At 38.7% G+C, this 112,984-nt stretch overlaps 1 protein-coding gene across 1 annotated transcript; it reads left to right on the top strand.

Annotated features, from left to right (window-relative positions):
• The first annotated feature begins 49,752 nt into the window (after window positions 1-49,752).
• PSMD14 (proteasome 26S subunit, non-ATPase 14) lies at window positions 49,753-110,991 on the top strand. The gene is made up of 12 exons (XM_067549370.1): window positions 49,753-49,889; window positions 56,216-56,319; window positions 58,959-59,010; window positions 75,956-76,027; window positions 76,416-76,535; window positions 77,772-77,842; window positions 78,860-79,010; window positions 98,304-98,411; window positions 102,137-102,211; window positions 106,032-106,157; window positions 107,573-107,635; window positions 110,574-110,991. Exons 3-12 carry the CDS (start codon window positions 58,963-58,965, stop codon window positions 110,670-110,672), a joined length of 933 nt encoding a protein of 310 aa, XP_067405471.1. The 5' UTR covers window positions 49,753-49,889; window positions 56,216-56,319; window positions 58,959-58,962; the 3' UTR covers window positions 110,673-110,991.
• Window positions 110,992-112,984: the final 1,993 nt, after the last annotated feature.

The raw sequence follows: 112,984 nt of genomic DNA, 5'->3' as shown, positions 1-112,984 counted from the left end.
ATTTAAAACAACACACACACCCCGGTCAGCTGCGAGCTGCTGGGAGAAGTGGGAGGAGGTGAGACTCGCTCTCAGCCAGCCCCCCTGGAGGAGGAGGCGGCGGCGGCTGCAGCGGCTCCCGGGGACAGCTGCTGTCCTGCGCTCGCACCAGGCCAGGTTCGGCTGAAGCTATTTTTCCTCTCGCCCCTCCCCCGCACCAGCTCCACTCAGCAGGGGCGTGCAGGGAAACGCCGCCACCGCACCCTGGAGGAAGGAGGCGGGATGCGGGCAGGTGCAGCAGGTTGGTGCCCCAGGGGTTCCGCTGCTCGCCGCCCTTCTCACCGCCCCCTGGCCTCCCCACCCTCCCTTCTCCAGGGCGGGGGGCGTTGGCTGGGTCCCGCCAGCTGCAGCGGTTTGCAGGCGTCCAGTGCTGACTCGCTTGCAGCTCTGCCCCCCCCCCGGGCGGGCTGGAGGGGGCGATTGACAGCCACGCTCCGAGTCAGCGGCGATCGGAGGGGCTGTGACTCCCCGCCAGGCAAACCGCTCTCCCGGCCTGTGGCGAGCGGTCTCCGCCGGGGGTAGCTCGGGAGCCGGGGGTGGCTCAGCCTAAATGGCGGGTGCCGGTGGGCCCGGCAGACCCGAGGTGGCGCCTCTGTCTCGCTGCTCCCTGGACAGCTGCGGGTCGCTGCCGTCAGTGCTGGTGGGAGGAGAAGAAAACGCTGCTGGGACGGAGTCCCCGAGTCCCCCCGGGTGATTGCGGATTTCCTTGAGCTCTCTGGACTCAGCCCTCTACCACCTGCTTCATTCCCACACTGCAGGGGGCGCTGCTCCCCTCATTCCCCCCCATAATATATGTCAGCTCAGTCGAGGGGTCTCGGATGAAGCTCAACTCGTCCCCCTCCGAGCAGAATCGAGTCTCCCAATGGCCACTGGACTTTTAAACTCCCCCCCGCCCCAGACTGCGCGGGTCTGCCCAAACCCAGGAGACGCCGACACGCTACGTTCTCACCCCACCCCGCATTCATGGAGCCGGGGGGCGGGGGTGGGCACTCCCCCACGAGTCCCACCCCGGGCAGGGTGAATCGGGGGGAGGCTCGGGAGGCGCTATTCCCCCAGCAGCTGAGGGCACAGGAGGCTGACACGAAGCGATTCCTCTCTCCCACCCCGGGTTAGCTCAGCAGCTGGGGCTGAGAGGAAGCGCTGTCTCTTTCCCTCCCTGCCGCACATCCTCCTTTCCCCCGCACTCGTACAAGGTTAACTCAGCAGAGGAGTTTCAATCCAAATGGCAACTGGGATTGCATTAAAAAAAAAAAACTGAGAGAAGGGGGAGAAAAAAAAATCAGAACCAGGGAAAGAAAAGAGAAAAAGCAGCAGGCTGATTACGAGGTGTCAAAACTGCCAGGAGCAAGAAGGTGATAGCAATCAGGGGTGAGAAGAGTGCGCCATTCGTGCGGGGCAGCTAATTATCCGTCTCATTTGAGAAGAGCAGCATTCGAGGCAGCAGCCTTCGCCTGCTGAACGGTGACAGATTGGCGCGGAGGAGAGGGGAGGTGTTAAAACAATGGAGCCGGCTTGCGAGCGCTCCTGCATGCTAATCAGCCCGGCCTCCTTCGCTCCCTCCGCCCGCCTGCCGCGATCCCTCCTTCCCACCCGCCGCATGGCAAACCCGGCGCAATCCGGGCTCCCGGCAACCCCACACAGGCCGCGCCGTGGGTGCGGACTGGAAGCCGGCCTGACCCCTCTGCAGCCGCTGGTGGCGGGACTCCGCTTGACTAGCGTCCGTGGACGCAGGCACTGGCCCGGCCAGTGGGGGCAGTGCCCGGGTGCGCCCCTAGGGGAGGGGGGCTGGGTGGCGTGTACAAATCCTTGGCGGGCCCTGCTCTCAAATTCCCGCGCCCCTGGCCCCGGGATAGACGCGGCTGGCGGGGGGCACCTGACTTTAGATCCTGGCAACGTAGGGAGCCACGTCAGAGAAGAGGGGCCCGGCGTTACACACCCACAGGGGTGGGGAGGGGGGAACAGGAGGGAAAAGCGCACAGCTGCGCCGTGATCCTCGGCGTCCGGCCTCTGTCGCTCCCTACCCCTGGCTTCCCTTCCCTGCTGCATCTGTTTATCGCCGCGAGGCTCCGGCAGCCGACCCGGCTCTCCTGCAGCGCCGCCTCGGAGTCGTGCCTTGCAGACCGCTTGGCCTTGCAAGCCTGGAGCGCGGCACGTCCTAATCCAGCCTGTGAGCTGCGAGGTGGCACAAAGGAAGCGGGCCTTCGAGTGCGAGAAAACGTGGTGTAGAAAGTGCTCGCTTCTGCAGGGCTTTGGCATGCTGCGCGCCCCACGTCCCTGCAGGGAAAGCGGCCCACCACCCACTCCAGGCGGGAAGGGAAGCCACGCTTTCTGCCCAGGCCCTGCTCGGTCCTTGCTCACTGCCCCCCCCCCCCCGCCCCCAACACCTCTGGAGTTCATCCAGGCAGGTCTTTAGAGCGATAGCATCTGCAGCACTGATACAGCGGAGTGCGCCATAGCCGTAGTGTGAGGCAGAAGAATGAGCGTTGGATTGTTTACTGTCAAATGCTTCTCAGTTTCTATTCCATCCTGCCCCTAAAGAGTTTGATTACTATACACTTCTCCTTAACATTAAAATATTATTTATTACAGATTTACACAAACTGGATGTTTTTTATGTTAAGGGAATAACATTCATGCTGTATTATTTGCAAGAGTTTGTCTGAACGACGTAATCTCTGCATTAAGAGGGAGAGGGTGGTTCCTAATAATGCAGGACAAAGATGTACAGGAGGATTTTGTCGGAATAGTCCCACCACCCCATTCCCGAGCCTGTCGTGGTTTACAGAAATCCACTATCCACACCTCTCGGTTTGGTTCAAATCTCTCGTGTAATATAACAAGCGATGTTTAAAATCAGTTCTCTGCCTCCTCAGGAGATTTGGAGGTTAAGTAAACAAAGAAAAGTGCTAGTTTTAGGCCTGCGATGAGGACCCTGCTAATCCAGGTTGAACACTACTTCGGATAGCTTTTTAATTGTTTTCAGGTATGTAGAGCTAGTTATTGTTGTTAGGATTTTTTTAATGATGCTAAGCCTTTATTTGAGAATATTTTATGAGAATTTCCATGAGCATACAGATGGTGAGATTTTCATGCGTCTGTGGCTTTCTGACATCTCAGGCTGCAAAAACAATTCCCCAGATCGCTACAATACCCAGGGTGTGGAGAAGTCTAGTACATCGCGATACTCAGCAGTAGATTTCCTTACATTTTAATGTTTTATTTTGAAATGGTATAATCCCTAGGTGCACAGTTTTGTATATGTAAATAATACTGACCTCACGGATACACAAATATGGGGAGACATTCAATTTAACCTTTGTGCCCTTTTCTAAGTAGCAGACTGTCTTATCTTTGCTTCTGAATCTAGCGATGGGGTGGGGGGAAGAGAATGAAATCTCGGCTCTCTTTATACTTTATCTACATGGTTGGGTTTTGTTTTAAATATTTGCACATAAGGAGACAAAGATGAACTGATATTTGATCCCTAGTGGAAACCGGTTAAGTTCCCTGAACATATGGCTTATTGGGCTGTTACTTCCTTTGACATAATTTTCCAAGATTGTTTAACGTATACATCATTTTATGATACACAAAAAGAGAGAATATTGGCCGTGCAGACGACTGCTGAGACTGTGGATTCCACCATGGCTATCATATTAATCACTTCTTTCATGCCTGAGAATGGTTAGTGGAGACTAACCTATAGAAGTGCATTGCAGCTCTATCGCTCTTTTTAACTGGGGAAGAGAATTCACTCGGTTGGTTAATATCTGCCCAGAAAATAAAAGCGCAAAGTGCTCTGATTTATAAGGGATTCTGAAAACTGACCGAATTACACATGTATGTAACAGGGTGCTAGGGTGAAAGTGAACTAAAACGGAAACGTTTTGCAGAGACAAGTATATACTTTCAAAAAGGTTAGAAATGTGCAATTGGTGAAAAGAAACACGTACTTGTAAAAACCTGTGTGTTTCCGGTATGCTTAATTTGCCATTCCAACCAAGTTTTTCTTAATAAGGTCTATTGTTTCTTTCTGTTTTGTGAAATGTAATATGTGTGAGACAGAAATCAGACGCGGAATGCGAATGAAGTCCTTTTGTCTGTTGAACCACTTTCTGTATAAAGATCTATAGGTGAAAGGGCTGTATAGAAGAAAAGTGACGTGACATTTCTGAGGTCAAGAGCTGAAAACATCAAATGTGACTCTCACCTGATAGCTTCTTCTCTGTATCTGCTTGCAATACAAAAATCTCGCCAAGCAAACCAGTAGCGGGGCTAGCAATCAGGCTTTACCCTTAGCAGGGACACTGAGGCTTTGTCAGGGTTTCATGTAGTTCATTAAAACACTTTAATAAGAGACTCGTTTTAAAATCACCGCAGTCAGCTGTATACAGACATCTCTATCATCCCATCCCGCAGTGTCAAAAGGACAGTCTCTTAGGGCAAAACGTTATGGCACCTTCCTACAGGTTCTCTGTCAACCAGCACGACACCAGATTCTCCAGGTGCTAGGAAAGTGATTTTCTCCCGTGCACTCCAGCAACGATGCCATCCAGCCTCTTAATTACAAGCGCCTGAAATCAGGAACGCTGCTGTGTTCCCTGAAGATCCACAGAAGATCCGCAAAAAGAGACTCTTGCCCTGCTAACTCTGCGAAGTTGCCTGCCAGTGGGGACGTGATTCTGTGCCTGGCCACGAACTGGTCGGATCTTTTGCGAGTCAGAGGTGGATGCTCCAACTGCGCTGCGACCCTTCTGACCGTACTAATGCACTGTCCTTACAAGCAATTTTGTATATTGGCTCTGTAATGTTGGTGCGACAAATCATGTTGCAGTGATTTTCTAACTGATCAAAAGCCCTTGTCACCACTACCAGGCGCGCCTACATCGGCTGTTACAAACGATTTCTAGTCGGATAGTGGAATTAAACAAGACATTGAGATCCTGGATTTAGAAGCTGACTGTAAAATACGTTGTGTTTACACCGGGTCCTGAGAAACCGTTTAAAGCTATTTCTAGGGTCAGTACGTGTACAACAGGAATCTGCACATGCAGATTGCATGTGTGAAGTCGAGGCTATGGGTGACAAAACAGTGCCTCCATAGCGCAGACTGAACCGAGGGTGGGGGGGAATCCAGTCTAGAAATGCAGTGGATTAGCACTTGTCCCAAAGGTGGCACCCAATTGAAATGGCATCCGAACCATCAGCTTGTCAACAGCAGGTTATTGGTGGTGGGTTAAAGGGAAATGCAATATTCCCGTCTTCCTTTGGGAATTACACTAGCTCTGGGAGGTACATGGTGAAAAGAGATCAGAAAAATATAATCTCGGTTTTGTGCATACTATCTATCAATCAATGCAGCACCAGATCAGTCGAACTAGCTGTTTGGAGCGCTTTGTTCCAGAGCACAAATAGATCTGGTGTGTATGCGCCCCAAGAGCCTTTGTTAGCCTTGTCAGTCTCAGCAGTGTAGACTACATTTTCAGTATGTGGAAATACTGTACATAACTGTGGACAGAAGGGTGGGGGCGTAAAAAGCCAAGTCCAAGCTCAATAGGAGCACTAGAAAGAAACCTCGGGCTCCATGCCATTCAAGATGTGAAAGCCCACGGAGACTCAGCAGCCAAAACCACAGAAACTGAATTTCTAATAAAGTTCTCCACCATGTGTCCATTTAACTGCAGTTTGTATAGACCAAGTACACTTGTTACTTACAGATTCGTAATTGTTTCAAGTGGCAACAGAGTGGCAAAAGGAATGTCATCCCTAATTGAATTAATCTGACTTCCTTGCTCATGGAGTTTAGTGCCCATAAGCATCCAAGAAATGGTAAATATTTTTAGAACAGTACAGTTCTTGACGGCTTAGTCTGCCAGGTCTAGCCATCTTTCAGCACCAGGAATAGGCACAGCAAGTTTTCAGAGTAGTCAAAGTAGCTTTGCATTCCTCTGTACCATTTGTGCAAATCTTACCCAACACACCAATACCGACCTCTTTTCCCAGGGTTTTTACGATTAATGTTTTAATCATATTCTTTCAATCAAAATAAATGTAAATCGAAAACCTGATTGGACAATAATACGCAAATTGCTTTTAATTTGGCATGAAATATCCTGCGATAATATATTAAGATTTTTAAGGCTCGAGAATTGTAATGAAAGTTGTTTGATTACATCTTTACAAAAATCACAGATATTACATATTATAATTTCATTGCAATTGTTTGAAATAATCTATTTATTAATCTTACGAAAATCATTTGTGCAATCACTGCCCCAACCAAGAGCCGTGGGCCAGAATTCAATCAATGGTGACATTTCTTTTAAAGGTAAAGCGATTTCACTTGGACTGGAGAAACATCATTGTTTACTCTTTAAATATGTATATACCCTTACTAGTGAAGCCTGGACAAAACTCCCCTTGACTTCATGGATGTCACTTGGCCACTGAGCACGTAGGGGGCCATACACATCACACACACACAGAGAGGGCCACGTGTGTATCTGCTCACATGGCCCCATTCGGCATCCCTTGTGCACCCAACATGACTACTGGAATGAATAGGCTGGATCCTGTTTATTATCCCTGGGAGCTGGAGATGCATAAAGCAGGCTGATGTTCTTCAGCCGTTATTTAAAATGAGTCTGCAGCCCTTCCTCAAGCGCATAGTCCCACAGGCCTAGGCTCAAGTCAACAGGTTTGAGTGCAGTAGGCATTTATTATTTATTCTCATTATTATTTATTTTATATGTATCGCATTAGGGTCTAGAGGCTGCCACCAAGCTGCGAACAGGCAATAAGAACCAGAGCTTTGAGGTTTTCTTTGCAAGTCCATAAGAATAAAGGCCATGGCCCATTGTCAAACGCCCATTGGCTTCCTAGTTAGTCATGTGGCCACCACACAGGCAGGGGGACATTTAGTTTCTAGCAGAAGCACACAAACTTCGGACAAATGTGTCTGTAACTTGAATTTAGTCTGTCTGTAAGGAGAGAAGAGATCGCTGGAATGGTAGAACAGCAATTACCTGACTCTTTACCAGGAGGCTGTTAAGACTCCCACAACATTTGAAAAAGGTCCATATTTCTCATTGAGCCTCCCTGGCTTTCCCAGTGAAGGGTGAGGGAACTATCACTATACAAGTGGATGAGGCTGGGGCTACATCCTCTAATGGGGGTGGTGGGAGTTACCAACCAGTAAAGCAGGGTCGTTGGCCTTGAAAATCGTTCATTTTCTGCATTGTTTTTCCGAACAAATACCAGTCCCAATGTTTAGCTTGTTAGCTGTGTTTATAAAGTGGAGGGCATTTGTTCCACTTTAAAGAATCCCATGGAAAGTTGAGTGGAGATTGACTTGGGAGTCTTAATTAAAGAGTAAGGAAACACCCTTCTGTTCTGCAGAAGACGTGGCAGGAAATTTGAATCGGAGCTCTTTCTCCCACACAGGTAAAGATAGTGGTTGCGATTATTTGTATAGAGGCCCAAAATTATGACCCGCTGCATTCAGATCCCAGTCTGCATGCATCTACCATGCCACTAAGGACTTCAAAACGCTCTTGAAAGAATAAACTCATTTTGCCTTTTCTGTGCAGAGCTGCAGTTTCGGACTGGAACACGGTTGTAAGCCGGTGGGGAAACCAGGCTAGTTTACTGTCTGCAAGTTTACTGCGGTGGCATTTTCTTAGCTTAACTGTGTTCGCTATGATGAGACGCTGTGAACAATATTGCAATTCTCGGAGGAACTTGTGCCTCACAGAGCTGGTCATTACCTTAGCTACGATCTCTGGTAGATCAGCGGTTGGGATGTACAGTGGACTGACTTCACCATCTTATTTCAATGTGATTATTTTCTCATTTGTTGCATTGTTTGTATTAAGAATATCTTGTTCTGTTTGTTTTGTCTCCTGGGAGCCAATAAAGCTGTGAAGTTTTTCTTTACACCAAATGCAGCTCTACGGGCGATCAATCAATGGGTCGTTTTTGGATAATCTGTGAGAGTGAGAAATCTAATAAAGCAAGCAACTAAAAAAAGAAAAACAAAGTCTATTTTCTGTTAGGTTAGCTACGTCAGGATTCATTCTTTCCAGTGGGCATTTACATATTTTTTAAAATACGCATTTAAGTATCTGAAACCCTTAAGGCATCTTGCTAAATTCACTTCCTTGCATAAAAAGGAAAGTTTAGACTTTGTGACCTCAGAAGCAATGTGGGTGACTTAGTCTTACAATTAAATTTGCTTTGACACTTCCATTTCTCCCTCTCCTTCTCACAGTTGATTTTCAAAGCAAGCCACCAGGAAATAGGGACCAATCATAAAGTGAGAGGAAAAATAAGTGAGTTTTTAAAATTACTATTCCTTTGACACATACCAGCCCTTATCTTAAAAAAACAAAAAACAAACAAACAAACAAAAAGGGTTAGCCAAAGGTGGCCACAGCTAGCTGGTAGGTTCTAGCAGAGTACGAGGATCCTGACTATTAATTTCAAGTCAGCAGTTCTCTTATGATAGCAAAATGATTTATAAACAGCTCAAAATAACAATCTGAATGATCTAGCATTAGCAGCTGAACTGAAGAGCCCCAGATTATGTGATGAATTGTTAAATTGCAGTAGCATTGTTTTGGAATTGCTAATTAAAATATAAGTAAACCCCCATGACTCTGGGTATGACAACTGAAAATACCCACAAATTATTTAATAAATGAAGCGTCTAACAACTATAACACTTCCTGGTCGCCTTGTTAATAAATGTAATTTGAGGTAGATTTAAAAAATCTCCCATCTAAACAGTGAATTCATTACGCGGTGTTCAGATCTCCAGATGCCTATGGACTCCTCGGAATTAGGTGTTAAATAGACAAAAGTGAACCAAACTGCCTTTAAAAGCACAGCATGACCATGTAATTCTTTTTCCAGTTTGTGGTAAAAAATGATAAAACTTCTTTCCAAGTAGCTATCACCCAGATTTAGTGTGAAAAGTAGTGTAATTGTAATTCACGCCATCAGGGTCTATCACTGATAGACTATCAGCTGTTCTGTAGTTAGGAAGGCTTTCTTTTCAAATAGGAAAGCTGCCAAGTGCTCTGTGATACCTCCAGCAAGCTTATCGGATGGGAGATCGGAGCCAAAACAGCAGCTGCACACATATGCAAATTGGCAATTAATAGTATAACATTCTGCTAAAAAAAAAAAAAAGAGAGATTTTTGAAAAAAGAAAAATAGAGCGGAGCTACCTGAACATTAGCCTCAACAGGGGCAGGGCGACTTCTCGTCTGACTGGTCAGGAATTAATTACCCTCTGGAGAGGATCTGCACTCTATTACCTTCCCTCCTCACCCACAGATCAAATCTATGTTGTCCTGCCGAGTTTGCCTGTATCATGAAAGATAACAATAGGATACCCGAGGGGGAAAATCCCCCTGCGCCTAGCTGCCAGCGAGTGGGGGGATCGCTTCCATTGGTGCTTCTTCCCTTTGTGTTTCGGGAAGGACTGCTTACATTCCGTCCACAAAGCACGCTCCGGGCTGCAGGAGATGCTTTGGGGACTGCGGTGAGAGCCTGCATGCAGGCTTCTCAGGGCGACTTTCCCCATGCTAAATCAATAGAGCAGAAGCTGGCTTACACATTTCACCCAGCCTGCCTCAGCCATCCAGGCTAGCTTTACGTAGCCAAGCGCCTTGGCTCCCGATTGATGCAGCCCGATTGTCTTATTCAGCGCGTTTCATTTCTCAGCCTTCTCACTTGATCCTTTTCTTGTACTAGGAGGAGGAATTTGGAAAGCCCCTCTCAGGACTACTGCATTTCACACCAGACTGTCCCCAATGCTTTCCCCAACGTCTCTCTCTTCCAACACGGGGGTGGGGTGATTAGCTAATGTTTTCGATAATCTGTGAATTCTTAATAGTCATATTTTCACGTGTAAAGCTCTCAGCGTCTCCGGAATTGGGCGGAAAAGGCAGATTATAAAATGCTGCCCGCCCAGAGCCTTCCCGGAGAGAGCGAGCAAATACTACTTTCTTCTGGGGGATGGGAGCAGGTAGCGCAGCATTTAAACCTGTTCTTGCAGGGATTCTTCCTGCACTATTATAAGCAGCGTGAATGCAGCTCAGAAAATCGCCATTTCTGCTTTCTTTTCTCTGAGCCACCTACGCTCCCGCACTTATTAATTACCATTGCATTACTAATTAACTGTGTCTTTAGTCGAACACCCTTCCTGTTCTTACACCCCAAGGATGCTTGATTTGCAAGCTGAGACAATTCTGGAACGTGATGCAGATGAGATGTCACCATCAAGAAGGCAGTTTAATCTATCACCAATGTACAGGCAGATCTGTAAAGAGAAACTTCATGCCCAATAGAGGGAAGGCTTTACAAACTATCCACACTTTCTAATAACAACATCCAATCCCCTCCAACGCTCACACAAGCACCCAAACTAACTTCCCACTTGTCTTCAAAACAGGGCTTTCCCTTCAGAGCTTCAGACTTCCAGACAGCTATTTAACTAGACAGAATTTCACCAGAGAAGAAAAATAATTTAGAAGGAATCCATTACGGCAGGTTCTCAAACATTTTGCTGGGACACCCTTTGAAAATATTTCAGGCTGTGACTATCCCCCCCCCCAAAGGCGACGACCCCCTTTTCCATGCCACCCACCCATGTCATGCCACCCTTACTTCTGCACTGCTGCTGGAGGTGATACTGCCTTCAGAGCACCCGGTCAGCAGCTGCTGTTCTGTGGCCACCCAGCTCTGAAGGGCTCTGGCTGTCAGCCAAGCTCAGGGCTGACAGACGCAGCCCTGGCATGTATGGGGGCTGACAGCTCAGGACCCCCCATAATAACCTCCTGACCCTTTGAGGGGTCCCGACTCCCAGTTTGAGAACCCCTGTATTACTGCATGTTCTTTTTTTAAAGTCCTTTTTCCAACAGCCCCAAAGGATAGGTGGAAGCCCTGTTAAACCAACTAAAAAAATATTAGTGTAAAGAACGTGAGTCATACATTTCGATTTTCATTTGGCTTCCACTAATCAGCTCCTTATAGAATAAGTGCTTTGGGGAATTGTAACAATTAAGGAAATATTTGAACGCCAAAAGTGCGAATTGTGGAATCCTTATCTAAACGGAAAATAACAGCTTCGTTTGACTTATTTAAATATTAATTTAACCACGGACACATACAGAAATCCATACAAAGAACATTAAAAAAACAATAATTCCACACAAATGAGTTTGTCACCTCTGTGCCTGCCTGTGTATTGACGGTGCCTGTCAATTCTCCATGAAGTTATGAGTCTTACTGGGGTGTCCATCCAATGTACATACACACACACACACACAAGGTAGATTTAATGGCTTTATCTCCTACATGAAAAATGTATTATTAAACCACTGCCTGCTAGTGCCACTAGAGCTAATAGTCTGCTCTCTGCATTTCCATTATAAACCTACTTTTCCAAGAGTGTGTATACCATGGACTAGCCCAGAGGATTTTTTTTAAAGCTTGTATTACAAAGTCTCCATCTCAACATTTTTGTACTTTTTCTCTAAAAAGAAATTATTTAAGAGTCTGATTAAGTGCAAAAATAAAACTGTAAATAAGTGAAGTAGTTTAGGTGCATTTTTGTACTCTATACTAAAAAATGAAATGTTATGGAATATGAGGGATATTACTTAAAAAAAGTTAGAAAGGCTAAAATTACAAAAATGTGTAGAAGAATCTGGTTTTGGCCATATTAAAACCCTAATGGTTTTATAGACTGTAAGGCTTAATTAAGGATTCATAGCTGATAACTTTCCAGTTGAAGGTTTTGCTATTGGTTTCTGCGGGAGCAGGACTGGATCTATCTAATAAGTATATAGGCTTATATATTTAAATTCATATGAATACCACACAGTAAGAGCAAAGGAGCCATTTCAGTCTTTTTAATCAACTCACTTCCAGAAAAGAGTTTTAATAATATTAATATTTTTTACAAAAACCCTAAAACCTAACTCTATAAAAAATAAGCTTGAAGAATGTTTAGGATTCAACTTTAACCAACCAGACCAAAGAAAGTAAGAGTAAATTATGGGACTATATGCATGATTACGGGGAGCAGAGTTTGGCCCTCTATCATTAATTCACTCCATTCTGTTCAGATTTTGCAGATTTTTACATGCTCTATGAAAGGGCATGCCTCCACTCCTGTCTTCTTGCCCCACACAAACTACACAGGTTATTTGTTGTACATTCACAGTACCATTTATCTGAGTTCCCTCCACCAACACCACTACAGTCCCCATGCCACAGTCTATTTACAATACCCTCTGTGCTTTCAGCCCTCTCCTCAGAAACTGAGAGGAGCAGAGGTTTCCATGTCTACACAGCAATTACACACCTGTGGCTGGCCCATGTCCTGATTGGGGCTAGTGAGGCTCAGGCTAAGCAGCTGTTTAATTGTGATGTAGACATTTGCATTGTCCTAGAACCTAGGCTTCTGCCCAGGCCCAAACATCTATACTAATTATACAGCCCCTTAACCTGAGCCCCACGAGCTCGAGTCAGTTGGCACGGGCCATCCACAGGTTTTTAATTGCAGAGTGGCTATATCCTGTGAGACTGAACTCAGCAAGTCCTAACCCTGTTCCCCCCAGCACCTCCTTTCTGAGTCTCTTTATTCGGTGCAGATGGACTAATTGGCTCTTTATCTTACCCAGCCCGCCAGCCTGATTATCTAATTTCCTCAATCAGCTTTCTCCAGGGGAAATAATTGATGTCCCAGCTCAGCGTGCAGGCTTTCTGTTCCCTCCCTGTACTCTGTCACACACTCCCCACCCCAGCCTACCAGCTGGGTTTGTCTTTCTCCAGGTCCTCTCTTCTTTAGAGGGGGCCCTATACTCTTTCTGCTCATGCTTGCCCCCAGATTGGTGGCCCATTCTTCACCTGCAGAAGTCACTTTTTGTGGGTGTGGGTCATCCTCATAACTCTGTTTCTGCCCACAGGTCCACACCCCACGGGCAGCCAACTTCCTCACTCTCTTTGCCTTCTCCTTCTTTGGTTTGGGGTAAGATCTGTTGCTGTCCCTCCTCTTCTTCCGCCACTAGGGACCTGACTCCCCCCCCATCCCACAAACTGGCTCTGAGATTCCACTTCCTGCAGTTCTGGTGGTGAGGTTCCCTGTGACTGACTATCTTTCATTAGCAAGCTAGGGTTACCATCTTCTTCTACAACTTGTTTTGGGTTGTCTTTTTCCTCCCTCCCCTTCCTTAGGCGTGTCCTAATTTCCTCCTGGTTTGTGTCCTTGGGTCTCGGGTTTTCTGATTTTTCTTTGTCAAGCTCCTTTGCCCTATTTCTGATTAGCCCTGCTTCCTGTCACAGAGGACTCTGGATTTCCATTTTCCTTATAAGGGAAGAGGCTCCTGTCTGTCCCTATAACAACGGGATGAGCAGTTTATCTACCACCCCCACTTGCTTCCACTTAAATGCCCCCGAGACCTCGGGCTATCTCTGCCATTGGACAGAGTCTCCTCTCACCATAGATGCATTCTACTTTTAAGTTCCCACCTAGCAGCATCCAATGGGGCTTCAATAAATCCCTTTGTGCCAGTGAAAATCCTGAAACAGTGTCCACCAGTCCACTATGATGACTCCTCCCCACCTTTACAGGGATGTTATGAGATTTTCTTTTCGGCCTTTCTTTGCTAGCCACAGTCCACCCATAAAACTCTGCGAACCCACATTCTATTACCACTTTTTATGCTCCGGATGTCCTCACTGGTAGCAAACAATGCCCCAGTTCCCTGAACGTCACTTCCTTTTAATTCCTGGTTGTCCTTGGTGTGGCAAAATTGCCCTCCTTCTTCCAAGAGTGGGATCCCGGAAACAAACAGAATTCTTCTTGGGAAAGTCCATGTCCACAGACGCTTCTGCAAGCTATATTGCTTCCTCTAGAGTTGTTGGCTGGTTCCTCTGGACTCAGATGTGTGTGCTTTCAGGGAGGCTCTGGAGAAATTGCTCCAATATTATTGTGGCTATTATCTCCCCCACACTTTGGGTGTCTGGCCTTAGAGCCAGTGAGTTGCCCAGTCTGTTATTGTTTATGTGAATGCCCTGGGTTGCATGCTTCCAGACCATCTAGCAACCTAAAATTTCTGTCTGTATTTTTCTGAGAGACCAGCCCTGTCCTTGATGGCCACCATTATCCCATCATAGTCCTGGGCCTGTTCTTTATTCAGGGTCATATAAGCCGCCTGGGCTTCCCTTGACAAATAAAGTGCCACTCAGAGGGCCCATGATCCCTTATCCCATCTAGCTTCCATTGCTACCCCTCAAAAGCTGGTAAAAATGCATCAGGGTCAAATGCTGGGTCCATATTACACAGGGTAACCTCATGTCCTACTGCTTTTCCCCATTGTGGGACTCACCACACCGTATCAGTTGCTGCTGCACCTGCACCCATTCCTTTACGAACTCTTACAAGCTCATCAGCTGCTCAGCCTGCCAGGCAAGAAGGGACTGCCATTTCATCCAGTGGGACAGCTGAAACAAATGCCTGGTCTCATACATCTATTATTGTTGCTCCACCAACCACTACAGAGTCTGCTCCATTGCCCAAATGCCAACTCCTCGCACCAGTTTCCCACTTCTGGTCCTCTGTCACAACAGATCGGGGAAATCATGACCCTGGACAATACCCCACGTGTAAAAGGGCATGCCTCTCCTCCTGTCTTTTTGCCCATGAGAAACTGCACAGACTCTATAGGTCGTGCATTCACAGCACGATTTATTTAAGTTCCCTCCACTAAGACCACTACAGTCCCCATTCAACAGTCTGTTTATAATATCCCCTATGCTTTAGGCCTGCTCCTGAGAGGAGCAGAGGTCTCCCTTCTCTGAGACCTATGTGAGACTGGACACAGAGAGTAGGCGGTTAGCTACCTGGGCTAAGCTGCCCATCTTTTCTTGTCTGAAAAGCTTATTTCCATCTCCTTCCATTTTGAGGAAGAAAAGGAAAAGAGAATAAAACATACCTTGCCTCTTTCTCCTTCCTAAGGGTATTTCATAATTTTTGTGGATGAGAAGTAGAGTATTGATGTTCCTACCCACCAGCCCTGAAGGGATTGGGGTTTTACATCATATTGTCCATTTAATTATGGGGCCATTCAGACACCAGGAGATCTGAGTACACTCCATTCTGTGGGCCAGATTGTGCCTGCTTAAGTTACCTATTGCAGGTACTGGGACAAGTGCGGCTAAGCCTACCCAAAACTAAATGCTCACCCATTCAATCAAGGGAGAGGAACCGCTGAGCCCTGTCAGCAACCAATTATGGGGGACAGCGGATTAACAAACAGGGACAGGAGAAAGGGTAATTGGGCCAAAACAAGGGATCCAGAAGGAAGGTACAAATTGAGGATGAATTAACTTTTCCAGGGAAGGCCTGCAGGTCCAGAGGATGCACAAATATGCATCCCCTCTGTCCCTGGCCTAGCCAGTCTCCATCCCCTTCTTCCAATGTGAACACCAGACTGCATGGAGAGGACGTTGTTAGGGTGGTGTGGAGGGAACTAATGGTGTCACAGAGGTGGAGAGATCACACATGGAGGAACCTTCTACGTCTGAATCTTGGAGGAAGCAATCTGACCATATGTATTGATTAGTGCTAGCCAAATACTGCTAAAAGAATTTTCCTTGAATATTAACTTGGAATTTTAAGTGAATTTGCTCTAGCTGTGTTCACACTCCTTTGAAGGAATATTCACTGATGTAGCAGATTTTTAAGCAAATATGGCAGAATATTCACCAAAAGAGAATTCTGAATGTGCAATCATGAGTATTCACACTGGCAACCTGATACATCATATCAAGGAACAAAAACATAACACATGGCCTTTTTGTCTGTGGGAATGTGCCATCTCCTAAGGAGTAAGAAAGGAAAGTGCGGGGAAAACATAACAAGGAGTTCACAGTATTTACCATCTGAAAGAGAGGGAGAGGCAGCAGCCAGCTTCAAAAGAACCATTTTAGCACTACCACTGGCAGTCTCTGCCAGATTTAAAAGGCCAGCTCTTAGGAAGGCATGCTGGGGAAATAGTCCCTGTAAGGAATTATTTAGGGAGAGCTGGTCATCATTAAAGAAACTTGTATGGATGGGAGTGCTACTGTGTTGCATATATCATTATTGTATCGCTGTGCCCAGTTAAAACAGAACACCTTTGAATAACAAGTACTCACAGTATACTGCTCATGGACAAACTGAGGCCAAGAATTATTCATAAATTTTGGTGAAACTATAAATAATGAATACATTTGAGAAAATCACATTCTGCTCACAAACAGTTCCTGAAAAGAAAGAGGTGAATTATTCATGATCAATTATTTGACCAGCTCTAGCAATGGAATTGTAAATCCACCTTCTTACAGATAGATTCACTTGAATCATGGTCTCAAGTAAGTCCCCGATCCTATGAAGAAATCCTTGTTGGAGGACCCTTACACCTATATAGAATCCCACTTTCATCAGTTAGTAATTCTCAGAAACAGCTCTTCATTTTGAACCTTCTGTGATGCTGTCTGAATTAGGGGTGACCATTTATAATATTAATGATATCAGTATTGCAAAATTACAATAATTCATATGAGATATTCATTGTCAGGTATCATTGAAAAGATTATAATTTGCTAAGTATGATAATATTATTTATGTGTATGTATCATCTTTGTACTGTAAGTTACGGATATGTGTGATGTATATCTGTATCCAAACACTTGTACTGTGCTACTGCGTTACACTCCCCAGGAAGATTAGTGTCAGCATTGATGACTCATTGAGAGCCATTATCTTTACAATGAGCCCAGGGAGAGAAGCCAGGATGGCACCTAATCAGGACATGTAGTGACATGCCTATGGTCAGGGGGACTGCAAAAGTCTTTCCTTGCTCATGTGCTGTGAGCTTGTGTTTGAAACAAGCCACATGGCAGACCAGATATTATAAAATGCAGCTTCATCATCTCCATCTTGTCTTCATTTCTGCTTCCTACCTCTGGATCAACTATTCTATACCTGAAGCTCTGAGACAAAGGACTAAGACCCATCCAGGTACTCGATGTACACCAGAGGAACTGTACAAGCCAGCAAACTCCATAATTCTGCTGAAAATCTAATATATATGGACTTTGAAGTTATTTGTATGTATCGGATTGCTTTGACCATCTCTCTTCTTGTTTCTTTCCTTTTATAATAAACCTTTAATTTTAGTTACTAAAGGATTGGCTGGCAGTGTGGTATTTTGGGTAAGATCCAAATTTATATTGATCTGGCAATGTGGCTGACCCTTTGGGGATAAGGAGAACATTTTGGTAAAGAGAATGGAGTTTAAATAACTTAACTCTTTATTGGACCCAGTTGCTGATTGAGAGCCAGAGACTGAAATGCAATAAAGGGGGCTGTAAATTTCTTTTTGTAGCTTCTTGATAACCAGTGTGGGAAATCAGGAGCACTACTTGTGTCTGGTCGGGGAATCTAACTTCATTGTTACCCTCCAGTTCTGGGAGAATCTGCTCTCCTTTTGCAGCCTGTCCTTGCCCTGCCCTTGGCATTTTCAAGTGGGCTACCCTAGACATGGACAGGTCACAACTTCCTTTAACATAGTGAGACTGAGGCTCTCGAGCCATAAGTGGCTCTTTAATGTATCTCCTGCAGCTCTTTGCAGCATGTGATATTAAAACACTGTGTGATTTAATTATTAACCAATCTATGTTGTTAACCAATCATGATGCTTTTACTATGTTATTAACCAATTGTAGATGATAAAATAATAATACTTGGTCAGTTGTTTTGCTGTGAGAATAATATATATATATGTGTATATATATATATACACACACCTATTATATATATATACATAGATACAAACTAAATATTTCCCGTCGTACTGTTTAAATATGAATATATGTACTATAGTAGATGAAACAATGAATTCACACTATTGTGGCTTTTTTGGGTAATGTTGGTCACTATTTTGGCTCCTGAACCACTGAGGTCTGAGTATCACTACTTTAGCATATTACGACGATGTGAGCACTGTGTAGTATATATTTAACGTAAGCTAAATTCATGTGCTTAGTTTGTTTTATTTTTGCAAATAATTTTGCAATAAAGCCTCAGCTATTATATTCCAAAATTTCTGAAATGTTAGATATCTTGAAAAAATGAATGCACTAGCAGGATCTGCTTGCACTGAGGAGCGCTTTAAATACCTTATAGCCCTAAATCTTTAAAATATGCAAAAGTATACTCAAATTCTGCATAGACTGAACAGCCTCTGATAAGGTTCTGGCATATGAGACTCCTTAGAAATTAGAGAATGTGTCTAATCCTGCATCTTTTCATGAACTTCAGTTGGAACAGGAGCAGGGCCCTACATTTTATATGATAACAATATTTAATAATTAATAATACTTATTATTCTTACTATTGTCTAACTTAACCCAGTTACTCAGATTAGTTACTTAACTCCTTACAATAGTATTTGTTTTTAAACACACATTAATATCACTCTATTTTACAAATCACATTTATCAAGTTGACATTATTTTAAATTACAATAGCTTATTCTAACAACCGAAGAGCACAAAGTAGCTTGTAACCCAAGTTCATTGCCTAAGATTCACTGTAAATAAGACCTAACTCTGAAGGAAAAATAGGCACAAAAACAAGAGGAACCAAACAAATTAATTACAGTCATTATAAGATCATTAATAGAAATGTATTTCACCAAACATATTTGTAGCCTCTTGACATACTATTTGTTTAAGGGTGGGTCTTTCCATTGACTTCAATGGGGGTTGTATTGCATCATAAATCGGTATAACATGTGGAACATAAAATCTTGCACTTGGAAAAAGGTTTTTAAATCTAATTGTAAATTTAACGGTTTGCATCTTAAAAGGCGCTCATCTGCTGCTTCAATATATACAAACACCACATCAGCGTTTTGCTGATATAAATACAACAGTTGGTTTCTTCATTTTTGAAATATCAGTAGAATTTCTTAAGAACACAGTGATAGTACTCCTTGTGCAAGAAAATCTGCCACTGAAACAACAGTTGTAAGCAGTACTGAACTGGGCTGTAACAGGGTGATCGGCCCCTTCAAGGGCCAGGAAGCAGACAAGCTTATGGTGGAGAGGTGCCCAGCAGGCAGGTGCTGGGAATCAGCTGACCTAGCTGAACAGCATCAAGTGACTGGGGACTGGTGATTCTGGGGGATATAAAGGTGGACCCCAGCTCCATGAGATTGCCTGGGACCAGGAGAGGGTTATAAACCTGTTCTCCTATATCAGCGGACTGTGAACAGGTGGTGGCAAGAAGTAACCCCTCTGCACTGCCACCACAAGGCTGGGGAAGATTCTAACCAGTAAACTGAAAGATTTTGATAGCAAAATAGCTTGCCTTTGAGATATTGCGCAAATGCATGTGTGTCACAAATATGTGTGAAAGAAAGAGAGAGAGAATGAGTTAAATTTTTCAAACAGTTAATTATCTTTATTTTTTCATATACATAACTGAATACTCAGTATGAGGGTAAATTGCCATAGTAGTGTGTTTGTGGGAGGGTGACAAGGTGTATGTGTGATAACAGCAGTCATTCAATTAACTGACTGATCTGAACATTCACCCCTTGTATCCTTGGCAAATGTTTTCCTCTGTTTCAATCAGGTCCATTTTTAAGTTGGTCTTTAAAGAACAACTGATTTCCTCCCTGGCCCTTTTCCAATATCCCTGCATCATATAGATAATAGTATATTTAGAAAGGATTCCACCACTATCTAATATTTTCTGATTTTTGGCTCTTTATTAGTAAGGCCATTCCCATAAAACTGGGATTTGTGCTTTTTATGGCTTGATCTATTTTTACTGCTTATTCTTAGCCTGAAGTCAGAATTCTCTGTGTGATATCACAATCACATCCACAGCCGTGATGTCACTAGACAGAGGATTATGGCTTCCAGTGGATAATAGAAGAACTCATGGAAATATCAAATAATAAAATAACACACCACCACCACTACTACTAATAATAATATGGAAATGGGAGAAATATTACCAGAACTCACCATCTGTTGTGAAGCTAGATGCTGTTGAGTAGTTCTCCGCTCTCTCCCTGTTCCTGTTAGCTGCTTTTCTGACTGGATCAGAGAGGATTGTTGAATAGGTCTCTGTTTCTCCTCTCCCCCACAGACACTTCCCTCGCTAGAAGTGAGGGGTTGTTGGGTGATTTTCTGCTGCCCTCCTATCACTCCCCCTCTCCACAGGTTGTCTTATCTCGGGGGCTAGGGAATTACTTCAGTTTGTGCCACTCTTTTTGCCCCTTTGTTGGATTCTTTTTCTAAACCCTGGAACATGAACAGGGAGAACAAAATGAGGAGTAGAGGCCCACAGACAGGCAGCAGGCCTAGAAAGAGTAGATCTCAGCATTCTACCCACATTGAGGGTAGAATTGTGCTGCCTACCACAGTGGGAGAGGAGGGGAGCTTAGGCACAGAGAGCAATGGGGAAAGAGGCAGGACACAAACCAAAGACTGGCAACCACAACCATTGGTTGGAGTGAGAGTTAGGGATGGGATTCTTCATGCCAGCGCACCCTCACTGGATTTCTAGTGTGTTGAACTAATAGCGGTGTTGCCCATGCTCATGATTTTATTGACGCTCTCACAACATTGATTTGTTCTTAAAGCTCCTACTCCTGGAGGGGTGTGATTACATGAGAAACTCAGCTTTAAAAAAAAAAAAAAAGTAAGTTTTTGGCCTCATGCTTGCAGAGAAAAGCTTTAAAAAATGATTCTATAGGCTCAAAACCCAGAACGCAAAGAACCCTGTAAGTTCATTATTTTTAAAATCTCATGATTTTTAAGCCAATTTACTGATTTTGGGGGCTTGACTCATGATTTCTGAATGCTTGGTTTGGCAATATTGTCTCAGATTTACTTACAGAATTAGATTCTTTTGAATTCTATTACAATTCCAGAACTGATCATAAGAATAAACAATAGTATGTGGCATTTACCATACATAGTACCTTTCACCCAATAATCCCAAAGAAACATTAATGTATTCATATATTAAGTTTCACAAAGTTTCTCTGTGAGCTAAGTAAATATTAAACTCCTAAAAATGAGTGTACTGAGGTACAGGATGTTATATGACTAGCTCTAGGCCACACAAAGTTCATGACACAGATCCTGGGGGAAGATGGTATTCCTCTTCTTGACATACATCTTTATTCTTGTTTTTTTAGGGCCATGAGTCTATTTCTTCATCATATTGCTGCTCTATCTGAAAGGAGGAATCAGTCACCTGCAATATTTTGCTTTTGAGAAGTAAAGGGAACCAGGCCACCAATGGCCTCAGCATAAAATCCTGCCATCTTGAAATGATGGGAAAATGGGCTTTGTTTTGCATGATCAGTTTTGCATGCAAATCAGTAGCAATGGATGATTCTTACATCACTTGTCAAATTTTTGCTTTCCCTAGATAAAAATTATCCCTGTGCAGTGCATGCACCACCCTCTGTTAATCTCTTAATGTAAGCTTAAAATAACAGTATTGCATGTGTGAATAAGATAACGTTTTGTTTTACTTTCATTTCAGAATCCAGGGTTTGAGTAATGTTGGCTTGTAGTGTTACTTTTATTCAGCAGAAATTACTAGTTACAGAATTTGGAAGAACACCGGTCTGGAAAGAAAGGAGTCCTTAGATATCACCACAAATAAGTAGCTCTTCTGGGAGCATTTCAAAGTGTTAGTTGTATTATATGACAGGAGAGACAATGAGATTTATACACATATTCTCCATGCACTCTTGTGAAAATATAACCCAAATGGGTCCTTAGACCTACACCTACAGTATTATTTGTATTACAACATTTTGTTACTATGTATCCATGTAAAAGATACATGCATCGTTGTAGTGACATATATTTAGCTCATCTGATAGGAAACATTACCATTTCTCATGACTTTGCTACTCCTTAATTATCCTTCTCATTTGTAGGTTAAAGTATGCCTGATGATTTATGAGTGACCAATGCTATTCTATGATAATATTAACTAAATGGAGGTGAAAAAAGCAACTAGAAAGCTTCTTAACTGTGCCTGGATAATGCAGCTATAGTTAAATATTTCTCAGCTCTTCAGTTTACCAACCAAGTAGTTTATACATTGATAGTTTACATTTGTACACAAATCTTCACCTAGATTGAAACAGTTTTCTCAGACTTTTAAATGTGACAATCCCTTTCTCCCAAAACATCATTTTTAATGCTTTTTATTATCTTTCACTTAATTTTGAACAATGAAATTTGTCAGGCAGTTGGTCTATCATAGAAATTAAAAATAGAAAAGACTGTGATGTCCTCTAGTCCATCCCTCTCCCAGTGCAGAGCAGTTCCCCATAATATATTCTATATTACTTTGTGCAAGGTTAGCTTTAGATATTTTAAGTGCTAAGGCTTCCATCAATTTTCTTGAACATCTAGATCTCCAGTCTAAAATCTAGTCAATGCAACTAGGCCCTATTGCTTTAAAGCAGATGAATTTTTCAGTTTGAAAAGCAGCTACTGCGTAAGCAGCCTGACTTAAACTGTAAAAAGCAAGGAAATTCTGAATCCATAATTCACCTTCCACCCTCTGACCCCACCAACCGCCATATTAGTGTGCTCCCACCAAAATACCAGCTTGTGTTTACAGTTTCATTTCTCCTGATGGTGTATGGGCGCGTACACATGAGCACCCGCTCTACGTGCACTCAAAAGGATCATGATCTGGAGAGCTGAAAATGTAAACACAAGCTGGTATTATGGTGTGACTAGCGGTTTGTGGTTCTTTGTTTGAATACTTCAAAAATGGGCACACTGGCCAGAAGAAGAGGCAAAAAACAGTGCTGCTGCTGTCAATATGGAACTTTAGTGGCTCCTGTAATTGCCACATATATACTTCAGGTAGATCAAAAGTCACCCTACCCAACTGAGACCTGCCCTTCAACTACTTAGTTTTACTTAGTTGGCTACACTTCAATGCAAGTTTTGTTTTCAAGCATAGAACATGAATACTTTGCTTTTCGTTTAACGTGTTTGCAAGCACCACTCATCCATCCCGCATCCAGCAATCACTTAAGCACAAGAATAGTATTGGGATCCTACTCACATGAATACAATTGTTCATGTGTTTAAGTGTTTGCAGGATTAAGCCACTAGTGAGAATTCATTGTCTTTATAACATGTATTTAACCTATTGTTTCATGGAACCGGCTCTTCTGCTTGCTTTGGATTCTGTTTTATGCTATCTTGAATCAACTCCTGCCCAGACAGAGCCCCATGGAGCAGAGCTCCAAACTGGCACGAGTCTGCCCACGAAGATACAATTGCATGATTGTGAAATTAAACTGCTGCATGTTTTAGACCAAGTTTTTCCTCTCTTTTTTACGACACTAGAATGGCTCCACCTTTCTGAATGCTATTGGAGAAAAAAGTAAAAGATTTAAATTGAAATACAGCATACTACGTGCAGGATCACATCAGGTTATGTTGTCATATTACATATAAGAAACATACTTTTTTCACAAGCAGGTCTACTGTTGAAATCCAAGAACAGTCTCCAAAGTAAAAGTTGGTATTGTAGTTTGTCAAATCATGTTGTTGGGGTTTATTTTTCAAACAGAAGTTACAAATTGGTTCTAACACCTATTGAAGCTTCAGTCACCCCTGAAAAGTTAATTTAGGCAATAGTTGAATTTAGAATCCAAAGAAACAACTGACAAAAACAAAGTGATCTTCTCAAAGTGGCAACTACCCTAGCTAATCTGAAGGTACTAATACAACCACCACACACATTGAAGAGATATGGAGAGTTCTGCTACTAAATACAATTCTTAATGTAGAGAACAGTCATGTTATAATTACTGTAATAACCCACTGCTCATGAAAAGAGCAGGTGGTTTACAAATATTATCAGCCACTTTTGACTGAAGGGAATCCATCCTACGAAGAGACGGACAATTTTTCTTAAAATGTTGAATATCTTACACAAAAATATATCACACAATAATAACATTCTCTCTTTCAGGTAAAAACTTTCCTTATGTATTTGAGACACGTTTGATTACTTTATACAAATTGCACAACTGCAACTGCCATCATAAGGTAGAACATCTTGCTTCTTTTTAATACATTAGTCTATATAAGAACCCTCACAAAGACAGCTTGCGAGCATTTCACAAATTATAATAATGGAACCACCTACATGTATATCAGTGGTGACAGATCTGGATCATCTTATTTTCACCTGCAGTAAATTCACTCAGTTGAAAACTAAATTATACAATGAACAGCTTTGCTGTAGGAATATGCATGGCCTTATTTTCCACCAACATTTTCAGAACAAATGCATGCAACTTGCAGATATTTAATATCAATGGTAATAAATTATAATGATCTTTTAAAGGGCTTTTCATCCAGATGGATTTCAAAAAGCAGAGCTTTATATGTTTTGCAAACTCTATTAATAATACAGATTATATAGGGATCATTTTGACTACCATTGAAGTGCAACTGTTCAACAGCCACTCTACACAATAGTTTAGCATAGGAGAAGGAGAAGTATATTGTATCCCATGGAAACCAGAGACAGGATTCTTCTCCCATTGAAGTTAGTGGCAAAAAGCTCCCATTGACTTCTCTGGTGCAGGATTAGGGCCTAGATGGGGAATTTAGATATACAGAATTTAGCCAGGATATTGGGGGTAGCACTCCTACTTTTAGAGTGTTGTGGAAACTTTGATGACAGTGTCAAATCAGAACCTCTGTTTAATGTCTCATCTTAAAGACAAACACATTGGGCAATTGGTTCTGCATTAAGAAAGAGGGCTATCTACTGATCCAGCAGTGTTACTCTGGAACTCCTGGGCTTAACCACTTAAGTGCCAATTTGCACTAACCTCTTTGTGCATTTTGCAAAGACCACAGTTTATTATGGCTTTAGGCTTATAAAAACAAGCTATAATGCCTATTATCCGTTACAAAGAAAGGACAATACCGCTTATGCCATTAATTTGTTTTTGAAGACTTATCTTGGCCATAAACATGAAGATAATTAATGTATACACAATGACAAGATTAAATACATTTGTATGCAGTACCAGTGCTGATAATACATGCCTTCCCTTCTTTCTGGCATCAATCAATGTAAAAACAAATTAAAAACAGCATTCTCCAATGAGCCTTTTGAATACTTTTGTACCTAGTAGGATGCTTAGCATTCATACAAAGAACTGCTTGTTGCACTGGTAAAATGTCAGAGACTTCCAAACATGAGAATTCCTGCATGCCCAACATCAAATAGAGCACCTTATTTACCCTTACCTCTTCATTCAAAATACATAGAGTGGCTGGTCTCTTGATCAAATCAAAGACTTTGTCTTATTCAGATTTTCTTCTCATGGTGTAGTAGTTCACAAAGATAGAGTCAGAGAAACAAAGCCAAAGAACAAATTATACATACACATTATTATTCTAACAAAGTATAGACAAGTGAAAACCTATTCTACTTCATTTGTAAAAGTAATATTACATCTGAAGTATTGTCTTAATTAATCTGAAAGTAGCCATGGAAGTATCAAAGCTAGATAAACTCTTCAGAAGAAAAAAGTGTGTATAAAATGTAACAAATGCTCCTCCAGTGAATATAAAGATGGAGCTGAAATAAATGAAAATGAAAGGATCTAAACAGTGTAAAGTTTACTACCTAAGTAAACAGCCTATACATTTGAAATTCTAAATTCTATCCAAGGAACATTCTAAATAATCAGAATACTGCGTGTATATCGAACAGTAAACATTGTATTCTGTGTTGCAAGACAAAAATTACATAGTTTTATATTTTTAAAGAGGCTTCAATCTTACTTCTAAATTGGGCCTACTATCTTTCAAGGCAGTTTTTGTGTGTATAAGCTAGTAATTTTTGAGTCATGTAGTGCAAAAGGAGGAAGTATAGATGCAAGTTGGCTACCATTTGAATTATCCTCTGCTGACTTGAAATAACATTCTACTAAACTATAAAATTTTACTAAAGTAGAAAACCTGATTTTCTAGGCATTGTGGTCCAGTGGAGAGAGCACAGGACTGGGAATCTGGAAACCTGAACTCTACTTCCAGCTGTGCCACTTACTTGCCAAGGATATTTGCTACCCCACATATGACTACAGCTATTGGGGAATATTCCTTCTTCCACTCTTGCTTAGTTTAAAAACTAGCAATGCACTACAAAGACTAAGGATAAATTGAATAGACTGGTTTTGATGTTTCTACAGTGACTACTTTACCAGATGCGGATCTTGAAGGTTATTGCTTTTGTAAAGCATTAGTTATCCTACAATTCACTGTATTTCACAAAACCAAACCAAACCACATAGCTAGTTCACTGAACACTCATTTGTATAATATTATTTGCATATTGTTACCACTGCAAAACCATTACTGAGTACAAGATCCATTACTGAGTACAAATAAAGTAAATGCACCACAGAATTTGACCTTTAAAAATATTCCTAAAGTTTTCCTGGTTTTATAGCAACAACCATAATATTAGCAATTTTGCTGCATGATTAATGAATTCAGATAGTGAACAACTGACCTGGATTTTTTAAAGTAATTAGCAGTTTAAGCTACCTGAAAGATGGAGCTAAGATGCACAAGTAGTTCTACATCAGCACATTTATAATTTAAAATGATGTTATTTACAGCTAGACATTAAAAGTCATAAGCATCTGTAGTGACAAAGAGACATGCAACAAAGGACTACAGAACTGGAGAATTATTTGATTAGGGGCCTACCTGCAATTGGTTAAAACAATAATGAGAAAATCTTTACTATAAAATGTAATTGTTAGTTAGGTAAGATTAGCAATCTTGGTCACACATAATTTTCAAATCATTTGTAAATATGCACAATAATTTACTATATTCAAGTCTTGGGGACAAGAAGGCTGCACAAGAAAACTTTTCCCCATTAATGAATATATAACTAAAATGCAATGGCCAAGGAAGCATGTTAGCTTAGAAGGTTAAGTGACGATTTCACTCAATTTAATAATTGCAAGGATTGTCTCTATTATTTGGTAGCACCTTGCTAAATAGAGAGACCTGATCGTTAAATTACTGCATAATGTTTCTCCAAACAAAAGCTGACTGTTGTAATGATTACTGTTTTTTCTCTGATATGCACATGGCAAGGTTTTGTAAACCTATTAAAACTTAAACAATTTTTTAAAAGGAGAAAAGAGTATAGGGAAGTTTTTAAAGATATAAACATGAAAGAATACAAGGTCAATGAAAAAGAGAACAGTGCTGCTACAAAGCTCTGATGGCCTAGGGCAGTCCCTAGTGACTGTAATCATGAAAAGAAAGAGATCCTCACAATGAACAACCAAGTAGTTCTGATTCTTTACTACCCAGCTTCTTTGATTTTCATAGATTTTAAGGCCAGAAGGGACCACTGTGTCATCTACTCTGATCTCCTGAATTACACAGGCCACAGGACTTCCCTGAATAAATTCTTGCTTCAAGTCCAATAGCTGTGCTTGAACTAGAGCATATCTTTAAGCAAAACATCCAATCTTGATTTTAAAATTTCTGGTGATGGAGAATCCACTACAATCCTTGATAATTTGTTCTAATGATTAATTACCCTTACTTCTAAAAATGTTTCTAGTTGAATTTGTCTAGCTTCATCTTCCAGCCCTGGGTTCTTGTTAAATGTTTGCCCTCTATCTATCAAATTTCTGTTCCCCAAGCAGGTACTTATAGACTGTGATCAAATCATGCCTTAACCTTCTCTTTGTTCAGCTAAATAGATTGAGTTCCTCAAGTCTGTCACTATAAGGCATGGTTAATCAATTATTTAATCAATCCTGTGGCTTTTTGGTGAATACTCTCCAGTTTTTCAACAGCCTTCTTGAAGTGGGGACATCAAAACTTGACTAAGGCCTTGTCTACACTAGCACTTATACCAGCAAAACTTTTGTCGCTCAGTGGTGTGAAAAAACACACCCCTGAGTGACATACTTTTCGCCGGCATATGTGCTAGCATGGACAGTGCTATGCTGGTGGAAGAGCTCTCTCCCATCGACATAACACAACTACACAAGCGCTCTTACAGCAGCACTGCTGTACGGATACAGCTGTGCCACTGTAAGTTTTAAGTGGAGACTAGCCTACAGTATTTTAGTAGCAGATGCATCAGTGACTAGAATACTGAAGTAATCTAACCTCTCTATTCCTACTCAGTATTCACCTGTTTATAAATCCAAGGATAGCATTTTAGCCTTTTTGGCTGCAGCATTGCACCAGGAGCTCATAGAAATGTAGGATTGGAAGAGACCTCGAGAAGTTATGAAGTGCAGTCCCTTGCACTGAGGCAGGACCAAGTGTACCTAGACCATTGCTGATAGGTGTTTGTCCAATTTGCTCATAAAAATCCTCCAGTGATGGGGATTCCACAAACTCTCTTGGAAACCTATTCTAGTGCTTATCTGTCCTAATAATTAGAAGTTGAGTTAGAGCAGATCTACCAACTTGTCATGGGTGTCTGTCCCTTTACTCTTTATCCATTTTTCTCAAATAATCCACCACTTTATGCACATATTCCCAATGATTTAACTTATCAACTGTCTTGAGGTTTCTGATTTTGAGGCAATGTGACTCTGGTGTAATTTGAAACCATTTTAACAGAGACGGTTTAAAATTATCATGCCTCATTGCCTCATCTACATCCATATTAAATACTTGCAAAGCTCTGCCAGACTGTCTGGAGAGCAAAACAGTCATTCTCCAGACATCAACGATATTATGTACACTGCAGATACTTTCAAAGGTGGTTATGTATTCATTAGTACAATCATTCTTCCTGTAACTAAGGCACAGTTTGTGCCAGCTGTGGGATCTCTGGAGAGGACTGCTTGCTGTCTGAGGGTTTTGTATCCATATTTTCAGCATCTTGTGCCCAGGATCTCTTGCCTCATGCTTCCACAAATCCAGTTCCTTGGCTCACTAATGTGCAGCTTGTGCTAGCTCCTGTGTTCTCTGTTGTGCCTCTATCTCCGTTGCCAGTTTCTGCTTCTCTGCTTCCAGCTTTTTCTTCTCAGATTCCATTTCCATCCTGTAGGTCCTCTCTGCTATCCCCATCTTCTGAACCTCCATCTCAGCCAGTTTGGCTTTCATGACTGTCTCACTGAGAATTGGGTTCAACTGGGCCTCTAAGGTTGTTCCACAATGGCGCTCAGTCCCCGTTGGTGGATCAGTCGATCTCTTTGCTGTTTATCCTGCTTACTTATATATTCCTTTGTTTCATCTCCTTTACCCAAAACAAACAGGAAATAACATACTAATCTTTTTTTGATTGGTGTCCAGTCTTTTTACTTTTGAATCTCTCAATCTTTGGTTTATAGGGGTTGGGAGCGTGATTTTTGATTGGCTAGTAACTGGGGTACCAATCCTGCCAACTATATCACTGGGACACCTCTTGGAGCACCCAGTGCTGTGGGTCATTTTGTTACCACCTGCCTCCAGAGTGAGGGAGTCTTGCCTGTACCTGTTAGGTGTTAGCTCCCTAACCCAACCAGCGCATCTGACATTCAAGCACCCTCCTCTGGGCTCACCAGCCCTTTGCCTTCCAGGTTGATAACAGATTCTTCCCAGCCCCAAGTTCCTTCAAAGTGTCTCCCTGTGTTATCACTGGATACCAATGGAAATCCCAGTTCCTCTGTTTCTTAGTATCGAGTCCCCAATGAAGCTCATATGTCTTTCTCAAATGGCTGAGCTTGATTGTCTTATTGGCTGGATGATCAACCATCTTCAGGTATGTTTTTGGAGATATCTTATGGAAAAGTGGTAATACATTTCAGCTGTACTAAGGACTACTTTTTTGTTAGGGCTTAAAACTACTCAGAAAGCCCAGAGAACTCTTCAAACTATATCTGTATAGTTGTGTAAGTAAACAAGATTCTCTTATACAAAATGACAGCATCAAGAGCATACAATATATTGCTGGTTATTGTAAAAGTTTAGGCTCGCATCAGAAAGCCTTGAATAATTGAGTGAGCTCGCCAGCCAGCTTGAAGTCTACATCTGGAGATCTGTAACACCCCCATTTAAATCTGAACATCCTAAAGCAAACATTTAGGGCTTGATTCTATTATGCCAGATTTTATGATGGTTTAACTTGGTGGAGAATTAGGCTCATACTCTCAACCTGAAAGGATGTCAACAACCAAGTCATGGGTGGTCTGTCCTAGTGATTGGAGCAAGAGTCTGGCCTACCAGTTAGAGCTGAATCCAAGATGGGGCAGGTCCAGGAGCGATGCTAAGGGTCATAGCTGGGAGTCAAAGAACCAAAGCCTAAGCCAAAGGTTTAACCAGAGTCACAGTCAGAAGGTGGAGTCGAGGGTCTGAGTCAGAAGTCAAAGGTCAGGAAGGAGCTGGGGGCTGGAGCAGGTGGGGCAGGAGCGAGGCTAGAGACAGTGCAGACAGGGACAGGATCAAGCACAGCTACAGGCTAGGAATGTGTTGAACAGCCACTGGACTGTTGTTACTATTGAGCTTAAAGTATCAGATTGCAGACACCTGCAGCAAATCAGACAGTTTCTATCAGGGCCAGCTGTGCTCATTAGGTTGCCAGGAGATTGGCTCTGCTGCAGGCTGGCCCCTGACACTAATCCCACTTCCAAGGCACCTCCTAGGGGCCATAAAACCTGGTTTTAGTGGGTATTTCTGATGGAAGACATGTATGAGTTCTGGAGAATGGATGTTTTCTACTGGCTTCCAGATAATGGAGTTTTCCTTGAACTTGCTTGGAGTCTAGAATTTCCCAGATCTTTTACTCCTCTTGAACCCCTTCTCCAGGTTCTCACAGTGGTACTCCTGGACTAGAGGCAGCCAAAGGGGATCTTGGCTCCAGATTGCAGGTCAACTGCACAATCATAACTGTATCTGCCCTCTTTATTGAAAACATCAGTGTAATCCCAATATTTCACTGGCATTCCTGAAGCTATCAAGAGGATCAGAGAGATGGGGGCAGTCTCTTTCAGTGTAACTCCTTTGGTCTCTGAATTTTCAGGTAGGTGGCCAAGATTGCAGAGGTTTCTGATCCAGAACATCTTTTTGGGAGGCAAAATTAATGGCAGAGTCTTGACATGACATGTACTGTGCCTGGCCCCTAGCAGATGTGATCATGTGTGATGTGACCAGCATGGGTGATGAGCCAGGGAATGCCGAGGATGACAGAGGAATGAGCTGCATGGTCAGACTGAACAGTAGAATCTCCCAGTGACCCTGGAAAGTGGTAAACATCAAGGTTACTGTTTAATGAGTAACTGAGCCGGAGGAGAAGAGGATCCTGCAATAGGCTCCACCAAATCAGGGATGCTCTTTGGCTGAGTTGGAATGTTGTCAATCCATGCAAAGTCTTCTTCTTCTTCCTCTTCCAGCTTTTCCCGCACTAAGCAGGGTCACCAAAAAGGTTCATTATGGTCCTTTTCCATCCGATACGATCTTGTGTATCTTCTATCTTAAGTCCAACACTTTCCATGTCTCTCTTCAGCACATCCTTCCAACAGGTCTTTGGCCTTCCATTCTTCCGTGGTCCAGGGGCTCCATTTCCAACACTCTTCTCGTCACATGGTCCTCGCCTCTTCGCATTACATGTCCATACCATCTCAATCTCTTCTCCTTCAACTTTGTTGCTACCTCTATCACTTTCAGAGTCCCTCGAATGTACTCGTTCCTTATCTTATCCTTCTTTGTTACACCACAAATCCATCGCAACATCCTCATTTCATTCACATTCAGCCTAGTCTCCTCTTTTAATGTTGTGCAAAATTAAGCACTCGGGATCTTTTTCAAGGGGAAAAGGCAGTATGCCGCATTTATTGACAGAAACTAAAGTAATAACTAACTTAAACCTACACACACACACACACACACACATTCACGCACCCAAACATACCAGAAAGCGTTCTATAGTTATAGATATAGCTACCAGTCCTGATTGTGGCTTGAGATCGTAGCTAGGGTTCGTTGCTGGAGTTCGTGGCTCGTGGCAGCTACCTGGACAGGGAAGCTGGGCACGAGGAGAGCAGGGTCCTTGTCGGGCGCGCACCGACGCTCTTCTTCAAATGATGTGTAGAACGCTGTTTTTCCCCCAAAGCCTTGAAATCTCACCCAGTCTTTTATAGGTTTTTCAGTTCTGCTGTGTCACGTCGCTTCTCTGTGACCCTTGATTGCTGGTACAATAGCAGACGTGACTTTCAGCTTGTTCTTTGATGTCTTTGATTAAGTTTGATTAAGTTTTTCTGGGGTGGATCCTTCTTTGCTTTTTGGGGCTATGTTCACACTCTTCAGCCTAGGATGGACTTCACACTTCATCAGGACAACTTCATCAAGACAAGCTGGCAGTTTGGGTCTGACTCACACACACATACACCCTCCATTCATACCTTGTTCAGATAACTACCTTATTCATCTAAAGGTTTAGAAAGGGTTTGACACAAGATGGAGTACATAGGGTCAAAATGGGGTTTTTACACAAGATGGAGTACATAGGTCAAAATGGGGTTTTACATTCACAATATGGAGTATGACTGATAGAAGTTCAAATGTTACACGATTTCAATAATAACCATATAGAGGTTGACACAAATAAGGGTATGAATTGAAAGCTATGAATTAATCTACAGGGTTACAATTACAATTAAAAACCTCTGAATTAAGCTACAGGGTTACAATTACAATTTTATTCCTACATTATCCCCCTTTTGACCCTTCACCTCACATGTGGTGAATGGGTCACATTTTACTGAAACAATAGCCAGGAGGGTGGCCAGTGGAAGGGAGAAGACGTTCATTACAATTTATGTAATTGTTTTAAGGCAATATATTGAGATAGAATATGAGCTTGTGGTTTTAACCTTGAATACATTCTTTTCATCCAGCAACACATGAAACACATTACAATTAACATTACCACTATTAAAGCAAAGAGAATAACAATGGGATGTAACATAATTTTTAAAAATGATGACCAGGAGGGGTCAATATAGGTATACTGCGGGTTTCTACTTGGTTGCGGGTAGTTGTGGTCAGGTGGCTAATTTATTCATTCTTTTGCATTAATTTGTACAGAGTTGTCTAATTAATTCCCAATGAAAAATTAAAACATAGAACATTACTTGCTTCTGACCCATCGATTGTTTTATCTTCATGAGATGGAAAGTAATATGTTAGTCTTGGAGTTGTTAACATAGTTACATTGCACATACATTGTTGCACAGGGGGCTCTGAGGTATATTTGTCTTGCCAAACAATTTTTTCTAACCCAATTACACAAACACAAGTTTTTTCATCATAGTACACCGTTGCAGTATCATTATTTAACTCGTCCCAATAACAAGTTGCCAAACTCTTATGTTGTAATGAACAGAGTTCTTCTAATATAGATAAGGTAGGGCATATCCATTGTTGTGGGGTCCACTTTAAACATGAACGATGATCTATAATGTCTCCTTGGTTATTTAGATAGGTCCCTGCCAATCGAGGGACCCAGATATGTTTGCCCTGGAGAATTGGGAGGGCTATGAATGGCCACAAGATAGCCCTGTGACTGTGGGGCTGTGCCCTGATTACTTGTATAGATATATGCCCTGTAAGAGTGAATGTATATACTTTGGAGTTTAGCACATTATACCAATCAGGAACATAGGATGACACCCATGGTTGTAATCTGTTACAGGTCCAATGTGGGTGCTTACTTCAAATACACAATCATGATCACTGGGTGTAATATTTACCCATACTTGTAATGTGATTAGCTGAATTGGTCCATGCAGCATGTATTATTTCAATTTGGTTCCACGTGGTGAAATTAAACCACTGGATTCCCCAATGCGCATTGGTTGTTTTTATAATGATAAATTGCACTAGTAGCCCCAGAAATGGTGTCCACATCTCTGCTGCTGACGTCCACCTAAAGAGAAAGAAACGCTTGCGCTGGAGAAATGTCTTTGTTACTAGGTTACTGTACCGAGACTGTCCATAAGGATGTGTGGAGGGTGATCCAGGTATGAATGCTTAGCTTCCTGTAGCTACCGGACACTTTATGAGGCTCAGCTTCTTATGGGGATACCTGAAACATGCTCAAGTAAACATTGTAACTGACATGACGTATATGACACGCATTATCATGATTTTGCCATGCTGATGTCACCCAATATACAAAATGCCCCCCCACTCAAGCTAGCCTGTGTGACACCCCCAACGTGAGACTGGTGTAGAAAGGAGCAACCGGAGCTCCTGAATAAACCTCAGGGACCCCCTTTATCCAGACAGCGTGACACCCCCCCCCACGCAAAACTGATGCAGAAAGGGGTGCATCATAGGAACTTTCCCTCTTCGGTTTTTAACATGTTTCAAGGCTTTTACATAATATCAGGCACACGGCACATTTTTACATTTCTCGCACTAACAACAAACTAACTACAAGACTTAACAATGGCACACATATCATTAGTAAAATCATGTTTAGCTAAAACAGGCTTTTTCCTTGCAAGGTTCATCATGGAGGTAACAATGTTATTTGGTTTTTTTCTTGTTTTTTTGTTTTTGTTTTACAAACAGTTATAATAGTTTAGTTAGCTCAATGGTGACACATACTTCACCACTGGTTGTTCTGTTACCTTTACATTACCCTCCTGCTCGGACTAGGCTTTGGGCCCCCACTCTGGCCCCCTCCAAAGAAACATTTTTTTTGTTGAGCCCTAACAAACTCATTCCGCATGTAGCTCCAATGCAGAGCCATTCAGGCACACCCAACTTACTTTCAGCTGGCCACACCCGAGAGGAATTCTTCTTGCAAACAGCTATGGGTGGATCTTTTCCCCCGCTGTCAGGCAGGTAGTATGCATCAACACTCCCACTAGTTAGTTCACTAGTTCCCAGATGCTTAACTGCTATCCCTTTCCAGTCTGGACTAGGTTTTAAAGAGATATCAACCATTTTCACTAGCATCTCATAAACAGGGTTCTCATGTTCTTCCATTGCTAATATCTGACTCCACATAGCATCAGATGTACCTGAGTCCATTAAGAGACTACAAGATACATCCAAAGCATTCAGAGGTGAGAGTTTGTCTGCCACCCCCTGTTTTTCCCAGAGATCAACAGCACATCTGTTCTGCTGTGTAGCTTTAGGTGCCCAGTCTTTTTTCTGAAACTGAGGCACTATCTGTTCACCTACAGAGCTAACAGCCTGGAGACATTCAGGTTCCAACACCATTGTTTCCCCACTATAATGATTAAGCACAGCCACTTGGTTACAGGGCTGTTTAAGCTTTCTAATAATCTTCACCCCATCTGGAACCTTTTCCAAGGTATCCAAACTGGACTTTTTTATAACAGAGTCAGTGAATCCATCCACATTTGGAAAACTTTGGCAGTTGGAAACTGAACCACTTTTCCCAACATCTAAGCTGTTGCTTGCTACAGGCAATGACTCATCCTGAGCTGGCTTAATCAATTCACTTTCACACCCTTTAGTTGCAGAAAACTGCTTGCAAAAGCCAGCAGGAGGTTTTATTCCTTCAGGAGCAGTTTTAGGCAACAAATCATTTTTCACAGAAATTCCTCCCCTACCCTTTTCATCCAGGGCCTGCTCCAAAGAAACATTTCCCTGATCCCCAACAGACTCTTTCTGGGTTTCTGTTAAGTCCAGGACCAGATCTGATACCACTGGCACCCCCTTAACTTGCATAAACTGAGAAGCACACCCTGTCTGCTCTTTAGACAGATGATTGGAGCTAAACTCTCTCTCTGCAGACAAACTGCTATTCTTAACCTTCCAACTATTTGAAATTTCCCCCTTTTTGTCCCAGTCCATATGGCTGTTCCCAGCCAAACCTTTGGAGACCGGGGTGGCTTTCCCCATGGGCAAGCTATTGCCCTCAACAGACACGGGCTTAGGAACCTTTCCTTCCTGGATCTCAGTTGAATCCAGACCCACAACTGATAAATCTTTCACCAGCATAAGTTGAACAGTACTTTCTGCCTCCTTCACAGACAGTACTCTGGGGATTACTTCCCCCCTAGCAGATACACTGCTACTTGTAACACTCAAACAATTTGAGGTTTCTTTTTCTAAATGCTCATTTTCCTTTGTGAGGTTATTTTTCTCTTTTTCTTGAGTTCTAGATTTTCTCAACATGTTTTTAAGAATTTCCAATTGGTTCTGTAAGCCTGCAGCCAAGGCTTTCCATTTTTCAGTTTCCTGGCCAGATTTCTGGACCTCTTTTTGGAGGGAAGCAATATCTTCCTGAAAATCAGTCAGGCGAATGTAGGCATCATTACAGGCTTCCCATAAAAGCCAGATTGCTGTTGCATCTTTTTTTGTGGGACTTGTGGGTTTATATACTAGGAGGTATTTAGCCAATTTATCCTCCAGATCAGCTATAGTATGGACATCAGACAAAACTTGCTGAGTCCAGGGAATGTGTCCAAATTTTTCTAAAGTAGTGTGGAACGGGGTTATTTCTTTTACAAAGTTTAATTTCTGGATCTCTTCTTTAGAAGAGTCCTTAGGGGTTTGCCTACGCTTAAACATAGTGCTATCACTAAATATAATGCTCTCAATAGAACCGGGATCCTAAACCTGGTCCTAAATCCGGCTATTCTACAACCGGTGGTGTGTAAACCAATATTTTATTTCACAACTTTCTGCCCAGTGGCAATAAATTTTTCAATAAAGCTGGTATACTAAACCAGGCTTTAATTCCGGCTATTCTACAACCGGTGGTAACACACCAAATATTAAATAGTTATTTCTCAATAGAGCAGGTATTCTAAACCTGGCTCTAACTCCGGCTATCCCTACAACCGGTGGTGGCACACCAAATATCAAGCGCTTATCTTATACTTATATAACTGCAGCAATACTTCACTCACTCTCAATCTCTCTCACTTTCCCCCCCTTCGCATTCTCCACCAATAATGTTGTGCAAAATTAAGCACTCGGGATCTTTTTCAAGGGGAAAAGGCAGTATGCCGCATTTATTGACAGAAACTAAAGTAATAACTAACTTAAACCTACACATACACACACACACACACACACATTCACGCGCCCAAACATACCAGAAAGCGTTCTATAGTTATAGATATAGCTACCAGTCCTGATTGTGGCTTGAGATCGTAGCTAGGGTTCGTTGCTGGAGTTCGTGGCTCGTGGCAGCTACCTGGACAGGGAAGCTGGGCACGAGGAGAGCAGGGTCCTTGTCGGGCGCGCACCGACGCTCTTCTTCAAATGATGTGTAGAACGCTGTTTTTCCCCCAAAGCCTTGAAATCTCACCCAGTCTTTTATAGGTTTTTCAGTTCTGCTGTGTCACGTCACTTCTCTGTGACCCTTGATTGCTGGTACAATAGCAGACGTGACTTTCAGCTTGTTCTTTGATGTCTTTGATTAAGTTTGATTAAGTTTTTCTGGGGTGGATCCTTCTTTGCTTTTTGGGGCTATGTTCACACTCTTCAGCCTAGGATGGACTTCACACTTCATCAGGACAACTTCATCAAGACAAGCTGGCAGTTTGGGTCTGACTCACACACACATACACCCTCCATTCATACCTTGTTCAGATAACTACCTTATTCATCTAAAGGTTTAGAAAGGGTTTGACACAAGATGGAGTACATAGGGTCAAAATGGGGTTTTTACACAAGATGGAGTACATAGGTCAAAATGGGGTTTTACATTCACAATATGGAGTATGACTGATAGAAGTTCAAATGTTACACGATTTCAATAATAACCATATAGAGGTTGACACAAATAAGGGTATGAATTGAAAGCTATGAATTAATCTACAGGGTTACAATTACAATTAAAAACCTCTGAATTAAGCTACAGGGTTACAATTACAATTTTATTCCTACATTAACGTTGTCGCCCACGTTTCTGCACCATATGTTAGTGCTGGTCGCACAACAGTTTTGTATATCTTCCCTTTCAGTTTAACTGGTATTTTCCTATCGCAAAGCACACCTCTACATTTTTTCCAGTTGTTCCATGCTGATTGTACTCTTTGCTTTATTTCTGCACCCGTACCACCATCCTCTTGTACCACAGATCCAAGGTACTTGAAGCTTTCTACCTGTTTGATTTCTCCTCCTTCAATTTTCACTGGTGCCTCCCATTCCCTATGAGTTCCACTAAATTTACAGTTCAGTAATTAGGTCCTTGTTCTGCTGTTCCTCATTCCTCGGTCCTCTAGTACTTTTCTCCAACGTTCTAGATTTTCCTCCATGTTTTCTTCTGAACCTCCACACAGCACAATGTCATCAGCAAAAAGCATAGTCCACGGGGTATCCTTTCTCATACCCTTGGTAACCACATCCATTACTATCAGAAATAGGAATGGACTCAAGGCAGATCCTTGGTGCAGTCCCACTTTTACCTCAAAGTTCTTGCCTCTTCCTGTTGAGCATCTTACCGAAGTCTTGGTTTCAGAGTACATATCTTGAATCAATCTGATGTACTTCTCAGGAACCCCTCGCTTTCTTGCACATCTCCACACTTCCTCTCTTGGCACCTGGTCATAGGCCTTTTCGATATCTATAAACATCATTCTCAAATGCCTTTGTCCTTCTCAGTGCTTCTCCATTGTCATTCTTAGTGCAAAGATAGCATCCGTTGTGCTTCGGCCTGGCATAAATCCAAACTGACACTGATCAATTTCCACTTCATTTCGTAGCCTTTTGTCTATCACTCTCCCATATCTTAAATGTGTGAGGTAAAAGCTTGATTCCACGGTAGTTCTTACATTCCAGTATATCTCCTTTTCCTTTATATATCGGTATTAGTATACTTTCTCTCCAAGATTCAGGCATTCTTTCAGTGACCATAATACTATTAAACATATGACACAGTACTTCAGTCCCAATGTCACCAAGATACTTTCACACTTCGACTGGGATTTCATCTGTCCCAACAGCCTTATTATTCTTCACCTCTTGTATCACCCTCTTTACTTCTTCCATCTTGATACATTGTATCACATTTTGGCTTCGATCTGTTTCCTCAGTCTCTACCCATGGGTTCTCCTCATACATAAGCCACTGGAAGTACTGCGTCCATCTTTCTTTTATCTCTTCATCCTTCAACAGTGCCACTCCATTTTCATCTTTCACAATTCGGACTTTAGTAACATCCTTACTCGCTCTATCTCTGGCTGCAGCTATCCATGCAATCCATGCAAAGTCTAAATCCATGAAATTGTCAGAAGCCCGTGAGTGCCCTCTGATATGGGGCAGATGTTGTAGCCAGAGGGGGAGCTGGATAGTGCTGGCAGTATCCAATATTAGTAAGGGTGCTGGTGGTCAAGGAAAGGTGAAAGGTGCTGGGTGAGGTGGGGGACACAGGTTCAGCCTAGACCCCTTTATTGGGGTTGAGGCTAGGCGTCTTTCTGGTCAAGACACAGCTTGGTTCTTAGTAGGGCATCCCACACAGTAATGTTCAATTTCCTCACAATACAGGCTTAGGCCCAAAGCATGACACCAGCTCTTCTCTGCATCAGAGAGGCAAGGCTGAACTTGGCTGATCTGCATGAGCCCCTGTGATGAGAATGTGGAAGGGGATTGGGAACTCAACTCTCTCTCCAGGCAGTGTTCAGTCAGGTGGTTATCAATACAGATACACAACTTGACCAAGATGCCAAGATCAGGCAACTGCTCCACCCATGCCAGCTCATTCTTGATTTCCTCGCTTAAGGCATGTTGGAAATGGTAGTGCTGCACCACCTCAACCCATTTAGTGTCTGCTGCCAGATGCCAGAACTCTGTGGCAAACTTGGCGACCAATCTGTTTCCCTGATGCAGCCCCTGAAGCACATTCTCAGCAGATCATGTGCAATTTGGATCCAATACAATAGCCATAGCTTGTACAAACTCTTTGAACTGCCCCAGAAAGGGGCTAAAAGTCTCCAGGTGGGAAGACACCCGGGCCAGGGCCCCCCAAGTTAGCAGACTAATAATAAGTCCTACCTGAGTCTGGTTAGTGGAGAATGACTGGGACTGAAGCATGACCAGAGTCGGCACTGGTTCATGAAACCATGGAACTAGTTACTATCCCCATTAAACTTATCAGGCATTCGACTCTCTGGCTCCCTAGAAGCCGGACTAGCAGATACAGGTGAGATGGATTGAGCCTATAGAGCTGCAGTTTGTACCTTCAAGGTGTGCAGGATTCCCACAATGCCCAGAACGGGCACAGCTGCCTCTGCAGAATCTATCTGAAGGACAGTCCAGCTGCTTATCCATACTTGCTCAATCTTTTGGGCTGCTCTGTTAGAAACTGAGTGGGTTCTTGTCTGGTGGTTGAAGCAAGAGTCTAGAGTACCAGTTAGTGCTGAATCCATAAGGAGGTCAAGGAATGAAGCCAAGGGTGAAAGCCGAGAATCAGAGACCGCAGCCTAAGCAGAAGGGTTACCTGGAGATGGTATACGAGAAGGCATAGAAGAGGATCAGAGGTTAGAAAGGAGACGGGGGCTGGAGCAGGTACAGGCAGGGGCAGGGCTAGAGACAGCAGAGGCCGGGACAGGACCAAGAACAGCTGCAGACTAGGAATGCATTGAGCCACTACTGGACTGCTACTGCAGCTACTGAGTTTAAACATCAGCCTGGAGACTCCTGCAGCCAATCAGGAGGTACCGTCAATCAGAGCACTTCTCTCAGGGCCAGCAGTGCTCACCGGGTTGCCTGGAGATTGGCTCTGCAGCAGGCTTGCCTCTGACGAAAGGCACTGGGAGTCTGCAAACCAAAATTTCCCGAAGGCCCTGTCTTGATGGCAAAAAAAGGTGCTTTCTTCAATCAAGTTAGCTTAATCATGTGAGCTAACATTATTGGAAAAACTTTTAAACATCCATGTAGACACAACTGAACATCTTTACAATCATGTTAGCTGGTTTTGTTGTAGCCTAGATTGTAAAAGTGTTTTGTTTATTAGGTTTATCACACACACAAATTAGACACCTGTAATATGACTCTTTATAAACCTAATTAATATAAATTTTAAATTACCTGGTTTCAGCATTTTCATTTGAAGCTGAGAAAGCTTTTTACATTTCCTTTCAATTACGTACATTACTTAACTCATCTGGATTTAGCCTCATTTTTGTAAATGGAACTAGGTTCCGAATAATAGTTTAGCAAGTGCTGTGACCACTCAATAATCTTCAATATTATTCATTTATGCAAAAGGACTAATCAAGGGAGCCCATTTTTCTCCATTGATCAGTATAATTGAATCTGCAACTGAAACAAAATAAAATGTACTTTCAACACAAATTATGCAAGAAATAGAGTAATGGTATCTACATTATGTGGCTCTGAAGGTAATATTATCACATCATGAGGCACCCCATGACCAAACCAAATTTGCAAATCTTTTCTCAAAAATAAATATACATAACTATAATATCTGCATCTACACTCCATGAAGATTAATAAACATGTTTTATTGTTTGATTATCGTAGCAATAAAAATCTGTAGCTGATCAAATTTTCTACAGCCAGCATTTACAGGGAGAAGATAGCCTTCCTGAGCCTCACTTGGTCCATGGGCCACACCTTGGACCCCATGAAATAGTGAGTATAATGTAATGTACTTAGACAGTAGCACAAAATACAAAAAGAGAGCTTCTTAAATGCAGAGATAAATTTGGAGGCATATCAATTTACAAAATTGGTTGAAATTAGAAATCTAGCCAATGTTAAGAGGGTTTCTTTAGATCTTTCATAAAATGGAGCTTCAAACTGTCACCACATGGTCCCAAATATTTAGGTCTCCAAATACCAACTGTTACAACATATAATTAAAATCAGTTTGCAAGCATTAATCAACCAAATCAAGCTAACTAGTGAGAAGGGATAAATTGCTGCTGTCTTTATTTATGGCAGATAGCCAATATTATTAAAATACCTCACTTGACCAGTGCACTCTCCTCCCCAATATTCCTATTAACATTAATAAGTTAATCACTTATATGGTGAGGATGCACACCTGAAGCATTAAACTTATATTTTAACAAAGTTCTTATGAGAAAAATGTTGTGGGTGCAATCAAGAAAATGAAATTATCTTGTTTTAAACATTTACTTCAGTTTTTATTGTGAGTAACAGGGAAAAATGAAACCAAACATCATACTACAATCATACAAACTGGTGTAGGAATATGTAAGTAAAATGTGTCTGGTTAAGAAACACAATATTTTTTATTCACGGGCAGACAGATTTTACTTGCATATTTCTTCTAGGGGTCTCTCAGTTCACAACTGAGTTTACTAAAGTACAAAATATTTGTTTATATCGCTAAGTTAAACAGCTATTTTGAAAAAGAGTGGCCCTCTCTAGCTGGGATCTTGAGGAAAAGAAATGCCCACCTTTATCTAGCAAACTATTCGTTATTTGTACTAATGATAGTATCTACAGAGTCCAACCAAGACTGAAGTTCCATCATGCTAAGACTGTACAAACACATAGTTAAGAGACTCTCCCTTCTTCAGACAGTTTACAGTTGAAATATATAAGCCATTAAGGATCTGAAACAGAGAGATGAAGAGAGTAAGTCACTTGTCCAAATTCACACAGCAGTCAGTAGCAGAGCCAGTAAGAGGATTGTTATCCACTGGACTGCACTGCCCTTCTAATTTAGCCTAGCAATGTAATAGAAGCAAAATGTGTCAGAAGTATATAGGGATCAGTGTTCAGATGCCAAACTCACCCACTAGGTTCATGGAATTGCAGAGGTTGGATAGGGATCGGTCAGTAGCATCACATTCAGCCTCTGCAGTTGGCTTTCTGAATGGTGCTCACTAGTTCTGGAAGGGGCCCTGAAACAGAATCTATTGGAATCAGTGCATACTGAACTCTGACACTCACAGCCTTGAATCAGTTCAGACCTTAGGCTTTTGCTTAATCTCAAAATAGTTCATTATAGGTACTTCTGTGACAAATTTTTTTAAATTCCCCAAAGCTTTTCTCTTGCGAGTGCTTTTCTGTACTGTCCTCCAGTATCATTCTGAGTGGAGCATTTAATTGTGAAAAATTTTAGGGATCAGTTTGTTTAGATATATTAACATGCTCATGAAGCTCTGTGAAGCCTTCTTGTTTTGCAGTCTTTTGATTTGTATAGTTGCTTTTTACCTTTCTTGGGTCTAGCAAAACTCCTTTGTTACTACATATATATATTACATAAGCAATTTCATTCAGCCAGATCTGGCAGTATTGTTTCTGTTCCATTCAGGGTTGTTTTCTTAGATACATTGCAGAACATAATCAGTCTCTCATTGTGTTGTTGATAATTTTCACTCCAAATCAGCACTTCATCTAGACCCTCAAAGATCCTCAAATGATCTGATGTTTTGTTACACCTCAAGTGTTGAAGCCATACTGAAGGTAAATTGGTTAAACATATTATCTGAATCAAATCAGAACTGATATAACCCTTGTCAAAACTGAAAATAGTTTTGGAGTATAGACATATGCTCCTTAACTATTCTCATGGGGAAGTGCAACTTTACCATGATATCTGTGCTTATGCACATATGCCAGTGTAGCTTTGACCCTTACTATCATTTTGTTCTCACTACATGAAACAACCTTAGCTTTTGATTTTAACATTAGGCAGGCATTAATTTTGTTTAGGGCTGTCAAACAATTAATGAAAATAATCGCAATTAATCACAAGATTAAAAAAACAGTCTTGATTAATTATTATTATTTTTATTACAAATATTTGCATTGTAAAAAAGATAAAAGTCAAAGCATGAAGGGGCATATGAATGTTTAGTATATCTGGCACATAAATACCTTGAAACACTGGCTACAACAGTGCCTGTTCTCACTTTCAGGTGACATTGTAAATAAGAAGTGGGCAGCATTATGTCTCGTAAATTTAAACAAACTTATTTGTCTTAGCGAGTGGCTGAAAAAGAAGTAGGACTGGGTGGACTTGTAAGCTTTAAAGTTTTACACTGTTTGTTTTTGAGTGCAATTATGTTAAAAAATAATAATTCTACATTTGTAAGTTGCACTTTCATGATAAAGAGATCAGTACTTCTATGAGGTGAATTGAAAAATACTATTTCTTTTGTTTATCTTTTTTACAGAGCAAATATTTGTAATAAAAATAATAATATAAAGTGAGCAATATACACTTTGTATTCTGTGTTATAATTGAAATCAATATATTTGAAAACGTAGAAAAACATCCAAAAATATTAATAATAAATTTAAATTGGTATTCTATTATTGTTTAACAGTGCGATTAAACTGCAATTAATTGTGCCTTTTTAAAATCTAGTTCATTTGTTTTGAGTTAATCGCTTTAACTGCGATTAACTGATAACCCTAATTTTTAAGTATATGATGACTGTGGATTATTTTGCACTTAGCTTCAGTATCTATTTTGAAATTGAATGTTGGTTAATTTTTTTCTGAAGTCATAAATAATCTATTATAGAACCTTGTTTTGTAAATTTATTAAGAGACTCTGCAAAAACCTCTTTCTCTGCATCATCTTCATCATAATTGTTTTGTCTTTCTGTATGTCCATGAATATATTTTGCTTTTGTATATCTTTTCAATTTGTGCTGAGAACACAGCCAACACACTTTTGCAGAATGGTTGCTTTTATTTTGCACATAACATCACACTCCTTGTGTTGGACCTATTTGCCATGGGTGATTTGCCTCTATGCTTATTGAAAACAAATCCAGTCTCTGCCATTTGTTTACTCTTGTATTTTGCCTTTATGTCTTGGTATGCATTTTTAATTAGATAGATTTCAGTTCTTGCACTGCTTGCTAACACTTTCAGTTGGGAAGCAGTTTTCATTAGCCCTGCAAATATCTACTATTCTCTGCAGTGTCAAGTCTTTTCTCACCATAACCTTGCTTTGACTTGGTTTTCACTTATATCTCAAATAATTTGTCCATCTGTTAAATGGTCAAATTCACATGACTTGGCTTTATTTTTGAAGATCTGTAACAGTGATCAATGGTCTCATCTGGCAGCTGGTTTATTGTAAAAATGTGCCTTTCCCACAATTGAGATTCTTGTGTGGATCAAAATAGACTTAAAAGTTTTGAATGGCTTCATCTAGCAGTTTGCAATCCCCCTCATAGAATGTATGTATCTCTCCAGTGCCTTTGGTCCTGCAGTGTGGAGGACTTCATCCTCTCCAATTCCACTTAAATTCCCTCCAGTTTTGGATAGGTTCCTTTCCAGATTGATTCGGTTGGCTTACTTTGCTCAATTTTTGCCATTTTTGGACCTTGTGTAAAAAAAAACCTCATGACACACAGAATGCTGGTAACCATCCAGTCAGGTCTTTATTTCCTGGCCACAGTCAAACGACATGGGTAAGGAGTACAAAAGACCTAGCAGGAGACAGTATCCAGTGATTCCAGGAAACAATGAGTAGCACTCGTTTGTCAACCCTTTAGTACAGGCCACACCCGACTCTCTTCAGTTAGAGGATGGGTTACTGTAAAGAAGTGTCTGAAAGAGCGGGGAATGGTCAAGCCTTGGGAAAACTAGGGAATCTAGCAGGCCCCCCAAGAAAATTTATATAATTAATCACATTATACAACCTACAGACAACCTGCTGATTAACATTTCTTCAGAGGTAAAATTCATATTACGAACATTATTTTTGTGCATTTTTACTCCAAAAGCTGCAGTAAATGCCTAAACAACAGGTATATAAAGATGGAAATCTTCTCCTATGTACTAATGCTAGTTGGACCACAGCAGTGAGGGATTTGGTGGCACTGCAGAGAGTGCCCTTCATATTAAATGACAATTTGGAAGTGTTTAACAACATATGGTCTCTTCTCCTTGACATATATGATTAAGAATATATCTTTTGTATATAAAAATATAAAATACCATCTGTCATAAGTAACAACTATGATATTGGATTTATATAGCCAATTAATTCACTGTACTTTCTAATGTAAATATTTCTCCTATTTTCTCTTTTTTCTTGTTCTGCATCTATATTTATTTATAAAATTTCAATAAATGTATATCTAAAAAAAGTCAACACTATGACTTGAAATGTAATTAAGAATAACAATGAAAGTCTGTTTTCGCTTTGTATTTTAAAGATGAAGGGACAAATTCTCAGATGGTGTAAATCAGCATAGCTTCATGGGCATCAGTGGATTTATGTGGATTTATATCAGCTAAGGATCAGCATGTTATCTTTCCCTTTAAGAAGCCAGCTATACCCATTAACTCAGTTTCATGTCTTTCTCCAAAAGTGTGGTATTCCTTTGAGCTATGAGTAGAAGAGAAGTGAGAGTTTACATATGACATGCATGACTTATTAGGGATGTAAAATGCTTGAATTTGAATAGGCTCATGGAGATATAAGGGTTAATACCAAGAGCTCAATAAAAATCAAGAAAAGGTATATAAGATTCCAGTTTCACTGAATTCAAAACATGACTGACTCTTGTAATTTTATATATAAAAATGAACCTTTGATCTTTTATTTAAATAGGCTTTTGACCATGTCAAAACTTGGAAGATTCTCAGTATTCTCATGGCAGGAGCACAGTGACCAAGCTTTGCCAGGTTAAATAAGTGAGATTTTAATAGTCTAATTGAAACATGGTGCAAATTCTCTTATTGTCTGAATGTGATACTTAGACATACCTCTGAAATGTATCTCATTATGAGATACAGTGAAGACAGCTAAAATGTGTTAAAATGTCATGCAAGTCCTGTAAAAACCTGCAGGGTGGAGACAATGGATTTTTAATGGAGATTTCTGTAGAGATAAAATACTCATATTAGGCACAAATTTACCTCTGTCAAATGCACCTGCTGTTATCTGGCTGTTTATTAGTGCAAATTGACATCAGAAATGCTTAACATTATAGACGAAGGTCATAAATATCTGTATAATGTGTTTAATTCCTTCGTGATACTTCTAATTTTGGGTGTATCCTTATTTTGGGTGCTGATTCTGTATTTTAAATGGCTTGGCAAACTGAAAGTTAGGATGCTCTAGGCATTTAGAAACCACTTGAGAAAACTTTAAAAAGATAGACTGGGAGAACTAGTTCAGATTAAATAAATTATTTCGACTTCAAATCAAATCAAATCAAAATTCAAATCAAACTCTTTCTAGAGTTTGGAAACATTCAATTAATTTTTTTAAAGTTACCTCTGTGCTTTCTGAATTTGGCTGGGTTTGTAAGTAGAAATACTAAGCAAATGTGAAAAACTAGTTTTGCAATATTTCTGACCCAAATGAAACCAGACCAGTTTCTCAAAAAATCATCAGAGGTTTAGGATGCTTATGTGATGCTCCTGTTCTTGTTTGTCAGATACTAACGAGCTATGATAGATAAAACTAAAAGTAACCTTAAAGTCTTAAAGTGAAGTGAAACTTGAATAGTTCTAGTTTGATGTTCAGAAGATTATACAAACACACTTCCTTCTTTTTGTTAAAATAGCTGCTTCAGCTTTAAAATAGTACCCCCCTCCCCCCACACACACACACTTCTCTATGTTCACAGTGATAAATTAATAGGACTGGCCTTAGACACAAGAAACATAAGTGATCACATCATGATATCAACCAACATTTGAAATCTAGATATGAGAAATTTGGGGGGAAAAAGGAGACATTTTATCTGACTGATATCCTTTGGAGTGGGAAAGATCTGGAAAGGCAAAGAGTGGAAAATTATAGGAATATTGCTTTTAAAATGATGATTGTCTTGCTAAGTAGCCTGTGTGTCTATCTATCTAACTTATGTCTCTGTTCATTTATAGCATGCTCATCACCATACTTTGAACACCTAGTATCTAAGCTACTGGATCTCCATGGTAGTGCAACACTTTAGATAAGGTTGTTACAGGGTCTTAAAAGGAGAGAGAATCAGAATGTGTGTTGCTTAGGCTACTTAAATTCAGTGCATAGCATGATTCCTCTTCTCCTACTTCTGTTTAGTTCCCCATCTTATGAGTTGCTGGACATCCTCAACTACTGTTGCTTCAGGTCCTGAGAGAGCCTGGGACCCAACAAATAAAATACTAGCCTTGTATGTAACCACTGCAGAGATCTCAGGGACAGTCATAGGAAATAGGAATTGCCATACTGGATCAGATTCAAGATCCATCTAGTCCAGTATCCCAGTCTCTGACACTGGCCAGTTCTAGATGCTTCAGAAGAAGGTGTAAGGTTTAATTTCCCCTTCAAAATGTGTTATAATTAATTATAACTCTGGATATTCTTGATATCTGTGTAAATATTCAATACCTTTTTGAATCTTGTTAAGTTCTTGGCCTCAACAGCTTCCTGTTGCTTGCAGCGAGTTCCAGGTTAATTAGATGTTGTGTGAAAAAAACCCTTTTATCAGTTCTGAATTTCCCACCTTTTAATATCATTGAATGTCCCCTTGCTCTTGTGTTATGAGACAAGGAGAACAGAAGTTCCCAATTTACCTTCTCTAGACTACTCATTATTTTATATAATTTATCATGTCCCATATTATTTGTCTTCTTTTTAAGATAAACAATCCCAATCTCTTCAATGTCTCTTCATATGAGAGTTTTTCCAGGCATTTGATCGTTTCCATTGCTCTTCTCTGAACCACTGCCAGTTCTGCACTATTCTTTTTGAGATGAAGTGACCAGTACTGTACACAATATTCCGAATGAACTTGTACCATTGATTTATATGAAGGCATTATAATATTCTTTGTATTATTCACCATCTGCTTATATTTCCTAACATCTTCGGGTTTTTTGACTGCGGCTGCATATTAAGTAAATGTTTTCATTGAATAGTACACAGTGATGCCCAAGTCCATTCCTTGTGCTGACACAGTAAATTGTGAACACGGTAGAGGGTCTGAGTAGCATAAATTTTCCCTCCAACGTGCATCATTTTTCATATATTGACATGGAATATCATTCTTAATGTGTTGCCCATTCACTTCGCTTGTGCTGCTCCTCGCGGTCTCCTCTGCTCCTGACCAATCTAAATAACTTCGTGCCGTCTACACGTCTGCAGGAGAAGTGGATTATGCGGTTGTGAAATGCGCCTGGAGCTGAGTTCTGGAATTGATACTGATTGCTCCCGCCCGCTGCCAGGTGTTTCTAGATGCCTAGCACTTCTGTTGCTGTGGGTTTGGCTGCAGAGTGCCAGCGGCACCCTGCCATCGTGTATCACAGGATCGCGGGGGGGGGGGGGAATGGAGGGAACAACCAGAGGCCCCCAGTACAGAACTGTGGGGCCTGCAAAACATCCTTATATTGGGTCAGCCACCGTCTGTCCCCAGGAGCGGGGACGTACTGCGGCATGTGCCTGGGTGATGAACAACTTCCACGCTCCACCTCACAGAGGAGAAGGAGGGGGAGGCCACTCCACAGGCAGGGGGCGGGACTCGGGAGCCTCTACTTGCGAAGCGAGCCAGCAGCTTAGCGCCCCCCGCCGCGCGCCTCAGGTTTTTCCAGGGGAGCTGGGGGGGAGGGGAGGCTCCGTGGTGCCCGGAGGCATGGTGGGGGCGGGGCTACGTTGCCATGGCTCTGACCCCACCAAGCTATTGGCTGTTGGTATGGGAACGGAAGCGGGGAGGTGCGCCCTCTGAACCCGGAAGTGTTTTCGGGAGGCCTGGGCGAGGTGGGTTTGAATGAAATCCGGCTGATTCATCGTGGCCTGGAGCGGAGGTGGACCGGCTGTGGAAGGGTCTCAGCCCCAGGTGAGGGTAGCGGTCAGTTGCCAGTCGGGGCCGTAGGCCCTCCCGTGGCTTGGTCTGGCACCTGGGCCTTCCCGCGGCCCCGTCTCCGCGTTGTAGGGGCCGGGCCCGCGCCCGCGCGGCACTGGGGGGTAGGTCCCCGGAGGCTGGGGGACAAGGGTTGGGGACGCGACTCGCAGGGGAAGTGTCGCGGTTTTTGGTGGCCTTGTCCCTTAACCCCTTCCGTGTCCCAGACCTGCTGCCTTCGACGTGCCTCAGCCCGTGCCAAGGGCCTAACTGGCAGCGTGTTGTGCCTCTGGCTGGGGGTCGCTACTGGGTAACGGTCTCTGCTGATCGTTCTTATGTCCAGCCACCCGAACTGCCCTGGGTCCCTCGCAGGAACAAGCGAGCGCCTTGCCATCGCACGAAGGCGCTTGCAGTCTCTACATGCAGCCTGCCCCTGGACTTTGTTGTGAACAGGAGAGGGGGGACAAGGGCTGTAATAGTTCGTGTGGTGGTTAATCAGTAAAGCATATACACAACTTGATGGCTATTGTAAACCTTGTTTTTGGTGCCATGGTGCCTTTTTAGTCCTGGTGCAGGGAATGAGAATGTGAGAGTACTCCAAGCTGCTCAGATGCTCCTATAATACCATTGTTGTCATGTTCTGTTCTAGGAGCACACAGATTGTATAGTTTTCCATGATAATAGGGATGCTACTACCACAGTAAATAATCACAGACAGTTTTGTTTGCATGTTCATATCAACTGGCAGCAGTGACTTTTTCTGGTTATCTATGTAAGGATCACTTTACTGACAGCTGAAATGCAGCTCTTCTGGGATGAAGCAAGCAGTTCCCTGATAGTGCACAGTAACACTCTTGTATTATATTTAATCAATGATTCTGGTGATCCTATGATTTCATCTTTCTTGACTCTAAAGAAACAACTCTGAAAGTGCTGTTATCTTTGATACTGAATCTTCCAAATACAAGTGGATCAGAAACTGGAGATGTGTTGTCTTTCAAAGTCTGCAGATAGCCCCAGTGTAAAGCCCCAGCAAGTTTACCCATGCTCACAGCTTTGTCAAGCAGCAGCAGTGAGTGAAAACTGACTTTACTGGGCAGCTTTCAGTGCAGATATTTATGTAGTACTTGAGAAGCAAGACACAGAAAACATAGGGAAAGAAACAGAACACAATGTAGGGAATGGACTCAAGGAGAGAAGGGAAAAACAGGAAGAAGACACTGAAGATAACAGGAAGCTGGGGGATAGAAAGGAAGGAGTCAATCTATATAGGAAAGAAAGGGGAATGAAGTTAGGAAAGAAAGTATAATGAGCAAAAGTAGTAATACTGAATAATACTAATTAACTAATACCATTCAACAGATTTTTTTGTTTTTGTAGATTAAATTATTTTAATAGTATTGGCTACTGGTAAAACATCTAAAGCCGTGTTTCTCAATGACCGGTCTATGGACCAGCACTGGTCCCTGAGATCTCCCCAACACAGTATAGGAAGCCTGGTCCCTGGTATCAAAAAGGTTGAGAAACAATGATCTAAAGTATATCTGACAAATATGCATCTTTGGCTTTTTGTTCAATGTGCTTATATCAAATATATTTATAGTAAATAGAAACCTCAAGGGTGAGGCATGCATTTTCAGATTGTAATTTAAATTATTTCTGTTCGAAAAGCTATGTATTTATATTTGGCAAGCTATTGGGAAATCTGCTCCAGTTTTGTCAGTATTTTGAAAATGATCTCTTCCCTCTCTGGGGGTGTGAGGTGCAGCATGTCTGAGCTGTGAATCACACTTCTAACTCTAAAGCTTTTGATTGGGCAGGAGATTCTACTGACAACAGTATTATTTGTGATCCCTGTTATATGGGAGCAGATAATCTTTTGTTAGATTTCTGAGACAGACCAGAAATTGGTTTGCAAACATATCTAATATTTAAATGTCTGGAACTCTTCCTGAATGGATGGGACTGCAAATGGGTTAATCTTTGCACGTAAATAACTTTATTAGGTGTTCATAGAAAAACTTGTGATCCTTTATCTGCTGTTGTGGTAAATCTATGCTATTCTAACATGGTGACACCGATTATGACTAAGTTACCTCTTTAAAAGAATCGCATAGAAATTAAACACAGGTTTTGTAAAAGTCTTGAAGTAATCAATTAGGAGGTAATATTCAGTAGAATATCAAAGCTCTGATAATGTCTAATGTCTTTTAATCTTTCATAGTTTATATTCCATAATGAAGTTTCTAATAGTACAGAACCATTTCTTTACATGTTCATGGGGAATTTTATCTTTCACAAACGGGAGACAGAAATGACTCAATTCATAAGTAAGGTTAAGATTTTGGCATGGGGATTTTTATTAAAATTCACAGGCAGGGGACAGGCAATAAACAATAAATCATGAAAGTCCAACCCTGTAGCTGAAGCTGCATGGGGTGGAGCTGACTCCCTGAACCAGAGCCCTGGTGCGGGTCTGAAGTTGAAGATGGAAGTCTGTTAGTCAGGGAATCCGTGACCCCCTTGACAAAGTTATATCCTTACTCATAAGTTGCAAATAAACAACTGTTTAAGTTTCAGCATGGTAATATAGTTAGACACTTTTTGCCACACATGGAATCTCTGTTCTGCTCTGAGTTTCTTCCTTTGTTTCGATGCTGGGTCTGGTGAGTAGTGGGAAACTACCTATTGACTCCAATTGTTTCTCCTGGAGGAATGGTGGATCTCTCCAGTATGTGACTTCTTAGGCAGTAATGAAGTGGAATTCTTATGTTACTTTGTCCAGAAAACTTTCTGGACTTTATTACAAAGTTTTAGCAGCAGTCTTTTGGAAAGATTTATTAAATCTTAATGAGCGGAAATCAGGTGTTAAATAGAAATAGGTGGAAGAATATTAAGAATAAAGTTAGTTGTCTAGAACCTATTTCATTGTGTTTAATACAAAATAGATAAGTGAGTGTTCCTTTTCATACTTTTGCATTGTGTAGTCTCTATATTTACTCTTTAATTTGTATTATGTTTTTTTAATATGTCCCTATTTTTCTAAATGTTCGAGGAATCCCAAAGCATTTTGAAAACTGACTTTTCAAATCTGTTAATTACTGACCTAACAAAGTAAATGTTGACATTTTATAGCTAAGATTTTCTATTCTCTGTATATAAAAATAACTCCATGTCAAAGTTAGAATTAATTTTAAAAAATCAACCATCTTGAATAATGAACCCAACTCTCATTCCAGGACCTAATGATGACTCAGTTTTTTTAAAAGAAAGTACTACAGCATATAGTTCTGATGTCTTAGTGGAAATGAGGGGCATTATTGCATGAAATCTCATTCTGAGCGGCAAGTACATACTAAAACATAGAAGAAGCCTTACATTTTTCATGATGATTAAAAGAACTGAAATTCACTAAGTCCTTAGGTACAAACACAGTAACCCCATCTTAGAGAGATAATTATATTGTCTGTATTCCCCAGGCTAAATGGAAAAAAGTTCTTGGTAATAACACTGAGTACTTCATCTTCAAAGCACTTTATAAACATTAACTGATTTGTAACCAAAAACTGGGTTGGTTATGCTGATTGAGATCTAGATCTTTGATGGCTGGTAACTTGTACCAGTTACATTTATCTGCTGATGTACTACTAGATGGCTTTAAGAATTTTCTCTATTCTCTATGGATTTTTCCAGTTTCAAATCAATAACAAACAGGCTGGGCAGTGAAAAAACAAGTGGAGTAATGGAGGTTGTTTTAATATTATTGCATGAAAATATTTAACTACAGTGGTTCAGTCAAGCATATGCTCAACTAATGCAGTTACTAAAAATCAAAGAAATCACCTGGTAAGCTAGTCACGTCCACACGAACCTACTCCTAGACTTTACCAGCTAAGTGGACTGCCCAAACATACAAATGCATTCTGATTGCTCACCTGGAATCATTCAGTCTGCTCATCCAGTTCCTCACAATCATTCTCAAGCGGATAATAAATTATTGAGATTTTTACCTGTAATGTGCAACTTTTCTTTGGCCTCATACTTTCATATGGGAAAAGTTAAGGATTTTCAATTTAAAGTGGTGCTGCGGATAGGTAGGGAGCAGCACTGGGGCAGAGGATCAGGCTATATACTACCTATTGTACCCTACCTGCCTCCCCAGCATCAGGAACTGACTGGGGAACTCTGAAGAACATAGCTGGAAGGCAGTGCCAGAACAGACCTGCCTAGAGTATATAAATATCATTGTATTTTAAAATTCAGATATTTTTATTTAAATTTGATTTTTTTGTTTTTAATTGAATATATTCTTTTTAAAAATAAACCTGTTAAAAATTAAATTTGAAACTGACAACCTATGTTAGGCATAAACTTACTATCATCTATTAAAATAATTTAGATTAATAAAAATATGCTGCATAAATGACCCCTCAACAATTTTAATGAGTTATAGAGTGCTGCCTTAAGTATATACAGAATCCAGGGGAAAACAATCTTTAACTCAGGCTTTAAAAACATCACAATGTCATGTATGTATTATCTATATTATTTTCACTCTTTTCGGTAGAACAAATGCTGGCATTTACCTTTTTCCAAATGTAAGTTTCTGTTTTGCAGAAAAACTTTTGGTTTAATTACTTTTGGTGTCAGTTTAGCTAGCACGTGCAGAGAGACTATTTTTCTTCACTTGGCTTAGTAGTTAATTCAGAAACTGATTGGTAGTTGAATAAATAGGAAAGCGTATTTTCTTCCAATTTATGAATAAAAACTACGTGGGAGAGGATGAGAACTAGCATTCTGAAAAGCTTGAAGGACATGGGTCCAGACTTGCAAAGGAATTTAGGCATCTAAACACACAGAAAGGTGATTGGTGGGATTTTCAAAAGTAGCTAAGCATGTTAGCGGCCAAATTCCCATTAAGGCTTCAACTCCCATTGAAATCAACTAACCTGCTTAGTGCCTTGTGGGATTTTCAGAAGTGCCTATCTGCATCTTTAGATGCCTAAATATCTTTGGAAAATCTGGCCCCCGGAAACCAGGAACAATCCGTCAATTCACTAACAATTAATGCTTCCTTTGTTTAATAAATCAGTTGTAAATGTAAAACACATTTTGATAAACTTTCCATTTCTTACATAAAAATACCTTTTAAAATGCTGTTTTCTAAATTTTCAATTGAATTCCAATTTCCATGCAAATGCAGTTTCACACAAATCCCAGGGGAAAAAAAGTAAATAAGAATGTCATTCACCATTTTCTAACATAATAATAAAAAAATCTCTGAATAAATGTATGCTAAGCTATGTAATTGGTTAAATGTGTGTAAATATCGTGTGTCCTCCTAGTTAGCAAAAAGTAGTAAATTTAGTGTAAGGAATATGGTTGCAAATCAAAATGTATTAATGGTTATAACAAACAATGAGAATAAACCAATCTTTAGGAAAACAACTTCAAATGCAAAACAAGATTAAGTTATTTATTTAAATTGATGTTTCTTGCTTGCAGATTTAAATCAATCCACCCTGGATCTGTCTCCTGTTCTCGGCGAAAATAAAACTATTTCTAATGAATAAAATCTGTTGTCCTCTTTAATATTAAAATATCAAACTTCACTTGCCTATAACTGAAATGTGGTAAATGTGCCTTTGAAGTTTGTGATGGTGTATAGCTGCTGGTGTAGCTATGGTGAGCTGAAAAAAAGTGAGATTAAATTTTAAAACTGGAGGATTTGTAACTGCCTCTAGAAAGAGTAGCTGGAGAATGCCCTAAAAAATTCAACTTCGTTAGATTTGGAGACTAAATTTAATCAATGAAGGGATTTTAGTTCTGCTGTACATTTTAGCAGCATTTTAAATTGTTGCAGCATTAACTGCTGATTCCTCTGTAATATTTCCAAGTTTAAGTCAAACAATTAGGGACAAATATTTTTCTTTTTAAGATGATCCTATAACACCCATTTATGGAATTACATCCCAGGTTAAATCTGTTTAGCTTTCTGGGAGAAAAGTTAGCATTTTAATAGCCTCTCAAATTTAACTTTTCCATGTTGCAGTGAGACTCTGGGAAATTTCTACCCATGTGATAATTGTGTAGACTTCATGCAGTACATGGAGTTCTCTAGCTCAGAGTTTCCAGATGGCATATTAAAAATCTGAAATAGAGGTTACATGACTAAAACTCCGAAAAGTTCAAAGCACAATGCTGGAGGTAACTCATTTTTGTGTTTACGCCTCTCCAATGGTTTACTTTCCTTGAAAGCCCTAGGAATGAAACTATTCCTTTCTCTGTATTCTTGTTTTAAATTATAACTAATTCTTTTTTAGGAAGAAGACATACTAAACTACTTCATAGACATCCAAAAGGTGGGAACTGCAGCTGGGAAAAGTATTACTGTCTGACTCCATTGACAAGAACAGGAAAGCTTTAGGTGAGTGCCAGTTGAGAAACTAAAATTTGTTCAACTTCATATACTCATCTCAAACTTCGTTGCCTGAAAGGTTCTGATTTTTTATCAGTAACTTTAAAACAAAACCAGTTCACCTTAATTAACTTTGCAAAAATATAATCCAGGAGGACTACAGCTGTATAACTCATGGAATGGGGTTTTTCTGCACTTACTTGAAAGTTACTATCCAGCCCAGATTAGCAGTGAATAACAATTGTTACCATTGGTGTCTGTCTGGCTTACTTGAAATAAGTTATGGGGTCATTATAGGTCCTGGTGAATGAGTATTGTTTTCATCACCAAAAAAAAAAAAGTACAGTTGCCGCTAATTGGCACACTTTGCAGTTTCATCAGAAGCACCAAGCAATGAATGGTCACATATGGGGAATTATCCTTTCAACACCCACTTTGGGATTGCTTCCCTGGGACGTCAGAGATGAGACATTTGTGGTACAATGCAGAGAAGCTTGTACCATGGCTGAATTTTTTGTGTAGATAGCGAACTTTGGTGTCCATGGCTGTCAAACTTTTTTCATGAGCACTAAACTCAGACCTGAAAATGAGGACATTAACCTGTGGCCTTTTTATTTCCTCAGTTGTAATAGTTTTAAAGGGATGTTTTCTGGTAATGTAGGTCTCGAATGTAAGTTTTTGTGTTCTCTTTAAAAAGAATATTTTAAAAACAACAAAAGGTAATCCAAACACAGCAATACTCTGCTAGTAAGCTAGAGCTGGAAAGTGAAACTGACTATATACAAAAAGTGATGCTGACCAGACTATTTTTATCCAAGTTGTTTGAAATACAAAAAGCAAATGGCATAAATGATAGAAACTATTATGCTTGAATTTTATTTTAATATGTCACATGGTCCTCATAACAAAGGAAAAGACAGCTTTGTGTTTTAGATGGGACACAAAAAATAAGTTGGGTTTTAGAGAATAAATTAAATTTATAGAGATTCACATATAGCTAGTTAATAAAAACATTAACATCTTTTAAAAGGTGAATGGTGTTGTCTCTAATATCATTCCTCCAACTGTAAGATCAAATTTATTTTGGCTTTAATATGCAGACTAAAATTATTTCTCAGGTCTTTAAGACGCCATCAGCATTTTTCGAGTTATCAACTATACCTTTGCTTATATTCCTTTTTGTTTGTACTTGTGGCTTCCTAAGAAAGTTCTGGAATTTGTTTTGTTTATATGATCACTTATGCTGTTTTGTGATTGCATATTCCATGTGGTGAGAACAAACTCATTTGCTATGGAAATATGGTCACTTGCTGTTTTCATTCTGTTTTTATAATGTGGGGGTATGATGGTAAACTTGAACAGGTTTTGTAGTGTTGAGCCAAAGTTGTGCAGGATGGGGGTTGCTCAGAAGTCTTGTGGTATTAAGGATGCAGTTTTGGTCTTGTAATAATAAAGCAGTCAAGACTCATAATTTATTTCTTAAAACTCTAAAATGAAAACCATGTTTCATGTTAAAATTTGACAGTGGCTTAAAACTTGTTAAAAAGTGACCTTTTTTTTAGTTATTGAATGCCAACCCATAACTGGGATTTAGTGCATGCAAATAAAAAAATTTAACACAAACCAGGTAAGCTATGAAAGATAACTGACTGTTATAACTGGGACAGTACATTTGTATTGAAATTGTATATATATTATATCCAAAAATACGTTACTTCTGAACAAGAAAATGACTTGCTCAATTAAATGAAGAATAGCTGAAGTCTGTAACTGTTACATGGTTTTATGGTCAGTTGAGGTCATGCAAAATGACATTGCACAATTGGAGGGGTGTGTGTGTGTGTGTGTGTGTGTGTGTGTGTGTGTGTGTGTGTGTGTGTGTGTGTGTGTATACTTTAAATATCTCATTGTCAAAAAGATCAGAAAAGACGAGCAGTTCGGTTATTGAAGTAATACTTTTCAAACATGTTAATGGAAAGAGCTGTTAAGTTCTGTTGCTGGAATAGTTTCATTCTAAGGTATTCTATATGCAACATTTTAAATGCATGAAATGACTGTACTGCCCCATGTATTCAAACTAAATGCATTTGATGTTTACTTTACAATATTTCTTTTAGTATAATGAGTTCATTAAAAAAAGCTTTGGATGCTAATTCAGAGATCCATAATCTGCTCACTGTCTTTCACATGCAGTTTTATGATAACTGACAAGCTGTAAGTTAATTAGCACAGAACTTACTAATGAGGATGTTAAAAATCCTTACTTTTAAATTAAATTTTATTGATGCACTCTAGACAAAACTGAAGGAAACTCAGTTAGACCTGTAAAATGTTTCAAACATTTCCCCCATGCAGGTGCTCTTTCCAGGTAACAGCAAAACATTATTGTATGAAGTTTGAAAAGTATGACTTTATCTTTAGATATTGGGATAACCCAAAACCAAAGCAATAAAATAAGGTCTGTTAATTAGCGAGGAAGACAGCTTCTTGAATTAATATGTGGTGTTAATTAACAGGAAGTCTGATGTTGTGTTGTAATTACCACCAATATTTTTGACATACTGAGTGACTGAAGGTGAATTATATAGATAGCAATTCAGTAAATACTTCAGATCTTAAGAACATTTTCCTTTGTTTCTGTTCTTTAGAAATATGGATAGACTTCTGCGACTTGGAGGAGGCATGCCTGGGCTGGGACAGGTTAGTGTACAACTTGTCAATATTTTCTTATGTTAATCATAGTTGCTGGAGTATTTTTATAATTACCAAACACTCAACTTTTTAGCACCAAACAACTGACTGAAATTTTATAATAATGTAAATGTATAGAAAGCATTGCTGCGTAGTCTATGAATGAATTTTGATTATGTGAATTGCATTGAAACTGAGTTTGAACTTTCAAAATGTACAGAATTTGCAAGCACACCACATATAAAAATATTGGATTGTTTCAATATTTCATGTGGTGTCTAAACAATGTAGTCCATTGAATGCAGATGTATCTGCAAAATTAAACATTGAATAAAACAGAAATTGAAAAATAAACTAGGTTCAATAAAACTGACTTTGCAGTCTTTGACTTAGTCAATGAGAATACCTTTAAATATCATTCATGTGATGCAGTAAATAAGATTACATAACACCTGAGATACCATGGTGATGGGTTCTCATATGGTTTTGTGGAGGCTATTTGAATTGTTTCTAAAAGACTTAATCACACATGTAAGTAGCATTTACTACATATATGTGGTTCTTAAACTCAGTAATATTACTTTCTTTAGTATTCTTCCTGTTGTTGAGTAGGAGCCTCTCTGGTAGCTTTCCAGTTCCTATCAGAAACTCTTCAACAGATGTGTGGTCTCCTCCATCTTCTCTCATCAGATGATACCACCTGTTGTATTTTTCCAGCTGATTTGCCCAGAGGCCTTAATTTTGTTTGTGTATCTAGCTGCATATGCATCTCTCCTTTATGTTCCTCCCTTCTCTTCAGGGAGGTTAGGACATCTTTGTCCTGGGCGTTTAGCACCCTGGATGCAGTGGAACTAGTTAAGGTTTGCCATGGGAGGGTGGACAGGATGCCTGGAATGGATGGAGAATATATTTGGGGACATGTCAATGGAACTGTTACTATGCAGATACACCAGTCTTCTTCCCAAATAGCATGGGTAAATAAAGCTTTGTGAGTTATGTCATTGTCTCTAGGCCTGCTGGAAGGATTCCTTCTCTCATGACTTCAGTGGAGTTTCCCTGTGCCAAGCCCAGGAATCTCAGCTGGCCATTCCTTCTTAATGGTGGCCATTCCTTCTTAATGACTTTTTTTATGCATTACAAAAGTTAACTCTAGTCTATTTCCCATCCATATTTGGCTCCTCAGTCTTCACAATAACATGTATTTTGAAGTCACCAGTTCATGATATAATTCCTGGGGTAGTTTCAAATCCTTCAGATTCACAGCTTTTTGGCTTTCTATAATGTGTTCTTAAGTGTCCATCTGTAAACAGTAAGGTATACATCATGTTGAAGCACTCAGTGATATGTTTTATCTAACATGTAGAATTACATCCACTTGCTAGGTGGCCCGATCACCTTAATTTTTTTTGTACGTGATCGTTCCATTTTCTCTCTTTCAGCTAAAATTCTCTTCATGCTCCCTTAGTGCCTCTTTGAGCAGTACTCAGTTATTTTTAGTTTCGCTTTCTTAAGCAGTTCTGAGATTTCTCTTGTTCTTCTGTGCTGCCAGTCTGCTTCATGACTCTTCATTTTTCTAACATATGCGTAGTCTAATCACTCAAGCTTTCACTTCTTAGTCCTCTCTGAACTTGATGCACATCAAAGCTGTTTTTCAGATTTACAGTTCTCTCTAGCTTAACTCTAGAATTTCCCAATTTTAATCTGAAGACAAATATAAAATGTAGGAGACAATAAAATGATATTCAAAATAAGCCTTACAAACTGCTCCAGCACCTGGCCTGCAGAGCTGCTGTCCATATTTAGTCTGCTGAAGAAACTTGTGGAAGAGTCAGGGGATTTAAAAAAATAATAAAATTAAAATTATATGTATCTCGCTAAACAACATTGCTGCTATTGCAGGTTTTAGCTTGAGCTGGGTAATATCATGGCTACTATTGCAATTCTTTGGTTTATTAAATCAATAGGATAGACATGCAAAAGAAAGGTCACTTATGCCAGCATGCTCCTAGATAGGACAGTTTGAATTGGAGATGGACAAAGATATCAGTTTTTATCTTGGTTATTTTAGCTGGTAGCAGAGAAGCTCCAGATTGAATCAGATGGTTGTTAAACTGAGAACAAAGGCAGGTATTCCTCAGAAATACTTAATCCTGTTACAAAACTAGTGAGATCACTGCCAGTAATGCTCCTAAATTGGACTCAAAGTTTTGAAACTATTTTACATTCCTCCATCTAATCATTCTGCTACAATTGATTTTTGGTTTTACTTTAAAAGTTAAACCTCAGAGTAAAAAAGCCTATCTAGGTCAGCTACATAAATTTGTTCCTCTGCTAATCTGAGTTTGTGAAGAACTGTGTAAGGAAGAGCAAACTAATAAATTTTCCGAGGGCATTGAATAGCTTGAATAGCTGTAGGTAACTCCCTTCTTAACAGTTCTTTGAGTTTGATTGCTTGGCAGTTGAAATGGGCAACTTGTCCATGACAATAGCCCACTACATTTCATATGTAACAATGGTTCAACTCTTAGTCAACCAAATGGCTACTCAGTTGTTCTTTACCAACCAAGCATTGCTCCATCTTTGGTGTCTCCATCACAAATTTCCCCCTCTTTGACACTACCTCATCTCCTTCAATATTTCCCACTTCTCTCTTTCTCCTTGCCCTGCCACAGATTTCTTCCATAACCTTCAATCCATCAACATCCATAAATGCTGTTCTGCTCTCAGCCCTTTCCTGTCTTCTTTCTATTTTCTCTACTCCACTCTGTACCACATTTGACTTTTGATTCTTTCTCCCATCACAAGGTCCTTTTCTCGAACCCTCAGCATCCTTTTTTTACACTCTTATTCTCCTGCTGCTGAACACTTCTGGTTAAAGTCCCATGACCATGTTCAGCCAAAACTACAAGTTCACTCTTTCCTCCTTTAACTTGGTCATCTTTTTAGTCAAGCAACGCTACTTCTCTTCCCTTATCAAATCCTACACTCAACTCCAGCTGCTTCTTATACCATCTTTGACTTCCTTCTCAAGCCCACCCCTTGCCTGTTTTCTGCTCCTTTTCCATGCATGATCTTGCTGGTTTCTTCAAAGAAAAATCATTAAAATCCAGCATTACCTCCTTTCTCCCCCCATCAGTGACAGTGAGGCTCGCTGCCTGTTGTCCACCTCCAGCCCTTCATGATTAAGTAACCTCCATATTTTAATTCTCTTGCTGCACCGCTCACCTCCTCTTTCACTTTTTTTTTTAACCTCACACTCTCATCAGATTACTTTCCTTATCAGTATAAGCAGGTGTTGGTCTCTTAAACAAACAAATCCAGCACCAAAACAACACTCTTAACCCTACCTTCTGCTTCTACTGTCATTCAGTCTCTCTTTGAATGTGCTGTGTACAACTGCTGTTTGGAGTTCCTTCCCTCCAATTCCATTCTTGACACTTTCCAGACTGGCTTCTGCTTTCATACTGTACTGAAACTGCATTCATTAAAGTCTCTAATGACCTCTTTTTCTGGCCCAATCTCACGATCTGTACTCTATTATCCTTGACCTTTTGGTGGCTTTTGACACCTACTTCTTGAAATTTTGTTTTCCATTGGCTTTTGTGGTTCTGCCCCCTCGTGGTTCTCCTCTGACTTGATTTATTGCTCTTCAGTATCTCATCTGGAGGCTAATCCTCCTCTCTCTCCCTTTCTGTGGGTGTCCCTCAAAGTTTTGTCTTTGTCTCCCTGCTTTTTTCCCTCTACACCCTATCTCTACCTTCCCCTACCTAACTTATTTAGTAACATGTTGCAGTGTCAACCCCTGCCATCATGCTGCCTACATTCCCTCATCAGCTTCTGCTTCAAACATCTCTGGGCTCTCTTCCACATCGCACCTTTTGCAGGGGAAGAACTCCCTGACAAAATTAATACTTTCTTTCAGATTTCTCCTTAAGAATCACCTCTCCTGATCATGGCTAGGCAGGTAACTGCTGTGACTCTTCGTACTCCTTTCCTCTCTATCCTAGTTAAAAACAAGCTACAATATATGTAATTAACAAAATTGTGCCAGTTCTTCACAGTATTTGCTTGTATGTTGTGTCTCCATTCTCTACTGTGTCTATATGACTTTAAATTGTAAACTCTTCAGGGCAGTGATTGTCTCTCTCTTGTGTTTGTACAGAACCCAGCACATTGGGGTCTCAGTCCTGGTTGGGCCTTTGAGTGCCACATAATACAAATTAAATAATCTTGCCAGTTTTGGGTCTTTGTGCAAACAGGAGATCTGGAATAAACATCTCTCCCTATCAGTTAATAATGAATTGATGGTCAACTAAAAATGAGACCAAGGAATAGGATTTCTGTAAATCACTTACGTATTTATATCTCACTTTTGCCCTCACAGGCAAATGATAGGAAAAGAACTACACTGAAGAATTAGTTCAGGTCAATGAAAGTTAGGCTGTGTCTACACTACCATGTATGTTGCTCAGGGGTCTGAAGAAAAAACCCCCGCCGAGTGACATAAGTTACATCGACATAACAGCCAGGATGGACAGCGCTATGTTGGTAGGAGCACTGCTTGTTGGGGGTGGTTTAATTATGTCGATGGGAGAGCTCTCTCCCATCAGCATAGAGCGGCTACATGAGAGATCTTAGTGGCATAGCTACATTGGTACAGCTGGGCTTCTGCAAGCTCTCCAGCATAGACATGGCCTTAGTTTGAATATTAAGGAGATTATTTAGAATTTGAAGAGGGTTCTAACTTTAGATATGATAAAGGGATCTATAACTAGTGTAAAACTAGTAGATGGAATGAATCCTTTTTGGAAGTACTCTTCCAGTCAAAAAAGTAGTATTGGACAGGGTGAGAAGCAAAGCCACCTTTGTGGAGTACACTTATTTCTTTGTTCGGGAGGTGGAAAGATTATGAATTACTTAAAAAAAAAAAAAAAAAAAGTCTGTCCCAACATCTTGTTTTCCTGCTACTCATGTCACTGTCTTCCTTTTTCTATTTCATCGTCTTCCACCTATGCTTATTTTTCACTCTCTGTGGTGCTGGAGAGCTGTGCCTGCAGCACAACTGATTGGTACCCCGCTTCCCTGTTCTGCCTGGTATGTGTGCTTCAGATAAATTAGGAGATTCAGCACATGCTGTTGGCTTTCTTGGGGCAACAAGAGAATCAGTCTCACATGGCAGGCAGGGGTTTGGAGCAGCACCCCTTCTTATTTTGTATACAATTTGCTGAAATATTAGTTGAATTCATTATACCCACACATCATTGTCCTCTATGCCACAGAATGTGTAGTGAAGTTAATTCTGCATATGCATGTTTTAATTAGTCCTATTGATTACTATTCTTCTTATTGTCCCATATAGCGTACAAGAGATGAGTTTACAAGAGCTTTTGTTGGTGCTACCCTCCTTGTGAGGCTTTCAGAATGGTAACAAAGCCAGCTGTGTTTTACCCATGCTGACACATCCTATCCAGTTGTTTTCTGTACTCAGATGTGATCAGAGTAACGTGTACTTCTCTTGTTGTTTCATGTGCTACACTAAACAAAGCTCTGATATTGAGAGCAGTGAGATAATTTTAAAAATATACCTTACTGTTCTTAACCGATCTTCATTACTTTAATGTATTTTTTAATACTTTAGTTTTATTTGACTGTTTAATGTCTTTTTTTATACATATAACTGCTTCACTGCTGTAAACCAAACACTTGTTATTCTGACTGGATGCTTTAAAGTAACCCATTTGACGGAGGGTAGAGAGTAATCCAGTTTTTTGGGGGAGGTGACCTGCATCTTATGTACAGTGTTTGCACCTTGACTTGAAATAAAGAAAATAGAAGTGCAGATAGCTAGTTTATTTGAATAATGGACTTGCCAATTAGCCATCAAGTGCTTCCATCTGTGAAATTGTTGATCAGATGGGTTAGCTGGGATGTTTCCAGATTAGGGCATTGTAAATGGCACTTGAAAACTGTCACTTTGATTATGAGGTTTCATGCATTGCACCGCTTGGTGCTGTGAAACCTTTTTTCTTATATTATCTTTTTTCTTTTTCTTTTTAGAACATAGTGATCTCATTTATGAAATCTATGACACCAGGGGAACTTGGGAGACCCTGCAACTGATCTAAAATTCTGCATAATCTGCTGATCTAGTCAGTGCAAGGATTAAACACAATGTTACTAGTTTTTTATGAGATTTAGAATGTGGGTTAGTGATCTGGCAGACACAGGTGGGTGAGGTCCAGTATCAATCCAATTTGCAAATTAAATGCAAGTTTCCTTTATTCTAATAAATAAGAGCAACTGATTTTTGGTTTTCCTGCCTCTCTAAGTAAATGGCATATTGGCCTTTCTGCATGTATGTAATGGAACGCCTTCTAGGTTTGGTGGTTAATAGCACACTTTGGGGATGCAACACATTTGAGTTAAATGGGTGGAAATCTGCAACTTCATTCAGTACCACTGTCTTTTTAGATTAATGTCCATCTGCTTATTTCTCTTTAGAAGTGACATAGACTAAATCTTGCAGATTTGGTATCCACAGGCACTTAGGCAGCTTCATGTTTCTTGATGAAAGGTCTCCCTGGGCCTATATGCTTCTAATGGCAAAGGTTGTGCTAATTGTGGCCTTCCATTTTTTTTCAAGATGGGTTTTGGACATTCCTGCTAGGGAACATCACATCCACTGCTTCAGTGAATAGGATGGATTGTACTTTAGTTCAAGAGAGCTGTTTGTTACTAATTCATTAATACTTCTAAAGCTCGGATGAAAAAGGTAATAGAAGTATCTTATAAACATTAACTCTCTCTCTCAGTATCCATTATACCTATATTAAAGATGAGAAACTGAGGTGCATGGCTTACATGATTTGTCTGTTGCAGAACCGTCATTGGAACCCATGTCCCTAGATTCCCAGTTTTAACAGAGAGGTTATTTTCCTTCATTGGAGTAGGACTTAGTTTTTTCCATCCCTTTAAATCAGATTGCTTTGGAAATATTCATGATAACCCATTGCAAGAAGTACTGCCAAAGATGCAGCTATCACATTGCTAAATTAGTCTTCTATGCCACTTCTGAAGACTTCAAACAAGAATAAATATCCAGGTTGTATGTACCCAATCCCGCTTCCGATCATTGCTCTCACTCCAGATATGCTAGTGGAGGTGGTTGGGACACATCAGAAGTGCTTGAAGACACAGTCATCTTAATGTCTTCCAATCCTACTTCTTCCTTTTTATATATCCCACACTAATACCTACTGACAAATTGCTTTTGCTTGGAAGTTACACTGAGATGTGGTGCACCTATTTTGTGCCTTTGATGTCCTGTGAGAAGAATCTTTTCATTCGAATCCTTCTTCCACAATGCACTCAGTCACAACAAATAAAATAAAAACATAAAAAGAAAAAAAAAAAAGAATCTTTACTACTATTCCTGCAGGGTCTTCTAGTGCATCCTGTTGTTTCATTCTGTAAACTCTTTGGCGTAGGAATGCTGTATTTTTGTCTGAACTCCCTTTAAATGTGTCACTGCACAGAATATGATTTGGTGCCCAGTATCAATGCCCACAGAGCACTAACTAGCCTCTCCTAAATAAGGTGTGATGCCCAGAATAGGGTAGAAGAAAACCTGGGTTAACCTACTGAAATTTTGCATGGATATAAGTTTATACATACTGAATCCTGTTATCTGCCTTGAGGCTCTCTCTTCCCCATACCCACTGAGGATGTGGCCTCTATCCAAAAAATAATCCCAAAATCCCTTTGTGCAGGGAGGGAGGAGTCTTGAAGGCAGGAATACTGGAACTTTGCAAAATGAACTGCTAGCATGTTAGAAGGTTTGTGTTTTTCTTAAGCAGAACTTTAACTCTGAATTTTCCAGGCTTTTTAGCATTTGGTGGGAGAGGAGTATTGTGTGCTTGTTTTTCTGTGTGAGAATTACAGCATTCTCAAGGGTTCTTTCCACCTCTCTCTAATAGTTACAACCTTAATTCCATCCTAATGAAGTTTTATTATAGTCTGGAAATTTGCTTTACATTCTTGAAAATGAGCAGGAGGCAGTATACGCTGCAAGAGCCGTTGTCTGGCCTTATGTTCCTTACACAGTTCTACTGACTACTTGCGTTTGTGGTTTGAACAAAAGAAGACAACTGGAAATAGCTACATTCAGGTGGTCACTTTATTTTAATACATTTGTTAGCAACATTATAAAATATCTTTAAAGATTATAGACTCCCTTGAAGTAATACTTGTATATATAAAACTAATTCTGCAATATGGATATATTTTTAATGATGGAAAATAAGCTGTTTGCTTGTAATAAAACAGGCTAATTAGGTTTATGGCTGGTCATCTTTAAAATAAATTGTATTGAGATCAAATTTCAAGCTTAACTTTGATCCCATAGGCACAAAGGCATTGCTTAATCAGATTGGACACTTGGATCCCCTAGTGTTTAGTCTATGGTGAGCAGGGCATGAGGCAGTAATTTAAACTGTGATGAAGAATAAAAAGCACAAGAGTAAAATAATTTTTCAGGCCCTTAAACTTCAGTCTTCTAGATCTTGTCTGTATGGCAGTTTCAGGAAATATGAACACCATTTTTTGTAAGATAAAATTTTAACATCTATTCAGAAGAAAAATTCTTGGTCACCAGTTGAACAAACATAATTGAATTTTTAAGGTTTATAGGGAATAGAATCTGACCTTCTTTGTGAATGGGTGATTCAACCAATTCCTTAAAACTGTCTTGTTTAGAAGATGATGATAGAGGCACAGAAGAATTTTTGTGCAAACTCGTCAAAATTGAGAACTTTGGATGGATCAATTAGTACCTAATACCAAATAATTTGCTGGTGATGTGTTTTTCTGTGTTTGGTCATTTTAACCTTTTTTACTTCGGTTATGGAAAAGGTCTGACCTGGCTCTGACTGTGCAGTTACCCCATAAGAGTTATAGACTGTACATCTTGAAAAAATTCTTAAATAATATTATTAAAGCTGCAGTTTTAGACCCATACCGTTTACAAACTTATTGAGTTACTATCCCAGGCCAGTTTAACCACTCATATTGTTCTGAATCATGCCCCAATTTTCCTGACATAATGTTCCTTTTTCCACAATCCTTATGTGTGAGACCAGTGGTGCAAGACACTCTTTTTATTCCTAATAAAGCTAGAGTTGCTATTAATTTGAGATACCTTAGTTTTGCACTAAGGGTATATTTGAATTATTGAGTTTACCTTTTCATGGAGGAGATGGGGAATTGACAAATGTACTGTGAGCCATTGGATTTTCTTGTGCAGTTTTATCTTATCCCAGCTAGTTTTGGGTTCATCACAATACGTGCTTTAAAACACCAGCAGAGGCCTTGATGTTTGCCCAAGATCAGTGCTCCAGTTGGAGGATCAATATACTGGATAAATGACTAACTGCAAACATTATAATTTTCCCTTTTTTGATAGTATGTGGACCAACTAGAGAGACCCTAGTTTGTTTATAAATATGGAACATTTGTTGAAATTTAAGCTATTTTATAACTATAGAATATTTGTTTGGTACAAATATGGACCTAATCTTGCAAATAGTTCTAGACATAGTGCTTACTTGCACAGGTAGTCCTGTAGATTCGTATAGTAGCTGGAAAGCTAAAATAAAATACACTAAGTGTCCACTATGCAGACTGTGGGGGAGGTTCAGCATGAAAATTTTACTTCCTAAAATTTGTTTTCCCTATGTAAATTCCTCTGGTGTTTCCTGTTTTGTTGTTCATCCCATAATTCATCATTCTATGACTTCACTGGTATTAGAGGGCTATTTTGTTAACTTGCTGTACTGCAGGATCTGCATTATATCTATTTTTGTCCTGGTGTATTATGTGAAGAGAACTCGAAGAGAAGCGTTACCCTTTATCGTGGGGACTGAATAAAATACCTGTCTTTAATTCAAGTATATTCTGTTACCTTTTCATATAATGAATATTCTGATTATTTCATAGCAAAAAATGTATCCCTGGGTTCAAGCCCCATTTTTATTTTTCCCGGATATATTTTAATTCTAGGAATTCCTGTGTAAGTGGGATCACACCATTAAAGGAATCTTAGCTTTTTTGGGAATTGATCATCAGAGTAAACTGTGTGTATTAGCAGAACTAAAGGGAATTAACAAAGTGCAACAGACCAATTATATATAGCTTTTGATATTGTCCTAGTCCTATGCACTTTAAGCATGTAACAGTCTATAGTGTGTTACCTTTTACTCACAGTTTCTGAATCTTAGTCAGTTTGATTTACTTTTAGAAAATATAATAGTTCCAAATCATTTAAAATGCTTACTCTTTCAAGAGTCTCTTCAATATGTAAAGCAAAATAATTTTTTCTCCACAGTAGTATGTATTGCATTTGTGTCCTGGTGACTTTTCCTTCCTCTATTATGTACACAGCGACTGTTGTCCAGAGGATTTCTTTTGGAGTGAATGGGAGAGATGCTTTTTTCCACGTTCGGAAGTAACACAAGTTTTAAATTAATCTTGCTCGATTGTCTTTAGGTGTAACAGCTGAAATTATGTACTCAAAGGGTTAAGTCAGCATGAAAGAATTCATTTCCACTTTAATGACCTAGCCTTGCTGGGTTAGGACGATGGGGAACATGCTTCTGACTTGTACTCCTATTGCCAATTAACACCTCCTATAACAGGTGTCCTCAGCTAGTCATTGAAGCAGAGGCAGTAGAAATAGTTTACATGCAGCTTGTTTTTCACACTAGTTGTTTAATACTCACAAAATTAATGCATTAAAAGATTCTCTTTTATGTTGCTGGTTAAGAAATAAACACCATAGCTTTGGATATTTGTATGTTTGCTTATATTTGTCTGACTTTTTTTATATTTTAAATGGTTCCAGTTGTAAAAATTGGAGGTGTTTGGATGTATCTGATGTTATATATCATGTAAAAATGCATTGTTGTTGGATATCACCACAAAAAAATGTATTCTACATCACAATCTTAGCTCGTTGCATCTTTTTTCAGCTGCACCCATTTGGTCAAATCTGGCTTCTTTGTTGAAATGCTTTCTTTGTTGAAACGAGACACATTTAAAATCTATCTTTTATACAGTTACAGTGACTGGAGCAGTATTGATATAGAATTAAACAATAGAAAATGTCTGAAATATTTCTTTCACAGTTCCTATCCATATCAAATCCACTTTTTGGTGTGGGTGTGGGTGTGTGTGTGTGTGTGTGTGTGTGTGTGTGTGTGTGTGTGTGTATATATTAAATAAATGTAAAACAGATAGTACAAGTGAAGGGCAGTGCTCTAAAATGACACTTTGGTTCACATTTAATCAGCAGGTATTTTAATAACATAATAAAATTGGCTAAATTGATACCAGTTCACACTAAGAGAAAGGTGGAGTAATATACCTAAAAGTGTTAACAAATTTGCTAAAAGGCCTGAATAGATAACACTTTGAGGCATTAGTTTTCTTGCTGTTATAATGGCAAATGCCTTTTGTAACACTTAATCAACAAGGGCTGCCCAAGTAAAAGTCACAGCTTCTTCTACTGGATCATATTTTAAATGTGAAAGAAAAATAAACCCTAATTTAGTTTATCCTCACATTTTATTCATGAATCTTTGCTCCTTAGAACACTTTTATTGAAAACTTAATTTTACATCACTTAAATAAGAGACAAATCAAATGCTTGTTCATCATTAAAGTTTATCAATAATCCTGATTTCTCTAAGTGATAGCTTTTATTAAAAATAAAAAGACTGATCATGCTTACGGCCGAGATGATTGTCTTGAAAGCAGGTCAGTTACCTGATTATCGGTTTAGAGGTAGCAGAATCTATTCCCTTCCTCTCCCTCTCCTCCTCCTCCTCCCCCCCCAGATTGATTTTAATGTTACTTCATGCTTGCTGTATGTACTGGTTGCTGAAGAATTTTAAAAACAGAGTTCTCCTTTGACTTGTTATAGTTGTTATATTGTCCTTATTTATAAGAGAACAAATGAAGGAATTTCTAAGATTTGTCTTCTGGTGAGGTCATAATCCCCATTCATTCCCCAGTTTTCCCCCAAAAAATATCCTGTAGGAATAGGGAAAGGCAATATTTCCTATTTCTCCTGTGAAATACAATAAAGAATTTTTAGGGTGGTGGAGGGTACTCTTCTGGTTATCTCTAAACATCAAAATGAAGCAAAAAGGAGCAAAAGCACTTTTTTTTCTTCTTGCTGATTATCTTTAAATTGCAGTGGAGCTGTAAATATCTAAAACTTCAGGTTTGATGCACAATTTAATTTAGTATTGAAGTTCATCAATACAATGCCTCTTCATTTGAGCTGGCAGGCAGTGAAGTTTACAAAGAGTGACATTCGCACCTAATGTAAAGGGTCATGTAAGGCTCTCAGCACTTATTTGGAGCTCACAGAAAGGGTACACAGGCCTCTGGAAGGCTGCAGTGGGAATGGGCCAAAGAAGGGGCCTTGGAATCTGTACTGTTGATCCAGTAGCCCCTACACTGCACACACCAGATGCAATGGACTTGTGAACACTATTCCAGGGCATAGGCTAAAATGGAAGCTTCTTGTGGCTCACACCCTGGCCTCTGAATTGACTTAATTTTCAACATATGGAAACATTAAGCGAATTAGGAAACTAGCATCATAAACCAGTAAAGGCTATTTTTCAAAAGTCAGTGAACTGGAGAGTGCTTGTCCAGAGGATTGCTATCTCATTGGTTTTATTCCAATTTTTTTTAAAAGTGTTCCTTACAGTTACCCATGTCATAAGCCTTTCTCTTATTAATGCAGTAGTTGAGTATGTAGTGATTTCAAAAACAACTAAACAACCCCCAACCACCACATAGGGTAACCAAATGTCCCAATTTTATAAGGACAGTCCTGATATTTGATGCTTTTTCTTATATAAGTGCCTATTACCTCCCACCCCACCCCCTGACCTGATTTCTACCACAACCTCTAGTGGATAAAAGAACTATGTGCAATAAGCAGCATGATTTAAGAATACATTATGCCAGACAAACTGATAGAATTACAAGATTAGTGGATGAAAGAAAAGTAGATGTTACATTTTTGTGCTTTGTTAAAGTATTTGGTACTCTTTATCAATAATTCCTGCTCCCAAAGTTAATTGAGATCACTTTAATCTGAACATTATCAACTGGTTAAAGAACCACATGGCGATTTGTCATGTTAGGGACCACAGGGATCAGTATTAGGTCCCATCTTATTTAACATCTTATTAATGATCTAGAAGAAAGAGTAAACAGCGTATTAATGAAGTTCACAAATGATAGTATGTTTGGGGAGCTGTGAAGTCAAAGAAAGAGTGCAAAGGGACAAACTGGTTAGAAACATGGTTAGAAAGTAACATGAGATTCATTCTAGAGAAAATACAAAGGAAAACATTTTTTTGCAAAATAGAGCAAAACCACAGAACTGGAAAATAGCAATAATGCTGAGTAACATTTAGGGATGGTAGTGGGCAGCAAATTAGACATGAGTTTGCATTGAAATCGATTGTCAAAAAGGCCACTACAGATTTGAGCTACGTAGATGTAGGATTTATATTACAAAGCAAGGATGTAAAAATCCCTCCCTGTATATATGGTTCTGGTGCTACTACGCTTGGAATCTTGCGCTCATTTCTGGCCAACTCTTTTCCAAAAAGATAAGATAAACTAATTGGAGAAATTAGCAGCGAAAATGGATAAGGGGCTTGCAAAATGATTTTTTTTGTTGTGTCCCTTATTCAAGAAAACATCCTTACTCAGAGTAACATTTAAGCATGTATGTAAAGTTAAGCACATGCTGAAGTCCCATTGACTTCAATGGAATTTAAACACATGCTTAAAGTTAAGCATGTGCCTTGTGAAGCAGGACCTTTATGGAGAAAGATTGAATGTTAATGTGCAACTTGGCCAAGCAATGATTATAGGGGGGAGAGGAAATAATATTTTGATTTGTACATGGGATGGCGGATTATTTAGGCTAGTTCTGGGAGAGGGTTCAGATTGGGCAGGTATTGTTGGAACTAGTGGAATGAATTAGAGAGGGGAAATGTAGCTTGAAAATAAATCTTTTGCAGTGATTTATTAAGTTGTTATATAATAAATACCTAGGTCTTGTATAGTGTTTTCATCAGCAGGACTCAGAGTGTTTTACAAAGGTCAATATCATTATCCCCATTTTACAGATAATGAAACTGAGGCAAGGGAGGTGAAGTGATTTGCCCAAGGTTACCCAGTAGACTAGAGACAGAATTAGAAATAGAACCAAGATCCCCTCGTCCAGTGCTCTAACCAGGAGTCATCTGAGTTCTGGGCTTGAACAGCGCCATCATCTTCATGGTTCCTCAAATGATCAAAGTGGAGGAGTGGGGGAGGACTTTTGGGGAAGACAATTAGTTCAGCTTTGGCTATGTCACATTTAAATCAACAGTGAGACATTGAGGTAGAAAATTCAGACAGGCCTGAATTAGTTACAGTGGGACAAGGCAGAAAATTCAAAGTAAATTAGTGAGTCTTTTGTCTAAAAATGATAGTTGAAATTATATGAATGGGTGACCTCACCTAGAGAGATGGGAGCGGAGGGAGAAAAGGAGTTGATTAAGGACAGAGCCTTGTGGGGACCCCCATAGAAAGTGAAAGAGTCAGAAGAATGCCCACTGAAAGATGATGGAATGGCCAGAGAGGTAACAGAAGAAATAGAAGGGAAATTGGAATTGTGAAAGGTAAGGGAAGACAAAATTTAAAAAATGATACTATTGACTATAACCTGTAACAAACTAGAAGGCAAGAGGGAGGGTTCAGAGTTTTAGGTGTATGGCCTCTGTTGGCATAAAGAGTGAATTAGATGTTGGGTAAGTGATGTAGCCACTCTATCATGGCAGCAGCATCCAGAAACCACCACTGAGATGATAAAGAGGGCAGTCCATAACCAGACACCACACTGTTTATTTCTCGAGTTCCCAAAGGCAAGATGGGGAACTCAAGAGGCTCAACTGTAAAAATGTAAGTTAAACTGCCCATGACCACAACATATCCTGTTGTAATGGAGAAGGATCTTTGGGTTCCTTCGGTTGTTCTGATAGGCATGCAAGAGCTGAGCTGAAAAGAGTGGGATACACAAAGCTAAGTTGTGTGTCTCAAGAAATGTACCGTCGATCCAAAATAAAGTCCTGGACCACCTGTCACCACTGTTCCCTAGAAAGGTGGTGTCTGATATACTGCCTGAGAAGCTCAACTATTTCAGAAAAGGGACATATTGACTTTAACTGGTGTTTCTGACCTGACTTTGAGATGAAATTGTGAAATAAGTTGTCTTGGTAGTTGGTTGTGTGCAGTAGTGTGGCTAGGGCCCTACCTTCTTGCTTAATCTCCTGGGGAGCAATGCCAGCCAGGACTGGAAGGCTGGAGTCAAAGGTGGCAAATAGGTATATAGGAGTTTGGGTGCAGGAGTCAGGGAGTGTAGGACTACTGCTGGTTGACCAGAAAGATAGCAGAAGTAAAGAAGAGAAAATGAATTTGTAGTGGAAGAACACCTGGATTTATTATTAGAATGTTCCACAGAAAAATCTTTCAGGTTGTATGATTACCTTATACCATGCCGTGTGTGTGTGTGAGAGAGAGAGAGAGAGAGAGAGAGGCGTACATACACAAATGAAAATAGATACAATACACAACTGTTTTTATACAAACTGAACTTACTAGTAGCTTTAACTCTTGACTTGATCTTCAGATTTTATGCCCCATAAGGTTGGTCAATAAGTCTCACTTGGATCTGAGCTGGGAGCATCCTGTTCCAGATTCTGCTCTCTATAAGGAGTTACTCAGTGGTGTTGTCTAAATCTAGTCTTAAACAATGCTCATCACTGTGACATTGGAGTGCCTTCCAAAATTATAATGTGTACACATACTCTCGTATAATTCTTTTCCCTTCACTCAGCATGGACTGGATTTTTTTCCCTCCCACTGGAATTTTTTCTGGAGTTATTCCAGGTTTACACAGCATTACTAAAGAGTAGAATGTGCTCTGTTGTCTCCTTTTCACTAAGACTACAATACACACACACACACTGACTTAAGAAGTACTCTGACTTGGGTGGGGAAATGGGATAAAATAAGATGTGATTGCCTAGAAAAGCACATCTTGTCCCTCACCTCCCAAGAACAGCATAGCTTTACCTTCAAATAGCCTGCTCTGCTTTTTTCCATTTCAGCAGTACACAATACCTTCCTCAACCAATCATTCACACCTGGGACAATTGTGCTAATTTTTGAATAACAACTCATAAAGCAAAGAGCAAAGTGTTTTGTTCACAGCTTTTTCCACCTAGGGATTGGAGGTCCATTTTATGCTCACTGTACCGGTGTATCTGAAAAGTGCTCCCGTTGCCTTTATCTGCAAGTCTTTTTTAGATGAAAACTGATGAAGCAAAGGGAAATTGCTGTTTGTGTTGGTGCCAGTTAATCATGCTAGCCCAGCAGCATTTACATTCACACCACTGTAAGAAACATATAGTTAATTGGTGAATTGGAGATCTTTTACAGCTGAGGAAGGTTAGCATTGCTGAAAGACTTAAATCTGACTAATGGAAACTCATCTGATTCTTATCTTGTATGTTTTGTAACAGGTTTGCACACAGTACAGTATTTACTAGTTTATTTTATTCGACTGCTTCTGGCTAGATGGATTTTTTTTTAAATTTAGCTAGATATCATAGATAACTTCCACTAAGTTGCAAAATAGGTTTGTGTGCAAAAGTGCTGTATATTTTCATTGTAAACACTGCAACCAATGGATTTACTGTACAGAAATGCATTATCAGGCGCACACAGTTCATAGTCGTACAATTTTGTGCAAAATAAAAGAAATAATTGGAAAATGGCACAATAAATGTGGAGTAAATAGTTAATTTATTCTGTGTTCTAGGGGCCACCTACAGATGCTCCTGCGGTGGATACGGCAGAACAGGTTTATATCTCTTCTCTAGCACTGCTGAAAGTAAGTATTCTATGCTCTTTGCTGTATATTGCGCTTAAGGTACAAAGCGCATCTGTCCAGTATTCCACAAAGTGAAAAAAGATTATGCACTTGTAATGTTGACTACTTGGTTTTTGACCCAATTATTTGTTTAAATATAGTTTTCGATCATAGGATCTTACTTTAAATGTTACAATTATTTTATTGCTACAGTCTTTGTTGTTTGTATGAATCTTAGCACTATTCCAGTGCTTTACATTTTCAAAACACACAACAAGCTGCTAACGAATTAGTAAAATAAAAATAAGAACAGTGGTATTTTGGTAGAGGCAGAACTATCCCAAATTAAACCCTGAATCTCTTGTAAATCATACATATTTTGTCATTGTAACTTTGGTTTCGCTTCTAGATGTTGAAACATGGTCGTGCTGGTGTTCCCATGGAAGTTATGGGTCTGATGCTTGGAGAATTTGTTGATGATTATACTGTCAGAGTGATTGATGTGTTTGCAATGCCACAGTCAGGAACAGTGAGTACTTTTTAGTAGAAACTAAAGTAAATGTTTTCTCTCACATTAAATAACTGTACATCATGTTATGTTTTTCCGTTCCCTCACCCCATCACATATAAGGTATGAGAAATTACTAATATCAATGTATGGATTATGCCCATATTAAATATCTAAAGTCTATGCTTAGATAATGTTTACGTTGAACTCGGTCAGGGGTTTAAGTCAAACCTATGGCTCACACTGAGTCCTTAACTAGGGCTGTTGTGCTATCTATAGGTACTGTACCACAGTGTTTAAAATTAGTAAACTGGTGACTTCAAGACCTTCTATATCCAATTGCAGTACTGAAGAAAGTATTAAGGCCACGTAGCAAACTCTGGAAAGTGAGAGTTTGATGGAAATGATGCCATGCCCTTAACTGTAGTGGCACTGCTGAAGCTGTGAATTTGAATTGCTTCTCTGGGGCAGAATTTGTACTCTAGTGGCATGACTGTTAGATGATATTTCCTTAGTGTGGAAAGGTGATTGGTTTTTCTTGAGGTTAAGAAATTGAATTTTATGAAAAGAGGGCAATGAACTGGGAGCTGGAGTTGGAATTGGAATTGATAGTGGCGCTGTATGTAGCTCAAATGAAATATTGCTCTTAATTAAAGAGGCACAGTTCCTTTAATTGTCATCAAGATTACATATAATTGAAATATTAGAGTTCTTTCTCAATTTATTTTGTCCATTTGTTAGCATGTTGTACATAGTCAGTTCACTGCCTTTGTTGATGGGGTATGCCCTTTCCCAGGCTGTGCAACAGGATATTTATCCTTAACAATGGCAACAGAGCCGAAACTGAACTGGCAGTAAGTAGCAGGAAGAAGTATGCACAAAGAAGAAATGAAGAGGAGGAAAGATAAATGTTCACTCGTATGTTTGGTGGTGGTGCTTACCCAAAAGACCCTTCCTTCTGAACAGAAAACTCCAGCATTTTTTAAAGAAACTATAGGAATAGATTCCTTTTTATATTTAAAGGATGCTCTATTAGAACTTGGATTTATTTGAAAATTAGATAGTTTCCAAAAAATTCAAGTAGACAAACTATAACCAAAACTGTGAAGAGTAATGTCTCCATTAGTAAAGCTATTTAGATCATTTTATGTTAGATTTTTCTTTGAGAACAAGAGTAAGAGATTTTTTGAATGCATATTTCTCTTTTAAAGTACTTTATATGTAAATACACTAATGCTGTCTTTTTTCCCAAATCAGGGTGTAAGTGTAGAGGCAGTAGATCCTGTATTTCAAGCCAAAATGTTGGATATGCTGAAGCAGACAGGAAGGTAACTGTTTCAAAGCAACACCTGAAAGTTAAAGTGGTGCACTGTGTGGTTTTAGGCTGCATGTTTCTTAGACTTTATACAAGACACGTGATCAATGGGGTGTTTAACGGAAATAGTTGACCCAGTATAATGATGACTATTTCATGTTATGCAATATACTTCTCCCCATGGTTTTCAGGAGATAGACTTCAGATCCAGATGAGTGTCATAAACTTCCTTCTCTCATTATCATTATAGTGGGCTTTGGTTGGAATGCCCCTCTACTTAGTATATGGAATTGCTGGAAAATAACTCCATTTACAGGAACTAAAATTTGTACTTTATAAAATAGGAAAGCATTATCACTCTGGGTGTTTTAGTTTTATTTACAGGCCTAGGGTTACATTTTTGTATATTAAAAAAGAAAAAAGGAAAAAATTGATAAAAAGCATCTTCATGTTTAAACAAATTTTTATTTCACTCTGTACCTCTCAACAGTTGTCATCTGCTTGCTCAAATTCTTTTACTGTGGAAAAAACTTCAAAATTAATGTTAGCAAAAGGCTCAGCAGCTGAGCAGAACAGTGCAAATTGCTTTTTGACTGAGTTCCTAGTTCTACTGCTGGTTTAATTGATATTTAATCCTTTCCCGCCGTTTGTTCCTGTTGTCCATGTCTGAAATGGACTTTCTGCCGTGAAAATTCAACTCTTGACTCCAAGGAGTTAAAGAGTAGATATTTACTTGAGCTGAAAGGGTAAAAACTGGTTCAGGGAAGGTGTGGTAACAGGGTGAAAAACTGAAAGCTTGATCTACCACTGCTAATGTTCATCCCTTAATGATAGCACTCCTTTGTCGCACTTATTCATTTCCATGTTTTCACCATACTATGGTGAGTAATTTAAATGTTTCTAATGGTGCTTTTTTCACACCTATGTGTATCTCTTCTCTCATTCTAATTGATATCCCGTTACTTCAGTGTTTCTTTTCATATCATACGTTTTTATTGCTAGGAAATTCTAAATGCCCTCTTTGTTTCAGGCCTGAGATGGTTGTTGGTTGGTATCATAGTCATCCTGGCTTTGGCTGTTGGCTGTCTGGTGTGGATATCAATACTCAGCAAAGCTTTGAAGCTCTGTCGGAAAGAGCTGTAGCTGTGGTGGTGGATCCTATCCAGAGCGTAAAAGGAAAGGTACAGTAGGTTTTTATTTTTTTTAAGCTGCTTATCTGATTTAAAATAAAAACACTATAAAATGCATATTAGTTTTTGAATGTTGAACCTAAATTTAAAAAATCTAACTATTCGTTTAATATTCTCTTTGGATATAAATTAATCAAAAAAAAGTCTACTGAAAGTGTACCATTTTCATTTACTCCAACACTTGCATCAAAAGTCTCTGATCAAGCCTGTAGCCTTAAGCTGTATTATACACTGGAATAATCAGTTCTGACCTAGTCATCTTCTGTTTGCTATTCAAGAACCGTTCAATACTTCTACCACTTGAGCTTTTATTTTTTGTATAAACAGATAATCCAGATCTACAGTGATTTAATATCTCAAATTTTAAAATTTGGACAGATTGTTAAACAGCAAATTGGAATGAGTTCAGCCCCTAACACAAGTAGTAATAGTGCTTTATTTTATAAGCATTGCACATGATAGTTTCTGGTGTTATCTGCATTCCAAATGTTTTAGACAATAAAAACTTCCCTAAAGACTTGGTCTCAGCCATTCAGATTTTTGAGTAAAGATGCAGATGAATGATTAAGTATGTTAAATGATTATGAAAAGATTAACTTGCCAAGCACATTGGGTTATAGTTGTCCTTTGTTGAAATCTCTTTTGTTCTTGTTTAGTTCTCTTTTTTTTATTTCTTTCTAGCCCCATATGCCATTTTCCTATTTCCTGCCTCATGACAGCAGGGAGCAGCTCTATTATCACCTTCACAGAGCTGTCTGCAAATGTGAGAGGCAATTCGATTTTGCTCAACCACAGGGAGAGTGGATTAGAAAAACTACAGAACATACAGAAATTGGCTAGGTGGTTACTGCTTTAAAATACTGCTGAGGTGTTTTGTTTGAGCATGCACTTCCATTGTACTGTAGACCAATTATTTAAAATAAATCATAATATAGATGTATGACATTAATATAATTTTATAAATAGTTTGAAAATATTTGTTTTCTGGATATGAAATACAATAGTTATATAACAAGATTACATTAACGCTACCAACCAGTTCATCTAAGTATTACCGTTATCTCAGAGTGCTCATCTGTTATAAAATTATATGTGAACTCTTTGACATCACATCATTGTAACAGAGCAAAATTGGAGTCTATTCTAAATCTGGGGTCTATTCTTAGTTTTTTTGAAGCAAAAAGCTTGCCTGTATAAGCATTGATCAAACCAAAATATAAGTGATTTTAAAACAAATAAGCTTCTGCTGCTCTGGAAAATACTAAAAAAGGAATTATATTGGCTGAAATGTCTTAGGTTCCTGATTACATAACTGATGTGTGGAAGGGAAAAGTGAAATATTTTGATAAAATATGTACTAGATTTCCTTACTCATCAATATGTATTTTCCTTTCGTTTCCTTCTGTGTTATAAAAATCAGGACAAGTTGCTTTATATTGTATCAAACTCATACTTGACACTATATATGTATCAAACTCAAATAATGTGCACTATATTCCTGCATTTTAAAATTAGAGTTCATATTAAATTAATTGCTAAAATGTAATATTATTTTTATAGTAAATAACACTTCTGTTCTACAGCACTTAAGACCAAGTTATTATCCACTCTTTGCTGCAACTCTGAATGTCATCTTTGGGGAAAAACTAGACTTTGACTCTTTCTGCTGTCTTTTTATGTTTCCTAATCTTGAATATGAGTAATTGCAGTGTAGTTTGGAATTTTTATAAATATAAAATAGTTCACAACTTTTCTTATGACATTGTCCAGTTTTGCCAGAAGGAAGGGTAGAGGACACTGGATGTGGTTTATTAGGCTGCAATTTTATTCCTAAATGTCAAGAAGTATCCGGCCCCTAAAAGTGTACAATGCAGGTAATTCCATAATAACTTACATATACCTTGGAGGCAAGCTGCTTTCAGGGTTCTCCCTTTACCCATACTGGTTGCCAACCAGCTACTGGGACTTATTCCCCACATCCCCCTTTTAAATAAGGATTGATGGAGGGGTTGGCTGCCTGCAATACCAGTCATAGGAGCCTGAAATCTCGCCCTCCAATTTCCTCTCCTTTATAGAATACTTCCTTTAAACCCTTTACCAATCCATTTGATCTGCTCGCTGCATCCTTTCTCTACAGAGTACCTGAACTGGACATCTGCCCCACACTTACATAATGATTTGTGACATCATAGCCTAATCCCTGTTTCCTGTTCACACCAGCAAATCTGCCAATCTGTTGGTGAGGGAAAAATTCCTCCCCAGTTCTCTGAGAAAGAAGCTACTAGTGTAATTCCCACCGCAGATCATGACAAAATCTGGTATTTAACTACTTCCAGGATGGGAGCATGGGTGCTACGATGCCTGATCCAGATAAGAGGTCTTTTCCTACATGGCATGGACCTAAATAGTCTTCTCTCTCTCTCCTGGTCACCTGGGTAAAGGGCATGGGTCAGTGTCCCCATGCTGACCTAGTCTGAAGCTGCTGCAGGAAATCACTCTCGGGATATCATCTAGCCTTTAAAGAAGAAACACCTTTTCTTACAAAGCCAGCTAACAGCCTCTGCTGCTTAACATGCAATGAGGTCATTGTTACCAATTCTTGTGACTTATGTTGCAAGTCTTGCAATATTGTTTTTCTAAAAGCTCCCGCTCCTGGAGTCAAATGATGAAATAAAAGTCTCAACCTTCATTTTTTTTAAAAAGAATAAGTTTCTATCTCTCAGGCTTTTGGCAAAAAGCTTGAAAAAGTGTGCACCTTACAGGATCAGAACCAAAAGACAAATAACAATAACCTCCCAAATTATTATTTTAAATCAGTCACATAATTTTTGGAGGACCTGACTCATGATTTTTAAACAGTTGGAGTTCGGAATGCTGCTTATATTAAAAAGATATTTGGCCAATAGAATAAACTGTACCTGCTGTTTTGCTGGCACTACCGTGAGGGTCACAAATCATACCCTTGACCAACACAGCTACCCAGCAGAAGTTTTCAGTGTAGACATGGCCTAAATTGCAATTTAATTTAGGTATGTTTTTACTAGGATTAAAGGTGCTGTTTGAAACTATAGAGTAATAGAAATGTAGGGCTTGAACGAACCTCAAGAGGTCATCTGATCAGTCTCCCCAGGATGAGGCAAGATTAGGCATACCCAGACCATTCCAGACAGGTTTTTGTCTAACCAGTTCTTAAAAATCTCCAGTGAAAGGGATTCTGCAACCTCCTTAGGCAGCATGCTCTAGTGCTTTAAATATCCATCTAGTTAAACAGTTTTTCCTAGTATTTAACCTAATTTCCCTTGCTGGTTACTTCTTGTCCTGTCTTTGGACATGGAGAATAGTTGATCAATGCCTTCTTTACAAGAGCATTTTACATATTTGAAGCCTCAGCTTTTTCTCTTCTTTAGACTAAATGTGCCCAATTATTTCAACTTTTTCTCATAGGTCATGTTTTTAAACCTCTTACTATTTTTGTTGCTTTCCTCTAGACTCTCTTCAACTTGTTCTCATCTTTCCTAAAGTGGGGTGCCCAAAAGTGGACACGCTACTCCAGCTGAGGACTCACCTGTGCCAAGTAGAGTAGAACAATTAACCAACCTCCTGTGGTTTACATATGACACTGGTGTTCATACATCACAGAATGATGTTTGCCTTTTATTCAACTGCATCACACTGTTGGCCCATATTCAGTTTATTATCTATTTTTCAGCAGTACTACTCCCTATCCAGTTATTGCCATTGTGTAGTTGTGCATCTGATTTGTTTTCCTTTCTAAGTGTAGTACTTTAGACTTATCTTTATTGAATTTCATCTTTTTAAAAAATAATAAGTTTCTATCCCTCATGGTTGTGGTAAAAAGCTTGAGAACATGACCAGAGTGTTCATTAAAGGATCGAAACCGGAAGGCAAATAAAAATAATCCCTCAAATTATTATTTTAAACCAATCACATAATTTTTGTTGATTTCAGACCAATTATCCAGTTTCTCAAGGTCATTTTGAATTCTAATCCTGTCCTTCATGCTTGCAACCCCTTGCAGGTTGGTGTCATCCATGAATTTTGTAAGCAAACTTTCCACTCCGTTGTCCATTAATGAAAACATTGACTAGTACCAGACCTCCTAAAGACACCAGTACTTGCCCCCCACTTGATATGTCTGCCCAGTTTGAGAACAAAGTGTGGGTAACTTGTTGAAAGATCATATTCAGAGAGTAGTTATGCACCTCCTTATACTAATTTCATTTAGACCATATTTCCCTAGTTTGCTTATGAGACTATCACGTGGGATTGCATCAAAAACCTTACTAAAATCAAGACATATCACAAGTACAGCTCTCCCCTCCATCCACTACCATTTCAAAGAAGGAAGCTAGGTTGGTCTGGCTTGATGTGTTCTCAACAAATCCACCTTGGCTATTACTTATCAACCTATTATTCTCTAGGTAAATTGATTGTTTAATAATTTGTTCCAGTATCTTTCCAGGTATTGAAATTGGGTTAACTGGTCTATAATTCTTTGTGTCTTCCGCTTCTCCCTTTTAAAGATAGGTGCTGACTTTGCCCTTCTCCAGTCCTCTAGGACTTCACCCATGCTCCATGAGTTCTGAAAAATAATTGTCAAAGATTCAGAGATTGCTTTGGCTAGTTCCTTAAGTATTGCATGGTGAATTTCTTCAGGCTTTGTCCACTTGAATACATCTAATTTATCTAAGTTTTCTTTAACTTGTGCTTTCCCTGCTCTGGCCTGAGAGCCTTCTCCCTTGTTTTTAATGTTAATTGTGTTAAGCATCTAATCACAATTAACCTTTTTATTGAAGACAGACAAGTAAAAAAGGCATTAAACATTTCAGCCTTCTCTGTTATCCGCTTTTAGCTTTCCTTCCCTGGTAAGTAATGGACCTACGTTTTCCTTTGCCGTTCTTATTTCTAATATATTTAATCTCTTCTTATTGCCTTTTATGTCCCTTCTTAGTTGTAACTCATTTGTGACTTAGCCTTTCTTATTTTGTCCCTATGTGCTTGTGCTATTCTTTTGCACTCATTATTTTGTCCATGATTCTATTTTTTGTACGATTCTTTTTTGCTTTTTCAGTTCATTAAAGTGTTTCTGAATCAGCCATATTGTCACTTACTAGTCTTACCATCTTTCCTCCACATCAGGATAGTTTGCTGGTGTGCTTTTAATGATGTCTCTTAGAAACTGTCAGTTCTCCTGAGCTCCCATTGCCCTTAGATACGTTACCCATGAACCCATACTTACTAGGTCCCTTGAGTTTGATACAGTCTTCTATTTGAAATCCTTTGTCCTTATTCTGCTGCTAACATTAACTCACATGTTTTAAAAACTTAGGGGCAGATCCTTAGCTGATGTGAATTGCCATACTCCATTGATTTCAGTGAAGCAATTAGTTTACATCAATTAAGGATCTGTCCCCTATATAGACAGTACAAGCTATACTTTAACATGTTGACTGTTTTGAGGTTAAGCCTAGGGAAGAGTCTAGAGATCACCTCGACCAGCCAACATGTATTAAATACAGCTTGCCTTGTCGGTGGTAGGATATTAAAACATGTTAGCAAATGTTTTTAAAAACACCTTTTATCATACTACAAACATACTTGTTGTAGTAGAAACACCCAGGCCCATTTAAGATATTTATCTGGTCCCAGTTTGAACATGAGAACACGTGCACATATCTGAGCAATAGGGGTTCAAAGTATTCATAGCTGTTTAAAATAAAAAGTTGTGGTGGCTTATAAATATCTTACAGTCAGTTTAAGCAAGCATATTTAGATGATAAATTAAATGCCTCCTTCCCCCGTCCCCCTTGTCCTATGAGGAACTCCACAGTCATCTTTTGCTGCTATTCGTGGCTTTCTCAAACAGCAGTAGAGTGGACCTAACATGATTTTTGGTCAGTATTGCAGCTACCGAAGAGGGTTCTAAAGCTTCTGTGAAACGGCCTAAAGTGCTGTCCATTTCAGTCTGCTGCTGTTTGGGAATAGTAGCAGAGGCATTGGGGTTGTTTGTCTGTTTGCAGACTCTGAAAGAGAGTACTGGATTTCTTTACACTGAGGCTATTTTCACAATTATAAGGGTAGAATCTTAATATTTTCAAAATGAAAGTTACATTCAGCAGAAATGCATGGCTTAGGCTCCACTGGTCAAGGAAAGCTTTCCCCACTGGTGTGCTGTGAATTTTCCATGCCCCTGCCCTCCTTTTGTTTCACTTTGGCTGCTTGCTGTAGCATATCTGCTGTTAAAACTGTGTAGGCTACTGTGCCTAGATATAGTTGGCCAAGTTAAAGATAATTAAGTAATAGTCTAAATACTGATCTTTCTTGGGTTTTTATTAGTTTTAATTTATATCCGTAAATGTGTATCACAACTTTTTTGAATAACCGTGTACCAGCAATTCTAATATATGAGCTAACGGTATCCTAACTGTTTATAAACAGACGTTCCCAACAGGTGTATCATAACATAAGCTACAAGAAGCTTGAATTGGCTGGTTAAAGTTGGTTGATTAATGTTACAAAAGCCCAGAAAGTATTACACTCGTTTCTGGGATTGAATTCATTTGAAAATAAATTCATTTTAGTTCACTTAGACACTGGATTAGGATGTGGGAGAAGTGAACTCATGAGGGTTTACTCCTAATTGTTGCCATTGATTTGCTTGTTAAGTCAGTCCAGAGCTCTCTATGCCTTTGCCAAAAATTAAGTAAGATTTAAAAAAAAAAAAAAAAACTGCACTCAAGCAGCAGCTGTACCTCATCCCTAAACCAAAAAATAACTACAATAAATCCAGCATAATCAATGCCTCTCCCTCATCTCTCCCCTCCCCCCCCCCCCAAGGCATCACTCCTTTTTCAGGCCCCTTTTTCCCCTCAAAGTCTGGAAAATAGACAGTCCTTGTAGCGTATTTTTAAATGACCACCTGAAAGCCATGACACTATTGAAAACAGTTCTAGTGAATTTTTTTCCAAAGACACTTTACTGGTTTTCCATGATTGAAACTTTTGAAAATATTATTCCAGGGTATTTTACCAAGTATTTCAGTTATTAGGTATATATTTGATGTGAGAAATCTGTTTCTTACATCAAAATAAGTTTTTTTTTTTTGTATTCTTCATATATTAAACAGGGTATGTATTAAAAATCTCTCTGAAAACAGTGGTTTAAATGTTCAGTGTGTTGTAGTAAACCTTTTAGTAAGGCCATTGTCAAAATGGCTTACAGAAAGTAACTATAATTTGTGTAATAGAAGAGCAATCTGCATTTTCAGAAGGACCAAATTTTCTTTGAGAGGAAACTTCTTTTGTAAATAAACTGTATTTAGTACTCTAAATTATTAGGCATCCTATCAGATAAAGCAAACATTATCAAGTATCTTTGTCCCTGTGCTTGAACCACATTCTGTCATTTACCTGAGATACTTCATGACAGCTTGAAAGATACTGAAATTTTGTTATTTATTTCTTATTAAGAGAGCCAAGGGGGGGGGGGTAGGGGATCTGGTTTTGGATGGTTACGAAAATAGAATGTTTTAGATACCTCAGAAGTTGTGCCCAGAATGTTGGGTAGCTTGCCATTTTGAAGAAGCTTTTCATCCAACCAGTTTGTTTCCAATGGGAATTCTGAATTACATAGTCCTTTAATGTTTTGTGGATTCTCTTCCTAGTAAAGAGATGATCTATACGAATTATCTATGAAACAGGCCACATACATGTTCTTTTCAAAGTAGAGTTAAGAGATACACTATTATTTGTTTTATAGTAGCACCTAGAAGCTTCAACCAGGGCCTCATTGTACTAGGTGCTGAACAAACACATGGTCCCTGCCCTAAATAGCCTTTCATCTAAATAGAGAAAGGTTAGGAGAAAATACACTTTGTGCCTCAGCTCCTTATCTGTAAATTGAGAATGTAAGTGACTTGCCACTTGAGGTCTGTGGCAGAGGTGAAATTGAACCCGGATTTTCTGAGTCCTAGTGCAGAGCGTTAACCACAAGATCATCATAAGCATAATATTTTCCCTCTGTCACTAGTTTGTGTATTCAGTTTAGAATGGTAATGCATACTGTAGCTACCATTAAAAAACACTGGATCAAACTGTGTCCCTTAGAGTTTTGTTGGCTTGCTTTATCTTGCATAAATAAGATTTAATCTCTTCAAGAATGGTCATGGTTAATTTGAACTAAATTAACTAAAACGTTACACAGAAACTGATGATTGATATGTCATCTCTTTAATCACAACTTCATCTGCTTGTATGCCAAATGGCCTCTCTTTCTTAATGGAGATCTCTCCTAAAAACATTTCTTAAATGAAGTCCTAGAATTCTGATTCTGCCTAAGGTATATGTATCATTTCTAGATCTAGATTTGAACCTGTCTGTTATGTATCTATTCTGAACTATATTATTTTGTTACTGATTTAGCTATTAAGATCCTTGGAGCACACGACTGTCTTCCTTTATTTAGTTCTCACCACTGACCAGAGCAGCGCACATTAAATAGCATAACTTTATTTTGCTATTTTCAAACTTCACGTGTTAAGACTACACTTCCTTAACGCAATTTCCCAGACAAAAAGAAAGATAGCTGGACTGCTTTCCAAGACAATCCTTTATGCTGCAAATATACAGCTCAGTGTGTAAATCTTCCATAGCCACATAGAGTCTTAGTGACTTGGGAGAATTGTCCAGTGGTCCTATAATAGAAAATCATAGAAAATTAGTGTTGGAAGGAACCTCAGGAGGTCATCTAGTCCAACCCCCTGCTCAAAGCAGGACCAAAACTAAATCATTCCAGCCAGGGCTTTATCAAGCCGGGCCTTAAAAACCCAAAGGATGGAAATTCCACCACCTCTCTAGGTAACCCATTCCAGTGCTTTACCACCCTCCTTGTGAAAAAGTTTTTCCTAATAGAGAACCTAGACCTCCCTTACTTCAATTTGAGACCATTACTCCTTGTTTTGTCACCTGCCACCACTGAGAACAGCCTCTTTCAATCCTCTTTGGAACCCCCACTTCAGGTAGTTGAAGGCAAATGCCCCCTCAGTCTTCTCTTCTGCAGACTAAATAAGCTCAGTATCCTCACCCTTTCCTCATAAGTCATGTGCCCCAGTCCCATTGTCGTTGCCCTGCTCTGGACTCTCTCCAATTTGTCCACATCCTGTCTGTAGTGGGGGGCCCAAAACTGGACGCAATACTCCAATGTGGCCTCACCAGTGCTGAATAGAGGGGAATAATCACCTCCCTCAATCTGCTGGCAGTGCTTCTACTAATGCAGTCAAATATGCCGTTAGCCTTCTCGGCACCAAGGGCACACTGTTGACTCACATCCAGCTTCTTATCCACTTTAACCCGCAGGTCATTTTCTGCAGAACTGCTGCCTAGCCAGTCGGTTCCTAGTCTAGTGCAGTACTCTGTACTTGTTGAACCGTATCAGATTTCTTTTGGCCCAATCCTCCAATTTGTCTAGGCCACTCTGTATCTGATGCTTACCCTCTAGCATATCTACCACTCTCTCCGGCTTAGTGTTATCTGCAAACTTGCTGAGGGTACAATTCACCCTATCATCCAGATTATTAATGAAGCTGTTGAACAAAACCGGCCCCAGCACCGACCCCTGGGGCACTTCCCTAAATACCAGCTGCCAACTAGTCATGGAGCCATTGATCACTACCCATTGAGCCCGATGATCTGGCCAGCTTTCTATCCACATTGTAGTCCGTTCATCCAACCCATACTACTTTAACTTTCTGGCAAGAATACTGTGGGAGATATATCAAAAACTTTGCTCAAGTCACACACGCTTGCCACACATCCACAGAGCCAGTCATCTCATCATAGAAGGCAATCAGGTTGGTCAGGCATGACTTGCCCTGGTGAATCCAGGCTGACTGTTCCTGATCACCTTCTTTCCTCCAAGTGCATCGAAATGGATTCCTTGAGGACCTGCTCCATGATTTTTCCGGGGACTGAGGTGAGGCTGACTGGTCTATAGTTCCCTGGATCCTCCTCCTTCCCATTTTTTTGAAGACAGGCACTATATTTTCCTTTTTCCAATTGTCCGCGGCCTCCCCAGATCGCCACAAGTTTTCAAAGATAATGGCCAGTGGCTCTGCAATCACATCAGCCAACTCTTTTAGCACTGTCGGATGCATTGCATCCAGCCCCATGGACTTGTGCATGTCCAGCTTTTCTAAATAGTCCTGAGTCTCCTCCCCATTCTATGTTGCCCAGTGCAGTTGTCTGGGAGCTGACCTTGTCTGTGAAGACAGAGGCAAAAAAAGCATTGACTACTTCAATTTTTTCCACATCATCTGTCACTAGGTTGCCTCACCTATTCAGTAAGGGGCCCACACTTTCTTTGACCACCTTCTTGTTGCTAAAGTACACCTGTAGAAACCCTTCTAGTTACCGTTCACATCCCTTGCTAGCTGCACCTCCTGTTGTGCTTTGGCTTCTTGATTTCAGTCTTGCATGATTGAGCAATATCTTTATACTCCTCCCTAGTCATCTCTCTAACATTCCATTTCTTGTAAGCTTCTTTTTTGTGTTTAAGCTCACCGAAGATTTCTGTATTAAATTAAGCTGGTTGCCTGCCATATTTGCAATTCTTTCTGCACATCGGGATGTTTTGTTCCTGCACCCTCAATAAGGTTTCTTTAAAATTCAGCCAGGTCTCCTGGCCTCATTTTCACCCTCATAATAGCCTCCCAGGGGATCCTGTCCATCAGTTCCCTGAGAGAGTCCTAGATCTAATGGAGTCAAATGAAGGCCAGTCAGTTATGCCTTACATTAAAATAAGGGCACTGAAGATGGTTCCAACAGAGTTCTCCTTCAGCTGAGTTTAAAGCTTCAGCTTACATTAATTTCCTGAAAGACTGTATCTATCTGTCTTAGGGTTTTCAATGGGCTCCTCATTGTTACATCTAAGGATTAATATTTCCCCTGTATATTCAGTGTCTTTCCCTTTGTTTGGATTGTCCACACAGCAATGGAAGACAGAATATTTTTAAAAGGCAGAAAAGTATGACTGTAAAATCAGAATTGGTAGAGGGACAAGTGTAGTAATTGAAATTGAGATTGGCCCTTTAAAATCATCTCTTGGAATATGTTGATTTTTTAGTGTCTGGAGCCATCTGATAAGTTTTGGGTCGTCTATATATATACATTTAGAAAAGAATAGAATTAAGAATACATCCATCTTACGTTCTAGGTCCCTTTATAGGCCATTAAAATACAATTTAGAAATATTAATCTAGCAACCTGTTTTTTTCCCTGCCTGTGGCCCTCCAAAGTTTAAAAAACCAAACACATTACCACTAGAAATTTGGCTGTGATACTAGTACCGTGGCTATCTGTTCTGAATTATTATATAGATACCATTTTATAATAAATTTCTCTTCCGTTGCTTTTTAAAAATTCATGCTATTGATTGTTTTGTGGCAAAACTACTTTTTCCTGATGCAACATTCGTTATTAACATTTGACTCATTAGAATTGCTGTTGGGTGGTATAAATGAAAATGAAAATGAAAATTTCTAAAGTATTGCCCATCATAAGAGCTCTGAAGGAGTCCTTACAGTGTATAACTTTGGTAGAAACTAATACTGATAGTAGACAGGAATTATGCCTTTCAATATGTATGTACAGTGCCTGGCACATTTTGGGCACATTAGAAATATAGATATTGTTGACCTTTCCCTTGAAGTGTTACCATGCATTGTCAATGATAGTGTATTAATTCTGTTGATGTTGTATTGTCAGACCCATTATATCTTCAATAACAATTAGTTAAATATAAGCCATTCTTTAAGCATCACATGCAGATTGAAAGGAAGGTGCCTGGATGTAAAGTTATTGAACCTTTGAAAAGAAATGAATCTGCACGGATCTTGATTATTTTTGGTCTTTTTATGTATTCTATTTCCCGATACAGAAGAGAGAAAAATTGAATGGTTGAGAAATAAATCAACCAAAGGAAGAAAACTTGGTATCTGTTGAGTTACCTTTGTATTGTTTATTGGGTGATCTTTACTATTATAAATCCTGTAGTAAATAATCACAAGGATGAACAGCGCACAAGATTTTGACTGTTTTTAAAATGTGATTTTTTTTTTTTTAATTTTATTTATTTATTTATTTTAGTTCTATAAATGGCCAGATTATGAGAACTTGAAACTAAATTCCTCCATTTACTCCTGGTACAAACTTCCCCAACAATGTCACACCAGTGTGCTTCAACTCTGATCTAGAGTGATGTCCCTGGAGGTCAGAGTGCTGTAGTTCATTCTGCATGCCTGATCAATCTTTGACCAAGTCTAGTGAAATTGTCAGCAAGAATGCTAGCTGTGATAGTGTTTTGTGATGTGGACACCAGTCCACTATGAGCTAAAGTGGGATCACCAGTTCATTTCACAGATAGCCAAATAACCACCAAATATCTGTCAAATGGTAGCAACTCAGTCACTATTGAGTGAAAGGTGGATTCAGTGCAATGACCTACAAGTGAAAAGCTGGGGCATCCTAATTTGAGCTAAGCAAAATTTCAGCCTTGAACTCTGACTTGCAGAAGAAAGAAATGGGAATTTGTGTTGGTTTTGATTTGTAAGAAAAGCAGCAAGCTCATAACTGTTGACTCCCTAGAGAACTAAATTTTTTTGAAGCATCACACTTTTGTAGTGGGAGATTCTGTATACTCTACATTATGATATAGGTAGCTGTTAATAGTTGTACTTCAGTTCAGAATAAATTTTTCAAAATATTAGACAAAGTAGAAATTAATTACTGTTCCAACTTCACCGTTTTTTCCTTCCCATTTCATTGTAAAGCCAACAAAATTTTGATAACTGTACATTCTCATAACATTTTTGTGCATGTTAGTGCATCATGTACTCTGCATAAATAATTTATATTCTGAATAGAATATTACAAATTAGAAAACTTGCATTTACAGACATTGTTAAAGTGAATGTCAGTGTTCTGATTTTTTTTATATGCTATGCTCTAAATCAGGTGATAAATGCTTGTTTAATAAACTGTTTTTACAGGTTATTTCAGTTCATTCCCTTCCCTGAAACAAAAAAGTTCCAAGTAGACTTTTCATTGAAAAGTATTAAATGTTTAAATACCTTTTACCATGGTGGATGTAGAATAGTCCATTTATCTTCATTAAGGCATATAGCTTTAAAACTTGTGGCTTTGCTACTTTTGAGTTACGGATGCATGCCCTCACTTGTCAAGATAAATGTATTATTATGTTGTAGTTGTCTCCCCTCCCAATATGGATATTCAAGTTGTACAGCAGATTTGACCACAGTAAACAATTCTCCAAGGATAAAGAAAGAAAATGCACATACTCCTAGGAATCTCTTTTCCAGAGATAAAATTGACATTTTATAAATAATTTCCATGTTGCAAACTTCAAACTCACAATCACAGCAATTCAGCTATATGAATTTGGCATGAGTCAGTTTCATTTCTTAGTGCTTTTCATTGGAAATGGCATAAAAAGTAAGATTTCTCTGAATTTTTTATGCTGTGGGCTTACAAGGGACAGAAGATGTTCTTCACTTGTGGTTGTCTAACAGTGCATGGCAGCATAAATAACGAAATGGTCATAAACCTCAGCTGCACTTCTAAGATCACATGTTCCATTTAATTTTTAAAGAATTTAGAAACAAACTAAGCAGTTGATAACAGGTCAGTTGCAGGTGATAAAAGATATTTTAGATGGGACATTGCTTCTTTTTCCACACCTGGCATAGCCACATTATATCTTTTGCAGTGGTTTTTTTCTGATGCATTGGGAGGTTTGTTCATAAACAATAAGTAGATTCTTCAATTTAGGGTAACAATGCATTTTTAAAGATAGCTTTCATATTGCATAGATTTTTTTTGGCTGCACAAATATTGATGTCAGGAAAGTTTGTTTGAATAACGAGGCTGATTTACCTCTGCCTGCAGTTTGTTATTGTATGTACAATGGCATGCCAAATGCAGGTGTGCTTTTGTGGAAGGAGTTGCTAGATTTGCTATTGCAAAAACATGTAGAATTGAAGTATGCCATTCTTAAATATTTTGTATAGCGTTTTTGACCTAAAAATTCCCCCCAAAAACCAATCCCCCAAACCTGTGTTCAAATTGACCCCATTCTGTAAACTAAATTAACTTTCACTGGCAATACAAAATGTCTGTTCCTTAAAACAAATGTTCAGTTATGTGATTCTGGTGCTTACTTCAGTCAATACTAGCTCTGTAAATTAGTCCTTGTATTAACCATGATACATTTTAATCAGTCTAATTTTTAAAGTTTCTTTTCAAATAAGTGTAAAGAAATAACGTAAAAAAACAGATTTTTAACAAACATAATTAAAAAATTTGTCCCCTGTAATTCAGTGGCCTGGCACTGGATAAAAGCATGAATAAAAATGAATAGCATATTGGATCATATTAAGCAAAGTTACACATAAACAGCCAAAAAATTATAGATTACATTGTGTTTTGAGATTATTTGAATCTTGACTATGCAAAATTTATTACTCAAATTATGATGGGTCATTGACCCAGCAACATGCTTGGAAAAAGTATGTCATAGTTATTGTTTTTCAGATGATTATGGTTCTTGAAGCTAAGACAGATGTACAAAAAGATACAGTTTTTATTTTGTATTGGCAGCTTCCAAATATTTAGTATCTATTTCCAAGAGTTGCAATTAGTAAAGCATCCATGGTACTGAAATCCACACATCCCACAAGCTAATTATATTTGCAAGGTCAGATTGAATACATATTTTCAGAAAAATAAAGGGTTATATAAATGTGTCTTCTACTTGGCTGTTATATCACAGTTTGTTGATCTGGAGTATAATGTGTACAATTCACAAATTTGTCTGATAACAGAAAGTGGTGTGTGATTGTGTTTATTTTACTAACCAGTATATTCACAGCAATCACTTCCAAATATCTCTCCAGTAAAGATGTGTTAATTACAAAACAGACAAGGTCTTCTATTATATTAAAGCTACTAACAAGAAGACAGCAGGAATCACACATGTAAATAGCATCATCAACCCCTATTTTAGTCCTCTGTTTTGATCTGTGAGTTGAGCATAGACCAAAGGTGCTATTAAAGACTCAGTGTATGAAATAGGCAGCATTATATGAACAAAATTTATTCAACAAGAAAACAGACCTTTAACATGAATTTAACAAGCTTGAGAAATTATAAACTATCATATGCCGCAGATTCATGCAGTGATAATAAACAAAAAAGGAAAGTAAGAGGTTTTCTTAAACTAGCCAAACTGCTAATGGTTTTGTTATAAGCTGTCTACTGTAGAAGTGACCTCTGAAAAGTCTTGTGATACTTTGTACCAGGACAAATTAAATGGTCAGGATGGTGAAAAAGTTGCAGTGTGGAAAAGTATATTTATAAGTGTTACCATCATAATCTGGAAAACATCCTACTACCATAGATTTGAGTTGGACTTTTTTCCCCCTTCACAGAGAAGTAGTCTAAAAGCCTCATGCAAAACTGTTACTGTTTTTGTTAATATGGTGCAAGTTGTAGTGAGGCAATAAGTACAATGAAAACTATAAATTTGGAGCTACAATAAATCCCTTAAATTATTTAAGTAATTCTGGAAAATAGATTTTTCCTTTGCTTTAATTAATCCTTAGAGGTTCTCTATTCAAATTACTGTCTCTAAAGTTCCATTGTTAAATATGAGGTGACCATGTTGCTGTCATATGATTGCATCATGCTGTACTTCAAAATAAACACAGAAAAAAGACTTTAGTTTGTACACACCTCCAAGGCTCACCAGGGCTTTTTCCTTGAATCTTACTGTGGCATAATTAACACCTACTTCACCCATTGCTCATTAGTGCACTGGACATTAATGAGTCTATTTATTTTGATATGATGCTCTAAAGGAGGAACCGATTTGTTCTCACTGTGCAAAAAGCAATTAGAAGATTTCACAGAAATGTAAATGTAGGGTATATTGCTGTATTTATGCTTTTATTGCGTACTAGATCTAAATTTAGGTTGCAGGTTGTTGAGCATGTTGGTTTCCTTAAGACAGTTGCTATAGTGATGGCAATGAATTCCTTTAATCTTGGTGTATCTAAAGTATTTAGTTTTTATTGGTTGTCATAATGCTACTAACAAGAAAAATGTCATTCAATTCATACTTTCTGTATTCTGTCTAGATTAGACACCCTTGTTTTCTGAACATGTAAGAATTGTGCGTTCAGTATTTCACAATGGAGTCTGAACAAGTAGTGGGCTAACAATTTAGCAGATATTTGTATTTCCTTTCACCAGAGTTGCACATATAGAGCCTGTAACCCTTGTTAATGTGAGTAGTGCCATTGAAATAATGGAAATTATTTGCATGAGTAAGGGTTGCAAGGTTGGACCCATATTGAGTGTAGTTCTTAAATATTTCAGCAGCTAGTTGTCTAATATATGTTACTATGAAAATTGTTCAAATGCAACATTGTGTACAGTAGTTAAAATGTTTTATTTTACTATCAAAGCAGTGCTGCAATGCTAATATGTTAGGAGTTTGTTTTTTCTTTCAGAAACATACCTTGAAAGGTACACATGGAATCCAAGTATTAGAACAAATGATTAGTCAAAAATGCCATTGTATTTTTGGATGAGCTCTATGATTTCCAGTGGAGCAGTCATTTAAACAACAGTCTAGGAGTGTAGTCATTAGGAAGTTAAATTATGATGAAGCACTGAGTTGTGGTATCCTGCTAAGTTAATGCATCTTGCTCCTGAGAGTAAATTTTTATTTGTTTGATTTTGCTATCTAGGAGTCTCTGGAGGACTACAGTGTTTTTCCCCCCCTTGCTTTACTTTTTTTGTACTCCTTATTATGGTTGGGCATTTGCAGGTGTTTATAAATTAGAACATCTGGTTAAAATGAAATTTCAGGAGTTGGAAAACTGATAAAATGTACTTTTACACGTACAAAAACTAGTCTTAAAGTCTTGAATTAAAGTAAAATCTGCTGAAAAGAACGTTAAAAGACAATTGATCTTTTTGTATTACAAGGGGGAAACAGCAGATATGTTGAAGTGTTTTAGTTAATGTCTTATAGGTTTTTAATGGCTTAAAATATTAAAGGAATCAAACTTTTTCTTTAGCAAGATTAAAATTCCATATGCTAAAATAATTGTGTTTGCTAAATAAATTAATCTAGTTAGCTGAGAGAAGGAAGAGAAGTGTGTATGTGAGAGAGACTGGTGGAATGTTGGGGTGTTTTGGTTTTAACAAGAATTTATAAGGTAGCTGTCACCATGCGATCTGATGTAAATTGAGTCACTGATATTCTAATAAGAGGATCAGAACTATCACATATTTGCTGAAAGCAACTTTAAGATACAAGATGGAGAAGGATCTGGCCAGTCAGCTAAGAGTCCAGGATTGTATACATGATTAGTTTACAACTGCATAATGGATAGACCATATGGGAAATTTAACCTTTTAAAAAGGGTTATGACTTCCAATCTACTTATAGCTGCTTATTTGCTGTACTAGGTGCTGAACACATTTAGCAGAAAACATGGACCCTTTCTAAACTAGATATGCACCATGCAATCAACAACACACAAGCACAAGAGAAAAAATATGGTCCTTCTAGTGGTGCAAATATCCTCCAATACTTTGTATATCGTTATGTGTTTGATACTTACCTACAATGGCAGTATTTTGTTCGCTGTGTCTTAAACACAGTGTGTGTGATCGCTGTTAGGTTGCCTTTCAGTTTAAAATACTGTAAATAATTACATTTTTAAATTTCCATACTAATCTCTGCCAATTCATTTCTGTTACCTCCCTGTGCCCTTTAATATAATATTATAATTGCATTACACTCCCACTTAATTAGGTTTATGGGTAGTGTCCTAATTTGTTTAACTTGAAGGGAAATTCGGAATTAGTGAGAAGCACTAAAAATTATTTTTCTTTAATTTTTAAAATATGGACAATTCTTGTGTTCTAGCTTGCTTTAGAATAAGCTATTATAAAACAGTGGGATATCTAGTTTCTCAACATATTGGACCTTGGTGTCTAGATGTCGTGTGGTATTGTTTAAAAGTTATGGTGTGGAAAAAATGTATAACTGCAATGGAAATGTCTCAGGAATTTTAATGTAAGTTCTTAAAACCTGTGAAGGATAAATCCAGTTTAAGAACATGACAAAATGAGAATCTTTAAAAATAAGGCCCCAACACTTCAATCAAAACCATGCTGGCAGGTGCCTGCATGCATGTGGCACCCAGTTTGGTTTCAATGGGACTCTGCATCGGTGCGAGGTTCCATGTGCACAGATCTGATAGTAGGATTAGGGCCTAAATAAATCAAAATCTTAGCTTGTAGTTATGAATCTATAATGATAGGTGGAGGTGACAATGACAGTTTTAGTTGTATGACCGTGATGTGTTCTAAGCTATCTCTCTCCTCACCTAGCAGCAGGTTAAGTGATTATTTTATTGAATGAGGCCACTAAATATTTCTTTGCAAAGGTTTCTTCAACAATTTCAACAAAGTGTAGAAATAGGGTAGATGGAGGCTCTACTTATTTTTTTCATTTTTAATGAAATAACACTGTATGCTACCTTCCATGTTCCTTAAATCATAAATGACCTTGGTCGTCTTTTACTCTTTCTTACTCCTGAGCATGACACTGACAAGGACTTTTTAATCCATCAGACAGTTTATAGACCCTTTCTTAGACACAAGAAGCAAAAAGCATCTGACTAGAAGGGAATCCATGGGGCAAGTTCCTTGCTGGCTATAATTTTGTTGTCATTTCAAGTATTGTGGTGGTGTAATTGATGTGACAGGACTGGGCTTTAGACACAGTCCCTTAGCTTGTGCTCACTTTCAGTTTTAGTCTCTCTCTGTCATTCATTTTGATTAGATAAGATTTAGGTGACAAATATATACATGCCTTTGAAGTTTATAGTATGTATATTTAGTAATTTTTTCAATGTTATATGATTAAAAAGTACATAAAACATAATAGTTCCATGAAAAATGTAGAAATTCGTGTCACCTTTCAAAACAAGGTAAAGAATTGTGTGCTGATGGCATAGGCAGCAGGAGGTTCTTTTTTATTAATATTATAATTAAAAGATTTTCTGGAAAAAGGCCAAAAACAGATGAGAGTTGATCATGCCTTGTCCGCTGTTGCTTGGCACCTTTGCTCGCATTTTCTAAAAAGAATTGACTTGACATCTTGTTTTTACAGGTTGTTATTGATGCCTTCAGATTGATCAATGCTAATATGATGGTCTTGGGACATGAACCAAGACAAACAACTTCAAATCTGGGTCACTTAAACAAGCCATCTATCCAGGTAAACTCAGTAGTTGATGATGATAAACTCTTTTTTATATTGAGTGGTGTTTAATCAAAGTGATGAGACAAGGTATCTTAAAATATTACAGCTATAATTTGTATGTAACCCCTCCTTGCAGTATTTTAATGTGCACATAAAATTAACTTGATATTTGAATAGGTCTACTCCTAATTTATAAGTGTAGGATTGAGCTCTAAATTAGTCAAATGTAAACACAGAATTTAAGAAGATACTGTCAAGGTTTAGTACAGATTTATAAAATGAAAAACTTAAAATAACAGTCTTATGTGTGAATTTGGGAGCACAATTCTCTAGCTTTTTTGGCCTTACCATATCAGCGATACAAGAGAGGACAAATGGAATCCTTTTTCAGTATCGCAGTTTTAAAACTGCTCCTGTTAACATGTGCTTGAGTTTTCCTATAACCAGGAGGAGAAAATGGTGTTTTTATCATCTGCTGGTAAGCATCCCAATTATACATGATAAAAGAATAAACTACTTTTAAAGCAACCATTGAAAAATACCCTATCCATTAATCATTATGATCTCTTTCCACTTGCTTTACTGCTACATGTCTTTTGCTTAATATCTATTCAACCTTTTAATGTGTCATAAACAAATATTCCATCTCCAACTCTGGCTATTACATGGATGACCCTGTAACTTGATGAAGTGTGTATGGAGAGGGAGAATGGAATAGATCATTTGAATGTATAATTGACCATTTCAATCATAATCCTATTTTACTTTAGTACATTGTTGTATATATTGTTGTAAGAATTTATAAAGTTTAAAACATTGAGTTTCTCTTTTGAATATTTACTCTATTTGGTTTCGTGTTGACAATTAAGGCCAATACTCTGGTCTTCATTGAAGCCAAACCTTCATTGCAGAAACCTTCTTCTGTTCTGAAACAAGAAGTATCCCCCTGAGTGATTAATGCTTTATTTGTATTCTTGTGCCTGGATTTTTTTACAGATTTTTTTTTTCCCCTGAAGAAAAACATATTTATTTTAAAATGTATTGTAAAAGGCATGGATAGTTGCAACTAGGAAGCCTAATTATTTCTCTGAAGATTAATTACATGAACAGTAATACTAATGTATGTTGCTAAATACAGCATATTGAAAGACAATATAGTAGCCACAGTAGAACTGAAATTAGAGGCTTCAACTTTTACCATGAGATAGCTATCTTTGGGGAGATGCCAGCTAACCATTATTAAATCCCTACCTTCAAAACATTAGTAGCTTTTATTATTTTATGCATTAAAATACTTTTTTTTTTTAATAAAAAAGAAACTTAGCAAAAATAGTCATACAAGTGAAATAGTTGGTTTCAAAAGTTTGAAGTGTTTTGCTTTTGATTTTTGAGTCTGTGAAAACTGCAAAGTATAATGAGTATGAAATAACCTACTAATGTTTTTGATTGGGTACAGGCAAGCCCATGCTTGCCTGTTTCCAGAGAATATATTACTGGGCTTTTTTAGGCTGTATGTAATGACCTCTCTTGTAAACCCCCATTGTATCATACTGCTTCATTATTTTTTGCAAAAGGTTAAGTAATATCTCACAGTCTAAGATCATTGTCATTGCAGCATGGCATATTTCAGACGTAAGTTTTTTTCACTAATTGCAGGTCACCCATGACATATTTCATTATTACGTTAAAATATTGTAGTTTGAAATTAAGTGTATAGATATGACAGTTCTTAAGACTGAATCTTTCCACAGAGAACGAATGTAGCTAAAGTCCCTGAGTGAAATGCTGACCCCATTGAAGTTGATGGCAAAATTCCCACTGACTTCAGTGGGGCTAGGATTTCACACATATTGTGCCTCGTCGTTCTCCCCCCCCCCCCCCCTTTTTTTTCCCCCAAAACCACTTTGTGAAACATAAGACAATCTTATTTAAGATTTTAGCATTACAGGACTTAAGTATTGCATTATTTGGCCTCTCATTCTGTTTTTTTCTTTTTGCTGTCATTATTAATAGAACGTTTTCACTTGCAGTTTACCTGCATAGCTAATTTTTAACACATACTAATCTTTTACAGTGAAACAAAACACTTAAGGAACAATGTCCTTTTAAAATATAGACAGCAAGTTAGGTGTACATTTTAGAGGTTTCCAGTTAACCTAGTCTAGTGACTAAAATACAGTTTTAAAAAAGGAGTAGTGGAGCCCTTTATTTAAGTGTTTGCACTTTTGCTCAGATAACACTTAAATTCAATTTACTGTTGTCTTTAGAAAAGCAATGATTTTAGAGGAGATTGTCAAAGTCTATTTAGAACTTGTAGTCCTAAATCCCTTCAGAGCTTTTGAAAGCCTCTCCTTATCCACAGCTGAGTTAAAACAGAGTGTACAGTTTTTCAGTGTGGGGGTTGGGGAGTAGAGAATGTCAAAAGAAACTACAGAATCTTTCAGTAATTTAAGCCTGAAATTACTATATCAATAAATAGACAAGTGTTTTGATTTTGAGATTCTACTAACAACAGTAAAGCTAAATGTTGTATATCTTTCTTTGACAATCAGCAGTTTAACAAACTATAGTTAACATACAATTGATTCATATAAAATGTAATTGTTTAAGTATTTCTTTAAATAGTATACAAATACATGCAAAAAAATCTGTTTTTTTTTTTACTTTATGGTAAATCTTACATTTTAATTGAGTTAGAATTTTGAAGCACTAAAATGAAAAACTATACTTGCATTTTGTGTAACAAGTGCTAGCTATTGATAGCTTTAAGGAATAGACATCAATAAATAGGTGAAATGGTCAACACAGAATTTAGAATATCAAATATTTCTGTACTTCGTATGTGTTGCAATGTGTAATTGCTCACATCTTTTTTTTTTTTTTTTAATATTGTGAGGACAAAACAGCTAACCTATAAGGATTTGTTATGTTCATACACAACTGTTGCTGAGAAAGTGCATCTTAATCCAACCCATGCCTTAAGATGTACGTTTCAAAAGTGTGCCCATTATTTTTTGATACTGCAACGAAGCAGCAAAACTTGGAGCATACCTATAAAGGTGTCATATAACTTAATGTGTTTATTCTAAACCTCTTATGGTTGGTGAGGTGCAAGTGTAAAAACCTTGCATCAACAAAGCACATGCCAGTACCTGGCAATGCATTCTTGCATTTAAAGTTGAAAATTTAAAACACTGTCTTAATACTAAAGATCTACTTCATACATATCGTGTCTGACCAGCAGCTGAAACGTTAATGGCTATTTCACTTGTTATCACAATACTACAGCTCAAATGATTAAAAATTAAATCTGAAATGTGTGGAAAGGTATTAAAGTGATATGTTTAAAGTAAACATAAAAATCACATTTATGTCTGAAAAACGTTTACTTCCTATTGCTATAAGTAAGACTTAAGTTTACCATAAATAAGAGATTGAAGAGAGAATAAAACTTTTTTTTTCAGTTTGCTTACTGTATTTGTCAGCAGTTTACAAATAGTTGTACTGGTTTCCCTGTGTATTGTTCTCCTTTCATTTGGCAATGGGAAAGAGCAACATTTTTTTTTAAATAGGAAAATGTGATCGTTAGGAGCAGGTATAGTAGTCAACACTATCTATAAAGTTTTTTCAGAAACTGACAATTTCAAGTAGACTGCTTTAAATAGTCACTTTCTTACTAATATTTTTCATATCTATGATAGTAACTTTAGTGTGCGTATTTTTCCCACAAACTCTTATAGGCTCTAATTCATGGACTAAACAGACATTATTACTCCATTACTATCAACTATAGGAAGAATGAACTAGAACAGAAGGTAAGGGTTTTTTGTTTGTTTGTTTGTTTGTTTTTTAATATTTCTATTTTAAGTAAAAGAAACCACTTTACAAATCGTTTAAACTGACTTGTGGCATGTTGCAGTATTGTAATTTGAATTTTAACTTCTGATATCTTCAGTTAGGATTCCATATCACTTTTTTTTCCTCTGTCATGTTATGGATGTGTTACAGCACAAAGTACACCTAGGCTGAACCCTCTTGAACAAACTACATTTCCTCCAGAAAGAATCTGTATGCATAGCTAGCACCGTCCATAAAAGAAGCTAGAAAAGAATCTCTCTCATATTCAGATAACTTGATAGCTGTTTTTGTCTATGGTATCTATGGCCGTGTCGTAAGTTGTATTTTAAGTTGTATTTAATCCTAAAAAAGTCTTCATTCTGTGTTGTGCTTGAGAAGACTGAAGAGGATTACCGTAAGTTTCAAGTCTTGGATGGTGATCCTGGCAGAGTAGGTTGAGGCTCTTGAATTTGGGGAAACCTACTTCCAAGTCATAGAGCTACACATCAAAAGTATTTCAGGTGTGGATGGGCTATAAGCACTTCCATTGCAAGGTGCTTTCATTTGGTCTGGATAGAGCTCCCCAAGTCTTTCCCAAATATCTAGCAGTGGTGGTGGCCTGCTTAACTTGTAATTTTGCTCTGGAGCAGTGGCATTGTGCAGTTCCATGCCCATTACGTGTCAGTGACTTCTATATCAAATTTGCTTAGTTTATAAATAAAAAGATATTTTTTTTCTAACTTCCAGTACCACAAACTCAGCCTTGGAATCTGAAAGTCAATTTGGGTTCTTCTTGACTTATTCATAATCAAAAATAGTCAAGTTCTGAAGGCCAGATTCCTTCTTCATTTACACCTGTACATGCTCATTGTCTTCATTAGAGTTAATTGGGTTTAACTAAAGCTGGAATTTGACTCTACAGTTGGAACTAGATAGTTCTGCTGAAGATGCATGAGTCAGAACAGACTCCAGCTCTCACTAGTTACGCTTTAGCTTATAGGAATAAAAAGTAATTTTTTTTATCATTAAAGAAACCTGAAACATGCAGATCAGGGAGTGTATCTGTTGTGATAGAGGCTGCTAAATTCACGTAGGCCCAGATCCATAAAGGGAATTAGGCAAATCACGATGCTGTCTAAAGCCTGAGTTAGGCACCTAGGCTTCCTATACAATGAAGTGAGATAGGTGCCTTAGAATGCAGGCCACAAAAGCCAGCATGCTACGCCAAGATCTGCCTAAGTTAGCCAGTGCAAAATGCTGATTAAAGGGGTGTGTTCTAAGCCCTGCTGCTCTGATGGAGATTGTTGCTATCTCTGCAAGCTACCCACAGCTGGGAACTCATCTCCTGAAAGGAGGTGGCTTAGGCACCTAAATAGTTTCCTGCAAGAATGAGTTAAGCACCTGCCTCATTCCACAAAAAAACAGAAGGTGGAGGTGGTGTCCTCATTATACCTTTTAGTCCAGTGGTTGAACCACTCACCTGGGATGTGGGGGAGATGGGTTCTTCCCCCTCCCCCAACCAACATCACCTGCCTGAGAGTAAGAAAGGATTTGCACAGGAGTCTCTCATCTCTCTAGAGAGTACTCTAAACACTGAGATATGTAATATTCTAGGTGGGACTTCCTCAATCTCTCCTGTTTGAAGCTGTTCCAGTGTGTATAATTATTTAATCTTTGGAATAGGGTGTCTATAAGATTAAGTAGCTTAGGATATAGCATTAGGCAGCCTAGTGGGAGGTTTTGTGGATTGCCGAGATGCCTAAAACAGGGATTTAGGCGCCTAAGTACCTTTGAGCTAAAGTCCCATTTTCAAGGCATCAGGGTGTTTGTTTACCTGCATTTGGGTGACTGGTCCAACAGAATCAGATTCCCACAATACATCTTCCTTTATAGTAATCTAGTCTATCTTCATTCTGATGCAAAAGCATACTTTCATAAAACCAACTCTAGATTCTTCAGGGGGTGATTATCTTTTTATAGCCTTGTGACATGTTTATGGACATTCAAAAGACTTTAAAATACAAGCATGTAGCATGATCAAACTCTTCCTAAAGTTCAAATATCTTTGTAAGGGCTTCCTGTACATAAATGACTTTGTTTGGTAGGCTGAGAATGAGACCTCTGCAGCCTTGACTAAGTATCAATTACATACTAGAAACTGTCAGTCTTTAAGCATACCTGAGCTTGTCTGAGCAAGTAAATAATAATTCTTAGTGCTTTAACTAATCTTTACAAGTCTGTGATAAGGTTGGCATGCATTCCAAAATTCTGCATATGGTGGTCTGTAAGGTCCACTTTTGTCTCTTATCAAACCATCTCCCTTTGTAGTGAAAGGTGTAAATGCTTCAGGCCTGTGTTGGGGAGCACATCTACACAGTTGCAGAATTTAAGATCTGTGGAAGCCCATTTAATCTAGACTTCACAGCAAAGTAATAGTGTTCAGAATAATTTGGCTACTATGAAAAACTTTACGGTCACTAAGCACTTAATAGTACAAATCCTGACAGACAATACAGCTAACAACTTCAATCATTGTAGGGGTGAGTCTATTTCTTTTAGTTGTGTTCCAAAGTGAGAGAGCTGTGGGAATGATTCATGACTCATCATTTCTTTCCAGTGGCCACCTGGCATGAAAAAGCAACTCCTTTGCAAATATGAATTCCAGGCATTAAAGTTAAAATAAAGGGTTATTGAAGACTTCAGCTACAAACCCCATATTGAAGAAGTGGGGACAAAATGGCTCCATTTGATTAGAACACCAGATACCTCCTGTACTGATTTGTGATAGGCAGTGGATCCTTGATGCACACATTCTTTATGTATTGGAATCTGGACTTCATGTGTGCCTTTCCACCAATTCCACTGCTCCATCAGGTTTTCAGAAAAGTCAAGTAAAACAAGGCTCAGATAATTCTCATAGCACCTATTTAGGCTTGTCAACTTAAATTCCCAGATCTCCTGGGCATTGCATCAAGACCAGACCTAAATTCACTTAATCTTACAGCATGGGTCTTGGCACCCTATTAGATGTGGAACTTGAACACTCTTTTAGGGTGCAACAAGTTATCTTAAAACCTAGGAAAACAGCTGCATGGAGGTATGCTAAAATGTGAATAAATGCAAAAATGTCCATGTCTTCCTTTGGCATTCATTTTTTGGCACAATTTGTTTTATAATAGACAAAATCATGACTTGGATTGGTTGCGACTAAAGTCCACCCCAACTGCAACAGCCTACTGTCCTCCAGTTCCAGGATCATGAGTGCAGCCAGAATACATAGTTAATGTGCTTAGTTTGCAACACCAGACTGCCTCCCAAGTGTGCCCAGAGGCCAAAAGCTTTATATGTCATCTACCTATTTGCTAAAAACTCCTTTCTCTTGACTGTCTACAACAAACCGAAAATCTGGGGACAGTGTAAAATAAGATTGTATTATCAAAATTAAATAAGACGAGCTACTATACTGATTATGTATTATTAACATTCATACTTCATTAAAAAAGATTTTCAGTTTAAAAGAACAGTTACAAAATTCCTAATCTGCTGCACCAGAATATTACAGAATCCAGGGATGTTGAGTATAGATATTGGATAGAAGCTGCTTCTGTGCACTCTTCCTGTATTCAAATTGTTCAAGATCAAAAATACTTTTGGAACATTTCTAATCTTACTGAATTCATTCATCTACACCGCTACAAGTATATATAGAAAATTAACTTTCTGTATCAAGTGGGCCTTTATAGTTCTGGAAACTTATGTTCTAATGTAGATGTTAAACTGTGTGACTTTATTTTCCAGATGTTGCTAAATTTGCATAAGAAGAGTTGGATGGAAGGTTTGATGCTTCAGGACTATAGTGAACATTGCAAACTCAATGAAACAGTAGTGAAAGAGATGCTGGAGTTAGCTAAGAATTATAACAAGGTATTTACGTCCAACAATAACAGTGTAGTTCAAATTGCTCTTATGAAATAACTGAATTATGTAGCAAATATCATTGGATAAGAAGTTGATTACAGATCTCTTTGCATATACTCATGGTAATATCCCGAACCTAGAAAATAAACACTAACCAGAACACTGAATAATTGCAAGTGAATAACTTTTCTCAGGCTTCAGTGCTCACTAATATTTTAACACTCTTTTGGGGGCAGTCGGGAGATGTATGTGTTTTTTGTATGAAATATTTAGTAGCGTCATTTTTAAAGTAGACCAAAGCTTTGTGGGCATTGAATTCCTGATTGATAATTAACTAAAGATTAACAATTGTTGGTACTGAACACTTTTGTTCTCAGACACCTGAATTTGGCCCCAGTTTAGCAAAGCACTTAACATGTATGTAGCTTTAAGGATGTGTGTAGTCTATCCCATTGATTGACTGACTATTTAACTCTTTGGAGTGGATGGGTCTGGAGTTTCTGTAGGTTAACATTAATTTAGAATATTTTGGCTTTAATTTGATTCGTCATTGCTGCTGTCAAAGACTACTAGATCAAAGACTTCAAAAATACATACTTCCATTATAGTGTTTATTTAGAACTCTTTTTAATATCTATACGGCCTGATTCTTCACTCCATTACACTTGCCTAAAACTGGAGTATCAAGTCCACACTTATTTGTAACATGTAATGACGACATTCCTAAATAAAAGAATGATTGAGACTTGCTCTACCTACGCAGACATTTACTAGGAAAATGTGCTATATATATTAAAAATCCTTTCTTAAAAAGTCTATTTTTAACTTGCTTATTGGAAGTCCCTAAAACATTAAACTTAAATATTTTATTTAGTAGTTGGTCAAGGACACAAACCCTCCATATCAGACATCTTAACAAATAAACAAGGAATTTTACATACAAAAAAGTATTAATAAAAATGTATAGAAGTGACTTAAACTAGAATACAAAAATTCATAGTTAAGAATCAAACTTTCCATTTTTAGAAACAATGAGGTTAATGCTGTACTTTGAATATACTATTTTAACGTGTTTTAACTAGCTGTTGGTGTGATTATTAGGTGCAAATTTCCACCGTTGTGTAACATTTTATAAGTTCTAAGTGTATCTTTCTTTCTTATAGTTTGGGGAGTAAATTTAAAATATCTGACAATAAAGCTGTTCATGACAACACCCCTAAATCTTTTGCACTAACATGTAAAAAATCTGTGCCACTTTTGCTGAACAATTGACGCGCCTTTCCTTTTGACTTAGTATATGCTTCTGAAACACTGCTATCCTTTTGATTTTTTTTTAAGAAGGAATTATATTTCTATAATCTTGTGGCTCTAGAAAAAGTAAAAAAAATTTGAAACACTGACCTTTTTTGTGTTTTTCACAGGCTGTGGAAGAAGAAGATAAGATGACACCTGAACAGCTGGCAATAAAAAATGTTGGCAAGCAGGTGAGGTGTAATAACCTGCTTTTTTATATTTTTAATATTATTTTACCACAAGCATTGCAAGGTGATTTCTGTTCTATATTCTGGCTCTCCTCAATTTCGGGAAGATCTTGAATCTTACTTCTGATGAGCAATATTATCTAGGCCTCTGACTGTAGGTAATCTGCAAAATGGTTTCAAAATCGTTGTTTGGTTGCAAGGTTATATGTCTGCTATAGAATTTCTTATAATGAAATTTAAAGGTATATTCTGGATAAATTGTTATAACCCACTGGGGAGTATCCTGTAGTTTCTGCATCTTTCTTTTTAAAAAGAAAGAAAGAAACAAACAAACAAAAAACCCTAAGTACACTATTGCATTCTGGAGAAGTCAGTTATCTGATGCATTACACTGTGGCTGAAGAGCCGGCAGAAGGGGAGTAAATTCACCTGTTATGCAGATACATTGACGCTTGATGCCAATACACAAACAAGCAAGTCCACTAACCACCTTCATATTGGCATGTGCTCCATAAGAAAAAGAGTTTTGGACCACAATTGAGATTTGGTGGAGAGGGGGAGTTGTTTATAAAATCAAGTCCATCCTCCTGTAATGGCAGGATGTAATCTTCTGACAGAGGACTTGACAGATATTAAATTAGTGCTACTTTTGATCTTAGCCTAAAAGCTAAGGAAAAAATATCTTGAAGTGGAAAAAGATTAAAATTGGTAAGAAAACATATTGTTCTCAGAGTTCAGTAGGTCTCAGAGGGTAGTAGGAACAATGGATAGCCTTTAAAAAACCTCCAAACTATTTTCCTTTAAAGGAGCGGTAGAATTTATTTGTATGGCTGGCTGTAGAAGAACATGAACTGTATTTCAGAGGATTCTGGTTTACTTTTGTGTGTCAATTTCCAGCAATCTGATGTCATAATTTATCTGTAATTTTCTTCCAGTCATACACTCTTGTAGCATTCCAGATCAGTGGCAGGAAACCATCCAAAAATAAATGTATAGAAAGAACCATCTTTTTCAGAGATTTATAATAGTTGTATATATCCCTTCTTGTGAGCCTCAGCCCTTGTGTAATCTATAATCGAAACAATTCTTTAAAAGCAGGTGCAGAACGTTTTTAGTTAATACAGAGTTAAAAAGTCAGATTTTTCCTCATACATCAAACTTTTTTTCTAAAAGAAACTGTCCAAGATATCTTGTAAAATCATTAAATGAAATAGTTTCCTTTTCAATGTTTTTTTCCTCTGTCATTTATATACCAAGTTCTATAAATACACAGACAGCTGCTGACATGAATGAATATTTTTTTCTGTTTAGAAAGGTCATGAGTTTGACTGGAGAAATCTTAAAGAACTACAGGACTTTATAAATGGATTATAAGAAAAGAGCAGCTTAGACTTGACATCCGTCAACAGAACTTTTCATAGTATTTTGAATAATGTGGAATACAGTCAATAAATATTTGAAATAGGTCCTTAAAAAAAAAAAAAGCATGTGTACACTATAACTTGTCTCTAGCTGTATATACTAGGCTCTGTACAACCAAATGACACTATAAACTGAGCAGATATGGATCTGAATAAATAAGCTACCTTTTGGTATATTGTGAGGATTATTTAGTTAGGCCCCAATTCTGCAAAGGCTTAATGTAGGTGCTTAACTTTACTACTGAAAGTAAACTTGTGTAAATACATGATTTAGATCCATTTTATGTAGGTAATTTAATAATACTTAGCACTTATGTGGTACTTTATATTCAAAGCATTGTTCAGATGTAGGCTCCAATTCTGCAGAGCCTTGAGAACATGCTTAACTTTATACACTGAGTAGTTCCTATGAAGTCTGTGAACTCTGCAAGAGGTATACACTGGAATATTCTTGAAGCTACTCAAACTACTCACGAATGTAAAATTAAGCACATGCATAAATCTTTGCAGCATTGTGGACCCAAAATTAGACATGGCTTTGAAAATACAGAGTGCTACATACTTGCTAAGGTGGAATCTTGGCCTCCTTGAAGTCTATGACAAAACACCCCTTTTTTCGTTTTAAATAGTATGACTCTCATAGAAATGGGTTTCAGAAAGCGTATTTGAATGATACATGTCCTTTTTAAGAATAGGCCAAAATAGCTTCAAAAGAAGTTGTCCTACTCTATCTTAACTTTTGCAGACTTCCCTGAGGTTTTTCTTTTTAATATGTGGAGCGAGGATAACCATAAAAATAAATGTGAAGGTCTGTCTTAATCTGGCAAAAAAAAAAGGAAGGTTAGAGCCATAACTAAAATTGCATTTCTAGTATATTCTGTTTAGCTATAGCTGAGTTTACAGAATAATAATCAGAGGCAATGTGGGGACAAGGGAACGCGAGATCACTTGTTCCCCCTCCTCCCTGGTTTTTACCAGGGTTTATATGCCCTACCTGAAACCCCATTACATACCACCAGAACCTTTAAATTGTGCCCCCTTACTATCAACAGTTATATATATTATCTGTAGGTTTCGCAGTCAGTTCTAAAGTAGTTTTTGACTGTGGTATAGTTTTTATTGACCTAGCTTCTAAGATCTGAGGCAACTAAGATACTGTGAATGAAATCCTGGCCCCATTGAAGTCAAGGTAGGAGTTTTGCCATTGAGTTCACTGGAACGAGGATTATCCCCCATGTGTGGAACTGCATAAAAACATTTGCTGTCACTGTATCCTTCCAGAATTTGAAAAAACCTATTTGCTTATTAACCCACATATAACATCTTTGATAATATTAAGAGCTACAGGGTCCTAGAAATTCAGAGTCAAAGCTACATGCAATATCTTCGAGGAAGGAAAATTTGGGGGCTTAAACATTCTGTGTCCATTAATTCACTGTCTTCTCAAAGAGTTGAAATCTATCATCTCTGAAGTGTTTCATGTTTTAGTGATTCCTCTAATAGCATACTTTATTTTTCAGGACCCCAAACGTCATTTAGAAGAACATGTGGATGTGCTGATGACCTCAAATATTGTCCAGTGTTTAGCAGCTATGTTGGATACAGTTGTATTTAAATAATGAATTTACTGTTAATGTGGTGCTTTCTGTGTATATTCTTCTATTGTTTCTAACACTCAGAAACCAGAGATTGCTGAAGGTATATTTGGTTAAATGGAAGACATCTGGCATCATTTGCAGTCTAAGAGCAGCACTATAACACCTTTCAGTCTCTGTTGTGCAATTACTTCTGTTTCTTTGTCAGGGTCTTTGCAGATTCCAAAGCAGTTCAAGAACACAGAGTGGGCAAACTGTATTGTTTTCATTTAATATTTGGGGAAAAACCAGTAGTACATATATATTTTGATTGTTGCTCCATAATAAATATACATTTACAGTCTATCTGGTTTGTTTAAACTTTTTGTCAATACATGGAATGGACAACGTTGTAGAAAGCTCATGCAGATAAATCTGGTTTCCTTTGCATTTTTAAAATGCAGTAAGTGAAACATCAGTGAGATAGTAAAACTTCACAAATGAAAATTAATCACTGAGGTAACCTAGAAAATCAAACATGCTTTGTTCATAAGTAGTGATGTGTTTAAAAAGAACATTTTTTTTATAATGTAAGACAATTCAATTAAACACAAATGCTTATGAAAATGATATGTTGATACACTGATGCTCAACACATCTCCAGCCACCCTTACACAGCCAGGATCTTCCCTGGATAGCTGATAGCAATTGGCCTGAGAATAAATGTTATAAGGGGTTGCCTTGCCTGAAGAATAGGATGCCAAAGGAGGTCACACAGAGGAAAAACTCTCCTTGCAAATAGTGATGAGAGAAAGAGGTAAAATTAGATTTCCACTTCTACTGAGAAAGTCACAATAGTGAGGTCAGAGGCTCAAGCCCCCCACTTCATGCTGATTAGAGATCGGAGCACTCACCTAAAGGTGTGTGGATTTTTATTTTTCTCCCAGTTAATAAAGCCAAGCTGGTGGCTTTCAGTAAGAGACAGCTGCAAAGGCTGATTAGTTCTTTAGCGTAATAATGTGTCCCTCTTACATCTTTGTTCACACATGGTTTTCTGTTTAGTGAAATCATGTTTTAAGAAATGTAAATAAAAATTCACAGGTTCAGGCAGATGACACTCTTTTAAAGTCCTGTTAAATGCAGATCTTAAATACAAAATGTCAGAAGTGATTTGTCTCACTTCTTGTGTGGTGAAGAAATAATCCCATAAAGTTCTGCCTCATTGTGCCACTTTGTCTTTGTGCAGTAAATATTCTATACAGAGCAAGATGTAGTCATGGTAATCAGCTTGTTCATGACCATTCAAACTTTTTGGTTAGGCAACTTCATGTTTAGGCCTTTAACCTAACGTTAATATTTTCCAATAAAATGCTGCCAAAAAAGACTTAAACATTTAATTCAAATGGGAATATACAAATGTTTACAACTTTCCTGTTCACAGGCCTCAAAGAGCATGCAACAGAACAGCAGGCTGAGTGAAGAGAGGGGGGGAATTGCATAGAGGACTACAGTTCAAGACAGCTAGAATTGCCTAGCATAATTCCTGATAAGCAGAACCATGTACTAGTATATGAAGTGGGGAGAGTATTGGGGGAGTGAGGGCATCTTATAATTGAGATGAGGATAGCTGAGGAGGAATAGACATGTTGAAGAAGCATGTCTGCTGTAGCCTGTGCTTGTGCCATAGCTTGCTCGGTAAACAAATTGAATATAATGCAACTTGACTGTACAATTTTCATTTTACAAACCCCCCAAAAGTCATTTTCTGGTATCTTCTAGTTCCTTACTTTGCCCTGCATTTTAGGAGCTCCACGGGAAAGGGATTGTGTGGCTGTTCGGGGGCGGGTGCATGTGGTGACATAAGGGGCAGAAGGGACCAAAGTATTATCTTGGAGGAAGCAGGGGAAGGTTTCTAGGCAGCCACCATCTGGGCCTCGTAAACCCCAGTGGAACAGAACTTCATAAAGAGCTGAGCTGGATGAATAGTTTGATGCCTTCTGCAACACCTGCCCTCCCCCCCAACACACACACACACACATACTTCCTCTAAGACAGTTCTTCAGCACCTGCCACTGCATATCTACCGATTTTCCCAGTTTAGGAACTATGCAGGTTAACAAAAAAAAAAAATTGAAATATATTAACATAGCCGCCTGATTCCCAGTTTGCAACAAAATTAAGTGCAGTTGCTATGTAAAATGATGTACCTTGCTACATAAATTAGGTTTAATGCGCTAAATAGTACAACTCTTTCCTGTGTCTTATCTAGTCTTTACCCCATCTCCTGAGCTTCTAGCCAAACCATCAGTTTCACACTGGAGTGCATGGTGCTAGTGAAACAAATAAGCACCAGAAAC

This window comes from Emydura macquarii, unplaced genomic scaffold (assembly GCF_026122565.2).
Source record: "Emydura macquarii macquarii isolate MOO-44397 ecotype Brisbane River unplaced genomic scaffold, CSIRO-AGI_Emac_v2 contig_1253, whole genome shotgun sequence".
In the NCBI taxonomy this organism is placed as follows: domain Eukaryota; kingdom Metazoa; phylum Chordata; order Testudines; family Chelidae; genus Emydura; species Emydura macquarii.
The sequence above is the reverse complement of the archived record's forward strand: the minus strand, read 5'-3'. Positions and strand labels throughout refer to the sequence as shown.

Excerpts from the sequence above, each read along its gene's own strand:
- PSMD14 (XM_067549370.1), top strand. The coding sequence starts at position 58,963 with ATGGATAGACTTCTGCGACTTGGAGGAGGCATGCCTGGGCTGGGACAG. Across the intron at positions 76,536-77,771 it reads CAATGCCACAGTCAGGAACA|GGTGTAAGTGTAGAGGCAGT; the intron begins GTGAGTACTTTT and ends TTCCCAAATCAG. Across the intron at positions 79,011-98,303 it reads TCCAGAGCGTAAAAGGAAAG|GTTGTTATTGATGCCTTCAG; the intron begins GTACAGTAGGTT and ends TTGTTTTTACAG.